Here is a 144,179-nt window from a genome sequence, read left to right as displayed (position 1 = left end):
ATTTTTATTTTTTATAGTAAATAATATTTACTGACAGTGTTAAAGAGGTATATTCATATAGTTATCAAATGCAGCAAAAACTGAAAAAATAAATAACAAATTTTAATCTATTTATTTGAACATTTAAATTAATAATATGAGAAAAATTATTACGAAACTTCAACATTTTTGTTTAATTTCGTATAATATTCCATTTACATGAGATTATAATAATTTTATTTTTTATTGTAATGTTCTAACAAAATTTTTTTTTTTTTTAACCATATTGTATAATTATTTTCTTTGTAAGTATAACCTAATAATTTTTCATATTTTGAATAAGTTGTTAAACGAATTTTTATTAATAATATACGTTAATGTCCATTTTACTAATTAAAATTTAGTCCTAATGGAATCATTCGTATCCAAATGTGGCAACACATATATCCAGTAGAACACTTATATATAATAAATTATACTAATTTAAAACTACTAAATTTCATAATATTTACCACAAGTAATTAAATTTAGGTAATTCTTATGTATATAATGATTAGACCTTTTTGTATATATTATTTCCATATATTTGCCTCAAGTATATCAACAGTTTCGTATAATTTATATATTATTAATTCTTATCAATAGATAAAAGTATATATAAAAATTTTTTTATAAACCTATAACATTATAACGACCTATATCAAAAATAAATTACAAAAGACAATAAAGAGGAACATACTATAAGTTCTTATAACGATTTTGCTTATAAATTATATGTTTCTGAACAAGTAATAGATTAAAAGTTATCATTTACTTTCACGTAAAAATATATATAAATATAGGCGTTAGTACTAAAAAATAAAAAAAAAAATGTTATATTACGTATATTATTGTTAATTTTATGTATAAATGATGTATTTCTTATTAATGTTACTTCTGTTGTAATTTTTTATTATTAGCTATTGGGTTTTTTCTTTGTAAAAGAGGTATATATTTTACATAAAAACATATACTTATATTTGTTTAATATCAAATTAGGATTAGAATATATTCCTTCTTGTGGCATAAGTTTTTAATACAAAAAGGATATCAAGAATATAAAATAAATATTAATGTATTAAAAATTTTTATAATTCTCATATAAATTTCTGTAATGTTGATAATTTTAAAATTTCATTTAATTAATATATTAGAATTTAAAATTACTCTATCGATAAATAAAATGTTATATAATTTTATTGTTAGTTAAGATAGTTATTTAGAATTACCTATAGTAATAATGTAGCTTCATCATGGATTTGGTAAAATTTAATGTTTTTTAATATATCTAAATTTATACCCAATTTTTAAGTTTGTGGTAAAAACAAAAGATAAGTTAATTAAAAATTAAGGCTTAAATAATTCCTAATAATTTTTTTGAATCTAGGGTTTGCATGGATTTGGTTACTCGTCAGTGCAATATATTTTAAATCCCATATTTAGAAACATAGGAAAACATATTAAAAATATAACTTCTTCCTTAAAAGTTGAGAAAAATAAAAGAGAATTTAGAAAAAATTGCTTAGATCTGGCTGATTATATAATTGAGAGAAACCACGCACCCGAATATCTTGATCAATCTAAATGGAACCTAGCACTAAAGAATTGGTATCAAATTCAATATAAAGATCTAACTAGGCATGGGGAATGCCCTATGATTATAGAGCAGAATGAGAGAAATCTTTTGGAATTAAGTTATGAAGTAAAAGATTTTCATGAAAAAAAAATTAGAGACCTCAGGCGATTAAAACCATTCCTCATCGAAAATAATACATATAGTTGTAATAATGATCAGAGCTGTATGCAAATATTTAACGAATATAATATTTGGATTAATGATAGGAAAAAATATTTTGAGGGAAAAGCAGAGCTCATTCAAAAAAATTCCTCATCTGAACAAAGGAAATTGAAATTTTCAATACCAATTAATAACTTGCTGAATCCTGAAATATATAGTGAACTTTCTGAAACTTTACCTTCAGTTTCAGTTCCATTTGAAGAAGAAGATGGAAAAGAGATAAGAAGAGAAGGAAAAGGAGAAGACATATCCTTAGGAGTAAGAGGAAATGCGTCTGAAAATCAAAGTACACTACAAGAAGAAGCTTCATCTTCAGGGGTATCATCACTTCAAACATCTGAAACTATAAGTGCAGGAGAATTACCTGGATCAGCTGTAGATTCCTCAATCCAAGAAGCTGGAAAATCAATGTTTCCTAAAAATTCTGAACAACCTACTTCAATGACTGAATCTGATCCTGTAGAACAACGCCCAATAACTCTTGGATTAGGAGGAACTACTGGTCATATAACTACTATACCATCTGTTGAAGCATTAAATCCTGATTCAAGTTCTGTTTTTATTACACCCTCTAAAAGACTAGGTATCGCTTATGTTACTTACTTTTATATTTTTGAAATAACTATACTAAATAATATATAAATTTTAAAAGATATTGCAGATACAGAAGGAAATCAATATAACTCCCACATATCTTATATTTTAACAAGCTTTCTAGTTATTATAGTATTTTCCTTTTTTATTAAAGTAAAATAAAATAAAATATTAAAAATAACACAAACTTGTAATTAATGTAATATTTTATTTTATAAATATATTTTTATTAAATTGTAGTATGTTTTAATAGGTATGTTTAAAAAAAAGAAAAAGATAAAAAGAAGAGAAGTTAAATTTCTGAGAATATTAGTACCTTCCTATTATAACAGAAATAAATTTTTAAGACATAATCATTTGGAACACCCAATAAATGAAGAAGAAGAAATCATTAAAAAAATAAAAATACAAGAACATAATATGAACAAAAATGAAAATGTATCATACGGAAAAAAGGACAGATCCATAACTATTATAGAAGTACATATGGAAATACTGGAAGAATGCAGAAATAAAGAATGGGAATATAACAAAGGAGAATTTTTAGCAATATGCCAAGAAGTATTAACAAAAAAAGAAAATGGAACCTACACTTACTTAAAAGATGATGAAGTAGTAATGGATAATATTAAAAGTACCAATGAAATTGAAAAACAAAAAAGTCTATGGAGTAAATGGATGGAAAGAAATAAAATATTTTTGGAAAAATTGAGAAAAAAGGATTGGTTTAACAATCTGAAAAATGATTGGAAAGAAGAAAGATCATACATAAAAAATAGTGAAAAATTAAGAAAATATCTTTCAAATGAAAATGAAAAAGATCTATTTTTAGAAAGAAAAAAAGATATATGGAGACGTTGGGTATCAAGGAAGGGTAGTATTGTAGAAAAATATTTGGAAGAGGACTTGTTTGAAAAATTGAGAGAGGAAATATATAATATGATAGATACATATGAAAATGAAGGAAGAAAGGATGATATATTATTTATGAATAAAGAAGAATTGGAAAAGAAAGAAAATTATGAAGTATTATATAAATACTTTAAAAAAAAATTACTAGAAAAACTGTGCATACTAGTATTTATGATGGTATTAGAGGAATGTAAAATTGAGGAGTATATAGAAAATATGGAATCACATTTTGATAATTCTATAAATGAATGTATGACAGGAAAAAACTTAGATATTAGACCAGAAAATGAGGAAAACTTAATTGATATTAACGTCGATGTTTTAGAGAATAGAAAAAATAATAAATTTAATGCTTATGAAGAAGAAACTTTTAGAGAAGTACTGGAAGAATGGATAAGAGAAAATGATACCCATGTGAATTCCTTAGATAGTGTCAATAACGTATACAAATTTGATCAAATCGTAGAATAATACATCTTAGAAATTGATAAGAACATACTAAAAATATACTTTAACAATATTTAAAAGAAGTCAAACCATATCCTTGAAACAAATTTATTAAAATTTTTGGTGCCTAAAGGGAACAAAGAAAAGGAAGAATGTAAAGTAAAGAAAAATATAAAAGCTAAAACGAGGAATGAAATATGAAGATTAAAAAGTTATTATTTTAAAAATATTTCCCCTATATATAATATTTTATTGTTGCTTAAGAATATCTCTAAGAAAGTTATATTTAATACAAGATTCAATAAAATTAGCAAGACAGTAACGTCTATATAAAAAATATATTAATTTTTATATGTTATATTTTAGCATATTTATATATGGAGTTTTGAGCAAAGTTTTTTTGTTTGATTCCTTAATAAATATTTTTTTTTAATGAAATAATGGGATATATTAAATTTATATCTTATATTTTTAAATTGTATTTACTTTATTATATATATTTTAGATAAATATATAGTAAAATATTTGGTACCCGGTTCCCATAATATTAATATTTATGCGAATACTAAGATCCTGCATCAAATTTTGTTTTTAGTTATATATATATTATGTTATTTCCTAATTTTTTTTCCATTTTTATTTAAATAATTAATTTCATTAAACTTCTTTTATTTGATTTAATACTGAATTTTTTATTTTTATAACATAATAATGTTATGTTTTACCGTAAGTGGAGTAAATTTTTATATATATTTAATATTAAGATCATATATAGTGAGCCATGAAAAAAAAAAAAAATTATAAGATTCTATAATAATTTATTTTTCATTCATGTTAAAATATAGTGATACACGTTACGTCTAATAGAATGATCCGATACGAATAATATTATATAAAGATTAATGAATGGTTATTAACCGAATATATAATTTAACAAACAAAATATAAATATTCATTGATTAACAAGAAATGGGATAATAATACGCATGTAATAAATAACTGCGTAATGTAGAGATACAATGTACTTCATTAATAACATTTTATTATAATTCGTAATTTACATTCTTTATATTTGTAAAATGGAGAATAAAAAAACAATTTAGACATGTCCTCGTAGTATACATCGTATATGTTAGATATCTATAAAATGATGTTTTGTATTTCCTAATTATGGGATAAAAAATTAATGATTAAAATATTTCTGACTATGTGAAAAATATGTTTACTGTCCTTAAATTAATTCTAAAAGATACTTAAGAAAATATATTATTGATTTAGTATTCTTAATTAATTACGAATACATATATATATGTACACAATGTTTTAATTAGTGGTGAAACATGATAATATTAGACCATTTGATCCAAATAATATTTTATCTAGTATTTTTCTATAATATAATATTAAATATGTTAGAAAAATTGCGAACTAGGAAGTAAAATATAGATATAATGAAATTTTTTATGTTATTTTTTATTTTTCTAAAAATTTATTTTTAAAGATTTTGAATATATCATTAATTTTTTTCATTTACTTTTGTTTAATTTTATCATATGTTTTTGTTTTATGTAATATAATTCTACAAGTAAAAGGAAAAAATATTCTTAAATTCATATTAAAAAAAGAATAATTTTATTACTTAAATTATATATAAGACAAATATAATTTCTCAGAAATTTTTTGTTAACTAAATTTAGGAAAAATTCATACATATGTACAATAGAAAAATAAAGCACAATACTATTATACCTTCATATTTTCTGTTAATGTTATTGTATATAATAAAATATATTTTATTTTTTTGGATACTCATTATACAAGTGTTTTGGACTTACATTGATGAATAAATAAATTTTATGCATTATATATTTCTACTAAATGCAGCTTATTTATTTAGAATAAGTCTTATTTATAATATCTATGATAATATATGTACTGCAGGAATTTACCAAACTTTCGTAAAGAAGTAATGAATAATAATCATTATATATCTCTTCATTATATATTTTTAAGTCTTACTAGGTTGTATATAACTTTTTGAAAATTAATCCTTTCGGTATGTATTCACCTCGAAATAACATGGGCAATAATACTTAATATGTAACATATTAATATCATTCTTTTATGTATGTATATATATATAGAAATTATTGCATATAAATTTTTATAATATTCAGTTTTTTTTATATATTTACTATCTTATTACTTATTTTTATATTAAAAATGCAAGAATAAAAACACACATTAATTAATATTTCTTATGTCATTTAACATAGTAATTTATGCTTTATATATAAAATTCACGTATAAGGAAAATTTCTTAGGCTTTGTTTAATCCCCATTACGGACTTATTGCATGTGTCATAGGGTATAATCCCAAGAATCACAATGTGGGTTAAGATTTAATGTATTAGGAATGTGTTCTGAATATTCAAAATATATATTATACAGGGCTATATAAATATAAATAACACCTAAATAATTAACAATATAAAATTTCATGAAAAGCTATTTTACATACTAATATATTTTTCTAGTTTTAGAAAATAATTTTTTTTTATTATATATGAATATTTTGGTGGCCACTTAAAACGAATTTAGAAAAAATTAATAAAATTTTTTAAATCAACTAACATGATGTTATTTACTATGTTTTATATGTAAGTGATATATGAAATAGTTTTCTAGATATTCGTGATCAGATTTTATCCTAAATTTTGTTATAATAATGAAAAAGAAAAAGGTAACACTTATAACTATATGAATTTATTATATATGTAGTAAATATAAACTTACATATACCCATCATATATAAAGAAAAAAATTTCTAATAGAATGTACTTATATGTATATGTTTATATAAACATAATTAAAATAATGTGTCATTTCAAAAATAAAATTAATGTATAAGATAATTTAAATTATTAATTATTTACTCTTTATATAGCAAATTATATTTTATAAATAAAAAATATGTATTAAATCAAGAAATGTGGTTAAATTATGTTGATGAATAATCGTCTAAATAAACTCTTTAATAGTATATGACAAAAACAAAAAAATAATATAATTTTAACCAATAATTATTTAATCACTAACTATAATGATTCATTTTTCTTAACAATTTTTATATTGTTCTATTGCATTTTATAGTAAACAAAATTTTCTCTATTGTTTCACATATTTTCTTATTATATATAATTAAAAGAAAAATTCAACGTAGTATAATTATAAAAAGTGTCAATTATATATAATATAAATCTTTATAACATTTTATATATATATGAAGCTTCAGTTTTTTATTAATTTTTTTATTTTTTTTTAATTATATTTTTTAATTGTAAGAATTTTATAAAATAATTTGTACGAGTTCAAATTCTTATTTGCAATATTATTTATTATATTTGAAATTTTGAAATAATATTATAGGAACATTAGGTATATGGTATAGGAAGAATTATGATTCAATCATTTAAAAAAGTTAATATTAATTTATCTGTTAAAATATAACAGAAAGTAACCTCAGTCAAAATAATATATATAAATTTTCATTATCAATTCATTTAAGAATATTTGTTTAAAATACAAAATCATGTTATATATTATATACTTCTTATGTAATGAATTAAATTCTATTAAATCTATAAATATTTTTTTTCGATATAATAATATTAATTTGCATATTAGAAAAAATTTTTTTTTCCACATATAATATTTTAGCTGACTCCAAAAGAGTTTGCTTTTTTTTAAATGCAAATATCAATTAAAAATATATTTTAAAAATCTTATATCTATTATGTTATCTAATTTTATTAGATCTTATCTATTTCTATAAAAGATTAAGGAAACACTTTAATAATACGAGAAATTAATATATACATTATTTGCAGCTTTTTGTAGGTACAATTATAATATAATAATTATATGTTTTTTAATAATTTTTTAAAATTTATTTTATATATTTAATCTTAATAATATTTTTACTTAGAAATATTATTATACTATTTACTATTTAATGAATTTTTTTTTTTTTTACTTTTGAATGTATGATATAATTAAACATTAAGTAGAGAGAGCTAAAAAGTTTTAAAAATTGAAGGAACTGGTAACAATAAGGAAAACCTATAACATGCCTCCTATTGAGTATTATAGAAAAGGTTGTATGGATAAAATTTATATTAACACATAAGATTAGCATTTAACTTAAATAATTTTAAATAATGGTACAAACAAAAAAATATTGTAAGGTCATTAAAATTTTTTTATTTGCCCTTTTGATATGGAAGTGTCAGAACTTCTATGAAGTAAGATAATTATTATATTCATTAATTTTTTCCCATTTTTTATAATCTTATATTTTAATTTTATAGTTAATATTTAATTTATATGGAAGTATGGCTGTTTTTTTAAACATAAAATATTTTCTGTAATTTTTAGGCAAATACTTACGGCAAATCATGTATAAAAAGGTGCATCCTGGATAATGCATTAGATCTAAGGGTAAATAGATTACTATATGATGAAACAGATGTAGAATTAGAACGAAAATATGTGTCTTTAAAAAAAAAAGCAGAGAAAATAGTTAATGAAGATGAATACAATTTTGGAAATAGATTAAATAAATTAATGAAAATTTGTGATTTAGCAAAAGAATACAATATGTTATTGTATAATCGCGATGCTGAAAAATCATGTAGCTCACTAACTTCTAAAGATAATTTTGATAAATCCCGTGATTCATTAATATATGATAATTATATTCAGTATAAACATCTAAGAGAATCATTAATAATGGATAAATATATGCCAAAAAGAACAAATATATTTTCTTCGTATTATAAGAAGTTTAAGAAATTGGATAAAAAATTTGACGGAACAATTGCAAAATTATTAGGGTTAAGGCCAGGTTTTGAATTAGGAATTAAATTAGGTTTTGAAGCAAAATTGTCGAATTAGAGTTTACATTCTATTTTTAAATTACATTGTAATTAATTTATATATATATGTGTATATAAATAAAAAATATATTTGTTTTATGTAGTTGTTATTTTTTTATTAAAGTAATGAAGATACTTTAGAAATATTAATTACAAGTTTCAGAATGTTGCTCAGAAGAAATAATATCATTTCCCCATATAGGATTAGGTCCAAAATATGAAGTTGTAAATACACTGAAATTTTACTATATATGAAGAGAATATAAATGATGCTCATATATAGTAGTTTTTTTTATAGTTGTCTTTTTTAAGGTTTATTTTTTTAAATTGCTTACTTCGAAGTTCACTTTGAATAATAGTTGATAATTTTAATTAATAAAAGAATTTTTTTTTCAGTTTTTTTTTTTTTTAATTTAATCAATTTGTTCTTTTAATTATAAATATTATATTTAACTCAGAAAATGTATATTTAGAAAATATTATATTTTAATTTACGTGAGATAATAATAAGATTTCATATATATAAATATTATTTAATATGTTTAAGTATGAAATAAGAAATAACAAAAAAAAATTAATGACTATACAGAAGGTACCTTTTATCATATACCTAAACACATAGTTAACATTTTTACTACTAATGATGTATTTACATTAAGTGATCCATGAAAAATATAAATTAGAATTTTCATTTTGTATAAAACTTTTACGATTATACATATATTTTGGATATTCTATTATTACTGAAATATGCGGTAATGATTATAATTATTATAATATTTAAGAATTCTTTTTTTTTTTTTTTTTTTGTTATAGTTAATAACTTTTATTTTATATAATTTTTGTTATACTAATGGAATTTAACATTATAAGATAATTATCGAATAAATGTTATCTTGATATATGTGTATAGATTTTAAATTAATTGGAGGCTCCCCTTAATAAGTTAATTTTTTGATAATATTTTTATACCCATGTATATTTTATTCTATTATACCCATAGAATGACATGAGGTCACTATGTACCTTTGTAGTGCACTAACATTGGAGTATGACGAAGTAGACACAATTAAAAAGGAGAATATACTTTTGAATTCATGGTTTTGGTAAACAAGTAATAGTATGTTTTTTAAATTATATGGAACTGCTTAGGACAATACATCTTTGTTATAACAGATAGATAAAACGATATTTCATAAATTATTATTTGTGAAAAAATAAATGTTATTAATGTTTATATTTTTCAGCATTAAATCATTTTTGGCATAGTCCATTAATATTTAGATATTTTTAATAATAGCATAAACGATGAATTTCCTTTTAATGATTATGAACTTCACAAATAAAAAAGAATAAAATTATAGAAGATTATTAAATTTTATATTTTAAGATCCCTGTTAAATTCATATAGAATTAATACATAGAGTATTATATAAGCTATTAATATGCTTCTTTATTTTTTAGTTATTATACGAAAAGATTCTTTTTTTTATATATTTTTTGGTCACTCTAAAAACAAAAGTTATGAGCTAAAATAATTAAATCATGTATCCATAACTATACAAACATTATAAAATAAGTAAACTAATAAATATAGTTAAAAATATAATAAAACACATAAAATTGAATTAAGACGAACTACTTATATTACACATTTATATTATACACGCATAGTGATTTATTTATAATTTGATGGGTATTTTAAAATATTAGTATATAATAGTTAGTAGTGTGCTATAATTCGATGAGTTTGTTTTAAATTTCATATTACATGAAAATATACGTAGAAGGAATAATAATTTATAAAGAAAATTCATAAATTTTTTTAATAAATTGTAATACTATATTATCGTATTGTATATTTAATTTTAAAAAATGGATTTATAAATTACAGTGTAAATTGAGTCTTCAACGAATATAAGAATAATTCTTTTATGCTTCCTTTTTTTTTTATTTCGAAAAATATAGTTATATGACATAATTTTTATAAAAAGAAGATAAATATAAATATTATAACGTTTTAGTAAAATTAACGGTATTGTAATATAACATTTCATTGTTATTTTACTATCTTAAAAAAATAGCGAAAGCAACATAATATAATTTCGTATTTTAATAAACAGTGTGTAAATTAAGTTGTGTTGTTTCATATTTAATATGGATTAATATTTCACCTATGTTCGAATTATAAATACTCATGTAACACATTTATATTAATATCGTACGATAATTTATTTGGACTTCTTTTTATAACTTTTTTTTACTATTTATTTCGTTATATTTTCTTTGCAAATTTATTTTAAATAATTTATTTACCAAAAAGTTTATATGATATGCAATGAGAAATGTAATACCCGAGAAAATGAATTTTTAATATCTACACTATTCAAAATGAAAAGGAAAAGAAGATATAATGTTGTAATTAACATTTGTAGATTATTTCACAAATAATAGAATTATAATTGAACAAAAAATTCGTGTAATAAATATTTTCCATTTAATAAAAATGTTTCATATTTTTAATGTGTTATAATTGTCTTCAGCTGATATATTTCAACAATTGTAGTATTTTACAATTTTTTAATTTTGTGTTTTATAAATTATTGCAAAAAGCACATGTAAATATCTTAACTATTTATGGTATCTTTAGAAAAGATTTTTATGTACGGGTCTTTGAATAACGTAGATGAATAATTATTCTCGATAAACTTATCCTCCTTATATTAAAATGAATGTATAGCCCATACATTAAATTTGCATCAAGAATAAATTATAAGTTTAATATATATAATATAATTTGAAGTTCGAATATTGAAAAAGCATTTCTTACATTTCGTAACATATAAATGTAATTACAGAATAAGTACATAAAATAAATTTTTATATATTACTATTATACCGTGTAATATCATATTTTACATGTAATATTGTAGATAAATATCGATTTAATTTTTACTTAAATTAACAATTTGTCTATTATATGTCAATAATGACACTATAAATTAATAATGAAAGAAATTAAATAAAATTTGGATATAAGAAGTAACTATTTGTATTTTATAACTAGTAAAAAAGAATACAATGTTCATCAATAGAATATGGGATATATGTAATATATATTTTTTTTCATATAAATATATAAAAAAAAAAAAAATACACGTTCTTTAATTATCACAGTCATAGAAATAGCGAATAGTAATTAACATAATGGAAGTAACAATGTAATTTTTTTTTTCTTTTAAAATAACTGTTCATGTCATATTTTTTGATTATTCTATTTCTCTTTAAAGAGAATTAAAAAAATTATCCTTGAAAATAAAAATTTATAAATTAATACTTTTTTTAATTTTTCTTTTTTTTATAGATTAATTTGAAGATAATAAAAATTTTGATGAACGATATGTAATAATTTATGTCTCTTATATTTAGCATAAGATCTTAATGAAATTTGTTTAGGGTGTAATACAAGAGCAATATTCGTTTAATTTGTTGTTTTATTAAAAAAATAGTAGAAGACTGAGTTGAATACTCCAAACTTTTTAAAATATATGATGGCTATTGAGTATGGTAATTGTTATAATCACTTGATCTGTTAGTTATATGGCAAAATAAAAGACTGTGATTTTTATGCCGTATTCACTAATGAACTATTCAGCAAGATGGATATAGCTTTAAAAGGAATACATTGTAAAGATTAACAATTGGAATAGTTCTATGAAAAAGATACAAAATAATATAATATAGATGTACTAAATGATAAAAAAGAATTGCATTCTTTTTATAACATTATATAATAATATAAAAACCGCAATGAAAAAGAGTAAAGTTTCAAACAAACAGAAATATTGCATATAATTATGGAATATTAAAAATGAAACACAAAAAATAAGATTAATGGAAATATGCTTAAATTATATTATCATACAATATTATTGTCAAAGTGGAATCTCTAAATTAAAAGGAAAAATGAAAAAAATTTGAAAAAAAAAATTGAATTAATTTTTTGTTCCACGATATAGATTATTATTATTGTGTTCTCTACAATAAAGTATAAATTATTAACAATATAATATTCTTTTAATTATAACAGACATTATAATAAATTATTTTTTTTTTTTAATAATATTTTTTTAAAAACTTAAAATTTATATAACGATATTTTTTTTTACAGCAAATGGCAAATAAAAATATTTTTAAATATATATTATAAAATTTACATATTATTCTTATAAAAAACTAGCTATTAATAAAATAATAAAGTTTAAATTCATTAATAAATATTCCATATATGCAAATTAATTAATTAATAAACTAATTAGATAATTTTTTATCAGTTTCTTTTTGAATTAATAGAAAAAAAATTATATGATTTAAGAATATTATTAAATATTAGTTTTATAGAGTAAGGAATATAGACAATATAGGATATGCACTGTTATATATGAAAATAGAAAATAATAATTTAAAAAATGCTTTCCTGTTAATAATTATAAATTTATAAACATTACATTTTGGAAAAAGTTGTTATTGTAAAATATTATTTATATAATTAAAAAAATAAAGTAGCAGTTATGATTAACGGTGAGAGTACTATTATGTATAACATTCTATATTACATTAATAATGGCACTTTTATTTTTAAAAAGTCTTTAATATAGTTATAGAGTAAAAATTATAATGAACTAACAAATCTATAAAAGAACATACATTTAAAAGGTAAATAAATTATAGTTTTTTATTTTTGAATAATTCTTTTTGGAAAATTATAATATTCAATTTCAAATTATGTCATTATATTTAAATGATTCAAATTAAAGCGCTTATCATTTATTGCGGATTATTTTTAATTAAATATATTTATATAGTAAAAATAATAATATATTAAAGAAAAAATAATAAAAATAAAAAGATATCACAGTTAAAATTGAGATGGAAATGTAATATGAAGATGCATTAATTTTACAATATTTTAAGTGATATATATTTCATAATATAATTAACATACATTTTTTATATATGCATAATAAATAGGAAGGAATACAGATATAATTTATTAATATATTTAATTTAGTAATTTTTATCTTGATAATTTTAGGGGAAATATGTTATTTTTTCATATATTCATATACTTTTCATAATATTAAAAGCATATTTCAGAGGCATAACTTATACTGTGATATTGAATAAATAGTATTTTATCAAAAATAATTTGATCATTAAAAAGTTGCTATTTTCATATGTTTGTTTTCGCTATATATTGTAATCCTTATAATGATAATCATATAATGTATGCAAAGTAAATTATTTTAATCATCTAATATTTAACTTTATATTATTGTTCTCTTTAAAAAATATTATTCTTTTTAGTAAATAATTAAAATATTAAAAAAATAAATTAATTTAAATTCTATTTTTAAATTAAAAAAAGAAAATATGTAAAAATTAACAATATTATATTTTTTTTTTTTTAATATATATATATTATTTTCGTTACAACAATTACAATAATTCTTATTTGGTTTTGTTTTAAATTTTAGCACAATATCATATAATCTCTTTTTTACTCTAAGTTAATATTACTATGTAAAGTATAAATTACCTCTTTTTGATACTTTATAATAGTCCTCTTATTACTTATTGGATATATTATGTACAATAAGTGCGTCCTTGTATTTTTGAAATAGTTTCTAATAAAAAAAATTTATTTATCGTTTCAATACATACAATTATAAGTTGTTGTGGACATTAAACATTTATCATTTAAGTTGTTTGTCATTTTAATTTTTAGTGTGCTTTATATATACTATAACATTACATGTAAATTAAATATATACTTTTAATAATATTTTATAATAATGAACTTTTACTAGTAAAATCATAATATGCATGCAAATAGTGGCATGTATTCTAAATGTGCTCATTTTCTTTCATAAATATACACTACCAGATAAACAAATAATATAAAATATGAGTTTTCCATAGTAAAATCATTGTGGAACTAGTTTTTTATTTTAAAATAATAATAATAATATATGTTTCTCATCAGATGCACATTGATTGCTGTATTTCGTTTTCTGTATATTTTTAACAATTTTATTTTAATATTATATTAAAATATTACTGTTTTAAAAGAATATAATATATTTATTCGCTTAAAAGGAAGAAATATATCAGTACATTCATAACCATGGATAATTTTAATGCACTTTCGTATATAAAAAAAATTGAATTACGTAATTCATTAGCTGGTGTTCTTTTTATAGCATATTAGAATATCTTATGTTATATAGAATAGTTATTTTTAATAAGTATAATTTAATACGAAATATTATAAATTTTGATTAAGTCAATGTTCATATAATTTAAATGTTTAATATGACTATCCTTTGTTTATACAGAGTTTAAGCTTTATAATTTTGGAAATTATAATTAGTTATAGATAAATACACAAAAATTTAATAAAAGTATTACACTCTATTTTTTATTGTAGATATTCTATACCTCCAAGAATTAATATTTCTTTATTAAAGCATATATTTAAAAATATTTATGCATCTCATAGAGAAATGTATTACTTGTGTTTTATATGACCATTATATGAATCTAATATTCGTAAAAAAAATTTTACATGTAATTCTACTTTTTCTGATAAAATGGAAAACATTGAAATATATTGCATCACTTTTAATTGCAATATTAAAGGAATAAATGCAATAAACACAAATTCACTGATGATTGAGATTTTTTCATTTAATTTTAATAAATAATTCAAGTCATAAAGAGTAACTTAATTAAAAGCATTTAAAAAATAAATAATATAAAAAAATAATATATAAATAATATACCTTTAGAACAAAAACATTATGATAAATCTCTTTAGAGTACATAAGAATTAGAATGTTATAATTTATTATTCCCTTGTTATATTTTCAAGGTGTTGCTTAATATTAATATTATATTTAATAAAAGTATTTATATAATAGTATTATATTATGAACTACAGTATCTTCTTTCCTTCAAAATAAAAATAATAGTTTATATTAATTGTTTTTTACTTATGGAAAATGTCTATATTATTAATATGCATTATTATATACTATGAATGACGTTAAGTCTGTGGTAAAAAAATATTTTATTTCAATTTTGTTTTTTCTCAGAATATAAATAATTCCAAAGGCATATATATGATTCTATTAACAATTAATTGAATTATTTAAAATAAAGTGTATTTAGTATAATATAAGTTATTATGTTCCATAAATGTTCAACGTAAAATAAATATAAATTTAATACTTCTCTGCATTTAAAAAATAAACTATTATTTATTTATTTAGGTCCATTATCTTATTTTATTTCTTATTTGTAAAAATATTGCCTTATGTTCAACTAATAAAATAAGTCTTCTTTTTATTTAATAATTATGTGGATAATTTAAACATTACATAATAAAGAAAAACTCTGACATATTTAATTTAGGATAAACAATTTCATACTATAAGCGGCATTAATTTCATATTAATATTGTTTAGTCTTTCAGTTTTTATAAATTTACTTTAATTGTTATATAATTTCCAATGCAATTATCTACTTGTGTTTTAATAATATACATTTTTTATTTATTTGTTATTTAATTTCATGTAATCACAGACGTTCACCAAGGATTATAATAATAAATATTATATATTTATTCGCCTACTTTCACTTATTAAAAGTGAATAATTTTAGTTAAAAAATTTTGATATACTTCAACTTAAATATTATATAATATGTTGTAAGCATATGCACCTATCCCTTATACCATAAAATACAAAATGAATATTTTTATCATTCTGTTTGCAAATTAATATAATATATATTTATTACCACATTAGAAAAAAAGCATATATTTATATAATATATAATTAATATATCATTATAATAATTTTCTCTTATATAGCAGGCCTTTAAAAATATTTCATTCTTATACTTTAAAGAATTGTATATTTATTGTAGTTCTCCGTAATGATTTATAACTTAAAAATTAATGGATGAATATATATATTTATATAAAATAAATATATATTACATATAATAACATTTACACCTTAGTATTTATATATTTTTATTACATAACGCTAATCACTAAATCAATAGGAAAAAAAAAAAAATAATTAATTTTCATAATTTTATGTTCTGTAACATATAAAAATAAGAATTAATACTTCTGTATAAAAATATATTTTTCTATTATGTAAATTATAAGTATTTTGTTTCTTTAATAAAGGTACTAAAACTTCCCAAAAAAGAATAATAAAAAATACGTATAAGGGTATAATATTCAAATGAATAATAATTATTACTATGTCATTTATATAAGCAGTTTTTATTTTTTTTTGTTTTAGTAAGTTAATTTACTTTCAGAATAAGATTTAAATGTGTCTTAATTTGTCTGTCATAAAACATTTTATAATACATGTGCAATTAGAATTAAATACTTCATATAGAATAATAAGATAAATAAATATTTCTGTCTTCTAAATTTAACTTTTTGTGTTTTGCATAATAAAATCTCTCTAATAATTCATTTTGATCTAAAAATGTTTCTTTATTTTTATTTTTCCTGTAGTGATAAGTCTAATATAAAAATAAAAATATAAAAAAAATAAAATTTTTATTTTGTAATTATATTTTTTTAAGGAAGATTTATTATACAGAAATGTGTAGCGAAATTATATTTTATAACGGAATATTTATTTACTTTATAGAATAAGAATAATGTGAAAAGTAGTCCTATTGTAACGAATCCAACTGTTATTGCTTTGTAAAAAGGATCATCTAAAAAGTTTATACGTGTTCTTTCAGATGAATGTTGATTTATCATTATAACGTCCCTATCAATAATTAATTCTTGAATTAGTTTTTTCCAATAATCAATGGATGTATTATGTTTACATTTTAATTCGGATAAGAGATAATATGGATTATATAATTCTTCACATTTTATGTACTTTTTGCATAAGTTCTGGCTATTTTTTTTTAAAAAAAAATATTTACAACATTTCCTTATATGTTTTTCGTATATATTTTTTATCTGTTCAAGATAGTTACAATACTTATTTTGTTCTGTTCCAGAAGAACCTTTTTTATTTTTAATGTGATTATAACTTTTAAAATAATAGTACAAATGTTTTTCTTCTTTCCATTCATTAAAATAACCATCAAAGTAAAATATACAATCTTTTTCTACTATTTTTTTATATGCAGAAAGGATGGTGTGATTAAGTTTTGTTATATCTTCTTGGTTAATAAAGTTATCTCCATTATTACCTAATTTACTTATAATTTGATCATATGCCAAGTAAGTGAAGTAAGAACATTCATCATAATTAATATTTTCTTTTTTTTTATTTTTATCAAATTTTTTTAAGTATTTAATAATATTATTACAAACTTCTTTTACATCTTCATTTTTCCAATTCGAATTATCGTTATTACAGTAATCAACGCTTAACTCATTATTTCCATCTTTATAAAGATCATCATATTGTTTATATTCAGGTAACTCTTTTAAAATACTTTCCTAAAAATGTATTAGAAGAATTCAGCATATAAATATTTAAATTTTTATTTTAAAAAAATTTTTGATTCTTAATGGGGTATAATGTATTAAAATAACAATTAACAGGTATATTAATAAGTGTAAAATATATACCAAATCTCCTGTTGACGCACTCATTCTATTTTGAGGAATATCAATTAAATAAAAAAATCATAATTTAGAACACATAAATATAAATATATATATAGAATAATAGCATCTGATAAAGTGATAAATTATGTACATTTTATATGAAATATAAAGAGTTAATAAATATTTATTTTTGAGAATTATAATATATTTATAGATTTTGGATTATATTATAATAATTATATACTTACAACACGAAATAAACATTTTTGAGGTAGAAAAAAATAAAATGAATATTACAAATATAATGTTTATATTAAAATAAAATATTATGTGGAAAATATTTATCTTGTAAAATTTAATTTTATAAAAGTACTAAGAAATTCTCTTAATTATATATATTAGGTAAAAATATAACTAAATAACGTATATATGTTTACGTTATTTTATAATAAAATCTTCACTAAATTATCCTATTTCATTTCGAAAATATTGTATTTATCTATATATATATATAATTAATTTTCCTTCATTATGATTAACTTGGGTACAATAATCAATTACATATCATATATATTAGTATAATTTTTCTTTGTAATTATAATAATGAATATTATATTTTATTATCTTTATATTAATGTGTATTAGGAATTAAAAAAAATTTTTAAATAATTGATATATGATATATATTATAATATATAACAAATTTTTTATGTATTCTCTATTATAAAAAAAAATTTTATTTATAAATAATAAGTATAAAAAATACAATTTATTTTGTAATTTAAAAAATTATATATATTTCTCTCTTTATTATTCTTCGAGGAAATTAAAATCTATTTTATTTTACTTTGAACCAGTAATAATGTAATATACATGCTTAAAGAAATAACTATTACCATATATGCATAAAAAAAATTAGTTTTTGTTTTAAGTTATTCGGAATAAAATTATTTTAAGAAATTTTAAAATTCACTATATTAAAAAGATTACATTGAGGATAAAAAAATATATTAAATACTATCCAAAATAAAAAAAATATTCACGAAAATTTGATAAAAAAACATTTATTTTATCTGTAAACTATATTCTAATAAATCTTTTTTTATCAATTATATATATATTGAAATAATTCATAAATTTTTTATTTTTATATAGAAAAATATATATTTATCAATTATTGTTTTATTTATTTGTAATTTTATAATTAAATATTCGCTTCTGTTATAATAATTAATGAAAAGAAGCAAAAATTGATATATAATCTTTCTTATATTTTTTAATATTTTGTGTACCCAAGTGGAATAACTTCATTCATCTATTATCTGTAGCATTATTTTTAGTATATTATGGTATTATTACATATCAGTTCATTTACTATTATATTAAATAAGTTGTCGTAAAAACTCGTATGATATAATAAAGGAAAAATTAATTATAATTATTAATGTATGGAAATGAATATACTATTTTTTTAATAATTTAATGGAGCTATAAAATTTTTTTTATAATATTTTATTTTTTCTGCTATAATATCAGTGTTGACATATTGAGAATTAGTTTTTTTCCCGTGTACATAATATATTCAGTTAGAGAATAATTATATAAGTGAATGAGTTTATATTATTTAATTAAATTCACAATGTTACAGTATTGTTAAATCTAATTTATAATGCATGGCGTTATTTCATGTACTATTTATTTTAACCTTACAATTACATAATATATATCTTATGTTATTAATTTAACTTAATCTAAATAATAAAAATTGTAACTAGGAATCTTTTTATTAACTACAATATAGTAATTATACTCTTAATATCTAAATATTTCCATAAGTTACTATAGTAAGAAAATTTAATACAATTATTTTATAAAAAGCACAGCATATGAAATATAATATATAAATTATAAAACATGTGTAAGTAAAATTAACTAATAAAACTTTAATTAATATATTTAATATAGAAAAAAGAAAATTTGCTAAGAAAAACTATATAAAATAGCATTTTTTTAATTACATTCAACGAACTCTTTATAAGGAGTATTTCAAACAATTTTTATATTTTAAGATTATTTGATATTTGATCGTCTATTTGTTATATGTCTTAAAGATTATTTTAGATTTCTTAATAAGTACGCTTTTTATAAAATTTACTGTTATATTATTATGTGCCTACAATGTATCCTGTTGTATTCCTAATATAGTGATAACAAAACAGATATTTATTAAAACCATTTATTTTATAACACTTCGTAAGGTAACCTATGTATACTTTCTCAAAATTTTGGATGTTCTTTCAAATTCTTATACATATTTATATATAATATAATTAAATAACATTTTAGTATTAATTTTATAATACTTAAATTTATTATTTATATTTTTTTAATATTATTTTATTGTTTTTATTATTAAGTAGAATTAGAGTGTGAACCCTATTTTTATTCTTCTTAATGTAGTCTTTTTGAATCATTTAGTATTATACTTCATATTATTATACATATTCTAATACAGGATGATAAGATGAACATAATTGTCTGTTGTTATAATATATCTATATAGATATGGCTATATCTTTCCTTAATTAGTTTGTATGTTCCATAGATATATTATTATTTTTTTTTTTCTCCCTGTTGTATTACGTAAAAAACTTCCAAGTAGAGGTTACTAAAGAATATATTAAGAAGATAAAAAGAATACCCTGTAATTATTTTTAAACCAAAATATATTAAGGTTATTATTATATAAAAATTAGAGTATAGTATATGAATTTTAAGAAAGAACTTATGTTTACTATATTAGGGTCGTAAAAAACATAAAATATTCCAAGTGTTAAGGAAACTATAGTTATAATTCCAGAGCATATTACATTAAATTATTACATATAGTTTTTGAAGTATTAACCTAATCCATATTAATTTCTGATGGTATCTCAGATTTTAAGAACTTTAGCAGTTGCTGTATTCTGTTATGTAAACATAATTAAATAAATGTTCAAAATCACTGATAACTTTAAAATAAATATATTAATTTACCTTGATAAGTATTTACCCTTTTTTATCCTATATTATTTTAATTATTAGTGTTTATATGTTGTACTATTTTGTACTTCATATTCATTAATAGACTGAAGTTGTTCTTTGGGTGTAGTTTTAAATTAATTACCTAATATATCTTTGCACTCATCTATATTTCTTTTTGTTTTTTAATATATATATGAATATTTCCTTTTAATATGATCATAACGTTTAAAATAATTACATAAATTTTCTCCATTTTTACGAAGTTTATACACATCTACAAAATTACCTTCAGAAGGTACCTTTTTTAAAATACTTATAATATTTTTTATTATGTTATAAACTTTATTAAAACTTGTGTTTCTATTGTAATTATAGAAGCCACCTGATATTATAGTTTTCCTATAGTAAAACTTATGCTAAAAATAATGTTAGATATCTCTGGAATTTTGAATGGTTTGTTACGAATTATATTAGTTCCTTAAATTTATTGCTACCTTTTTAAAATTCGCTTTAATGTCTTTATGACTGCCTTTTAAATCATTATAATTAATTCTATAATCACTTGAATTATTATCTACATCCAATTTATTTTAAATTTCATATAAAAGTGAACCCTGGAATATATCTTTTTAAAAATCAAATGATAAAAATAAATTATATTTATAAATACTTTCTCTCCAGAAAGTGTTTTTTTTATTAAACATATTTAGAACATTCATGTTATAAATTATTAATAATTAATATGATAAAAATTAGATTTCCCCATTTATTTTGTTCAAAAGTGCTTTTCTATTTATACATATGTTAAATGTAGATAAGAAAGGATTTGTTTTAGTATATTTTTAATTTTATAAAAAATAAGTATAGCAATTTATAGACACATTACTTATTTATCAATGCCAATTTTAATAACAAAACATATATTTATTAGTTGGATAACTTTACTCATTTATCTTTAAGAATAAATTATAGTAGAACTATATATACTATATAAAATAAGTATTTTTAATTTAACAAAAAAATTCAGTGAACATCAGAAATTTAATATTCATACAAAATGCAGCATATCATATTATAAATAAGCACTACATAAAGTATTAACCTATGTATTTATAATGGAATTCTATTAATCTCATAATATATAATGAATGGTATTTATATTAAAAATATATAAACGTTAATTTGCATTGAGATGTTTATATAATATTGCTATTTAACTTTTAAAAATATTCCATTCCTGATGAGTATAATTATTATTATATTTAAAATCAATAAAATTTATATTATAAGAATATAGAATTTTAATAAACGAACTTTTTTATTTTGATCGTTTCTAAGGATATAAGTATACTATTAATCATTTTCAATTTAATTTATATTAAATATTTAAACTTTTTATAAAATGATAAAATATTATAAATTAGTAAATATAATATACGACAAATATGGTCTATTTTATAGTACAAAATTTGATAAGTATTTCAAATTTTTAATAATTATAATATTATTATTTTGAAGGATCTGATATTTAAATGACCATATGATGGTTTCTATTTTTCTTAATTTTGAGGTAGCTGTAAAATTAACATATTAATTTATTGTATAATGATATATTCTCTATGTAATTTTAGGTTGTTGAAATAATGGTATAATTATATATTTGTAATAAAAGTAAATGTTAATAGCGCATTATATGGCACTAACAAAATTTTCAAAAAATTCTAAAATAACTCTTAAAAAAATAAAAATAAATTTAAGATTTATTTTTACATATTTAATATCACAAAAATACATTTGTAAATTATATATACAATTTGTGTCTTTAATTCCTATATAAGTATTACGTTATCGAAATAAATATATGATATTCTTTTTATTATTAATACATTTAATAATGATCATGAAATATCAATATGTATAATTTTCCAAATATATATTTTTACATATTTTATTTATTTTTACTGCGAATTATAGTAGTAACAGTATATAATAGCACATTATTTAAAAAAAAATAAAACAAATTGGTAATCATTATTTTTTTGAATTACGTTTCAGCTGTAAAAAACTTAAATTATTATTTACAAAGTAAAATATATAATGTAAAGATTTTATATACTTTTTATTATTAGTTCATTTTTAATGAATAATTATATATATTTTTTTTTAATATTTGGAAAAATATTATTATATTTATTTCCATCACAAATTTCTAGTTCATCAGAATAAAAAAGAAAAATAGAAATCATCTAAAAAAATATTCCGAACATATGCATTAATTAGTTAATTTTGTGAGATACAGTTTCACAGCAAAATACAATATACTCATATATATAAATGAAAAATTGCAAAAATTTTAAAAGCAATTGAATACAATATAACATATATATAAGAGTTATAATTAAAATTGGCTCATAATGTTTTTGATAAAATATATATGTATCATACGTGTGAAAAATTTTTAAAAGAACATTAAATTTACAACAATTAAAATGACTAAAATATATTGTTTGTGTAACATGGAATGCATTTTAAGGAATTAGATATTTTATGCATATTCCATTAATCAAAGTATTGTCATATATAATCTCTATAAATACAAAAATTATTGTTTGAATTAAAAGCACTCATAAAAAGCAATAATCTAAATGAAAATGAAACATAATATAGTTAAAAATTTTTGTATAAATTAATTAATTTCTGTATTTATTACATAATTACATATATATTATGTGGTTTCTTTCATATGAATTATTATTATGAATTCATTAATATATTTATTTTAAAACCATTTGTGTAATCATAATAATAAAAAAATAAACAATAGAATATAATTTCTTTGTGCTTAAAATATATATATGCAGTAAACATAAAACAAAAAAAAAAAATTAATAAAAATTCCTCTTATATGACAAAATTAAATCAAAAGAAAAAAAAATATAAAATATATATAGCAACTATTTCATTATATAAATTTATTAATTTTCAATATATTTTTTCTAATTTAACAAAAAAAATTGTGTAAATTATAATGAAAAAAGTAATAAAATTATTTTTGCATCTACAAGAAGTATATTAAAAAAAAGAATTTTATTATACTTATGTATAAACGAATGGTAGAAGCTTTTTCCATTTTTTTGTTCAAAAAGATTTTCATATATTATGTCATTATTTGGAACATATTATTTTGTGGGCTTATAAAATTAAAATGAGTTATTTAGAAATATTACCTAAAAAAAACATATAGAAATTTATATATGCAACTCTATTATATCTTTTTATTAATGCATTAATATGTAACAAAGTATATAAGGATGAGATATTAAAAAGTAAGTATTAATTTTAGAGTACTCTACTATATCCTTTTATTATAATTTTATAATGTGAAAATAGTAAAAAATTTATTGTTAATATATTTTAAAACTTAAGACCTTAACTTATGTTATATTTGTTCATTTTAACATTATTATGAAATGATATATTTTTAAATATAGTAATTATAAAGGAACTATTTTGTTATAATAAAAACTTATAATATATTTTAAATATTACAATTGTAATTATAAAAAAGCTTTTTAAGTAGTTATTTTTTTTATCTTATTTAGGATCATTTATTAACATGTATAACAATAACTCTTGCTTTATAAATTTTCCGAATTTGTATAAATAAAATTTCTTTAATATTCATTTATCTAATTTTAATAAAAATATATATATGTATATACTATTTTGTAATAAGCCCTTATATCGATTTTATGGAATAATTATATTAATATAGTACTAAATATAAAAGAGAATTAATTATTATTGGTAAAGAAAATATTAAAAAAACGAAATGGATTGATACATATATTAAAGAATTATTAAAAAATAATATAATAAAAAATTATGATATATTGTAAAATATTAATGGAAAAGTGTATTAACCGCATAAAATAATTATTTACAAAATAATATACTATGAGCTAAAATTAAAATGTCATTTTAGAATTCTGAACTTATTTTTTATTTGTTCTATTTCAATATTTTAAATGATTATTCTATAGGATAATATCAGTGCCATGGATTTTTAATTATAAATAATAATTAACTAATTTTTCTTACTAAGGAATATTTATTTAATTCTTATAATTAATATAGCGAAATATATAATATGTCATTAATAACTATACTTTTATTTTTTATATATAGCTAATTCAAAACTTCGAATGGTAAAAATTTTTTTTATTTCAATTTTTTGAAGCAATAATGTCAACTTCAAATGAGGATAAATGGGTACATATTGATTCTTAATTAAAAAGTGTATTAACATTTTATAAATTTAGTATGTTTTTACGAAAACATAATATATATCCATAATTTTAAAAGATATTGTAAATATATATATATAATTCATTAGGTCTGTTTAATTTTTAGGATAAAATTTTAGTGGGATCACCTTCATATAATATATATAATACGTTCGATAAGAAGGTTGAGGAAGAAAAATATAACAATTCTTGTAAAGTATTTAAAAATGAAGGAGATACTGGTACGAATGAAGGTTACGAACTGTGTAAAAAATTGCAAGAAATTCAGATCATTTACCTGAATATAGTAATACTGATGAATTCACCATTTACTGTTCACACTATAGGTATTGGGCATACCAAAACATTAAAAAATTTCTAGAGGAAAATTCTGAAAACTTTAATGGAAATTCCTATATTAGCAAATTTTTGAGTGCTCGAGATAGTATTAAGCATGACTATAATTCATACTTTTGTCAGTATGAGTTTAAAAATGATAATGCAACAGATGTGTTAAATGATAAGTTAGAAGAGAAATATTTGTATGATTATTTTCGTAATTATGATAGTATTAAATCTTATAAAACATGTAATATATTAGAATTCAGTAAATATAAAGAATACCTTGAACATATCGATATACTATATAAAAAGTATAAAAATGAAAAATACTGTTGCGAAGATTCATGGTATTCTTGTCCAAATTATTTTAATTGTTATGAGGGATTTGATCCAACTAAACTTTTATCTGTATTAAATTCTAAAGGAAAGAAAAATTGTGATAATTTAAAAAATTTAGAAGATTCTTTAGCATCCGGTATGTCAAAGGGTTCTAGTTCCCAAACAGATATAGAAGATTCAATTTTTATTTTTTATTGCAGAGATATTAATGAAGACAGACTTTCAGTTAACAGACGAACTCGTGAAAGACCAAATGCTGATAAAAGTGTATGTCGTTTTTTTCCGATCTCTTCTAAATCTCGTAATAAACCGTCTTTAACAGGAGTTGAAACTTCTACAAATTTACCTATTTCTGGAACGATTCCTCAAGAGAAAACTTCAGATATTAACAAATCAAGACAAGAAACCACAGAAACAAATGGAATTTCTGGAAGAACAGAACAATCACCGGCTGAAAATTCATTAGAAACAGAAAAAGTTAAACAAACGCAAGAACAGCAAACTTGTCCTGGGTACCAATTAGAAAAAGATGCACCAAAATTCTGTAAAGAGCCAAATGTACGAGAAAAAGGAACTCTCGGAGGAAGATGGAATGAATATTCTCCCCATAAAAGAGTTAGATTCACTCGAAGCATTGAAGGTTTTTATTCTCATACTTTAGTAAATAAAACTGATATTATTAGCAACACTTTTTTCCGAGTTGGTATTGCATTTGCTTTGGCTGTTGGAATAATTTTCATTATTTTCCTTTATTATAAAGTAAATTATAGATTCTCTATAAAATGAAATATATATTAATTTACTATTTTATGTTTCTATTGAATTATATAATTATAAAACAAATTTATTAATTATGCTTCGTAATATTTATTTTTATATTAGTTCACACCTTTTGGACGACATTTAAGAAAAAAGCCATCCAGGAATAAACGAATTGATGATGATGTTGATATATCATACTTGCGGCAGTTTAAAATACGTGCACCAAAAACGGTAAATAGAAATAGAGGTAGTGCAAGATTACAGTTTGCTTATTATTCTAGGTGAAACCATCTTTGATTACTTCAAATAAAAGTCAAAATGATTTAGCGAATGAATAATGAAAAGCAAACGTGGAGAAGTTATATATGTATTTATATATAGTAAGAGAAAAAATAAAAGAAAATTGAATGAAATACAGTTAATACATAATGTAAATATTTATAATATACAATGGGTATACAAAAGATTATCCAAGTATTGTGCTTATATATATGAAAAGTATGCAGAAAAAAGCCTAAAATAAAAAATAATCGAACACAGAAAATTAGAGTAAATTTATATATAAAATAAAAAACATAGAAATTTATGAAACATATATTGATATCAGAAGCAGAGTAAGTAGTATGAATATCATATAAAAAAAAAAAAAAAGAGGAAAAGAAAAGTATACTTAACAATTTATAAAACGTATTACATAAATAATTATATATTTTATGAATCTAAAATAATTTAAGATAAATTAATATATATGGAAAAAACACGATACTATAAGGAAATATGCAAAAAGTTTGTTGTAATTAAGAAGTAGAGATTTTATAAAAGCACAGTGTGTATGAATTATATATAGTGAATGTATTTGAATGAATAATAATAGAATAAACAGTTTAAAAATAAATAAGAAAGTAACGATTTATATACTATCTATATTTTGGTACATTTTTAGAAAGGTATATAGCTAATTTTAAGATTTAAGTTTGGGCTTTTAGAATTTTTTTTTTATATTTGTCTTTTAATTATATAAATGCAATAACTGAAATTCTTTACTTTATATTAATATTATCATTAATTTTGTTTTAATTTATGTTATATAAGTAAAATAATATATATTCTATAAAATTATTATACTAAATTTGACATAGATGCATTACATATGTGAAAAAAATAAAAAATATTATGAATTATGTTAATATAACATTTACATTAAAAATATCCAAATAATTCCTTTATTTAAATGAATACAATTGTTATTACGAGAAAGTAACCTCTTAGTTTTGGCAAAATATATACCTTTTTTTATAATATATATCATAATATAAGATGAATGAGGATTTTATTATTAAAAATGAAAAGGAAGGAATTATAAATTCCGTGAACCAACTCATATATATAGTTACTTTATTATAATATATTTAATAAAGATAATAATATATAAGAATGAAATTTCGCAATATACATGTAATACCGGCATACCTTAATAATCTATGATACATTAAAAAATATATTGCTGAAAACATTTAATAATCAGTTAATTTTATATAAGGTATTAAAATATTACAAATATCATTATGCTTATTTTTAGTAATGCATATAAAATAGAGTTAGATATTGCATTAGATACATCTAAAAAATGCGGATACCTTGTATATAATATATATAACAAATCATGTTAATAATGTACTTAATAAAACATGAAAAAATACATATTTTATTTATAATAAGCATTAATTTTTTATTTTACCATCATTATTTCAGAAAATTATAATTTTCAATTAAACTCATAGCATTATTCCTAAATGTAAATTTTCCAATTGTATCTATTTAAATGTTTTTTTTTTTTTTAATTAAATATATATATATATATGATAAATTTAACGAAAGGGAAAAAGAAATAAAAACAGTAATTCGTGAGAAAAATACATGATTATCAGCATAATCGAAATTTATATTTATATTTGTTTAAATATATCAGGAATGTATGTACATATTCATTTTTTTTACCATTTTATCTTATAACAGATATTTGCTTAGTTTTTATAACACAGAATTAAATCAGGAATTTCGTACGTATACTAATAAAATAGTAAATAAATGTATGATCTAGAATATTGATGTTGTATTGTAATAATCAATATTAATAATCTCCTACATGAAGCCCTAAAAACAAAAAGAATTGTACTAGTATATCTTGGTAATATTTTTGCCATAATTTGGACTATATATTACCCCTTTTAGATACATATGTGTACTATTTACAGATAACAATATAATTTTATAATATTTATAACATTTAATATTGAAAAAAAGAAAGAAAAAATTGTAAAACCTATTAAAAATTTTCTTAGAAATAGATTGATACTTTTATGAGCATTTATCCAAATATTAATTTTAATTTAACTAAATTGAACAACATATTTTCAAAACAATAAAATAATTATTCCTTTTTATTGTCTACTATATACTTTTCTAAATATTCAAATCATGTAATGAATTAAAAAATTATTAGTTTTAATTTTTTGGTTAAATTATAACTTACAAAAGTTCTTTTTAAAAAATGATAGAACATTAAAATGTGAAATTCTCGTAAATAAATTAGACCACACGTTTTATGATATATCTGTTTGTGATTAATCACTAAATGCAAAATATAGCTTAAGATTATAATTATAATTTATTATAACATTTAAAATTATTAAAAACATGATAGCACTATTATGATATAATATGTGAATACAAATAATTTTTTACTTAAGTTTATGTTATTAAAATGAGAAAGAATATAATTTCAAAAAATTCCTAATCATTAATATAATATTATATAAATTCACATATTTAAGATCATATTACTGATGCGGTAAAATATGTATAGAGCAAAAATACTAAGTACTGAGAATTTGCAAATGTTTATTTATGTGTAATAGTGTTATGTAAAAAAACTTATATATCTTTAAACTGCATTAACGCATTATTCAGTAGTTAATTGAATTCCATTATAAATTTATTATTTACTTTTATTAAGTAGTTATTGTTTAAGTTTGGAACAAATGCGTAATTGTTTTATGATACATACTAGTATAAGATTAACATTAATTAAAAAAAGTATTAGCTTGATTTTGCTAATAAAATATATATATAATATCTTTTTATTATATATATGTTATTTTTTAAAAAAAGCATTAATTCCGATAACTATAAATTTTATAAAATACAATGATAATTTTGTTTTGAGCTCTTCATTTAAATATAAAATATTATATATTCTGAAGCTGAAATTAAGCAATTAGTAATGCATTCTTTAAAGCAAAAAAATATTGGTATATAAGGATTATTGCATTAATGTACCAGGCGAATTAAACTATATATATGTTATAAAGATATTTAAAGTATATATATTTTTTATTATATATTTTCTATAAAACTTCTTTTTTAGTATAAATATTATGTTGTCTTTTAAATAAAAAAGTGTTTGTGTCAAGGGAACAAAATTCTTTACGTTACTATAAATTTAAAACAAGACGCATTTATTATTAATTTAAAACTAATAATACATTGTTTTAATTACAAAAAAAATTAATCATTTTTCTATAAAAAAATCTTGCAATATAGGAAGAAGCAATTTTTTTTTTCAAATATGAGTTTTCATACTTCAATAAAATTATATCAATTGTTTTATTATATATTAATTTTTAGCTTAAATATACATTCTTCATAAGAATCTAATTTAATAAACATATTTGTGTATATATTAGGCCCATAATATGCATCTAATATGAAGCAATAATATAAAATAAAATTTTAAAAATATCAAAACGTTCATAATGACGAAAAAATGAATAATTAAAATTTTTTTTTCTTCTGTATAAAAAAGAATAATTACTCATATATGTATTTATAAAATTATAATAATTATAGGCATATTTTATAAAAATATATTCTATAAAAATATTATAGATATAAGTTAATGTTGTTAACTTACAGAGAAATGTTTATTTCTAATTACTCATTTAAATTAGCCATTAACTTAATTTTTTTATATTTTTCATTATTTATTAAGAGCTTATATAACGCTATTAGAAGTATGACAGATAATATAACCATTAATATCCCAAATGATATTAAGAAAAAATATTCTTTCGCTCCTTTCAAGACACCTTCTACCGCAGTCCATACACTGCTCAAAGATAATGCATTTTTAAGCGATTCTCCTGCAGTTTTCAAGTAGCCTAATACTTGTAATATTGGCAATCCTATTCCGACCAAGAAAAAAAGGAAAAAAATAAAAACTCCAAATCTGTATTTCCTGAATTTTATTTTTTTTAAAGCTATATCACAAATTCTCCTTTTTTTTCAAGTAAATCATCATAGTCTTTTTTCTTAATTAATTTTTTTTCAAAATGGAAGTGTTTGCCGTCAAACATCCCATTATCATAATCTATAATTTCAGTATAGTATTGCGCCTTATTTAACGGACTTCTATTAGACTGTTTGTTTTTTCTTTTGTTCCTATCTCCATTGAATGGTTTATCCTCTTTAAGATCTAAAGTATTTGAATCTTTATTCTTTTTATATTTTGCTAGTAAACGATAACATCTTGTATTTAATCTTCTACATGGTGTCCATTTCTCAATTAACAATTTGTTATTAGTTCTCTAAAAAAATTATGTTAATATATATTATTTAGTACAATAAAAAATCTAACAATAAGAAACATTATTAAAAAAAATAAAATACGAAAAATATAAAATTTACAGAAATACATATATAACATTATCATACTGTATCACAATAAAAATGACATATCCAACTTAAAATCATAAACGCGGAAATTTTGAAAAATAAGGTGGAATTAATTTTTTGTTCCATTGTATAGATTATTAATATACATATATATTCAGCAAGGGAAAAATTAATAACTATTTATTTTACTGCTTATTATGGGGGATGCTATATTTATTTTTAAAACAATTTGTTTTTATTACTTCATAAATATTTAATAAAATATATATAATAACCATGCATTTCACAGGGTATACAATGAAAAAAACTTTAAAAATATTTAAAAAATTCTTAATGTTAATGATATATAAAAAAAAATAACTAACATTCATTAAAATAAAATATGTTTATTTATAAATATTCAAGATATATTATATAATTATTTACTCTAAATAACTGTTTAAATAATATATGTATTAATTTATTTTCATAAAAAAAAAAAAAAAAAAATAAATGATTTATTATTATACGAAAATATCCATTATACATATTATGTAGAATGTTGAGAATATATATATTATATATTGCTCTTCATATTAAAAATATAATTACTAATTTTAAAATGTTATCCTATAAAGGATACTAATTTTATAATGATATTTTTCAAAAAGGTACTATTCATAAAATATATTAATAATTGTAATAGAATAATAGAAGAAGAAAATTTCTTTTGTGAAGCCTGTTGTGTTACATATAGAAATTACATTACTTATTGAGTAAACACGGGTATTTTTTTATAAGCTATAATATAATTTTTAAAAATCAAGTTTTTAATATAATATTATATAATCTATGAAAAAATATATATAATGTAATGATGTATAAAATTTGACTTTTTATTTTTTTTCCATAATTTTTAAAAATTTTAATCCTAAATTAAGATTAATTTATAATGTTATTTCTGTAAAAAAAATATTAATATTTAACTATTTTATTTTTTTTAATTAATAATATATATTTAGAAGATATATTAATAGTAAACATAATTTTAAATGTACTATTAATATTATAATTAGAAATATTTTTAATTTTTCTATGCTGATATGACCATATGTACCTGTCTCATTTCCTGTATATCATATGTAGAAAGTTGCAAAGAAAAAAATATGGATACGTTATTTCACCTATTTAATGATTATATTTAAAGAGTATGTAAATGTAATATCTATAACTTATATTAAAATTATAATTTTCATTTTAGTCCATGAAAAATAATATTTAATATTTGAAAACTACTCAATAAAATGCTGTAGACAAAATCTTTCAAATTATATTTATTTAATTAATCATTTAAAAAAATATATACTTTTTAAAATAAATTATACTTATTTAAAAGAAAAAGAATGATAAGTATTTATATATTATCTACAAAAAGATAATTTCTTTTTTTACGTATTTTATTTTTTTTTAAATTATTATTAGAATAGAGATAATTAATAATGCTGATATAAATAACATATATTTTTGTACATCTTTAAAGTGTTAACATATTACAAAATATATTTATGGACAAAGTAAAAGTAGAGTATATAAAGAAATATTTATCTATTTATTATTGTATTATTTCAGAAAAAAATACATTTTTTTTAATATGTTAAATGAAAATTTTTATATTTATAGTTACATAATACAACTTCAGAAATATATCATTATGAAAAAAACTAAAACAAAAACAGAAAACAATTTAAACAAATTATTTTTTAATATATAACCGTATTTAATTTGCTAATTTAATCTTTTTATAGAATAAAATGTATATATTTCTTGTATTTATTTATTTATTTATTTACGTTATTATATATATTTAATTCGTTTATTCAAAATTTAATTTACACCACAATTAATATGAATAATTAAGTAGTAATTTATTTGAGATTTTAAATGACTGTAATGATATATAGTTCATAATTTATAAAAGAATTATAAATAATTAATATTTATTGAGAATAATTTTTTATTATACATTTATATATACTTATATCATGTACAAAAAAAGGAATGACCGTAAAAAAGACGTTTAAATTAATACATTTTATATCATGTTCCACATAGAGTACAACTTATAGAATATTAAATTTCATATATAACTAAAAAATATATATATATACCAATATAACGAATTATATTCACTTCTTTTCATTGAATACAAAATAAGATACGTTTATTTTTTATTTAAAACTAAGAATATATTTTTTCACTGCTGTCTGTAAAAAATGCCATATATATATTGGGATATATACAAAATTAAAGATATTAGGATTATGTTTTATATGATTAAAAATATTGTATCAATTACTACATATTAGGAAATTCTTTAAGAATATATATATATTCCTCACTATGTATTTTATCTTTTGCTGAACTTGATTTTTTTATATTAACTTTATTATGGTAATAAAAAAACGTTGAATATAAAAGCAATGCCTAACATAATGAAAGTTATGAAAAATATTATTGTTCCAATTTAATGTCTTAGAACATAAATTTTTCCTTTAGTGGAATCTTAATCTAAAGAACCCGATAAACATGACAAACTATCTTTTAACTTTTCTGATGAAGTTAACAATATTCATTTATTTTAATCTGCTAATTGAGTATTAATCCTTCATAATTCAGCAACCACATTTTCTTATATACGAAATGCTATGTTAAATGTATTGTGGGTATTATTAATAATAAAAGTAAAATAATTCTTAAACCATATTTTTTAAGTGTTATTTTTTTGTAAGTTTTATTACTAAGAGTCCTTTTTTCCTTAAGAATATCTATATAATCAGTTTCTTTGAATATTTCTTTCTCCATGTAGGAATATTTTTTTTGTATCAAAAATATAAGAATTATTTTACTTATCTTGTTTACTATGTTGCGCATTCTTTAATGAATTTTCATATGATGCTTTTATTTTTACATTTTTTCTCATTATTAGTTGTATTTTTTTTTTTTTTTTTGTTCGGTGTATTTTACTTTTTGTTTTTCACATGAACTGTTGTTGTATAAACATATTAATATAATCATATATAAGGATTGTTTAATATGGAGTAGAAATCGTAATTAATTGTGGGTAATTTTCTTGGAGTATCTTCACACATTCTATATTGTTTTCTTCTAATTCCTTTTTGTATTCTGAAGATGAAGATTCTATTATTGATATATACTAAATTTTGTGTATTCCCGTTTTTTTTTTCTATTCATTGTGTTCTGTATATAATTCTTTATAATTTTTCTTTTAGATTTTGTTTTCATATATATATATTTCTTTTTATCAGGAACAATATTTAGTTAACTTAAGTCATTATTTCTATTTATTATTTACTTTTACATAATTTCTTCTAGTAATATCTTTGATATACTTTTATCTTCTTCCTATATCGTATTTTCTTTTAAAATTTTTTATATTAGTAAAATCCTTATCCTTAATTTAATTCATTTCTTCATTAACATCAAAACTATTCGAAAGTCTGCTTATGTATTCAATGGGTTCTTCAACTTTATATTCCTAAAATTTCTTGTTTTCATTAATTTTAATATGACTCTTTTATTTTCTCCATAGTATATGAAGTATAAGAATTTTTATCGGCATAATTTATTCTCTTAATATTTTTTATCGTCGAACTAAAAAAGCTTCTTTAACTCGTGTTTCATTATTCATATATTTATTACTATAAAACCTTCGTACATATCAATAGCAATAATTTTTCTATAAGTTTTATTCTTTATTGCTTATAGTATTCTTAGAAAGATTTGATATCTACTTAGTGCTCCATAATTGTTTTTACCATAATGCTGCATCTTCATTAATATTGTATATATATCACATTTTTTATTTAATTCTTTAATGTATTCTTCTTAAATATATTGTTGTACCTTGAACGTGTACTTCACCGGTCAGCGTTTTAAAGTACTTTTCTCTATTCCTGTTATATGATTTATTACAGTAAAAATTACTGTATACAATTTTGTTTTATCTTCTATCGTATATATATATTGTATTATAACATTTATCCATTTAAATTTAAATCTATGAAAAGATGCCTATTTTTCCTCTTATCTAGTATTCGAGTATAATTTTTTAAATAGTTTGCTCCATAAATAATATTGTCTACTTAATATATATTATCATATGTTTAATTTTCCATATATATTCTGAATCAATTACTCCCCAATTATTAAATATTTTTGCTTTCATTTTTATAAATATTATATTGAATAATAAGAAATATGCCTTATCCAGTTCCCATTTTTCATTGTTGCATTGATGTAATACATATGGGTATATATTAATAATACTATTGTTAACCCTTTTTTTAATAGTTTTCTAGAATTTATTCTTATATTTGTGTTTGTATCAACTTTTTTTGATTTCATTTCTTTTCTAGGAAACCTATTTATAGCGGGCATTTTCATAAATTTTAGTTATTTCAAAATGGTAATATGCGCCTATTATTAATAGTTAACCATATTTTTTTTTTTTTTTTATTTCTACTTCATCATCCTAAACCTATTCCAAATGGTGCATAGTACAATGACATAGTAATACTAGTAATATATATATTATAATTTTATTTTAAATGTTAAATATAATAAATATAAAATTTCAAGAAACATGTAAAAATATTATATTTTTTAAATGGGCCTTCTGTGTTACATTGTGAAAAAATATTGACAATATAATAACAACTACAAGTATTAGGATGAACATATCATTCGAATCATTTTATTTTATTTTATGTTAACAATATTTTGTAAAGTATATAAAATAATAGTTCATCTTAATATATTAAATCAATACAGAAAAAAATTATAATATATATATATATAATTATTGTGGGGGATAATTTTTTGTAAGCTTTTATTGATAAATAGAACAATCAAATTAAAATGTAAAAAAACGCAGAATAATGAAAAAGAAAACTTATCTTTTTATATATTTTTTCAAAGAACCATTGAAAATTGTATTTATTACTAAATTATATCTATGAATAAAATTTCTGTGTCCACATATATTTATACAATAAAATAGGAGAAAAACAAAAAAAGCATGGCAGGAATATTTTTAATATTTATATATTACACTTTAGAGACACCTCTATATATTATTTGTACTAAGTAATAACCCTCAGGATTTAAGAATGTATTTTAAAGATTTATCTATTATTCCACATATAAATTCGTATTCTTATTTTAACGGAATATAAAATTCAGTTTATATTTTCTAAATAAAATATAATACCACAGATATAAAAATATAGCTTCTTACGTATTATCATTTTCGTACGCCATTCTTTTTTTTATATATAATTTATTAGAACAAATGTATATTATTTTATGTATACTGAAGAATAAGAGAGTATATATACCAAAATGTGAATAGTTATCTTTTTCTGGCTTATTATTTTTATTTTTAAATTAACTTTTAATACCATTCTAAAAAAATAAAAAAAAAATTCTAGAAATTCTATTTCTTATGATATATTCATAAATAAAAAACATTTTTCCCATGTGTTCTTAAAATAACTAAACATATAAAATAATGTTTGTTTTATATAAAAAAATATAATAATAAAAATGAATACAGGCAGATTTTAATGTGTTATTTTTTCTTTTAAATTTTTTAGTATTCACAAAAAACAAAAAGAATATTTAAAATTTTATTGCACATTATTTTATTATTTTTATTAATACTTTTTAATAACAAAATTATTTAATCAAAAAAATTAAAATACTAAAAGAACATAAATAATGTTTCTTTTAGACAAACCGAATCATTTTGAAATAAGGTTTATATGAATTTATTATAGTGATCTTAAAAAATTTGTTTTTTCAAATAAAATAAAAGGTTAGAGAAAAAATAACAAAGAACACTGTGCTAAGAAAATTAAAAGAATATATAATTATTTAAATAAAAATGCATAAAATTTAAAGGGGAACAAATAAAATCCATTTTAAATATTAAATTTTTTTTTTTAACGTTATATAATTCTAGTAAATAATTATAATCATTTAAGTTTATTATTAAGAAGAGTTTAAGTTTTATATGCAAATTATTAGTTATTAATATTTTTTCGTTATTCAATTTTTATGTCATTATATTTAAAATGTGTACATACAGAAATTATAATATTAAAGAAATAAATAAATAACAGCAATATAAGAACGAGTAGTTCTAAATGTATTACTAAAAGAATTTAACTTACATTAAAATATTTAGATGCTAAAAAGGGAATGATATTACATATTGGAAAGCTTCGTGTTTTGTATATATGTGTAGTTTTACATTACTCTCATACAATTATTTTTTAAAATTAACAGTTCTTAAAAAAAAAGGGGTAGGCTAAATATTAATAGTATTGTAAGTGAAAAACACATAATAAAATGTATAATTAAACCTAATTATATAGGAGTTTTTGTAAAGATATAATTTAATATTTTTATAAATTTAGGTCTTAAAAAGTAAATTATAATTTCTAATTTTTTTGACCTTTATTTTTTTAATTTTAAAGTTTTTAATTTCATATTTTTATCTAAATAACAATTTGAATAATTTTTATTAACTATTTTAAATTTATCCCATTAATGTTTTATAGTATATTATTTTATAAAATATACTTTTATAATATAATATATTTTTTTGAAATTTAAAAAATATAAAACCATATATTATTAAAAATGTATAAAAAATTACTGTTCGCATTGGCATCTTTTATTACACTTAATTTTTTTACTTAGAATTTAATTAATGAGAGCTCTAAAATTATAGGATAAAATATATCTTATAAATTTATTTAAAATTTTTAATTCTAAGTGAGAGTTAAATTACCTTAAAATATAAATTTCCCATTTAATATTTTATTTAGTTTACTATTATGAATATAAAGATAACGAATTGTAAGTTTTATGACATTTAAGGGAATATAACAAAAAAGCATTTAAGGAAAAAAATTTATGAAAAAAATATATCAAAAAATTCTCATAATTTGGATTCAAAAAAGCGTTTTTTGGAAGCGAACGGTGAAATGTTAATATATTATGGAAAGAAAAATAATGCTCATCTTGAAAGAGATTTTTCGAGACGGACTAATCATTTGAGAAACTTAAAAAGATGTATTCCATGTAAATCGAATATGATATTAAATTATAAAAACCCTTTTCGAGAAGTACTATCTAACCTTGTTTGTTTCTCAATTTTGTATTTATTTGAATGATTAAATGTAATTTGATATTATGATACATGGTTTTATGTAAAATTTTGAGCTTATTTGCAAGTAAAATATGTGTATATTCCACAAAATTCTTATAAATGTGTATACATGATATTTTTTTGTTAAATTAGTATAAAATAGATGTATTTAACTGTAACAAGTGAAATAATTTCGTCTACTTTTATTTTACCTTTTTCGAATTCTAAAGTATTATCGCGTGACCTAAATAAAAAAATGTATTATTAGTTTTGACGTATAAGTAAATGTCTATTAATCTATATAATATGACGAAAAGAGCGTTTTGTTTTTATATTTTATTATAGAAAGTAAATTTAATTAATATTTATTATAATTGGATTATAATATTTGTATAATGCAAAAGTCATTTTATTATATTTTTAAAAATTTGAATAGTTTTTGTATGAAATTATAAATATGTAGTATAATAATATCTTTTAAAAATGAATTTACATAAATAATTATTAATTTTGAGGATTATAAATTGCTGTAACTAAAAAACGGATGAATAGACTTAATAATTTTCTTATTTAAAATATGCTGTCAATTCAATATGTAATATTTAATTTAATATTTATTATAAAAAAATGTTATAAATACAAAATCTACTTCTATTTTTACTTTTTTATTTTTAGAGCAAGTGAGCGTTCTAACATATCAATATTAATAGATTATTAACGTTTGCACTGCACAGAAATTTCTTATTATTTTGTAATAATAGTAATTGTTTAAATACAAAATATATAAATGTAAATGTTTAGTTACTATAATGGAAACAAAAATAAATTCATATGTTTAACCTAGTGGAACGAATATTCGTAAATAATTATTTTTATGTTTGTGCTACTATGAATATTTGTATATATATGTTATAAAATTATAGTTAATATGGTCTTAGAGTTATTTTAAATTATTCATAATTAAGGTTAAGTAATGTCAATATTTTGATGCTAATGATATATATTTTTATAAAATTATTATGAGTAATAGTATGAGTTGACATAAATGGTACTTCATTTGCAAAAATATTATCTTTTATTTTATTAATTAGATAGTTATATAAAGACTGAACGAATGTCTAATTGTGTATCTATATAATATTTAATTGAAAAAAAGGAAATATACCATTTTGTATTCAGCATTTATATAAATAATTAATATTGTTACATTTAATATAAAAAATTTGAATTTACTTAAACTGAAATAGAGATTTAATTTTTATTTGACGTGTTATTTACTTACTGGAGTTATGTGAAGTGACGATATTATTTTTTTGCAATTATGTGTATGTTTATGGGCTATACTAAGTGACACTAACAAATGGAAAATTCTTCATTAAAAAATTTATAATCATGATAATGAATATTTAAATAGAATACATAAATTGTTCTTATATACTTTTTTGTTAATCGTATATATTACAACATGTTATTACAAATATTAATTTTACGTATATAATATATAAGAATTTTATATTACAGAAATTTTTTAAATAAAAATTACCTTTCGTAAGAGAAACAATATTTTATATAGCACATTTTTAACAGGATATAACATAGATGTTTAGTATCTCTATATATAATCATTTTTAATAGAACACAATGTACATCATAATAGAAAATATATTATCTGTTTTTCTTTATATAAGTTTTATTTTATTTCTTATATTTACTTAATGTTGAAATTTATAAAATAATATGTGTATTTGCAAAAGATATATGTCTTTTAAATTTCATTTAAACTATAAATTTTTGTAAAGGTTTTTTTAACGTATCTTAGAACAGTTTAAAAGTCCATCTTAAAAAATATTTACACTTGGTAACAACTTATTTGCTGAATGTTAGTTTTCTATCAGTTTTTTAAGTAACATATCTACGTATAAATGAACATTAGATTATAAAGAAGTGGAATTTAAGGAATATTTTTAGTTATTTTGTAGAATTATTAACAATTAATACACATTACATTTAGGATAAAAATTCTGCAACTCAACTTTATATATAATGTAAACTTATTTTCTTTTTTTTTTTTAAATGTATTAGGAGAAAAAAATAATGAATAAATGATTTATCAAGTTCATTAAAACAATTCATAAATCTTAATAATATGGTAAGTAATATAATGTTACTTATGGTAATAATCATTAGGCATGAATTATTGTGTAGTAGCATAGGAAATAAAATTTTTTCTTTTTATTCTATTAAGAAATCAATGAATATAATTAATGCACAAAATGCACTTGCTTTTTGTAGTCTGTGGTGCATTAAAATTATACATACATATTATATAATAATGTGAAACTTTTTTCATTTTAGAATAGCATTATATTTTATATTTAAAAAAAAATTTATTTATTCCAATATTAATAAATAAAAAAAATAAAAAAATATTTCGAGGTGAAAAATAAATATATCATTAAAATTTACTTGTACAATTAATGAAAAGAAATATAGTAGAATATATAGTATAATGAAATATAAATATATCACTTTTTAGATATTTTTTTATAATTTTGTATATTTTAAAAATAAGGTTAATTTAAATATTTTTCTTGTTAACAATATCTTTTAATTTTTAATATGTAAATGCTCAATAATTATAATGAAAATAAATAAATATATTAATGTATTAGATGAAGTATAAAAAGCATATATAAATATATAGGAAAAGTGTACAAAATAAACTAATATAGTTATTTATGCCTATGTTTTATATGTAAAAATATCGTTTACTTGGAAAATATTATTATTAATTATATAAGAATATTTACAAAGTAACACATTTTAAGAATTATAAAATTTTATGCTATAAATATAATAGTGCGTACGCTATTAGATACAACAGTAATTTTATAAAATATTAAAATAGACGGAAATAGACAGAAATAGACGAAAATAATATAAACGTATTAAATTTAAAGTTGTATTAAAATCAATATATAAATTGTACATATAAACAGAGTATCAATATAGATTTCATTATGAATGTGTAACAAAAAACTATTATTATACTTGTATTATGAAATTAATTAAAATTCTATATTTGATGGAATATATATAATAAAATTTCATAATATTTTTGGACGTGTATTTTTTCAGCCAATATACTGATAAATGGATCGATAAGCATGTGATTTACTTCATTTAATTTTATAATGAATATTTATAAATAGAAAATGTTAAAGAAATGAAAGATCAAAATTTTAAGTTATTTAAAACTGTGCAAAAATAGATGACGCATTCAATAAGTAAAATGAAAAGCTAAAAAATATTAATTTATCTTAATGAACTTTTAATACAATATTTTATATCATCTTATAATGTATAATAATGAAATTTGTAAGTAGGGGGATCTGAGGGTACACACGTAAGATATGATAATATATTGTTTATCCATTAAGCCAAATAACATAATAAAAGGAAAGAAGAAGAAAAAAGAATTCTACAATCTGTAGAGTAAATAAGAACCGTTAGTTAATAATTGTATTATGTTTATCAAATTTACGCATGAATATATATAGTAAAAATATATTCTTGATAATTAAAAATCAAAGTAACCATGCATATTTTCAAATAATAATACATGAGTTAATATAATTATATTTTACCTTTTCATATTTTTTAAATTGATAATGTTAAAGTTTATTATACAAATTTATTTAAATATATATATATTATTCACTAGAAAATAAAATTTTTTATAAATTTTGAAACTTCAATAATTTAAAATAAAAATACCAATACAAATAATTTCTTATATAACAAGACATATAAAATTATACAAAGACAATTCTTTAAGGTAATATATGAATAAATAAATAACTCAAATATTATATAATTGTATTTGTGGTATGGTTTTATTTATATATAAATATATAACGTTTTATGAATTTCCAAATTAATATAACAAATTTATAAAATTAACTTTTTACAGTGAATAATTTTTTCTTATTTTTTACTACGCATAGATTAATTTATCCTCTAATTTTATGTATATTAATGTAAAATAAATTGTGTTACCCAAAGCATTAGAATATAATATTAAAAAAATGTTACTAGGAACGATAATAAATAGTGGATTACAATATAAAATAGTAATAGACATAATTGCTACGGGAATTATGTACCACCAAATGTTTGAGCTGCGAATAAAATTAATCCAATTAATGCAATGAATAACGGAAATGAAAAATACATCAGGAAGAGCAAAATTATAGATTTTATTGATTGTTTTATATTATAATTTACATTAGCTGCACGTACACCTTCTGAATTCATAGAATTATATTTATTATTTGACCTAAAATGGTGTAAATTTGAGTCATATTTTGAGTGCAATTTTTTTAAAGATTTGGGTTGGCAATTGTACTGAATATTATCATAATGTTCTAATGTGGGTGATTTTTGTTTTAAATTAGGTTCAAAGTCGAATTCTCCAAGTTCATCAAAATCTGAGTTTTTCATTAAATAATTAAATTCATCGTAAGAAGAAGCATCAATATATGGTGATTTCTTATCTTCATGAAAATGTTTATTATTCTGTAATACATATGTTTTTTTTTTAAATGCTTCAGCGCTTTCTCCTTCTAAATTAATTATTTTTTTTTTTAAAAGTTTAAATTTATCTCTCACCGATTCTACTGTTTCAATATTTAATAATCTTCTAAATTTAACATTTAATACGTTATTTCTGTTCAATTCCTTGTTCCATGATTTATCGCAGATGGTTTTCTAGAAGTGAAGATTCATATTAAACATTTAAAAATGGATTTTTATATTATATAATTAAAATTCTTTTATCATATAGAAACATAAAATTAAAAAGAAAAATAAAAAAATTCAAGTATATTTACTATGATACCTCATAAAAATATTTTAATGTCCATATTAAACAAGGAAAAATAAAAACTTTAGTAAAAAGGTGCACATTTGTGTATTTCACTTTCATAATGATTTTTTTTAATTAAAATTTATGTAATAATTAAGGCATCATAAATATATGGCATTAATGACAATAATAAGTAAATAGTTAATTCACAATTCGTCTTGATTATTTTCTATTATAATAATATAAAAAGTCTTAAGATTATTTTTATTTTTAGATAAAGATAATTATAGTACGCATTACGTTACAAGACAAACATATTTAAAAAAAAGTTATAATTAAAAAAAATAAATTCCAGTAATAGTTATATTTAGAAATATTATTATTTCACATTTTTAAAATAAAGTTAAAAAAGAATTTAATAAATATTTAAAGGAAAAATTTAAAGAAATATAATTGTTCAAAATACAAATATTTTGCTTCAAATATATAAATATATATTGGTACAATATAAATTGATAAAATATTGATTTAATAAGCATATATTATTTGCATTAGATTCTAGTAATAAAATATGCGTTAGAATACATTCTAAAATTATTTTTAGAGCTTTTATGATAAAACATGTTAGAAAATGTATAATAAGAATTTTTTAGGAACTATCTACTAATTATTCAAATATACTGTTTTTGAGAATTATTTTTAATAAAAATTATTAAAAAAAATGTGGAGGGAATAAATAAAATAGTAACAATATTATAATATATTAAATAAGTTTACATATAGAATGAGTTTTAGATATAATTTGATCTAATGTAAATATTAGAAACTTAGTTCACAAAATATAATTATTTAACATATATATAGTTTTAGTTTTATGTTATAACTAATATATGTAATATTTATTTTTTATAATCATTATCAATTAGCTCATTTGATTCTTTGCAGACCATGTATATTTATATATGGAGCCAATAATTCAAAAAATATATCTATGTAAAGTATATTAAAACTTTGAAATTTTGAGCTACTATTATACATTGTTTTATGAATGTTTTAAAAATGCAGATTATGATATAATGGGAAAAAAATATTATATTAAATAGTGCACTTTAAAAATAAAATTTTTCACAGTTTTTTCGTTTTTTATTGGTATTATTTGTGTATTTTATTTTTTTTATTTCATGTTTTTTTTTTTTTTTTTTTTAATGATTTAATAACGTGATTTGTTATTAAAAATATTACGTTTATTTTTTCTCTTTGAAAACCAGTAGCAAAAAAAATTGATAAAGAGAAATATTTGTTAAATATGTTTCAACTACGATATAAGAGAATGATTTTTCATTTTATAAGATAAAAATTATCAGAAAAAAAAAAAAATATTTGTATTGATAATATAGGCTGTATTTATATGAAATATTTTAATTCTATATTTATATATTATAACATTTTTTTTTTTGGATCTACGTTTATTTTTACAAGTAATAAAAAATTCTAGTCATACTTTATAAAAATTTTTTATTTCAAATACGATTTATAAACTCGGAATTAATAAGTATTAAATGTAAATAAATGCAGAAAAAAATTCAGCTTGTGTTATTATTATTTTATTATTTTTAATTTGATACTGAAAACATGTAAATGAAAAAAAATATATATAAAAAAAGAAAAATAGAATATAAAACATGTAAAAACGAAAAAAACAAATATAAAAAAAAGAAAAGAAAAAAAAAAAGTAAAAAGAGAAAAAAAAAAAAGTAAAAAGAGGAAAAAAAAAGAAATAAAAGGAAAGTTTCCCCTTTTACTTCATATGTGTACATTTATATTCATTTATATATAAAAAAATAAAAAGTATGTAAACGAAATATTTGTTATTATTAGCAACCATTAAACATATATTCATTTTTAAAGAAGAAATGTGTCAAGTGAACATTCATCCCCGAATAGGAGTAAATATAACAAAAAAAAGGTAAGTTTTATGTTTAATCTTTTAATTATTGAATTTGTATTATACTTTATTTTATTAGTTTTATACATTTATGAATTATAAAATAATTGACATGGCGTTAAGAAAAAATAAAATCCACAGTTTCATGAATATATATGTATTTTTTATTAGTACGAAAAAAAAAAAAATAAAATAAAAAGTAAAACCCAAATGATTGAAAATATTGTAGATTTCTAAACTTTACATCTAAAATGAAAATATTACTTTTTGTCTTATAATATTTAAAATATACAAAATAGAAATTATTGACGTCTGATTGAAAATTAAATTTAATTTTGAATTTATATGTTCTATAAAAATTTGAATATTCCATGTAATTTTTATATTAGAAATAAGCGGAAATTTTTGTTTAGTAATATTATTTGGATGCGTTCACAATTTTGTTTGCACCGGAATCATAAGGTTATACTGTAGTTATATCAATAATCAGCAGAAGTAGAGATATTCTTGTATTTCAATAAATCATAGTTAGTTTCAGGGAAAAAAAAAATAAAAAGTTAGGAAAAACGACACAAAAACAAAAATTTTTAAATATATTTTTTTTTTAGTTTTTATAGATAAATGAATGTAATATTTTTATTATTAAAATTATTTTTTATAAAAAAATAGCCTACTTATAAAAAATTTTAATTGGTTACTGCACTAATTAACTAATTTTTATAGATTATGTTAAACATATGTTAAGTTGGTGTTACGCCAGTAAATATATAAGGAAATATTACTATATATTTATTACATTTTTGTTTTGTTTAACTTATCATTCAACATTCAATGGGTACATAAAGTTTAATAAGTATTTTCGATAAATTATTAACAATGAGTAAAATATTACAAAGGACTCAATAAAGACTTCTAACTAAATAGTAGTATGAATTATATACTGAACATTTTATTTCGTACTATATTTATGATTACTATAATAGAATGACTTAGAAAAAAATACGAAGTTCATTCTCATTATAAAAAGTTATTAATTTGTCCCTTTTATATGAACTAGTCACATTTACAATAATATGATATAAATACAGTGTATATATTTTTCGTTTTTATTTTTCGTTTATTTTTTTTTTTTTTTTTGTTGTTGTTGTTTGTTTAATTTTTGTAAACAAAATTTTTTATTATGAAATGAAACATATTGTGAATTAATAAAATAAAATTTTAAGTCATATTTTTAATTCTCCGTTGGTAAAACTATAAAACAGGAGAACAAAAGAATATCTTCTTTGCATCACAAATCTGGCATATTTTTAGCACAATTCATAATAGAATTTGAAGCAAAAAATGTAACTTTGAAAAAAAGACATTATCAGATGATGAATATGGAAGTAAAAAAGAGAAAACAATAAATATAAGTAAGAAAAAATTAGAGAAAATAATAGTTTAAAAAAATACAAGGACTAATTAAAATAAAACATATAACGAATAACTTAAACCACAATACAAACAGTTAAGATATACATTATGAAATGTAAATGAGAATAAATTTATTAATAAAAAAATAAGTTATATGTCAAAATCTATTAGAAAAAATAGAAAACTTATTTTAAAAATTGTGTATTATATATATTATGCTAAATAGATGAAAATACAAAAAAACTAAAATTAATTAAAATATTTATAATTAAATATATATATGCAATTTACAAATATTACTTGCCTCATCACTTTTGAAATTATTAATCTTTTTTCATTGTTTCATAAATTCAGTGTATGAAGTTTTAATATTCACTAGTATATGTAAGGTAATATTTATTTATCTTTACATAGACACTTTAATATATGATAAGCTATTAAAATAGAGTAGTTAGAACTACCTTTAAGCGTAATATATTTGAGAAAAAGGTTAATTATTTCATAGTTTAAAAAATTGGTTGTATTATTAGTAATAATACATCTTGGAAAAATATATAGGAAATGTGTGATCATTAGAATATAACAAAGATATACTTAAATATTTTGATATGTAATAAGAAGATTAATATATATTCTTAAATTTTTATACAATTAGTATGTATTTGTTCCTACAATTTTTATATGGTACTTTTTTAAGCTGTCTAAAAGTTCTTATTTAATATAAATATATTATATATCAATTTAATAATACTATTTATTTATAGTATGTATATTTAATTATGAACAAGTTAAATATTTAGAAAACAAATGTAAATTATTTGTATATAATATTTTTATTTGGATGAATATGAATAATTTTTTTAAAATAACGCGAATAATTTTATTAGATATAAAATTCAAAAAAACTAATTAGAGTAAAATAAATACTTCTAAAAATAATCATCTCAATTAGTTACATGAAAATATAGAAAAAAAATTTTATATGAAGAGTTATGAGTTTACGTAATTTGTTTCATTATGTATTCTTCATAATATATAACAATAGTTATTAAAATACGACATTATATTTCTATATATAATTACGAATTTGTTCTATACGACAAATTAAGCGCGAAGTGAAGTAAAGGAATATTTTAAGGTTATAAATCGATTAAATTTCCAAATACTTTTTATTATACATATTATATATATATATGTATATATCCTAATCATATATGAAAGCATGAAGTAAAGAAATAATTATCTTATTTTAATTCAGTGCCATAGGATAATATGAATTATATGACGTAAATAAAAATCTAATTTCTTTTTTATTTCAATTTATTATTTATTTTTTAGGACAATAATTTGATTTGTCAAATTAATATGAGTTTATTATTGCATAATAAAAAATATATATTCAATATACGTTATTTTTGTAATTATCGTAATTAAATAAGTGGAACAAATAATAAGATAAAAAAGAATTGGAATATGAATATTTTTGTTTTTATAGGTTTATTTTATAAAAAACTAATTTATTTTATTTATATTAGTTGTATAAATTGTTTAATATAATACTTAATAATTTTTAGTATTTATTTATAAAAAAATAAATGTATCTTTTTTTCCTTTAACGAATTTTCAAGATTAAAAATTATATATCAAATATTTTCCTAATTTTTATTATATATTATTCTTCAAATTTTGTAACGATATTATTTTATATTTTAAGTAACTTTACTCAAAATTCTTTTAACTTATCACAGTTATTAAAGATTCCTTTTACAAATTTTACTTTTATATTTTTATTTTTTTTATTATTAATATTTCTATAGAAGATATGAATTTTTTTATTCTTAGGAAAAAAGAAAAGAAATATAAAGAAAGTAACTAAATTGTTTATTTTAAAAAATTTACTTTTAGCGATAAAAAATAAATTCTATTTATATAAATTTTATAATTATAAGGTTCTATTTGTAATTAATAGATATAAATTTATTTAACAGCTCATTTGAATTTTCCTTTTTAAACTATACAAATAGTAAACGTTTTTTCAATTAAAGTATGCATAATTTAATATAATAGCGCATGTGTTTTCCAAATATCCAAGGTATATTTAACATGTAGCTTATAATTTGTGGAACAAAAAATTTTATCTTATTTTTTTTTTCATTTCGTATAATTAATTTTAAATTTCATATGACAGTTTAAACCATTTAATTATTAAATAATGTTTAAAAATAATAATAAGAACTCAAATCCATTTTTTCTGATAAGGAAATATGAAAAAATTTAAAAGTTATATTCCTAATATACATTTCTATGTGAATATTCAAGGTATATATTTATATATATATTTTTTTTTAAATATAAAATTAAATTGTTAAACATCAAAAGATCAATTTAATTTTATTTCTAAAAGGTATAAATAATAAAAATTTTTAATTGTTATATAAGGAAATATATATATATATTCCAAACATTAACAATATTTAATACATTAAAACTACTTGTAAAAAATATTCATTTTTCTACAAATATCATTATTGAAAACATTTACTATAACATTTTTAAAATGATCTTTTCCTTTCTAAAGTTTATATTTGTATTTTATTTATCATACTTAATACTTTTAAAAGAAAAAAAAATTAGAATGCAAATAATACTATCATTGTAATAGTTCGTTGTGAAAATATAGTGAATTCTTTACAAACACAAAGATAATATAAGAAAAAATAATGCTAACATTAATAGAAAGTGAATTTTTTTATTTTAGTGAAAAGTCTTATATTTCTTCTATGCAGTTGTTCCTGTTATAATTACTAAGTTGTGGTATAATAATATCCTCCAAGAAAATTTTCTTATTATTCATTACTGCTTCATATTAAGTATATATGTACATTAATAATAGTAGTAATATAATGAGAAAATAATTATATCACATCATAAGTATTTAAATATTTTATTTTACTTATATTATGCTTTGATAATTCTTTCCATGAAATGAACAGTAACCATAGAATATTATATAAAAAGTAAGATATTTTGTTGTAGTATGGTGAGACATATGAAAAAAATGTAGAATTAAAAGACATATTATTTGAAAATGAATTTTATAATTCAAAAAACGAGGACGATAAAGACGAATCATAATTTGATGGAAAATGAGAGTCTACGAATAAAATTAATATAAGAACTTCATCCAAAGGTTTAATCAAAAAATTAACACCAATTATATGGAAAACATTTGAAGAGGTAGATTATTTCTTTGAAAAAATATTATATAGGTTATTTAGTCCTATATATAATTATATGATATACACGGATTCTACCCATAAAAAAGGTTTAATATGTTAAGATTATAAGAGTGCAGATTTGATATTTGCTTTACTTGAAATATTATATTAATGGATTTCCGTTATTTATTACATGTTCCTATTATGTAAATATGTTTTTACGCGATGAAGTAATAAAGCATGTTTTATACGAATTTATGAAATATTATGATTATTTCGTTTTATTTTTGTTAGTTTTTTTAACTATTTCATTGATTATTTATATTCTTGTAAAATTCTTGAAATATAGGAAGGATATTTTTGCAATGAAGTTTAAAAATCGATATAATAAATATAAAAGCTTTAGAAAAGCATTTTTTGAATAAATAATAAGGATCTACTTTTTGATTAATGATATTATATTCTCAATTAAATTCTTCACTTTATTTATATAAAATTATTTATACATACTAGTTTATGTACTTATATATAGTGACACAAAAAAGTAAAAAAATACATATTAAATATTTGCAACTGTTCAAATGTTTCTATTTTTGTTTTATTAATATGTTGTACTCTTATAAGTTAATTTGTTGTTCACACTTGTTATAACTATATAATATATATAATATGTTTCATAGGAATGTTAAATAGATATTACTCAATATTTATAATAAAAGTATGGGGAATATAAGAAAGAATTATGTGTATATATAATTTATGTAAATTCTTATTACAAATTACATGTCTTTATTTAATTTAATGTATTAAATTACAATTAATACAACTTTAACTAAGAAGTGAAACTATTTACACTTCTAAGAGCCATACTTCTTATTGGTTTTTTTATGGTTGCAAGTGATTATATGAAGAATTTATTTAACAATTTAATTATATATTAGTTTTAGTTTAAAATCACCTTGAAGTTTTTTATTGAATAAAAATAAATATATGTATTTTATTTCTTGTTAATATGTACGTTTTATACAAAAGTATATTTAATAAATATTCTTTTTAGAATATTGTTATGAAAAGTATATATTTCAAATCATATTTCATGTAAATATAATTTTAATATATTTATAGAATACTTGAATAGTTAAAGATGAAATTACTCATATGAACTAATATTTTTTTACTTTTACGAATTAGTTATTAATAGAAAATTACCAATTTTAATATTCATGTACCTTTATAATTAAATGAAGGAAATAAATTCCTTGCATCATTACATAAAGCGTATACTAGTTATATATTAAATTATATTATGAGAATTAATTAATTCCTAATATAAAAGAAATTTTATAATAAAAAATTATTATCCCTTTTTTTTTGGACAGTACCAAGAGAATAAATTCTTGAGACAATTCTTACAGTATTGATACATATAAAAGAACAGTTATTAATTTTGTTATTCCTTAAACATTTTGTACTTTATGAAAATGAATCAAAAATATATAATAAAATCGAATAAACCATTAAACAAAATGTAAATAAATTTTAGGTTAAATACATATATTCCATAATGTCTTTATATATAGATATTCATTTATACATTTGTGCTACTCTGCATTTTTTCTGTGCAAATATGTTTGTAGAAGAAACAATAGGCTAAAAAATGCATGTAAAAGAAGAAGGTGTTTATCATAATAGCTAAGTATTTTTTTATATAAGTAATACTCTCCAGTAAAGTAATATTCACCTTATAAATATATGCTAATAAAAATATTATTGTGCTATTGTTAATTATGTGAGCTTTGATATATTTTAATTAAAATGTTAAGATATATGTTTTATAAAATTTTTAATTATATAAGAATAAACTGAATTGTTTTACTAAAGAACGTTTCAGATTTTTTGAAATTATTAAATACTAATTTTATTAAAAAATTTATTCTGTAAATTCAATTTTAATCAACATGTTAAAATTAATATTTCGTATATTAATATCACGCTATATATATTTCAAATGTTACTTTTTAAACGTTGATAGAGCTTGTGTGTTTCATTTTTTCTTATATGTAAATATACTTGAAGATATAAAAATTGAGATAAATTTATGCAGATATTCGCTAAAAAAAATCGAACAACATACAAATAAAAATTTTAATATATTTTTAAGTTTTTTTTCTTTTTATATTGTTATTTCTTACAAATACTTACATTAAATTAAAAACAAATATATATATGCATAACGTCGAATTAAATCAATTTATTTTATAAATATAGACATACATTAAAATTAAATAATCATTTTAATATGAAAATATAATGCTAAAATGAAAATTGTTTTATAGATTAGGCAGAATATTTATAAATTTAATTTATTATGTATATTATAGTTTATAAAAAATTGAAACTCATACGAATGATATAACAAAATATATTGTAAACAATATTAACATTTTCAATTTATTATAATATTCATTATATTTTATAAATAGCAAAAAGATTAAAATTATATAAAAAAAAAAAAAAAAAAAATTTCATTAATTTTTGCAATTATTTTTTTAAAATGTAAAATGATACATTATATATATTCTAAATGTTTTATATTCTATATATCCTATATATTAGATAAACTCAATACTTACGAACATCATGAAGTAAAATATATATCTTTCTTTTTATGATAAAGACTAATAAATATAAAAATTTTATATTTCTACTATATTAAATAATTGATATATGTATCATGGATATTTATGAATGAATTCAGATTATTATATTTTAACGTAAATTAGTTTTTTAAAAATACAATTAAGATAAATATTCTATAATATATATTTAAAATCATTTTTCTTGATCTTCGTTATAAAATTATTACAATTATCTATATTTCATCACGTTGTGACGAAAAAATAATAAAAAAAAATTGTAAAAATAAATATAGTACCTTTATCATTAAATATATATTATATTAATTTTAATTTTATGCTTACTATGTATATGAGAATATAAAAAATCTATAAAATGGAACAAAATATTAAAATAATCTTATATGTCAAAATTGCTTCGTTTATCCTTTCGGCGTGGATATGCTATTTTAACGATTATGAGGTATTATAATATTATTTAAGGATAGATATATTATTAATATATTTATTGTTGTTTTTTTAAAGTACGTATTTTTAGTGTGATACACTATTTATTATTTTAAATAATAATTATTTACTTAATTTATTAGCTTACTTTTAACAAATATTTTGGTGAGAATTACGACGTTGGTAGAAAAATATATACAACAAATTCTCGATCATTAGCAAAACATAAGCAGGAAATGTGCTCAAATATTTTAGGTTTAAAAGAAGATATACCATTTAGTGGAGAAAACGATAATAGAAAAAACAAAAAATCGAATAGAAGATCGCTAAATAATGCAAGTTACTATACTGAAATTATAGATTATAATAATGGAATGTTTGATGGAAAGCATTTCCATTTTGAAAAAAAATGGATCACAAAAAAAGATTATGATAATATTGTTGAAAGAAATCGAAGAATTTGTGATATAGCTTTACAAAAAACAAAGTTTAGAAGTTATGGATTTGGGGTTACTCTGTTTTTTCTTTTATTCGTGGTGGGAGTAGCATACGCCATATTAGAAGGATTTAAACTGTTTGGAAGTGCAGGGAAAGTGTTCGCAAAGTTGTTATTTTCCAATGATACTGCTACAAAAGCAGGACCCTATGTTTTTACGGTATTATTTGGCTTACTTATTGTTATATTATCTATAATAATTATAATAGTGATTCCTAGGATTTTAAAAAATAATGAAAAATATGAAAAAATTAAGTTGATATCTGAGTAAGCGCATAATAGGTATATATTTTTTTCTAAAATGTTTTTTATTGTTTTTATAATAACTATAAAATATTTGGTGATTAGCTTGGAAAGGATAGGCATAATAGTTTATATTTTATAAAGAAATCATAATATGTGTGATCCTTTTTATACGCATCACAAAAAATATATGTTTTTAACTTTTTGTAATTTTGATAATTTTGATTTTTTTAAATGTGAATTTTAAATTGTACTTCATTTTAATTTTATATAATGGACTAATATATATATTTATGTATTAAAAAAAATTTTTTAGAAAAACATTTCGTACGTTAAAATTAATATATATCACACAAGAATTCGTATAATATTAATAAAATAATGTGTTCATTTATATATGAAATATATGAAATGATACTTTTTATTAATTGTCTTATTCTAGTACTAGATAAATAATTTTTTTTTGCTATTTGGAAAACATATTATTAGTTTTCTGTTAAAAACAAATGTGTCTTATTTATTATTTAATGAAAGGAAATACATATATTTTGTTGCTTTGACCTGTATATATGTATTATTTTTATCAAAGGAACTATTTTTATTAATTAAATAAAATATGTATTGTAAGAAATATATTATAGGACATAGTTAATGAAAAAAGTTTTATGATGTACATTTAGTTTTGTTTACATAATAAAAATTTGAAGTTATCTAAAATAGAAAGATATCTTTGTTAAGTATGAATTATTTGTCATTACATACAAACTTTTGGATTCCATATCTTTACAGTTATATGAGGAGTTAAATGTATCTGCTATATTATTATTGTGCTTAATTGTGGTGTTAATTCATTTTTAGAAGAATAAATTAAATATATAATATATTGAAAATATATAAATAAATTATATATTTTTGCTGTTTTTTATTATATTTTATAAATATATTAGTTTATAATATTATTTAGAAGACGTATATTAATACACATAGTTTATGTTCAACACTACTAATTATTTCTTATTTATAATTTTCTGTTTTTATGTAAAAGTAAAAACGAAAAAGAATTCTTTTAATATATAATTCATAAGTATAGATTTAGGTTTATAATTAGTGTTGTTCCTGTTTTTAAGGAAATAATCTTTATTTATTAGTCTAATTTTATTTTTAGCTGCAGTTGCATATTGTTCATTATATATTTCGCGCAAAGTTATATGTTTCCAATAAATAGGAGAAAACATATTTTCATCATTCTATTATTACGTTTACATAATGGTTAACTTAAATGAATTTTACAAAATTCATATAAATATTTGTGATGAAATAAATTCGTAACTAAAAAATATATGAATTTTTATTAATAAAAAATTTGAGAGATATGTTAATGCTGCAATTTTATACCAATAATAATACATTTAAAGAAAGAATTTCCATATGCTTATTTAATTTTTTATTATTTCTTTTTATTGAATTTTTTATAAACTAGTATAATTAATTAACAAAAAAGTTTAAGCAGAAGAATTTAAAAACTTTATAAGTACAAATATGGACGTAAATTAAACTTTAATAAAAATTGTGATTTCCACAGGATATTAAGCAAAAATAAAACATTATAATTTATTTATTATTCTAAAATTAGAAATTGTTTTATAGATTCAGTCATATTATATAAATGAGAATTATTAAATATATTATGAAGCATTATATAATGTAAGTGTTATAAATAATATATGATAAATTATTGCACAAAGATATGATTTCTACATTAATTACTACTATTTTAATATTATTATAATAATACATATCCTATTAGAAGTTATCGAATTTTCCAAAATATATTATTTATAAAATTAATATTATTAATAGAAAAACATCATTGAAATTATATAATATTTTCTTAATATATGGGACAAAATATGACCTATATTTTATACTTTCTATAGTATATACATTCTGTGACGTATACATTATATATACTACCTAACGTAAATATTTATAAATATTAAGAAAACTTAATTTTTTTTCTTTTTTTTATTTTTAAAAAGAATTAATAAATAAGATTATTTTTCTAATATACTATATTTAATCATATATTTTTAACATTTTTCAAAAAATGAAAAATATTATATTTATATGAAATTTTTTTTTCAAACAAAAGATTACAATAAAACTTTTGTAATATATATAAAATTTATTTTTCTTAGTCTCCGTTGTAAAGTGAATTATATGTATATACGTTTTATTAATTCTATGCAAATAAATAAAAAGTAAAAAAAAAAAAAAAATTAAATTAATAATTATAGTATGCTTTATCATTAATACATTTATATTGTAGTTTATTTTGTTCTTTACAGGATATATTGCAGTATTAAAATAATATATCATGAAACAAAAAATTAAGTTACTTTTATTTATTAAAATTGCTGAGTTTGTGCTTTTGTCCGGGATATGCCATTTTAAGAATTGTGTGGTATTATAAGATTATTTAAGGATATTTGGATTATTATCATTTTTAGTGTTTTATTTTTATTAAAAAGTTTTTTTATCATAAAATAATTTATACTTTAAATAACAAATATTTACTTGGTTTTTTTAGAGTATATTTAAGAATTCTGTAGATGATAAATGCATTCATGGAAAGAAAATGGATGCAAGAACATATAGGATACTAGCAAAATATAAACACGATAAGGATTCAAATTTGTTATGTTTAAAAGAGGATATACGTAATTACGAAAAGAAGTTAAGAGAAAAAAACAAATGGTCTAATGAAATTTCATCAATGAGTATAAGAGGCCATAAACAACATATGAAAAATAAATCTTGTATGTTTGAAACAAAAAAATATTCCCATATGGAAAAAAAAATATTCAAAGAACTTGATTATATAGATTTTCTTCAGAACACCAAGACTATAAGTGATAAAATTTTCAGAAAAACAGTATTTAAAAAATACAGAGTACGAATTATTTTACCTTTATTCTTGTTCATATTATTATCAACCTACCTAATATTAGATTTTTCTGGTGGATATGGACTTGGAGGCCGGTTGCTAAGTGTGTTGAATAGAATACTTGGAAAGGGGTGGTCTGCGCATTTACGTTCTTTTTTGAAAAATCTTAATTTAGATTTCTTATGGCCACAAATAAATATGGGAAGTAGTGGAAAAACGTGGACGCTTATGACTAAACCTTTTCTAATATATGTAATTTATTTAATACCTTTCTTAATACTAGGTTTCACCACAATATTATACATTTTTTACTACCATAAAAAAGTTAAAAAATATCAAAAAATTAAGTTCAGAAAAAGGTAAAATATATAATGAGGAATATATTTGTTTCGGAAATGTAATCTTCAATATGAAATATTTTCTGTAATAGTTTTAGATCTCTACTTAATAAACATATATATAATCGTTTAAATTTTTTAAATGCTTTTTCTCTTATGTTATATTGATATAATACTGAGAAAAAATATGCTCACTGTTTATTTTGATGAATTTGAGAGTTTTAGAATTATTTTAAATATGGAATATAAAGTATTGTTTATGTTTATCATATATCATAGTTTAAAATATATATTTACATATATAAATATATTTACGTGAAAAATGTGTTTTTATGTATCAAACTTTATATGTAATAAAATAATACTTATAATTTTATTTAAGCCGTATTATTCTATATTTGTACTATTATAAAGGGTACTTTCTATTTTTTAACAAGTTCCATTATAAAATTATAATTTGCTTACACAATTATAAAAATGTATTATTACTTTTAAATTAAAAGTGAATGTAACTTTATATGTATTTGATTGAAAGGAGCAAATGTGCTTTGTTTGAATAATATATGTAAATGTAATTTTACTTAAGAACCTTTTATTTATTCTATAACGTATGTTTCATTTTATATGAATTATAAAATATATTTATTGTAAAAGTCTTTTCAAAAAAACGCTTAGCTGCTTTTTCTTATATTAAAAGGGGGAAAATATAAGTATATATTTAAATAATATATTTTTTGTATGGAGTATATTTATAATAGATAACATCACGAATGTTACTATTTCTAGTTAAATATAGAAATAAAGGCATTTAACTGATTATTATTATTATTTTTTATTGTGACGTTAATTCAATTTTGAAAAATTATTTATATTTACGCTATAATGAAAATTTATATAAAAATAGAATATATGTAATTTTTTTTTACTTTTTATATTACTAAAGGATTGAATTGATAAATTATTTATAATAACATATTATCAAACTATAGTGGAATTATTTTCTTGTTATCTTTGCTTTTTCATAATAAAATACCTCTAAAAAATGTGTTATATATCTATAAATATAAGAATTATCATTAAGGGTAATGAAAATGGATATATATCTTTTAAAATCATACAATTATACATATATATTTATTCATATATTTTTGATATTTTTTTATGAGAGTACATATAATATGTAATATATTAAAATCATTTTAGAGGTATATAAAAATATTTATGATTTATATATACATTAGTAATTTCTTCAAAAAAATAATGATAATATTTTTAAAAAAATAAAAGTGATGAAATTAACTTATTTTTATAGATAATCTATAAATAAGTAACATGGTTTCTATGTATTGGACATATTTTAATATTTTGCATTTATAATGATGCTATATATTTTTTAAAATATTTAATTGTATAGGTGTAATGTATAGTGTTCCCCATAAAACGACATTGTGATAAAGGTAATATATAAATTTCGTTTACTCATTTTAATTTTTGATGGAATGCTATAGAATTTACAAAGAAATATTAAAATATCTTTCAATTGTAATAACTGCTTGGATCAGAAAATGTATTTTTTAATGAACTAAATAATGCATGCATATATTTTACCTTCTAAATGAATAATTAATCCTGGAGAATATGAAACTACCGTATATATGTAATTATGCCTGGGAACAGTGAACAGCATGATAACAAAAATTTTAATAAAATGAATATATTTTTGTTTTTTGTTAATATTAAATATAATAATATTTAATTAATATATATTCTTATATGCATATATTATATATATATATGTATATAAAATAATCTATTGAAATAATATATTTTTTTTTGTATATATTTACATATAAACAAAAATAATTATTTGGAGTAAAATCAATTACATTTTATCTAGTACTCAATTAATTAACAATAATCTAAAAATGGATAATATGCATGCTTATTTATTTGAAATTTGGGAACAAATATTGCAATGAAACTGGATGAAGTCAAGCTGTTTCATATATATCATAATATAACTATTCTAAATTTGTTATTAGTTGAAACGCATAATTTTGAAAATACATATAAACTTTAAATTTTCTTGTATCTATACAATATTTAAAAATTTTATATGAATTTTTAACGAGGGATCCAAATATTTTACATTCATTATTAGAACAGTGATCAAATAATAATCTTAGTATTTCAAATGAAAACTAGATATTAAAGGAGATTATATAATCACTAGTAAATACATAGTTTTGATTAAGGATAATTCAAAGAATAATTTGATTTATTATTTATTTTTTATATCTAATTATTTTCATTGAATACAAAATGAAAATTATATAAAAGAAATATCATATATGAAGTCATTTTTACTGTATTATTAAACCTTTCCACAGAATTTATAGAATATTCATTTCTAAAAACACTACAATTAAAATACTATTATGCATCTTAATTATAAGTTGTGTAATCTAATACTATTTTTTACTATGCTTGCTATGATTACATTCGTGTTAAATGATATAGATACATAAAAAAAAATTTTTTTATATCATATGAAAATAGAATTACTGCTATTTATTATTTTTAGCGCTATGGCTTTTATTAGATGAGGCACACTCTAGTAATACCTATTAATTATATACTAATCTATGGTTTTTTCAAATTTATCTATATTAACCTTTAAAAAAATTTATCATTTAAAAATTAAGTATTGTATTAAGTAAGGACTGTAAAACGTATTTATTAATAAACAACAACAAAAAAAAAAATAACTAAAATTTTTATATTTTTATTTATAGTTGAAAATAATTTACAGAAAATAATATAGACAAACAAATAAATAAATGTTTAAATAAATGAACAAATAAGGTATTTATAGTTATTAATGTGTTATATATTCATTTAACTAATAATTTGTGAATATTATAATATATATGAATTTTTTGTTTTTTTTATTAAATAGAGGAATTATATATATACATTTATAGGTGTTACACATATCTGTCCATTTAAATAATATGTAATAAATAAACAAATTATAATTCCTTTATTTATTAATGACATTATTTACAGTAGTATAAGCAATACATTTAATGCATCACAATGTTATTATACTTATTTGTTTCATTATTTAAGCATAACATTAAATTTCAGACGTGTTTGTAGCAAGTCATAAGAATAAAAATATTTTCACTATATTGCTTTCATGAACTTTATAATTTCATTTAAGTTCCAAAATTTGAATATTTCCTAGGTATATATTCTTTTTTCATACCTTTTTTATGTACATCGTTATATTTAATTCAATTTTTGGTACATTGAAGACTATATGTAATACGCTTGTTTGTATTTCTCTATATCATATTCAAAATTTCGTTTTTTTTTTTTTTTTTGAATAAAATAATAGTTCTATTTATTTGAATTTTTAAAAATACAAAAGAATTTGGATTGAAAAATATAAATATGGTAAATTTTATTATATCATAATATTATATATTTACAAACATAAGCAAAAATAAAATAACCAAATTTTTACTTATATTTCAAAGTATATTATTACATATATTATAACATTAGTTTCATATTCATGAATATGTATCAATAGATATTCTCATTAAAAAAGTAAACATATTTTATTTGTTTTTTTTAATTAGTTTATATTATTTTCACATATGTATATGTATGTTTATGTAAGGAATGTAGATTATATATGTACATATATGTCTAAAGGTTTTAACGTTATATTTTGACTTATCTTTTCAATTTAACTATTTTAGTTTTCCATTTTAACTCATCTTTTTAGCCTTCATTTTTTATGCAATTAATACTTAAAATTTTTTAATTAAAAAGTAAAATATTAATAAAGTTTCATGGAATTTTATTATGTAAGAATTTTTAAATATAAGGAGTAACAGAATTTGCATAATGTCGTTGTGAAAAAGTAACTAAATTATGAATCGAACAACTTATTATAGTAATTTTTGTTAAATAAGCAATTATAAATGTAAATGTTAATATTCTTTGTATTCTTGTTGTACTATTCTTTGGGAGATTACAAGTTAAAGGATTGAGTAAACAAACTTTTATTGAAACAGAAAATAGAATATGTAATGTTTTAACAATGTATTCATTGTATTAGATAAATATGCAGATAATGACCCTAGACTGTTTTTTCCTTAGTTGTATTTTTTTTTATGAGGATTTAATCTTCGTAAAAGAATGTTAATCTATAAAAGGGGAAAAAGAAGAAGAAAAAGTATAGCTGAGAGTTCATGTGAAAGTAAATCCAGAACAAATGAATACAGGAAACATATAAGAAAACAGTATAAGATAATATATAATTAATCGTGATAAAAAATATATAAATGTAATGTACTTTTGAAAATCATTTTTTTTTTTTATTCTATTTTTATTGGTGAATTTTTAATTGGAAGGATATTCTTCCAGAAATGGAAAACGGATATAACTATAAATGATTAATGCAAGAAAAATATGAAAAAAAAAATAAAAGCAATAGAAAGGGAAACAGTTTACATTTTTTTACTTTAGTTTTTCTTGTTTAGTTCGTGTACACAAAAAAGACACTGCGAAAATAAATTTGTAATTATGTACTCCTATTGGATTTGGAATTATAATAAATAAAATCTATTTTGTTAGAAAAAATTTTATGTATCATATATGTTATTTTATCTTTTACATGTAAGTACGAATTCATATGTGTACATGTATGCATTCAATTGATAAGAGTATGTGTCCATTCATGTGATTCTACATATGAATCTTACTGAATTTCAAAAAAATCTTATTTATTTATATATAAATTAAAGCACTTTGAATTATTTCATCAAAATTTTGAAGGTGTTTATGGAATCATTTAATCCTGCACAAAGTGTTCATGAAAAAGCATAACAAATAAATGAAATACAATATGTTTTATTAGGAATACTATACTTTATATCATCTTATATTATCGTTTCAACAAATTCTTATTATAACTGAGTGTTAGAATTATATTTGTAAAACTTTTTATATGTTATTATTTTCGTCAACAGAATATATTCATATAGACACTAATAAGCACATAGATCATTTAGAACAAAATGAATCGAATTATATATTTATCTTTGGATAGCAATTTAAAGTAGATTAGTAAAACAGTTTTAGGTTAAATTTAAGTGAATTTATGGGTATGTTCACAGAATAGAATTATTTATGCACATAATATGCACTTATATATAATTTTCCTTTTTTTTTCATGCAATATCTTTCCTTTTGCTAGACTATTTACATTGGCATGTAGTACATGTGTGCACATGAGCACACACACATATATATATATATATACAAACTTTTGTATATTCGCATTTTTCTATGCATGTATTTGAGCAAATAACTACATTATGTGTCCACATTATATAAATTTCTATGTAAACGTTTATGGGTATAGGATAGAATAAGATGAATAATAGAACTCTGTTATATGACAAGGGAGAATATCACTAATGAATGAAGTTCGTTGATGAAGATATTTCTCTTAAGGTTGTTAATAAAAAAAAGAATATGCTCAAAAATATTTAAGGCACATAAACAGAGTGTACATTATGTTAATTACGTTCACCGTAAATTCGTTTGTGTTCATCCCATATTATATTATATCAAAATAGCAAACGTACTGTTTATTACCTTTATCAATTATTCCTATGAAGAGTTTTAATTAGAACATTCGCTGTGAGCATTTAGAAGGGAAACATATAAAATCAATGTAAATGTGTATAGTGCAAATGTATATAGGGAAAAAGTAAGAGTATTAGTAATTCATAGTGCGATAAGACAATACTTATACATACACATAAAAATGTATATGAGTAAGCTGGACATATTCGTATATGCATATGTTTAGAGTAATTACCACGCATACACAACAATATAAGGAAACATACAGGTGTTATAATAAATATATACAGAAGTAATTTGCATATAAAGTATTAATTCATTTGGAACTTGAAAAAAAAGGTTATACCACATTTTTTGTAAAAATGATATTAGATAAATGTATGTAAACTTATTTGTAATATGAAAAATTGATAAATGTTATAAGAACATAAATCTCTTAGAAAATATAAATGTTAGTAAAATTATAGATTACAATGAAAGGCACGTGTATAAAGTTTGTAATTTTCGTCATTTTACAGATAACGTTAACATAAATATATTTGTGTTAACATGATTCAATACATATCATAGTAGTATTAGCATTATAGAAATGATTTATTAGTCCTATAATAAGGATAATTGTAAAAATATTAGTTCATGAAACAAAAAGGAAATAACAATTTCATTGAATACATGTATAATGCACAATAATTAATTTTTAAGCAAAATATTAAAATAAAAGAAGACATATGAGTTTCTATCATTATAACTTTAAGAACAAGTTATAAGAAACCAAATCTATTATAACAAAAGGAATATTTTCGAGAAATAATTTTTGAAACTGACATTATATTTACAAGAAATCAATAAGTATTAAGGAATTAATATAAATATATATATATATATGAATTAATAGATATGAATATATATAATATATTTATATAATTAATAATTGTGTTAACTTATTTTCTATGCATTCTCTTAAGACCTAATTAAATATTTCAAAAAATAATGAAAATTACTTATATATTTTTTTTTTATTTTGATGAATATACACATTTAATTAGTTTAAATTTGCGTAAATATTTTTAATAAATACAACATGCGTAAAATAATATATTTTAAAATTAATGCTCTAAATGTTAACAACTCGATTTACGCAGAAAATTAGATATTTATAAATAAAAAGAAGCTTATATATTTATATAATATTTATGGTTATATAGTATTAATATCAAATGGTATTATTTGTTAAGAAGCACAGTTGTACTGTATTAAGTAATAATGAATTTGTAAACTATGTCAATATTAAGGATATCAATATAAAAGCATGTTTTAAAAGTATCAAAGTAAGAAACTTTTTAAATATATATATATATATATATATATATACTATAAGAATAAGAAAAGATAAAATAAAAAAATAAGTATATTTATTTTGTTAAATACTGTATGATATATATAATATAGAATATTAAAATTTATAGATTTTACACATTTTTTTTAATTAACTATTTTTTAGTAAACTAATTCTCATGCCCAAATTATTATCAATTTATTATTATAAAATTAAAATAATATATCTAATATATCATATTTTTATAAATATGTACATAAATTATATTCAGCAAACAGTATGGAATATAAATATTTCCTCTTTTATAAGTAATTTTCATAAGTATGTAATTAAATTCTTTTTAATTACTTAAAAGGTATCATAAAAAATATATGATTTGTGGTAATATATATTTGTATTTTAATAAAAAATGTGTACACTATTATTTCCTCCATAAAATTGTCAAAAAGAAAAGTAATACATTAAGGATTTTCCTAAATTGTATTATACTTTATTTTATATATATATATTTTTGTTTGTTTTTTATCTATATCATTTTAATTTATAATTTATTTTATTTATAATAATTTCTTTATTTCAATTTTAGTTTTTTAATTATCATAATTACTAAAAAATATATATTTTCTTTTTTACGTTTACTTATTTATTTATTTTTTTAAAGTTATTTCTAGAGAATTTATAAATTTATATTTTTTTAAGAAAAAAAAAAAATATTTCTTGATTCATAAATCTAATAAATTTTATTTTAATCATAATGAAAGAATACATTTTTTTTAATTAAAAAGAAATTTTAGTATTCCATAAGAACATTATGATACGAATATATAAAAGAGTTAGATTGGAGAGAACATTTTAGAATATAAAAACTTTGTATGTAAATTAAATCGTATAATGTTATTTCAAAATATTTCTTGTATAAATAATATATATGTGGTATGTAAATGGGAGATATTAAATTATATTTTGTGCTACAAAAAATATCTTGTCTATTATTATTATTATTTTTTTTTTATCCCTTGAATAATATTATATATTATAAAATAATCTTATATTTTTGAATAGTAAAACAATGTTTAAAAGGTATAACATGTAAAATAACAAATATTATTACTAAGGACCTTCGCCAAAAAGTAATAGATATAATCCCAATATATGATAATAGGTTATTCTATTCGAATATTTTTTATTTATATTAATTATAAAATAAAATAATAATTCCCCTCCAAAGCTATTTTATTTTATATTTATTTGAAATGTATTGATAACAAAAACTTAGAATTATTCTTTTAAACTATAAAAACATATAAATATTTTGAAAATATACTAGAAAAATTGGTTTTACCCAAAATGATTATATTTGATGTTGCTTTTTTTATAAAGAGCTATATTGGAAATATTTAAAATAATATTTACAAAATGGACTTTTCTTTTTTACGCTTTGTATTTGTATTTTATTTTTAAATTTACTGCAATTTTAACTAGATTAATAAAATATTAACGCATTTAACTACACCCTTTTATCAATATATTGTATGTATATATGGAAAATTGTATCTGCTTGAATATGTTATAAAATTGAGTAATTGTAGCTTGAATGGAAAAAACAAATATTTTATTTTATCTAAAACTTTTACATTTATCTATTTTGTTTGTTTAAATTCTTATTTAATAGGGCGATGTAAAAATAACACAGAATAAAAGTTTCTATATATTTTTTGATGCTTCATATTGTACATACGTTTATATAACTATAATAAATTTTCTATAATGAGTTAGTAAATTTATAGCATTATAAATAATAAAAATATGTACTTTTCGCTCTAGTGTACCTCTGATAAATTTTTATATAATTAGAACTGAAAAAATGAAACGTTAGATACAACAAATGATATATTATTATCAGAAAATGAGATGAGAACAAATAATAGGAGAATAATTATGTATTATTTGGAAATTGATATTTTTCGGAATATGATGATAATAATGTTGAATCAGAATATGATGAAAGAGGTAAGTGTAAAGTCATTGATAATTCATGATCTGCATCTAATAAATTAATCAGGATATTGTTTTATATTAAATGTAATTCATTTGTAATGATACATATGCAGTTTTTTAAAAATTATTATATAGAAGATTTAATTCTATATATATATGTAAGAATGTACCAATTATACCAGGAAAAAAAGTTTAAAATATTTAGAACATATGAATTTCGATCTAACATGTATTCCATAAGAGAACTATGTACTATTTTTATAATTTTTAATATTTATTATTCAATCATCTAATTCGCTATATATATTCAATTAAGAACCACTAAGGATATAGTTTATTTCAAAGGAAGGAGATACAACTATATTATTGTTAGTTACTTTATTTTATATTTTAGTGGTTACGTATATCCGGTAAACTTTTTTGAACAAGCCTTTGAAGTAGGAGGGAATCAAGTTAAATCCCAGTTACAATTAGTATATTGTTATCAGAAATACTTTTTTTAATGATTTAAGTAAATTTTTATTTATAAATAATGAAATTGTACTTTAAAAAAAAATTAATTGTTGTATATTCAAAATATTTTGTTATGGTTCTCAGGTAATATACAAATATATATTGATATGTAAATGTAAAGAATTACATATTAAACATTTATAACAGTTACCATGTTTGTACAATTGATTTATTTTTACAATTTATATAGGGGGGTAATATAATTTTGTGTTATAACATATATATGTAATGTATTTGTCGGATATATAAAAATGTGTTATTGACATTTCTCAGTACTTACAGTAAACGTATGTACTTTATATACAATTATTTTACGTACTAAATGTTTCATGTATATATTTATTAAAAAAATACACAATAATTAATTTTATATCCAAATTCACAATTTATATGAATTCTCTGATTTTGTAAAGCTATTTATATTTTTAAATAATATACTTTTTTTTGTAATAGTTTTGAATAAACATTTCATTGTTTTTTTTAGATATTGAATATATGTTACTTTTAATTTTAATATATTACTTGATTCTTCGTGCACTAAAACTAAAACCGCAGGTACTTTTTTAGTCATATGCATTTAATATTTAAAGGTAAACATAACAGATAACTTAATGAAAAATTTATTATAAGTATCATATACTTTATAAATTATTTTATTTAAAAATATTTTAATAAATTTCTATATTTTTTTCATATTTTATGTAATTATGCATAATTAATAATACATTTTTCCTTTAAAAAATGAATTATTAATAGAACTTAATGAATTTCTAGATTCATAAATCTTTATATTTAAATGAAGGAAATAAGGAACACTTCTTACTTAACTTTTTATCTTAGGTCATTGTTATAGTTGAAAATATTTTATAAAAATTATTTAAATATCTAAGTAAAATTATATTCATTACGGCACCTAATAGATTTAAACAAATATATTATTATACCAAGATTATTATTAAGTTTATATGACAATTATTCTATTTTTTATTTGTTTACGTATAATTTTTTTTATAATATATCTTCTAAATATATATTAAACTAAAAAAAAAATGAAGATAACTCGATAAATTTAAGAATTTTTCATTTGGAAATAATAGTACATATTGGATCTGATTAAATGTTATAACTTTAAAAGAATGTTTTGCAATAATAAAAGATAGGTTTTTAATTATCTTTCAACTATATACCTTTTTAGTTTATTAGGTTGTTTATTATAAATATAATGTTTTACATATGTTAAAAAAGATAAGAAAATGTATATGTTTATGTAATATCTAATTTCGATAACACAATATAAAACAAAAATTTATAAAAAAATATTTTCATTTATAACTTATACTGTTATATTGTTAGAATAATTAATATTTTTTTAGGAATAAGTAGCTTTTCAAAAACATGCTGTTCATAAAATTGGAATCACTAATAGGAAATCGTCGATAAAATTACTAATACTTCTCTTAATGTATAAATGAATGCATTATCTATATTCTCTACATTCTATATTCTACATATAATAAATATCTCCAATAATAAGTAATTTTATACATATTGCTTTGAAATAAAGTAGTAATATAATTATTTAATCATTTTATTAAATTGAATAAATGATTTATATATTTTAAATATAAATTAATGATTTCAATTTATATGATCAGAATTAAAGTTCGTTTTCTTTCACTGTTCTAAAAAAGATTATGATTATACCTTTTTTATAATGTTTTTATAAAAAAAAATAAAATAAACATATAAAAATATAAATGAATTATTATAGTATCCTTTATAATTAAAAGAATATTATTTTATATTTAATTGTATCCCTACTCAGTATATTACCATTTTAATGTTCTATATAATGGAACAAAAATTTAAGTCACTGTTATTTTCTAAGGTTTCTACTTTTATCCTCTTAAGTTGGATATATCATTTTTACATTTATAAGGTATGGTACTATTACTTAAAGATATATGTATTATGTTTTTTGTGTTTTTTTTTTTTTTTGTTAGTACTTTTTTTTTGTGTGAGTTTTTTCATATGAGTAAATGATAATTATTTTTTTTTGTTTTTTCAGAGTACACATAACAAATCTTTTGTTGAATACTACAAAAATCATAGAAAATTATATATACGAAATTATCGTTTATTGGCAAAATATAATCAAGATAAAGATTCAAGTATTGTATGTTTAAAGGAAGAGATACCAGATGGAGTGAACAATAAAAAAGATATACCTTATATTGAAAGAGAGAACACAATAAAAAACAAAGCATCAAATGGATATTTACTAAGGAACGCAAGAGGCAATAAAAAATGTATGAAAAATAAATCTTGTATATTTGAAATGAAAAAATATTCCCATTTAGAAAAAAAAATATTTAAAGAACTTGATTATGTAGACTTTCTAAAAAAAAACAAGACAATTAGTGATAAGATATATAAAACAATAATACGTAAAAAGTGCGGACTACGATTTGCTCTACCTTTATTACTAATTTTGGTGTTATTAATATCATTTATATTAGATAATTTTTGGGGATATGGGCTTACATTTGGTTTGTTTAAACTAATAGTTCTTATTTCACCTCCTGTACAAGTTAGTAATCTTAGCAGTTATTCATATCTTAAACTTTTTGAAAGCGATCTTTCAATTATCTTTAATGCGCCCATTTCTCCTGACATAGCAACTTTGTACATGTGGTTGACGAAATCACCTTTAAGTTGGTTCACAAATTCTGTTGTAGAAACAAATGGTATTAATGCAAACTACTGTGTAACAGGGTTTCTCGGTTTTCTTATATATTTTGTACCTATCTTCATATTAGGTATCATACTTATATCAGCAGTTTTCTATTATCATAAAAAAGTTAAAAAATATGAAAAAATTAAGTTCAGAAAAAAATAAAATGAATAATAGGAATTATTTTTCTGTCTGTAATGAAACCTTTAATAGGAGCAAATGTGTACAATAATTTGAATACTATTAATAATATATATTTTCATAGTTGCTTAAATTTTACATATATATGTACATGTAACTGGTCTTATCTGTGAACTACAGTAAAAAAGTTATTCTTATTTTTTTTTGTGAATTTGAATATTTTAATATTTTTTAATTTGTAGTTTAAAGTATAGTTTCATCTAAATTGAATATTTTGGCTTAATATATATATTTGCATATTTCCGTATATTTGTGTGAAAAATATGTACTTGTACGTTATAATTAATATAATGTAGGAGAATTTATATAATTTTATTGATTACTTGTGTATATTTATGTTCTAACTATAAATAATATTTCTTTCTATATATATTTTATATTTGTATTGTCTAAAAATATTATTTGTTGATGTATATGGAAAAGCAATTATTAGGATTGAATTAAAAAAATATATATATTGTTTTATATTTAATTATACTAAATGAATGTATTTTCCTATATATGTACTACATACAAGAAAATTTCGTATTTATTATATTAAGGAATTTTTATGAAAAATATATTAGGAAAGAATTTCTTCATAAAACCCTTTTTAGCAAACGCTTAAATTTTTATGCATAATTTAAAAGGAAGAATATAAATATATAGTAAAATAATAACTTTTTTACATATTGATTATATATAATTGTTTAATAACTTAGTATTTCTTAATACTAATAATTAATTTAAATGCTAAAATTGTTTTATTTTCTTATTATTTTGAATATTTGTGAATAAATATTTAAATATATTTTATATTGAAAACGCATAAATATGTAATCTATATATTTTTGTCATTTTCTGAATTATTAAAAGAATAAAAAAAAAATGAATTAAATGTAATTAAACATCAACATGTTATATGTATATAACCCTTTTTGCCTATTACTTGATAGTATAATTACAAATGACTTTATCTATAGGAAAAGACAATTTATCACTAGGGATAATGGATAAATATATATTTTTTGATTATGCATATAATAATGTACAGGTACCCTTATATACATATTTCCTCAATTTTTATGTTTATCAATATATTATGTAAATAGTTATTATTATATTAGTGATGTATAAAAATATATGTTGTATATTTTGAATGTTGCTTATTGATTTACCTAAATAGCGCTTCTTTAAAAAAGCAGGAAATTAAAAAAAAGGTATTATATATTATTTTAATTAATAAGTATATTTCTTTCTTTGTTTTAATTATATTGTTTTTATTTACGTATATTAAAAAGATTTCTATATATTTTTGTACATGTTTTAATTAAGTGCAATATTTTAATATTAAGAATGCTGAAGAATTTCTAACTGTTAAAAAATAAAAAATGTAAAAAAATTGAGGCTGTAAATGTAAAAATATATTAATTACACTCTAGGCAATAAGGTTTAACGATAAAAAATGATTTACTCTAGCTATTTATAGATTTGAAAACGTTGTTAGTTAAAAATACAATATATTAATAAATATAATAGATATAAGAAATAAGATTTAAAATAATAATATTGGATATACAAATTAATGAAATAGTAGTATGATGTTAATACGAATTTACGTATTTAAGAGAATGATTTACAAATGTTTAACGTATTAAGTAAAAATATAAATTTTTTGTAAGTAAATTAATCATTTTGCATATTATATCTTAAGAAAAAATATAAATAATAGGAAAGATATAGAATGTTTAAAAAAAAAACTCAAAAAATATCTAGAAATCATGAATGTTTGTAAAACAGAAAAATAGAATTAATAAGTAACTTTTTTAGCAAAATTACATATAATATGTTCTTATTTGTCGTAATTAATTTTGTAATATATATATAGATTTTTATACTTTTTAAAAACTAACGTTTAATATTATATATAGAAATATTCAATGTAAATATAAATGTTAAAAGGAAAAATAGAGATTCTAAGTAAAGGTAATTATATAAGAGTCTTCCTAAGTGGTATAATGAATGTATAAATAATGTAAAAATATAATAATGTTAACTTTTGTAATATTTATTCTTTTTTTTAATTTTTTATTTATTTACCAGAAAAAGTAACAATTTTCAAGAGAACAATAAAATAATGATACATTTCAAATATTTTTAATTATATTTTGGACTTATAATATTTTTATAATTATAATTCCTTTTGTTACATCATATAAAAAATATAAATATCTACGTATGATATATTTTCGTTAAAAATATTTTTAATAAAATTTTACTCGTTTATGTAATTACGTCTATTTATTATATTGAACCTTTAAAATATGTTTCTGATATAATGCATTTTTAAAGGAATAAATACAAAACAATTTGCATCCTTTAAAAATGGTATCAGAAAAATTACTAAATCATAAATTTTAGTAAATTATATTGTTATTCTTTTTTACAAATTACATATGTATTATACGCCATATATATTATTATTAATTGTGAATATATTCATTTGATGTATTCTAGAATTAATTTAGTTACGAGTTGTATTTCTATAACTATTATACCTTTAATGTTTTTTCTTTTTTTTTGATATGTTAATATTTCTTTTAAGTATATATAATTAATTAAAAAATTTAGTATATGAATATAAATATACTTGATTTATGTATTATAGCGTAAATCAAACTTAATAAAATATGTGGCATTCAAAAATTATGGTACAAAAATAAATAAATGAGTTCTTATTTATATTAGAATACATATTTCTTCATAAATTAGGTAGTACTCTATAAATTCGACATACTAAAAAATTATACAGGATAACTGATTGTGGGTGGTTAAGGATTAATTAATAAATGTATTATAATTAACATAAAATAATGTATTTCATTTTTTTATTATAACTAATGTTATTATAAAATTAATAATTTTTTTTAAAAATAATTCCTTTTTCTGAAGTACATATATTTATAAAATTGGAAAAATTAATAGATAGTGTCCTTGAAATTAGTAATTATTATATTAATATGTATATATATCTATTATATATATATTCTCTATATTCTTTACAATATATAAACTCAATAATTAAGTATAATAAGAAATCACATATTTATTTTATGGATAATACTTAAAATGATTAATAAAATTATTTTTTAATTAATACACTACATTACGTAAGTTATGTATTTTAAATATTAATGAATTAATACAATATATATTTTAATGAGGATTATTTTATTATTATTTTTTTTTTTTATTAACATTTAAATAAAAATTATGCAATATATTTGTAAAGTTATTTTATTTTGTATAAGCGAATAAACTATTATAGTTATATACACTAAGTTTTTACGAAAAAATAAAATACACTAATATGAAAAAAATTAAATAAATAATTATATTTTCCTTTATTATATAAGTATATTATATTATTATAATTTTTTCTGTGCTAAACTATATTATAATATTATATATCTATATAATGAATCGAAAAAATAAATTATACCATTTTATAAAAATTTCTACTCTTGTTATTATATTGCGGACATATCTTTTTAACAGTAAAGTGGTATAATAACATTGTATAATTGTATTTTGCATTTTTTATATTTCTACTTTATTATAATCGTTAATACAATTTTTTATAATTAGATTTGTTAAATTAAATAAAAAATATTTACTTTGTTCTTTTAGAGCATATTTAGTAAATCCATGGTCGAGAACTGTAATCTTGATAAAAAATTATATACAAGAAATTATCGATCACTATCTAAATATAAACAAAACAACTATTCCTATATTGCGAGGTTAAAAGAAGATATACGTAAAAATGAAAAAGAAACAAAAGGAAAAAATAGCAAATCAAGTAGAACTCCATTAAATAGGGCGCAATACTACACGGAAGTTACAGATTATAATAATGGAATGTTTGACGGAAAGTATTTTCATTTTGAAAAGAAATGGTTAAAAAAAAAAGATTATGATAAATTTCTTGAAAAGAACAGGAAATTTAGTGATATATCTTTAAAAAAAATAAAATTTAGAAATTATGGATATGGAGTTGCGTTGCTTTTTTTTTTTTTCTTTGTGGGGATAGGAATACCGTTGTCACCAGGTTTAACATTTTTGAATTATACTTGGGATGATATTAAAAGTGTATTTGGTGAATCGTTCGTAAACGCTATAGTTAAAATGACAGAATATACGGGAAATTACTCTGGAATAGTATATTTTAGCTTCCTTATGATTATATTATCTATTATACTTATTATAGTGATTTATAAAATATTAAGAAATAATGAAAAATATAATAAAATTAAGTTGATCTCTGACTAAGTCAAATAATAAGATATATTTGTCTTTTTATAAAAAAGTATTTATTATGAAGTGATAAATGTAATATTTTTACAGATAATCTTAATAAGAATACAGAAAATTTATAAAATATTATAAATTTTTTTATATGTAACTAGTCTCTTTTGTATGCAACAAGAAAAAACATGTGTTCTTCACTTTTTTATGTATTTGAATGTCTTAAAATTTTATAATTTGTATTTTATATTATAATTGTAACATAATTATGTATTATATGAAATGTATATGTATTTGTGTATTAAATTATATATCTATGAATATATAACTTTGTGATTTAAAATGCATACATAATAGAACAATACACATAATTATATAAAACTGTAATAATTTATATATGTATTAAAAATTTGCACTATATACATTACATCTTGTTGTAATCTAAATTATTATTTGTTAAATTTTACGAGAAAAAGTATTATATTAAAATTAACAATAAATGTGCGTTGTTTAGTATTTCATAAAAAAATGTGGATATATTTCGTAGCATTTACGTGTGTATATATATTCTATTTTACTTAAGAAAAAACTTATTTTTTATTTATTGTATATCTTTCACTACAAATAAATTATAACACGTACTAACTGTAAAATGAGTTTAAATATATTTTAGTTTTTCTTGCATCTTATATATGTAAATAATAAATATATAATAATATAATATCATTTTTGGATAGGTTTCCAAGCATACGAATTCTGATTAATATTTTAATTTTAATCTTTTTAAAATTTTATCTTATTTTCGTAGCTTTTATCTATTTTTAAATATACAATTAATTCTTTTTTAAAAATAAAAAAATAAACTCTACAATTCAAAAAAGTGAAATATATATATATATATATATAAAGCTGAAGTACATTTTGAATTTTAAAAATGTTTTTTTTGATAGGTAAAAAAGATTTTTATATTTAAAACTCATATTTTAAATATATAAATTAGAGTAAATTTTTTATTAAAGAAATTAATTTTTTATAGAAAATAAATTATAAATGTATGATGAATTTTTAGCTGAACTAAGTAAATAATTTGTTTAGGTTAAACCAGTTCAAAATGTTTAAGTTGGTATTGCATGAATAAATTTGTAAGGAAATTTTACTTTATAATTGTTTTAATTTCTTTTGTTATATGCAATATTTTTCATTCCGTGATATACTAGTTTCCGTTTGTATATACTTATAGTATAATAAATCATTACTATAATGTTAAAAATAATTATTAAAAAAATATAACAATATAAATAATATTTTTATGTATATTAGAAGCATGATCCACATCATGAACATTTATGATTGCATTAAATATATGATTATTATAAGGTAATCTTCATTAAAAGTAATATTTATTGCTTGCAATTTTAAAAAATTTTGCATTTATTTTTTTTAATGTAGACAGGCTAATGTTACATTAATGTGGTATTATAATAATTTATATATTATATTATTTTGAATATGATAATATATATAATCCAAAAAATCTGTAATCTAAGTTAATAAACTTCCTATATGTAGTAAAATCCAAATACATACTGGGTTATAAGAAAATTTACCAAAAATTTCGTATTTTCAAATTACTAATTAGTTATGTAGCACGAATATGTAAATATTTCACTGTGAAAACAAGAAGTACCCATTTGCAAAACTTTAATAATATAGAGATATGTATATAATGACTTTCATAGATAATATAAAAGTTGATTTATATAACAAATTTGAAGAAAAGAAGAATTAGCTATTAATTATTCTGATTCTTTTTATTTTTAATTTATTAATTGTCATTAAAAATGTATAAATTATTTGCTGTATTTTTCGTTATTGGTAAGGTAAATAAATGTTAAATATAAAAATATAAATACTATTTTGTTATTATTATAATTTTATTTAGCTAAAATTTTATAATTATATAGAAGTTTTATATGTTATGTTATTTATAATGCATCGATTGTTTTGCGTCTAGTGGATTTTATATATATAAAAAGATATTTTGGAAGCAAAAAAAGTTAATAATAATGCACTAGTAAAATATATTAATAAATTATTAGTGAATGCTTAGGTATTTGTCAACTTAAATTCTAACAACAATGGAATTAATATATTTAATCACCATGTATAAAACTTCTTATTGTAAAGTCATATAAAATAGATACAAGATAAATACAACACGATTAAAATAGATGTAGAATGTGTTAATGTTTTAATTCATAATAACTACAATGGAATAAGGAATAACAAAAGATAAAAATTAAGTTATAAATAAAATATATGTATTTTTATTTTTTGTATAATATTTTCATAATAATTTTTTTTTACATTATATATATATAATAATGTTAACGGTATTGTTTTTAATGCTTTCCCTTCTTCTTTTCATTTCTTTCTTCCTTTTTAATTCTTCTTTTTTAATATTTAGTAAATAAATGTTATTGCATATTATTGTATAAGAAAATCAACATTTACCTTATAATTCTGTAATAAATATTTAATTTTTTAAAATTACTCATATATTATTCTAAAAAAAATATCATATATAAGTTGGTTTTTCTTTTACCAGCTTTTACAGTAGTACTATATTCATGTTACTCTTTTCTTTAAAGAGTTTTTATATCATTATTTTTACAATTTTTTATGCCTATCTATTTATTTATTTATTTTTAGTTTATACTATTTATTAGTAAATTCTTACTTATACGCAAATTTTATAATACTGAGTATTAGAATTTCTAATGAAATTAATGTAAACTGTAGTTTTTGTATAAAGATTCATTAACCGTGATAGCCTATGTTGTAAATTTTTTGTACATTTTTTCTATTTTTTTTTTTATATGTCTTTGTAAGTATTGTCTAGTTTCTTCTTAAATTTTGCAATTTTCATTTAGTATTTTTTCCTTTGTGATTGATCATGGAAAGCATATTTTATAGGAGAAAAATATATGAAAGTAGAAACATATAAATATACTTAAAAATATTATTTTATACTTTTTTTATGTGTAACGAATTATATGAATTGTGGAGCAATGTTGACACTGCTACGTATAATTTTTATTAAATTTATATAAAATAGATAATTTGAAATATGCTACTAATAATGTAACAGTTATTATATTGAAAAGAAATACATAATTGTTTTTAGGTTCTAAAATTTTTGTACATTAGAACAAATATTAACTTTTTATATTTTTTAATTATATACATCATTATAATTGTTCAAATGACAACATGAGTCGTTACCATTATTTCATTTACATTTCCACTGATGATTAATATAAAAGTTATATTTTTCAACAATTTTAGAATTCTCCTTAGATTGAGGATTTTGACTAATCAAAAAGTCAAAATTCTTATATAATCCGTATATACCTGATATTTCTTTTATATATTAAGTATTAATTTCTTTTATATAATTTCCACACACCTCTAACATAACATCCTAATGAAATTTTAATAAAAACATTAAATAAACTATTATTATTATTAATTTTATCATTATTAAGAAGGCCCTTCAAGTATTTACGCATTATGTCACTATAAGGATTATAATGGAATCTTATTTTTTCCAATAACTTATAAAACTTTTAACATTTAAATACAAAAGTTGCATCAATTCTACTATCTGTACTAGTTGAATATATTCTTTCACAAGCACTTTTAGAGTCACCATGTTTATTAATTAGGTTAGTATTATCAAAATCTTTTTTATATTTAAGAAATAATTGCGCGTATTTTTTCTAAAAAAGTAAAATTATAAGAGTTAAATGTATAATGTAGTAATCTCTTTAAAAAATGTTTTATTTAATTTTTAGAACAAGGAATTCCAAAATTCTATATATATATATCCATTATGACAAAAAAAAAATATATTAATTTTGCCAAACACTTTCGGATGGCATTCTATCTTAATATAAGTGATTTAAATAAAAAAAGAAATAAAAAAAAAATAAATTCTTATCAGGTTAGTAGTTATTTATGTAAAAAAAAATGATACATTATATCTTAATATGTGACGCATTAATTATTTTTATACATTGAGTTTTTAAAAAAATACTTAACACAATAATTCCTTTAGTTTTCTCTTAAAATTAAAACAAAATAGTATAGTTTATATATTTTAAAAGAAATCCTTATAATTCTAAATATAATATTTTCAAAATAGTATAAATTTATATTAACTAAAATATTTTTCGGAGCAAAATATACTTTCCTATTATTTTTATTAATACGCATATTATATAATTTTATTGAAGTGCTATACATGAATATAAATTAATTTTAGTACATATTCATATAAATTAAACATTATATTGGAATATTCATTTATTATTCCTTTATGGCCTTTTGAAATATTACGAATACATAGATAATACCTCTTTAAAGAATAAAATATTTTTCTTTAATGTTAATTGGTTTTAAATTTAAAATAATACCTCTCGAATTAATTCAATCAATTTTTATTTTAAGTTACAATAATTTAAATTAACTCTAAGTAATTAAATTTCATTATTACTAGTGAAATTAAAATTTTAGTAAATGAAATAGAAATTTAAAAAGAATTAAAAACTGATTACGGCGTTTATAAGACCATATTCAGCATGCACGAGGGTATTTGCAGAACATATAAGTAATGATAATTTTAATGGATTAATTATTCTTTATGAAATGTATGAAAATTTAGAAAAATTCATGAATGAAAAAGTAGTAGAATCTAAGGATAATAATTGTAAATTCGGTGAAAAATGCATTACATGATATAATGTTTTTATAGATAAATGTACTTCTGGCAATACATAACCTTTATGCAAGAAATTACAAAAGTTTAAAGTAGAATACGGTAAATATATGGAATCTAATAACAAATGTCCACAACGACTAAAAACATTACCATCTCACAAGTGATTTAATTTACCTATTTTAGTTGCATTACATGTACTCATATCAATGACAATAATTTTTATATTCTTTTTTTTTTATAAGGTTAACATAAATTCCATATTGAAGTAAGTTACTGCTCGAATATTCATATAATTATTTTTTACATATAATTACAATTACTAAATTTATACTTTTGTAAATTTATATGTATTTATTTAATGTAGTATACTCCTTTTCGGATGTTGTTTAGTTCATGAATATTAGGATGAAAAGAAGATTGGGAAATAGACATGAGACAAATAATAAAATATTTAATAATTCTATGGATCAAGATTTAAATATGTGCAAAAGTGAAATTCATGTACGATACGATTAAGTAATAAATTTCTAATTAGTATATTATATGGAAACATAATTCATTGGTGTCTAATAATATGTAGTTCCTATAAAATAAAGTGCAATTATCAGTAAAACTAATATAGTACATGAAATATGGAATTTTTAAATAAATTGATAAAACTAATAAATTATATATATTAGTATAACATATAAAAATATAAACCGTAAGTTAAAATTATAAAAGGGCAATGAATTCAGTGAAAAAAAGAAAAATTGATACATGATGTTAATGAATAAATAATATATAGGCAATTACATTTAGTGAACCATATATGAATAAAATAAAAAAATGATTATTTTACTAAAAAAATCTTCATAAATGTGTTATGTTACATTTAAATTAAATAAGCATGAATAGAAAGTAATTATTCAGTAAGTTATTTATATTAACATAACATAACATATAAATTGAAGTATAAATAAGAGCAGTGTAACAATAGCTGTAACATATATTTGCGTTATGATATACATTAAAATATATGTTATAAAAATATACGTATATATATTCTTCCTATATAGTGTTGCAATGTAATTTTGAGTAAATTTTGAATTTAAAATAATTTAATTTTTAAAAATCTTAATAAGTCACTGAATTTAAAATTTGTTAATAGGAAATAGAAGTAATAGGTTTTAAGCATAGAAAAATGAAGCATTTATATATAATTATTTATGTAACCAAATTTTAAATATTAATTCATTTATTTTAAAAGTAGCAGATTTTACCTACTATTTGAATAACTGGAAGATAAAATGTTATTACTCTAAGTATGATATGCATGATCTATTTTTTATTTTTTTGAAGAGTTGGAAAAATATGAACAAAGAACAAAAAAAATGAATAAATTCATAAATGGATAAAACAAATAATTTAATTTGATAATGTTATCTAATGTTATGCTCAATAGTTTTATCATTACACATAGTACTTTGAAAAAAAAATGTAAACATATTTTTTTATAAGTTATAATATATTTCTTTGTAATTATTATTAAGGGCATAAAAGTTTTTAAATAAAATAAAGTATATAAAAAATAGATTATACTTTATATAAAATTTTCTTTTATCATATTATCTCTATATAACTAACAGTAAAAAATATAAAAATAAAATTGACCTTTTAAATACTGTATATTTACAAAATATACTAAAGCTTAAAATAAAATAAGATAAAACAACGAAATCATCAGTTTGAGTTAAATGAAATTTAGCGAAGAATAATAAGATATATATAAGGGAAATATAAGGACAGAAATATAACTTTGTTTGTAAATTCTTATTTGATTTCTATTTTACTTTTATTATAGAAAACGTATTTTATAATGGTTGCATTACACATAATATAATTGCGAATGTTAATGTAATACTAATTTATGTACCACTGATAAAAATAATTACATACATTAATTTATAAATATAGTACTTATATACATATATGATGAATTAGTTGAATAATAATCTATCAGTATACAAATAAATGGAACAAAATAATTTATAATAATAATATGAGAATTGAATATATTTATAATAAGAAATATTTAACAATGTTTGATTCTCATATTAAACTAAATATTCCACTAATAAAATGAAGTACAAAAAAATTACATTAATATATTTAAAGGAAGATATACATATTACTGTAATTTAAAGTCAAATTTGTATATTATTATTTAAAAAAAAAAAAAATTAATAATTATACAAAAAAAAATTAATCAACTAAAAATACATTATTTATATCTATATAATGTTTATCATGATCCTTAATATATGGTGCATTATCTTTGTTACACATTGTTGCTTGTATATTATAATGAGGGATATATAAATTATGTATTTTATATTCAGTGTTAAAAGAATATATATATATGAAGACTTTTAATTAGGTATAAATATTATGCCTTTAAAGTTTAAAGTAACCGATAATTATAAAATATTAAAAGTATATCATCGCACAATTACTATATGCAGTATTAATGATCGTTATAATTAAGAAAAATAATATATATATCATTTTATTTTACATTTAATATTCATAACGTATATTTATGCACTATAGAGTATACATAGATTTTGTTATAATATATTTTTTTTTATTTTAGTTTTTTTATTAAATATCATTGTACTTATTTTAATATTATCATTTTCTTAGTATTTTCTATAATATTGATAAATTATACAATTTATAAAATAGTGTTATGAATATTTTAATAGATATAATATCATATCGCAAGAATAGCAAATCATTACAGGTAAAACAGTAATGATCAACGAAAACAATTTAACTATTTCATTTATTTTAATGTACTGTATTCGTCAAAACATAAATCTCTATCATGTTATTGTTTATTTAAAAATTTTACTATAAATATAACAATGAAGAATATTATATATTTTTTCATATTATGGTACAATTTGCTTATTATTTAAGTTCTTTGATTTAAAATAATTAAAATAAGAGAAGTATATATGAAATCATAATTGTATTAAGTATTAATATGTAGCTATTTTCTTAAAAACGTTATATTTTGATATATTTTTTTTCATGTGTTTTATATATAAAAAATATTTGAACTTTATTTTTTTTAATAAATGTGAGATATATAAACAAAAGTTTTTGTTAATGAATACACTTATATCTAACGAAACGCAAAAAGAAAAAGTAATAGTGTAATAATTGTTTCTGTAAAAAGAATATAATCAGAAAATTAAATATTTACATATAATGGAAAAGAAAATATCTGTCTGGATAAATAATATATAAGGAAATATATGGATCCAATTAAATAATATAAAAATAGTTTTTACATTTATATTATATAATTTTTGTGATTGCATTTTTGAAAATTAAAAAGAAATATTAACTTATATTACTTTATTATATTGACATATATATATTTTTTTTTTTTGGGGGGGGTTTATATTTAATTATTTATCATGTAACATTATATTTTACATAATATAATTTTATCATTCTTTTTTTTTTTTTTTTAAGGCTTACAACACAATAAATATAATTAAATTTTGTGAATTTTTTTACGAAAAACTAATTATTAAATATATCTCAATAAATTTTTTTGTTAAAATACCGAATCTACTAATAATATAAAAAAGAAAATTCTATTTTGAAAAAGTATTTGTAATTATTAAAACAATTAAAATAAAATAAAAAGTGTGACACAATTAATAATAAATAAAATATGAAAATTAATAATTTTATTTATAAATATTTTTATTATATGATATTATTTGCTTTTATAATATATAATATGTATTATATTATTAATGCAATTATGTAAATGCCTTAAATAAAAATATATTGACAAAACGTGTAGGTTTATCATTGCATTTGATATTTTTATGTAAGTTCTAATTATTCTGAAAATTTAGATAAATATCTTATGATAAGTAAATCACAAAAATATATTTATATATATATATATATATATATTAAGGAATATTAAAATACGTATAATGAATAAAGTTATGAAATGACTGAGGAATCATACTCTTACTAATAAAAATGGCATAAATTAATATATAATTTTTTTTTATTAATAAAATACCATATTTTTTCCCTAAAAATTAATGTTATATGAATTATCTGTTATTTTGTTGCTTATTATAACAAAAAACTATGTAAAACTAGAATATTACAAACATATTTACTATTTTTCTGATTATATATAGTTTAAGATAAGCTTTTTTCTGAGATATTAAATATAACAGAGTAATCAAACATATCTTTATATATATGTGTCAATGTATCGATTTTTTTATAGAATATGAAAATAATTACATTACAAAGAATTTAAAAAAATAAAAGAAAAATATTAAATATAAATATATATGGCTATATTTATTAATGGAAGGATTCAAAAAATAGTAAACATTTAAGAAAGGAAATATATTAAAAATAAAAAAAAAAGTTGTAACGCTTAGTAAGATAAGGTTTCCATTTAATAAATAATTGATAATTTCAATTTCTTAAAGGAATAATAAATAACATTAGCATATTTATATATTTGTATTATGGTAAATTTAATAATAGCGATGGTTTGATTATTAATTGAAAATTAATTTAAAAAAAATAAAATAAAATATTTATAGCAACTGAAAATTAATAAGAATATTAAATCAAATCTATATAATAATGTATCGTTCTGTATAATTATGGATTATAAATGATAAAAACCATAAGTGAAATTATAATTATTTACAGTAATTAGTGAACATACAGAGATTGTTACAAATACATAAATAAAATATATTTATATATATTATAATAGAACTAATAAATATACATAAAAATAAAATGAGTTTGTAATAAAATATATTAAAATGTTTAATATTTAGAATAATCTAGGTTATTAATGATTATATAAGAAAATATTTATTATTATTTGTAAAAATTTCCTAAAGATTAAAATATAAACATAAACTTATTAAAAAAGAGCCCATTCATATAAATAAATAGTGATATATTTCATTGAATTCATTTTGTGATTGAAGTTAATAATGAGTTCTCTTTTTCCATGAGAACACAGTGAAAAATAAATATCCTTTTAATAATGTATATTAAAATTTTCGTAAATTAAAGATTGTCAATAAATAGTAAACTATATAAGGTAAAAGAAAATATTGAATTAATAGTATTTTTATAATTGTGATTAATTTGTAGAATATTTTTTCTTATACATTTTATTTTAAAAAATATCAATTAGTAAGTTATTTTTTTATCTTATTTTATGTCATATAACTTTGCATTTATTTTTGGAAATGTTATATGATAATGAATAGTTTACTGTAGTATCAACAAATATATATTTAAATAATAACTAAAATAAATTACATTTAACTGGTTAAGATTTTAAAGACGTTTATTAAGTATTTTATAAATTTATTATTTCTAGGAATAATTTTATATTTATCAACATTAAAACAATCAAAAATTTTTAAATTTAACAATATGATAATATATATATTAATATTTTTAATAAAAAATACTTAAAATTTATTTGATAATTGAGTAATATTAATTATAAAAGGTAAATCTCCCAATAATATAATATAGAGTGATGCACAAGATTTATACTACATATTAGGGAAATAAGTTATTTTTTTATAGTAAATCATAGAAAAAATATTTTTATATTAGTCTATTCTAGTAACTACAAGTTTTTCTATTGTGTACTATAATAAAATATTGATAAACATAATTAAGTGAGATACGTAATGAATTTTTGTATGATAAATAATTTATTTTAAATATTCACAGTCATATAATAAGTAATTAAATAGAAAGAACAAATTATTTATCTTACGTAGTTATATTCGTATATATATGTATGTATTTATAAATTTCAAATGAAAACATCCTACTATTATAATAAAAATATCATCCTTATAAATAGTAAATTATTAATAATATAAATATTTAAAATTTTGCGCGATTATACATGAAAAAGCGAATATAAATTAATATTAAAAGAAAAATTATATTAATGATATATTTTTTTAGTATTCATCATGACATATGTGACACATATTTTAAAATATTTTCATTACATTATTCATTTTTATCGTTATGTGGTAGGTGTAGATGTTACTTATACGTGAAAATATTTTAATTATTTTAATTCACTCCTAAGAAAAGATTAAGAAATAAATATTATTAAATAATATATATTTCCTTTTATAAATTTACCATAAAATATATAAAAAATACCGATATTTTACATATTTTTATATTTAATATATATGTGAATATATTTATAAAATATTTTTTATACTATTCTTTCAATATCGAAATTATAGTTAAAAATGTCATTTACAATGCAGGTTCATATCTTTTTCAAATTTACTCTTATACATATTTTTTGGCGTTTACTTTTTCTTATTGATTAATAAAATAATTCTTAGAAATATGTTCTTCTCATTATATATATTTTCATTAATGCTTAGGGTAGTTCTGTATTTCCTTCAAAGAATTATTATACAAGAATTTTTAATCCATCAAATGATTACTGCTTACATGAGGAAAAAATTACGGAAACACAATCTAAATTAAATAATTATGATGAAGATAATGTTGATAATCTTCTAAAAGCTTTATGTTTTATATCTTTTACTGATGAAGACAATGAAGATTGCAAAGTAAAATGCCATTATATGTACTACTGGATAGGCAGTATATTATTAAAAATGTCAAAGGAAGAAAATTCATTTTCAAATCTTATTGAAATACTTAATAATGGTTTAAAAGATATTTCTGGTACTAATAAATGTAAATGTGAGTTTTTTAAAAATAATAATAAAAACTTTAAAAAAATGAAGATTGTTTATGATTATTGTTTAGATCACGAAACAATTCGACAAACTCTTAATTTAAATAATAATTTATGTGATAGTGTATTTAAAGCATACCTTGAAGAATCTGTTAGTACGTATGAAAACGTGTACGGTAATTGTAATTCGGATAAGCCTGAACCTTATTGTGATGAACTTAGAAAACATGTACCTGATTGTTTTAATTCTAAATTATCTAATTTAAAGTGTAATATAGGCGATACGTCAGAACAAAACGGGTTATTTATACTTAGTTCTGATTTGATTGTTGAACGGAGAACTACTAAAAATATGTCTACCTTTAACTTTTCTCACATTTTCATGTCAGTTACTATTCCACTTGTAGGAGTTGTATTCATTTGCTTCTTCCTATATAAGGTAATTATAAACAGCAATTAAAAACGTATATATTTTAATTTTTTAATATTAATTTTAGTTCAATATAGAACAAAATAATTATTGAATAAAAATTATATAAACAAATTATATCTATTCTTTTTACAATAGTTTACTCCATTGGTCCCCTGGATAAAGATGCACTTACTAAGGAAAAAATCAATTAGGCGCAATTTGGATGATATAAATATACAGGATATAAGAGAAGACATGTATGAAAAAGGGAAATCAAATTTAGAGAGTAAACAACTAAATGTGGTTTATCATCCTGGAAGAAATTCTCTTTACTAAAGTTGATGAGGGCATAAATTTAGTTACTGATAGTACAGTTATTTTATTTAACGATTTTTTTTTAAGTATATGTTTATAGTTAAAAAGTAAGAAGTAAAAAGGAAAAAAAAAAAAAATATACAAGAATTAGAACAACTAAATAAAATTGGTGAAAATAATATAGAATACAATATTGTGATATAATAGAAAAAAAAATATCTAGATGATATATTTTCACTATTAATAAGATTATTATTTAAAACATATAAAGAAAAGTATTTAATAAAAAAGTGGAAAATTCTAAATTAGAAATTTAAACAATTCCCTTTTTAATTTGAATATAACCCAGCATAAAATTTAGGAAGTAATAAAATACTTCCATTTATTCAGTTTGTCCGAATTATATATTTTTTATACATAATAGTATAGAGGAAGTAATAATATAAAGAGGTAAATACGTGTTCTAAACAAAGAACACTACGGTAGAAAATAATGTAAATAAATATTACTATAGCAAGAAAAAAAAGCGTTGTAATTAAAAGATAATATATTATATACTAATAGAAGAATGAATAATAAACTGCAATATAAGTAAAACTAAATATTGTAAATTCTGTAATTTATAAATTTAAAATTACTTTTAAATGTAATTCAGGAATATACTTTGGAATAATCGAAAATATATATTATATACTTACGGATTATGCTTAAATCTCTATTAAAAACATAAGAAAATGTTAAAAATAATACTATTCATAATTTAAGTAACTTTATTATTAATAATTTTCTAAATAATTTATCTATATACAATGTATTCTTTAAATATATATATTAAACAAAATTATTATGTAAATATAAAAGGAATATTGTACATTTACACGTTTTTGCAAGTCACGTTAAGAAAATTTTTTTTTTGGAAAACTTTTAATGATTAAAAAATATATCCTAAATAATATTTTATATAAAAAACAAATGCAAATAATTATATACAGTATATTAGATATTTTTTACTATAAGAAAAATGAAAATTTTTTTCAAAAACAAGGTATATAATAATAAATACATAAGAATAGAATTTAACATTTCTGTGACATTATGTTATATATATATATATATATATATATATATATAATTTTTTACAAATATATAAAATAGTGGTAAAAATATAAATATAGATTAGTAACATGAATGTGTTGTATATAAAGATTGCATTATTATATTTAATTATGTAATATTAAGGGAGAAAAAATAAAATATTAAAAATTTGGATATACTATATTTTATATGCAAAAACAGAATTACATATATGAAACAGCGTAACCTCACTTCGTATAAGCATGGTTAAAACGTAACAATATTATAATTATATTTCGGTATAATACAATATTATTTATGTTAAAAATACAAAAACTATGAAAAATATAAAATATAACTTATGGTTAATAGGAATTTACATAAATTTAAAAATGTGCAAAGTATATGGAGAATAATATTTTAAACAAAAATTGAATTATATGAATATTTACAAATGAAATATACTAGCATAAGTATAAGTCTGCAGTAAAAATACTAAAAATAAGTTCTAAAAAAGAAGAAAGAGGAAAAAAAAAAAATAAGAAAAACAGTAAAATAACATAAAAATACATTATATTTTAACTGTATAATTTTTTTTTTCCTGTTTTATACTTATTTAGTGTTAATACGAAAAATAAACTTTATTTCTTTTTATTATTGTTTTTATTTAAAATTAAATTAGTTGCTTAATTATGATATAAGGAGGTAAATAGAATGTAACACCCTATTTTGAGGACTTCTATTCAATTAATATTATGTACTTGCTGATAATCGTTGCATAACTATACTGTTTAAATTATTCTAAAATGTTTTTTTTAGTACTATTTTATGAAAGAATGTTTCAAATTGATTGTAATAATTTACAAAAGTATATTTTAAAGTATATTTTATATATTTTTATTTATTAATAGTATATCGTTATAAAAAATTAATCATGTATTTTAATATAATATATTTATATTTTTGTATAGAATATGAACGTTCATTATAATAAAGAAAATATATTAAAATAATTGCAATTACAATGAAAATGGATATTCCATTAGGAAACAGGATAACAGATTATAACTTATTATGTGAAATTACAGAAGAACTAAAAGTGTGAAGATTTGTTTCCATAATTATATGAATTTAAGTTATAATATGAAATAATCCAAATGTAATTCAGTATTTTCCGTATTGCGAACATTAGTATCGATTCATTATTCTGAAGTGTCTATTTGTGATTTGGATATTGCACAACTTGTTTTTCCTTAATATCTTGATAATAAACTCCCAAATTATGTATAACATTGTGTATTTCCTTCATGTTTATATTTTACTTCTATCATTCATCTTTTTTTTCTTTCTTTTGTTTGGATAAATTTGAAATATTTATTTATTGTACCATTTTATATAAAAATTTTTGAAACTAAAGATTATTTTGTCTGAATGATACCCCCGAATTTCATAACATTGAGTTAGTTCATTACCCTCTTTTTTGAACCCCAAATTTTAAAAGATTTTAATAACATTAGATGTTGTATGAAGTTCTGATATTTTTTTTTCAGAGCGTAATTAGGTAATATTTACCTGAACTTAATTTTCTTTTGGTTTACCCTCTTTGAATTCCTGAGAATCATTTTTTAATTTTGATAAAGGTATATTTGGGGAATACTCTTCATTATAATTAAAATAATTATGATGCTCCCTAAGTATGAAGAAATTTTCTCTATGTTATTCATATATTGCATTAATAATATTAATATATTAATAGTAATTTTTACTTTTAGTATTACCACGAAATTTATTAACTTTTAATTCGTAATAAATTTTTAAATAATCATGCATATATTTTCATTATTTCCATGTAGATAACGTTTTGGAAAAAGGACAAAAATATTTTTCATTAATTTATTTTTATATACTTATTTTAATTAATATATATTCAAGAAAAATGCAAATATTTTTGTAAATTACATCATTTAAGAATGTACAGTTATATTTACTTTTTAGCATATCATATGACCAGTAGGTCAATATGTAAACTGTTTCTGTCATGTATATATATAAGAGTATTAATTAAATCTTTTGAACAGTATAAAATATTAGAATTAATATTACTAGTATCAATATCTGTTCCTTTAAAAAGATCTATACCGTCAAAATATTTAACAAAATTACAGCTTATTTTATTAGATACATTTAAATCTATTGTATATTTCATATGAAGTTAATTCATTTAAAACGGTTTTCTAATAATAGAGTACGTAAAAACAAATGAGTAAATAAATGATTAATTCTAAGAATGATAAAATTATTGTTAGTATTTCGTATACAAAAATATAAAATAAGAACAATATTTTTATTATATTAAATTATAAAAATATCTCCATAACCTCTAATTTTTGGGATATTTAAAGATAATTAATTAAAAAAAATTTTTTTTTTGTTTTTTTTAAATAATCTTATATAAGATGATTAATAGTGTATATATATTTTAATACATTTATATATATAATTTTATTGAAAATTCAATGAACACATTTATTACATAATATCTCTTCCAGTACGTAGTGAAATATTATCTATAATTTACTTATTGACTAAATTTATACGGAATACACAAAATCATTTTTAAATTCCTAATTCATGATTTTTATGATTAATTATAGTTTTCTTATAATTGCTGTGGAGCATTTATTAGAGCAAATTATAATATTATTAACTTTTAATTGTTATATTCATAATTTAATAATTTTTTTTTTCATTTATTCAAATTGCAATATTTTAGAATGTGTTAATATAAGAATGTTAAAGAGTCAATGTATTTTTATGCCTTCTGGTGAAAATAAAATAAGGCATTTAAAATGCTAAAACAAAAAAATTATTAGAGAATGTAAGCATTTCGTTATCTTTAAAATTACGAATATTAATTTGTATTTAATAATTTGAAAGTATTAATAAAACCTGGAAACATATATTTCACTGTAATTTTCATTTTATACCTATGTATATAAAAATAAATGGTTGTTTTTAGTGTAATTAACAATAGTATTATTTAATTTTACTTAAATAATAATATTACAAAATCATATTTAAATAGAAAAAGGAAAATTATTTAATTTCAGTATCAAAGACCATTCCGCATACAAATATTTTCAAATGTAAAGAATTTTGTTATGCCAATTTAATACTACTATTATTGTTTTATGTTAGGTGATCAGAAGGATATTTGTAATAAAAATTTTCATAAAATTTTAAATTAATAAGGTAAGAAAATATATTAATATATTTTTTATAAATGTATATATATGCTAAATAGTATTTAATTGTTATCAATGTTTAGTCAAATTTTAAAGTATGACAATGGAAATAAAAGTAGAATTTATAATCTTTAATTTACAATTGTATCTTTTTTTTTATAAAATTTGATTTGAGAATACCATTGTTAATGAAATACAATATTAACTTTTTTTTCTTAAAAATATTATTTTATGTATTAACATATTATAATTTTCCTTTTAATTTTATTGTAAATATGTGAATTATTCCCCTTAATATAACGATGAATTTATTAAATTTAGTAAACTTTATAATAACTATTTTACTATATATGAGATCCTATCTTTTCGCAAATAGCTTATTATTTTATGATTATTGGAATATTTTAAAAATTTGTTAATCCTCTTCTCAAGATTTAAATTATAGAAAGAGCAACGATTATGAATATGATATATCTAAATATTTGAATTACTTCATCTACTGGATTTTATGTAAATATACAGATTTTTATTCTTATAGTGATAAAATTCCATAGTTTTAAGATTTATTAATATATATATATATAAAGAGATTTCGTTTATTCTCTATATATGTTATTGTAATATTTATAACATAAATGAAATTTTTTCAAAAAGTCAAAAGGGTATGTACACTGTATGAATATTTTAATAATTTCAGGTATGATAAAGAAAAATTTAATGGTAATAATTGCTATTTCGACAGAAAATACGTTGCATAATATGAAAGTTATATGTACAATTGTTACTCGCTGTGTACAAAATATATTTGTATTAAGTTAAGAAATATTGAACTACACTATTATAATAGTATGAAATATAAAGACAGATGAAAATTAATAAAAAAATTACGATCAACTAAATATAATAATTGCTCTCTTATTACATAAGCTTGAGTACTCACAATATTTTTATTAGTTTTTGTAAAATTAATTAAAATTACTTATCATAAAGTACTATTTTACAAAAATTTGTGTAATAAATTTTCAGAAATAATTTACATTATAAAATTTATATATTTTTTAATGCATAAAAATTTATTTAATATAGTTTATTTAAATTATGATAACGCCTTAATATAGCAAGGGTTATAAATGTTTGGTGGAACTAACAAAAAGAAAAGAAAGAATTATCTTATAATTCTATAAATCAATACATAAATTGGGGTCAAATTTGAAATTTGTATGAGATATGATTCACTGAGAAATTACTAATTCGGATGTTATATAGAATAAAAACTTATTTTTGACAACTAGATGTATTTAATATATAATAAATTAGTATTCGATGCTCTAATAAACAGAAATAATACTTTGAAAATGGAATTTTTATACAGAATCAAGATAAAACCAAAAAAATAGACGTATTTACATTATTGATTAAAATATAAGTAGTTAGATAAAAAATGATTACTCTAGTGAATATATGAAACATGATATAAAACAAATCATGAAACTGATAGCACATGTGGAATTACTTTTTATGAAATATACATAAACAACATATAAATGTGAAAAAAATACTGAAAAAACTCTATTTATATATTCATTTGATTCTAATATAGTAAATATGGAATCAACTAAATAATAAATAATTTATTTATATATGTAAAATAGGATATAATTCATTATATAAATAAGTCTAATAAAACTATGTTTTTAATAGTATTTTAATACAAAATAAACTAACAAATATGCAATATTAATACATATAACCCCGCAATTGACAACATTTCACTGAAATTTTGAGCACAAGTTGAAATAAGAATAATTTGATTTATGAATAATAATAATATATGCCAATTAATTAGAAATTTGATAAGAAACTACAAAAGTGAAAGGATTTTATTTAGAACAGAAAGGCAAGGTATATAAGACATTATTATATGAACAAATTTAGAGTGTTTATGTCACATTCTTAAAAAGAAATAAATTTTAATTACCATTTGAATAAAAAGAAAATATTAGAATCATTTTTTAGAAAAAGAATTCAAGTATAAAATTTACAAAATATAAAATAAAATTATAATCACAGTGAGATATAGGAAATATGGTAATGACTTATAATAAAAAAGGAAAGTATTAATACAGAAAAATAAAATTCCTCTTAAATATATGGTTAATTGTAATTTTACTTTAATTATATGATGGAGAATGTGCTTCTTAACAATTTTATTATATAGAATCTAATTTTGAATGTTGAACTATCATCAATATATATATTAGTAGTACAAGATAATTATTTATATTGCAACACATAAATGTGAAATTTATGTACACAGTTGTTGTATTAGAGTAATAGTAACAAGTATACATATAAATATAACAGAAGAATTTATGAAGATAAAATGAAAATTAGACACATACATGTATATATAAAAGAAAATTAAAAATAGAGAATAATGTCGATATTAAACTAAATCTTTCGCTAATTAAATTATTTATAAGAAAATTACAATTATATGTATATTTTTTACATAATTATAATTCATTTTTAATTATATGTATATGAGTAAGGTTACTGAAAAGAAAATATATATGGTTATAAATACATGAAAAAAAAAAAATTAAGAATAAATTATTAATATGTATTTAATGTATTTCTTTTTTAATATAGCATCAAATGTTTTTATTTTAAGTTTTTAGTATTATATTTATTCAATATATCCATTTCTTATGAATTTCATTTATAACTGTTCTTAAAAAAAGTAAAAAAAAAACTTAAGCATTAATTTAATAATAATATATTGAAAGAGAACAACCATACTATTAAATGTTAAAGGTTACTGTAAAATAATTGTCTCCTTGAATATGTAATATATAAACAATATCATGAACGCTATTAAAAAATTTAAAAAAAAATTGCTTTTTATTTTTCGTTATATATACTTTAGCATACATTTTTTTAAAATTTATAAATATAAATTAAATGTTACTACATATTTATATTGTTTTTTTTATTTTTTATGATTTTTATCTAAAAATTTATTATATGTATAATATTAATATTTTTATAAAATAATTTTATTAACATTATTATTTACACATAATGCAATAAAAAAGATTATCTCCTGTAAATTTTTTTATTTAAAAATAATTCATAGCAATATACTAATCAAACTTTTATTAAAATATTAAGTCTATTAATAATACAAGAAACCGTTTTATTTTTATGTAGCATTCGTAATTATTATAGAAAATTAAATAAATATAAAATTATTAGAAGAATTATAAATAAATATTCTGTCGAAAATATGTATTGAATTTAAATAAACATTTAATATTTGATTTTATGTGATTTCTTAAAATATTAAAAGAGTTATAATATAAATGTAATTTGGAGTATGTTTTAAATAAAAATGTACACTGAAAGTTGTGAGTGTTCATTTATATGTATCACATTTTTTAGCGATTTGCTCTTATTCTGAAAGCATTAACGAATGAAAATTTATAAAAAGATTACAAAAAAAATATATATATATATATATATATATATGTGTATACTAAAATGAGTTTTCTATTATGTATAAATTATAAATTAAAAAAGAATGTATTTATCACGTAATATCTATGATGTTATAAGAAAGTAATAATTAAAATTTTATATGATTGTTAAAATACCAAATATTTGTTTTAAATAAAGATATTATAAAATTTATTTACTTTTTTTTTTGTACATTTTATAAGAAAAAACTGTATAAAATTGAAATATTAAAAACTCATGTACTGTACGTTTTGCTACATATATTATTATATAAACCATACGTTTTTTAGAAGTAATAAATATAACAAAGTTTTAAGAATAATTTTAAGATGTATATGAAAATTTGCATACATTTTCAATAAATTCAGAAATTATATCATACATTATGTGTTGAATTAAATAGGAAGAAAAAAGTTATATATAATTATAAGACTGTAATTAATGTTAAATATCTCAACGAGTATGGGACTCTTAAGACAAATAAAAAAAAAAAAAATTTAAGCATTTTATAAAATAAAGCTCCTGTTAAATAAGTGATTAATAAATGAAATTTTATACTGAAATGATATTAATATTTAGGTTATTTTTATTTCTTTGAATGCAATTAAGTCCGCAATATTGTTAGGTAATAATCATTATTTTTTTTAAAGAAATTAAAGTTTTTACTAAATGAGCATTCTTAAGAATACTTAAATTTATGTAGTAATGATTTATGCTTTTTTAAAATTGTAGATTAAAAATAATAAAAAGCACAGGTAAAATTATAACAGCTGAGAGTATTCATAAGTATATATATGTAAAAATGTTTAATGAAAAGAATAAAAAATAATTATATGTGTTAAATAAATCATAATACGGGTACACAATAATAAAATAGATTTGTAATGATATATTTAAAAATATTAAAATTAGGGATAACTAATGACTTTAATGATAAAATATGAACGCACTGTCTACATATTGTAATATTTATATAAAAAGTATAAGTATAAAATGTAAAACTAATAAATAAAATGATGTTAACATTTTCAAAAAGTAATATATTCAATTCAATACATGTTATAGTTAAAGTTAGTGTAGTATTACTTTTTTTCTAATATGATAAAGAAGATAAAAAACTATATAATTATCTATATTAAAAATTCTATAAATTTAATGATGTCAAAAAACACTAGTATGAATTCATCCTAATGAAAGGAAGCAATAAATGGATTATATTCTTTTAATAATAATATATTTAAGGAATTTGTTATATTATGTGATTTGTTGTGAAAAATACGAACTACAGAAAATTTATTTTATCCATATTTTACGTTAAATATATGTATATTCATTTTTTCAAATATTACATAATAATGAAAAAATTATTTTTAATACAAATAAATACATATATAAACAATAAATTACATATAGTCACATAATGTTTTCATGAAAGTGATAAGAGTTATTACAATTGTATTACTTTTAAGCTTTATTCTATTTTTATCAAAAAATTAATATTTAAGTATTAAAACAAGTAACAATATGAACACTTAAATATTAAAATAATTATTTAAAAATTAGAAAACGAAAAATAATAATTGAACGTTACATATTATAAACGTAGATAATATCTATAATATAAAATAAGGAGATATTAACAATACGTACTATAGATCAGAGAAATAACAATTTTTACATAACTGTAAAAAAGATATACTAATATTATGCTTTTGAAGTAATTATCTGCATATCAGACTATTACGTGTTTTAATAATATTTAATATAATGGATTTTACATAAGAACATAATAAAAAATTGTTATAATCTATTATATATTTTTAATATTTACATTGATACTATAAGTAATTAAAAAAGTCAGAGAATGTATTTAGATGATATAAGTATATACTTTTATATAAATAGATGAATATTTAGGAAGCATCTGTAATAATTATATAGTATAAATAGTTTCATTATTTATATATATTTTAAAATAATAATTGATATAATTATATGCACATATATATAAAATAATATATATACATTAATATGTTGGGTAATGGCACATGGATGATCTGTAAATATATAATATAGATATAATGATAAAAATTTAAAATAATATTATTCCTTGTTTTTATTTTATTATATTTCTGTATGTGCTTGTTATGTTATAATTGCAAATGTTACATTTACATAAAAATAATTATATTATTATAATTTATTCTCCACGTAAAATTTAAAATTTTTTAATATTAAATAATAACTATCCATATTTAATGTTCTTTAATAAAATATATGCAAAATACATATTTTTTACGTATTTTTTGATTTAATATGTAGATAAATATATTTTTAAAATATTTTTTTACTCTTTTGATTGGAATATTCCAACAGTGAAAATAACTTTAAGGATGTTTTGTATATCGGAGGTTGATATCTTATTATAATTCTTATTTATATATATTCTTTAGAGTACACTTTTTTCTATAATGTGCATTAGTACTATAACATTGAGAAATAAAATTTGCTCATTATTTGTAATTTTATATTTTTCTTTTTAATATTATGGGTAGTTTTTTGGAAGCATTACCTTCGCAATTTTATTATAGAAAAAAATTCGAGTCGTTGTCTCTTGATTATTGCTTTTTAGAAGATAAAGTTGAAAAACTAAAGCCTAAATTAATTGACTATAATGAAAATAAAACTGTTTATGATCAAATTCTGAAGGCTTTTTGTTTCGTGAATTTTTCTAATAAAGGTGGAGAATGTAATAATCAATGCTATAATTTGTACTATTGGATAGGAGACAAATTGTCTAGTTTTTTGAATGACAATATTTCATTTTGGAAAGGTTTTAAAATAATTTACGATGGCTTTAGAAATACTTCTTCGAATAATAAATGCAACTGTATATTTTTTAGTGATACTGATAAGGAGAACTTTAAAAGAATGAAGATTGTCCATGATTATTGTGAAGATCATGAGTCAATTAAACAAACTCTTAGAACTAATAATAATGTTTGTAGTTATGAATTTCAAGAATACCTTAAAGAAGCTGTTAGTACGTATAAGAAAGTTTATAGTGAATGTGAATCAAATGGATCACCATCATATTGTGTTGAACTTAAAAAACATGTTCCTGTTTGCCTTGTTGAAAAATTAGAAGATTTAACTTGTGAATTAAAAAAAGTTTCCTTAGAATTAGAAGGTTCAGGTGGATTTAATTATCGTTCATCTGATGGATTAGGAAGTACGAATGATCCTTCTACCTTCGATTCATCTCAAATTTTCATGTCGATTTTTTTTCCTGTTGTAGGAATTTTATTCATTTCCTTCATGATATATAAGGTAATTTTTAATAACATTTATAAATATTATAATAATTTTAATATATATTTTTCTTCAATAAAGAAAAAAAACAAAAACCTTTATTATTGAATATTTATTATATATATGTATATATATATATTATTTGTATAATAGTTTACTCCACTATTATCTTGTATAAGAACTCAATTACGAAGAAAAACGTTACTTGGAAATAATTTGGATGGTGAGGATACACATGAATTAGAGGAATATGGGTTTATGCATAAAAATTTAAATTTACAGAGAAGACATTTAAATGTATATTATCATCCTTCATAAAATTCCTTTTACTAAAATCAAACATAAATTAATTGTGTTAGTGTTATTATTATTTTCCAAAAAATATTTTATATATATATTTTCCTTTTTAAAACGAAAAGACAAACAGAAACTAGAACACCTAAATAAATTATTGAAAATCATAGTGTATACTATAATACTATATTTTAATATAAAAAAGCACATAAAATTGATATAAGTTCTATATAAAAAAAATTATTATTTAAAATAAATATATAATTGTATTTGATAAGAAAGTAGAAAATGTTAAATTAGACGTTTGTATACTCGTTGAATCCCCAATTTATATATGACAAAAAAGAATAATTTAAACAAGAAATAAAAAATATGCATTTATCTAGTTTATTGAAATTTAATATTTTTTATATATTAGTATATACGAATTGGTAATTTGAAGTAGTGAAAGAAATAATTTTAACAATTAATTCAGAGTAATAGTAAGATGCAGATAACTGCTATTATATGAAAAGCGTGTTGCGTGAAACAAATAACATATTATATATCAATAGTAGAATTAATAGTAAATAACTAAATAAATTATTATATATATTGTAAATTCTGCAGTGTAAAAGATACATTTAAAAATTACATGTGTTGTTAAATTTCAAGCAATAACTTTTTATATAAATATTTAAATAAAAATTTTTTATTAGCTCTCAATAAACATAGCATAAAGTTACAGGGGAAAAAAGATATATATAATTTAATTAGATTTTATTATGAATACATCTATAAATAAATACTACATGTACATTATATTGTTTATATTAATGAAACTTGTTATGCGAAAATAAAAGAAATAATCAGAATTAAAAATTTTATAAAACATCATAGAAAAATGAGATTTCAGAATTTCCATGGATAAAAAGGTTCATTCTAATTATTATTCTATAAAAAAAACTAAGGAATATAATTACCTATATTTAGTGAAGTTTTATTTTCATATGATATATGAAAGTTATGTTAAATAAAATGCTAACATATATTAAATAAAAAAAATTAAAAATATAGTATTGTTTTTGTAGTTATATATTTTATATATATATTATTTTTTAAAAACATATAATATATAATAAGAATATAAGTATACATCAATAAAATATATTTGATATATATAAATAATATATTATCAAATTTGTTGAAGGTATATAAAAAGAAAATATATAAACATTTAAAAAAAAAAAATATATCAGAGGTCTCATAAAATATTACAATTACTTTCACAAAAAAATGAACTCATTAACATATATATATGTATATATATATAGGAGAAATATAGCAGTAGTATTATTATATTACAATGAAATATAAATTAGTTGAATTTTGTAATATACATTATCTTAGGAAATATATCATATAACATTTAGATATTGTAAAGTACAAATATTAAAAAATAAAAATAATATAGTAAACAAGAACTAAATAGTATAAATATAAATAAAAATAAATTACATTTAATATAAATTTAGTAATAAAAATAAAACAAAAAAGTTAAAATAAAAATGTAGAAATTACAGGAAAATATCAAATATAAAATACATTTTAGAACTGCGATATACTTTTTTTTTTTTCTTTTATTATTTATTTTTTATGAAAGTAATATTCTAAGAAAAACTGATACCAATTTATTATCATATTATTAAAATAATATATTTAATGTAACATAATTTCTACTGACACAAAATTCAGCAAAGAATAAGGTTGAAAAAATTCAAATGTAAACATTTCTTTTCTGAAAGATATATTTCAAAAAAAATTAAATCTATTTCATTTATATTAGTTGAATATAGGTTATAATTTAATACATGATTTTGTGAGTATTCACGTATAAATGAATATAACATAAATGTCTTGTTTCAATGTCGTTAACATTTGCAAGAAAAATATCTATACATAAAAGAATTTCTTATGTTTTACTAAATTTTTTGTGAATTAACATTTCGTGTTTTTAAACAACGTTATTTTATATTGCAAATTATTCTATATGAAATTATATTTTATTGATATTTTGTACCAAGATTTAGTAAATACTAAAAATGTTATTTTAATGAATTTACTTATATTCTCTTTTTATCAATATTAGTATTTTCTTCAAAATATAAAGTTATTTTAGTTTTAAAGAAAAAAAAGATAATATAATTTTCTAAATAAAAAAATTTTCTTTTTTGTAATAATAAATAAAATGCACTTATTTATTTTATATAATAATTACAATGCTCTATTTATAATAATTTAATACAATATGATAATATCGATTATTTGAATATTTATTTTAAGAATATACAATTTTGTATCTGAATTCATTATTTGTATATATCTTTTAAAAAAAAAGTTTATAAACGTTCAAAGTATCTTAGTAACATTTTGTATGTTAGTTTAAATTTTGCGCAATAAAAAAAAATTTAGATATTTTTTTTTTAATCTTATCGATGCTATTATGTTTAATGTACGAGTTTTTTTTTTTAATTATGAAATAATATTTAAAATGTAAAATTAGTACCAAAAACTAGGTTATTTATTGGAAACATAGAAAAAACTAATCACCATCTATTTCCTAATATATGTTAATGTTACTTTTCGTTCAATATATATATATATATATATGTATTTTTTGTTTTTATATAGAATGAAAAATTAAAATTTTAAATATCAGAGAGGTAATTTTATATTATTTTTGAAACGAATTATTAACAAAATTTTTAATTGTTCTCTTAGGTAAATAAAAGATATATATATTATGAGCATTTATTTAACAAAAAAAAATATCTACCAAATATTATTTTAATTAATGATACTTTTTTTATAAATAAAAAATTATTGGAAATATTTACTAAAATATATTTAAATTTTGCTTTTATTTTTGTATTTATTATATTTGTAATATGTCTAAGAAACTTCGTAATTTTTTAAAAGGAAAAAAAAATAACATAATAATGTATGTAACCGTTCAGTTTTAACAATACGTTCTGTGTATCAGTTTATTTATTAATCTACTAAAAGATATTATAACATAAAATAATTGGCATGAATGAAATAAAAAATATTTTGTTTTAATTAAAATTAATATATTTGTTCTAATTATTTGGACATCTCCTTATACTAATGCATGGAGAAAATTATAATGACTAAGAAAATCTTCTTTATATACTTTACTGCATCTTATTATATATATATATAATAATTTATCTATTCACATAAGAATTTATTTCATTGTATGTAATTAAAACATTTTCTCTTTGTAGTATATTTTTCATAAATATTTATAAAATAAGTAAAAATAATTGTCTGTATTCAAGAAAAGGCAGATTATTTTCAGAAAATGAGATGGAAATGAAAATATGGGATTAAAATTTAAATTATGTGAAAGTGAAGATGATTGTTCAGAAGACGAAGATGAAGTTTGTGCATCTGAATACGATAGAAAATATGAATCTTTGGATAAAGATACTTCAAAATCTGGTGAAAAATTGTTAGACAAAAAATATTCATGTCTTATATGTAAACCATTTTATGCAATATATAATTTGTTTAAAAAACTATTACATAGGGGATTTAGTTCTATAAATAAATATAGGAGATATCCTGATCCAAGAGTAAACGTTTATACGTTTCAGCATATATGAGAATAACTTTAGCGTTTACTGTACAAGAATAGGTTTTTTATTATATTTTTATTACATCTTTTTTTATTCTATGAAGAAATTTATATACATATAGGGGATAGAAGTATTCAGATATCTATTTAATTTTGAATAGGTAATACAACTGTATTATTGCTAGATAATTGATTAATTATTTTAATGATTATATATGTATTAGTAAAATTTTTAAGCTATACTGTAGAAGTAGGAGAAAATGGAATTAAAGTCTACCTATAATTAATATATTGTTTTGAGCGATATTATGTTTTATGTAACAAATGAAATTTTACTTTATGCCTAATAAAATTAAGTGCTTAATAAAAATTAATTTTTTTATAATTATAAATTTCTTTTTATGGAACATAGATAATGTACAGATAAATATTAATACACATAATAAAAGAAATATTTATATAATATTTTTAAAATCTCGTATATTTCCATATTTATTCTTGTGTTTTAATTTATTCTTTTGAATAATCGTGTATGTTAACTTAACATATATATATAATACATTGTTCCTAATTCATAAAAATATTAAATTCACGATTCTCAATATTATGCATAAAAATATGAGTTTTACATGAAGAAATTATATGTGTAGTTGTTTAATTTATATTCTTTTTATAATAAGTATGTCATAGTATAATTTAATGCATAAAATCAATATAACTTCCTTCATGTTTTGAAATAATTTAAGTTTTTAACAAAAGTTTTTTTTTTATGATTGTAAGTACTCGTTTAAATTATTTTTATAAAAATTATATTGTAGGAATTATATATTTCTTAACTAATTTTATAAAGGAATACTTTAATAGATTTTTAGTTTTGTTTTTATAGTTGAAGTATGAAATTATAAATAAATAATAATACATTTCTACTTTAAATATAAATTATTAAGTGAATATTATCAATATTATAATTTATAAAGGTCTATATTTAAATTAGAAGCTCTATTAACATTTCTCATTACACTTCTTATCTTATGCAATATTTGAAATTTATTCATTCTTATAAAAATAACTTAAATAACAATAAAAAATTATATTGATTAAAAAAATAAATATACTTTTCCTCTTGAATTAATTATAAAGCTAACTTATTCTACCATGAAAATTCCTATGTCAGTACTTTTTATATAAGAATTACGCTATATTTTATTTATATTTGTTTTCTTTTTTTTATTATGTAATTTTTAAATTTATATATATATTAAAAACATAAAATAAAAATAGTTCGAAAAGTTTGCAAATTTTGTATTTAAGAATATTAGTACAAATTATATTTTATTAAATAATATAAAATTCAAAAATTGTATTATAGAAATAGAAGCATACACTTCACTTATCTTCAAATACGTATTTTTTCAGTAGATTAGATTGTTATAAATTTCACTTTTTAAATATATAATAAACCATAAGAACATATATAATTTTATAAAATATAAAATACAGTACTACAAATAACATAATATAATAAGTTGTACAAATTATTTTTTTTACTTATGATTACTACTAATATATTCTTATTATAGTAAATGCTTTTATAGGTATAAGTATTTATACAAAAATATATTGTTTATAAATAATAAAATTTAATAAGAAAACATAGTTGGAATCGGTAATTCTGCTTTTAGTGTACAGAGAAATATATTATCTATATTCTCTACAATCTATATTTTGTATATAATAAATGTCGAAATATTAAGTAATTATATAAATATTATTTTATTTCGAAATGAATTATTAAAAATTTTTTTTATTTTCTTTATTATATTAAATAAGTAATTTATATAATTTTAATAATTATTAGTGATTTCAATTTATAATATTTTAATTAAAGTTCATTCCTTTGTTTGTTTTTGTTGTAGATAATTAATAAAGTTACATACGTTTTACTATGGTTTTACAAAAAAAGATAAAATATAAATACATATAAATAATTGTATTTTTAATCATTATTATATAATAATATTATAATTAACTATATTAATTCTTGCATATTACGGTATTGAAGATCTATAACATGGAGCAAAAAATTAAGGTACTGTTACTTATTAAAATTGCTTCAATTGTCCTTTTAACTTGGATATGTCATTTTCATGTAAATAAGGTATGATAATATTACTTATGGATATTTTTATTATTTATTTTTCTCTGGTTTTATTTTTATCAGTATTGTTTTCTAAGGTGAAATTGTTTATTTGATAAAACAATAAAATTTTTTTGTTTCAGTATAGTGAGTTTAATAGATATTTAGATGAAAACTACAAATGTCAAATAATGTTACTTCAAGGAACTTATCGTTTACTGGCGAAATATGAACAGAATAAGGATTCATGTACTGTAAAATTAAGAATAGACTTATCAAATGATGAAATGAGCAAAAAAAAATATATATTTAATAATGAAAAAAAAAACTCAGAAAAAATAAAACAAGCAAATGGAAGTTCATTATATAATGCAAGTGATAGCCAACAAGATATGAAAAATAAATCCTGTATATATGAAACAAAAAGGTATTCTTATTTAGAAAAAAAAATATTCAAGGAACTTGATTTTTTGGATTATCTTAAAAAAAACAAGACAATTAGCAATAAGGTTTACAGAAAAATAATGAGTAAAAAATGCGGATTACGAATTGCTTTGCCTTTAATATTTTTCTTGTTGTTATCTATCGTACCAATATTAGATTGTTCATTGAGTACGGAAAATAGTGCGTGGTTTTTTGATTTATTAGGGTTGGATAAATTGACTGAATTGAAGTCTGCACTTAGTTCTTTGTATACCTATTTAGAATGGACAAAGAAAACTAAAACTACGATTAATGTGAATCAATATGGAGATTTTGTATTAATGAAATTATTTGACTTTATATTATATGTCATACCCTTCTTTATATTAGGTTTCATATTCATATTAATTATCCTTTACTACCATAAGAAAGTTAAAAAATATGAAAAAGTAAAATTCAGGAAACGGTAAATATATAGTACGAAATACATTTCTTTGTGTAAGTATGTCTTTGTTAATAAGTTTTATCTGTAATATATTTACTTATACACTTAACAAAAGTACATATAATAGCTTCTATCTGATAACTTCACATACATATAGAGTGGATTTTTTGTTATACTACGCTAAATAAATGTATTTTTAATTTTTTGTAAATTTTAGTATATAAACGTTCTTTAATTTATATTAGAATGTGCAGTTTCAAGGTGAATAGATATTATGGTTTAATATATACATTTTGAATTTAATTAAATTATCTCAAAAAATATATGTTTTTTGCTTAAAACGAATAGATAATAAAATAATTCATATAATTTGAATAAGAAGTTATTATTTATACTTGAAATAAAATATGAATATTTTTTTTTTTTTACAACATACTAGTATAAAATGATTATTTTTCAAGGTTATTAGAAAAATTAGTTGTTAATTTTTAGTTAACAATAAATGTATATTTTTTTATTTAATGTAAAGACAAGATAATGTTTTGTTGCTTTGTGATGTATATACATATTTTCTATCTATAAAAGAACATAATATTTATTCAATAAAATATTTTTTTGTGAAATACGTTATTAAACGTACTAATTACAAAACTCATTTAAACATATATTTATTTTTTTTTTAGATTTTGTAAACGTGAAATTATAAATATATAAAAAAATAATATACTTTTTATTATGGGTTATTTGTAATTTGTTTCTAGCTTAAAAAATCAAAAAAATTACAATTAAGTGAAGATGTAAAACCGATTATTATGCTATTATTGCTCCTATTTGTATTATCAAATCTACAATGCATAAATTATTTAAGTATATAGTATACTGAAAATTAATAAAAATATAGAGTTACATGTAGTGTTCTTTTTTTATGTAATTCAAAGATTTAATTTAACTACATATTAAGATATATTATATAGAAATTATTCTCTTTACTTTTTGATAATAATGAATAATTAATACTGTATTGCGTATCTGTAAGAAAGTAATTTTTCATTGCGACACATTGAAATAAATATGTATTTTTAAATTTAATATATCTCTAAGAAAATTAAGTGACAAATTAATATAATTCAAAAAATTTTCAATCATTATGTAGATTATATTTAAAATTAGTTATATTTTCATATTAATAATGATAATTTCTAAAATGTAATAATATAAGATAAAGGTAATATTTTTATATATATAATAAATGTTGACATACTGAATATTTAGTGCAGTTTAGAGGCTATCATTTATAAGAAATGAGCACTATTTATTATTTAGTTTAACTTACAATAGAACATTTAAATAAATAATTGTTAATTTTATATATTACTATGACATTCCAATAAATATGAGGGTATATGTATTTACCTTTCTTTCATTATGCATTTGGAACTGTGATATAATTCTATAATATAATAATTATATATTTATGATAAAATAATTTAATAACCAAAAAATATATGTATTTTTATTATTTAAAAATTGAACAAATATTCTGTGAATATTTTTATTAAGTATATGGGAAAATGATAAAAATTTTAATAAAAATAAATACTCCTAATAATTATTGAGAATTTGAATTAATTCAATTATAGTTATTAAATACAGCCTTTAATGTTTTGTAATTTATTTTATAAGTTATATAGAAATTAATATAAATTTTTAGATGAGTAGAGATATATTTTGTATCAAAAATTAGGTATGAATTAATAAATGAAAATACAAAATAATAAGACCAAGCAAGGATTATTGAATAAGAATATTATAAATTATAACGAAAAATGTATAAATAATTTAAACCTATAAAAGAAAAATAATGTTAATTTCGGTAAATTAAGTTATTTTTGTAAATTCAGAAATATTATTTTAAGTTTAACTGTATTATTTTTTTATAATTTTTTAATTACTTCTTGGAAGAATGATATATTCTTATTAAAACAATTGTATACATTTTTATTTTTCTTGTCCAAAATAATTTTTGTGCATATCATATATTTATATTAGGTTTCTGAGGCTTAAAAAGAAAATATCATGCATAAAAAACAGAAATACTTGGGAGCAATATATTTTTATGCTAAAACGTTTTTAAATAAATCACTATACATTTATATAATTATGTTTACTAAATGTTTGTAACCTTTAAATTATGTCCTAACATTATGTATATGTAAAAAAATAAATAATAAATAATTTATAACTTTACAAATAAAAAAATAAAAATTAATAAATTATATATTGTAGTAAACATAAAGTTATTCTTTTATGTTTTTTTATCTTTATACTGTAATCTATATGTATTATTCATATAAGTAAAATTTTTTCATTTTATATACCTTTATATTAAATATAATTTTATACGTGAAACTTGTAGGAGCTTTATTTTTTATCTACTTTTTAAATTTATTAATAATTATTTTAAACACATATCTTAATAATAAAAAAATACAAAAAATAAAGTGAATTAATTTTAAAATACGTCATTTAAAAAAAATGATAAAAATTATAGTTTATTAAAAAACTAAATATTTTAGGTGTTATGGTACATGAAATAAAAAATATATTTTTATTTTACGTTAAATTATATATTTATCAAATAATATTGTATTATCTCATAAATTATATTTTTTAAATATATATTAGTTAATATATATTTAAAGTTTTATAATTTATATAGCATGATGTTATGTAAAAATTTTTTTTTCATTTATTATTATACTATCATATTACTATGAAATTATCATTTAACAGTATTTATCATTTTTTCAAAATATAATATTTGTAATATTCGAATAATTAAGATGCAATCAGCATTTATAAAAGTAATTATTCTCGATATTCTATATTAAATATAAACTTAATTATTTTTATTTAATAAGGAAAAAAATTTTTTTTTTTAATTTTATTTTGAAGGAAGTAATTGAAAAATTATTTAATTACTAAATTATATTATATAATGCAATTATATATGCTTAATATTTAAGAATTAATGCGAACTGTGGTATTTCACTGAATTTTTGCTTTTTTAAAAATAGTATTAAAATATATAAAATAAAATTTTAAATTTATATTACTTTGAGTATGTTGTAAATTTCATTTTAATTGTAAATATTTTAATTATACATTTTTGCAAAAAATAAAAGATAATAATATAAAATTGATATAATATATACTCTATTTTTTATAATTAAAAATATATTATAATATTATTATTCTCTTCCTTACTGAATATAATATTATATTAATAATCTATGTCATGGGAGAAAAAAATAACTTTGGTTTTTATATTAAAGTATTTACTGTGTTCCTTTTAATATGGATTTTTAATTTCTACAATGATAAGGTATGGTATTATTCATAAAGGTATATGCATTATTTATATTTTTCATTGTGTATTTTAATACTCTTTTTTAGAATAAAATTGTTTATACTCTTAAGGCTTGTGAATTTTTGTTTTTTCTAGAGTATCTATTATAAATTTTTGAATGAGAAGAACCATATAGATATAGATTTAAACACAAGAACTTATCGATTACTAGCAAAGCGTAATCAAGGAAAGTATTCAAGTATTGTATGTATAAAAGAAGATATTCCAAATATTGTAGAATACGAAAAAAAAATTATATCTAATTGTAAAAAAGTATCCAGAGGGAAAAGTAAAATTATCAATGAATGTTCATTAAATAACACAGAAGTCTGTAAACAAGCTAGAACAAGTAACTATTTTGTACCGAACCAAGAAAAGTCTTATCTTAAAAAAAAAAATTTAGACAAAATATATTATAAAAATAAGGTTAGAGATACTACGAAATCAGATTTTAAGTTTTTAAGAAATGATTTAAAACTTAAAGTAGGTATGATATGCATATTTTCTATATTCATCGTATTAACTGGAATACTACTATTTGTTTTAAAATCTGTACTCAGCATGGAAAATTCTGAATTTAAATTATGTTTAAAATATTTTTTAAACCCATCAACTTGGGGATTTTTGATATTAGCGCTTATAGTCCTATCAACAATGATTTATCTGAGCCGAAAAATTGTAATGTACATAAAGTCAATATATACAAAAATTGAAATAAACAATACGTCATATCCTCCTTTAAGTAATGTAGTATTTTTATAAAAATTAATATCTACATTTTCCTAAGAAATATACACAAATATAAAATATACTTGTAATTTCTTTGATCTCATAAATACACCAGTATATTCGTGGCCTTATAATGAACAATAATACAAATATAAAATTTAACATTTTTTGTTAGTTTGACTATTTTAATATCATTCGATATGTATTAAAACTATTTTCTTATTTTTATAAAATATTATTCTATATATATATATATATATATATATGTATTCAAAAGGATCATTTTAATGAAATATTTGTATATTCATTAAAATTATTAAGTAAAAGAGGATTTATATAATTTTGTTGATATCATGTGTCAATATATGTCTATTATTATAAAAAAGTGTTTTAATTATTTTTTATTCTTTCTTAGTTTTAAATAAGTATTTGCTGAATAAATAAAAAAATGTACTATTCTTATAAAATTAAAAACATATATTTCCTGGTTAATAAATCATTAAACGGATTAATAGTATTTTGCTGTATCAATATATATCTTTTTAAGCATATAAATAATATTTATGTTTATTCTACAACATAAGATATATGATAAGAAAATAATGAATAATATTTAATTAAAAAAAACCTTTTAATAGATGTTTTATTTTATTTGTACTTTATAATTATGAAGTTGTAATATAAATAATATCCGTTTTAAATAGGATTCTAGTTTTAGAGTTTATGGTGGATATTTTTATTGTTCTTTATATTATTAGCATATATATATTTTTAAATGTACAACCAATTCACTATTAAACTAAAACGAATAAACTTCAATCAATTAACAAATTAAATGTTTCTATATTTATATATATATAACAAAAAGTTAAATGCTATACATTTCAAATTTTAAAAATATTTTTTTGATTTGTAATAGGACTTTTTTTATTTAAATTCCATATTACTATGATATAAATGAAAGTGATAGTTTTATTAATTTAATTATTTTTTAATAAAGAATAAACTATTATCAATGCATTGAATTTGTTGGTGAGCTGTGTTAATAATTTTTATAGATTATTTCTCTTAATATTTCATTTTTGTATTGCATAAATAAATTAGTAAGGGAATATTACTTTATAATATTCATACCTTTTTTAGTCATATACCTCACTATGCTGTTAATAATTTATATAAATATATATACAGTATAACAGATCATTAGAGTAAAATTAAAAAAGATGATTAAAAAAATGTAACGAACTTAATTTTGTCTTTATATTTATTGGACATGTCAATTATATGCTGAAATATTTTGGCTATATTGAATTTATTTTTACTATAAAGAAATTCTTATGAAAAATAATACTAAATTCCCGCTTATTATGAAACTATTTGTGTTTGTTTTTCTGATATAGGTAAATCAATATCACATTAATGTGTTATAATTACAATAATATATATTTATTGTTTTATTATTTTTAATATTGTGTTAGGTATGATAAAAAATGTCTCATATAAAATTGATATCATAACTTCATATATTTGTAATAATCCAGGACCAAATAAAGTTTTGTAAAATAATTAAAGTGTGAACAAATTATGAATTTTCTAATTCAAAAATTACAGCTGTAATGGAAAATTTTATATGATGAAAAATGGGAGTCTTCATATCTAAAATATCATATGTATAACTATGTGTACGACTTACATGGAGACTACAAAAGCGAAATTATCCATGAAATATCAAGTAAAATATAATTACCTTTCAATTTTTCTGTTCTCTTATATATTTCCATGTTAATTGATACTGTATTAATAGAAATATTTTATATATTTTTCCTTTTGTATAAAATAAATAAAAATTAAACATACAAGTTTAAATACCCTATGTTACTATTATAATACACTTTAGTGAAAACTGTATAGTTCCAAAATAGTTTCGTATATGTTTTTTTTATATATATATTTGTTTACTTAGATGATGTACAAATAAAAGGATATTAAGGGAGCAAAAAATTAAAGAGCGATGCTCTAGAAGATCTTATTTATAAATTATTAAACAATGGATAGTATTGTTCCCATTTAAATTTTAATCGGCAGTAAAATCGATATTCCTTATAGTAAATTATAATTATCCTTATTACAATGCTTTACATCATATCTAGCAGATAAAAGTAAAAATGTTAAAATGTGTGCATAATTTGTTAAATATTTAATTCTATGTAATTGCAAAAAAAAACAACTAATAATAAGAAATTAAAATAAAGTTAGTTATATATAAAATATATTAATTGTTTATTTATTAAATGAGGTTTTTATTTTATGGTTTTCCTTTTTCTGTTTATGTAATAATATTATGCATGTTATGATTAATATTTATATGTCTACTTAACTTTTTTTCCTTTTGTTTTTAGTACATAGCTAATAATCATTACTTCATATTATTCTATAAGGAAATAAATATTTACTGAATAATCTTGTGTTATATGTTTAAATTATAAAATTATCGTTTATGCATTTTAATGAAAAAGTAATGTGTAAATGGATTTTTGTGTTACTGGTTCTCATAATATTATTGCATTTATAATCATCTTTTCTTTATTTAATTTTTATATCATTATTATTGTAATTTTTCTTAAAATTTATTTATTTGTTTACTTTTAGTTAATATTATTTATTAATAAATTTCTCCGAGTATGTAGCTTTGATACAACTGAGTACTAGTTTTTCTGTTGCAAATAATATAAATTATAATGATTTGTATCAAGTATGCCCTTGAGTTTGATAACCTATATCATATACACTTCGTTCATAATTTTTATAAACGTCTTCGAAGATATTTTTTAAAGATTCTCTTGATTCTTTATTAACTTCTTCAAGTTCAACTGTTTTTTTACTTTTTAAATGAATATTTAACCATGATTTCACTGGAGTAAACTATATGAAAAAAAGAAAATAAATACATTCTTAAAAATATAATTTTTTTGTTTTGGTAATTACTTATGAAAATGAAGAAACGTAATGTAATAGAATATTCTTTATTTTAAGAATAATTTTAATTAACCTTATATAAAAAAAATAAAATAAAAGATGTTAATAATACAACAGTTGTTGTTAAACTGGAAGCAAAAACATAACTTTTTGGAGGTACTAAAATTTTTGGTACATGAGGATAAGTAGTTAGATTCTCCGTGTGTTAATCATATACTTCCTTAAAATTTCTTAATTCTCCGCAAAATTCGTTATATACATTTCCTTCACATTCCCTGTAATGTTCAATATAAAAATCATAACAATTTTTAGGATGTTCACAATTACTACTAGTGGTTTTTTCTTGAGTAATAAAACTGTTAAAATCCTTATATAATTTGTATAAGTTCTCAAGTTTTCTTAAAATGTGAAAATCAATTTTTTTTATTTCTTTCTTGCATACATTATCTATTTGGGACGAAAATTGTTCATATTCCTTAAACCAACTAGGATTATTATATTTTTGGTCTGAATTTATCCTGTAATTTAAGTATTTACAACGATTGTGTCTATCATATTTATAGTGTTCATTTATTTCAATTAAATATCTACCAATTTCTTGACATGTATTGACTAAATCACCATCATCAGAATAAATATGCATATATTTCCTTGCAGGATTTTCTTTATGTCCACTACTATTCTGAGTATCTGGTATAGCTTTATTATCAAAGTCATCTCTATATTTAAGATATAGTGTTACAGTATTCTTCCAAAATATGAAAATATATAATAATAATATATAAATAGACAAAATTACATTTTCATTAAGTATATTTATATATCATTTCAAGAACAATGAACCATTGAGTACAACAATATATATAATAATTATAAAATAAAAATTAATTTTACGTTTTCATAGGTACTTCCAGATGTCATTGTATGTAAGAGTACGTGAATCAAATAACGAATATTAAATTGGTAAAATATTAATATTTATATAAATGTAAATATATATATAATATGTTTATATCAGGTTTATTCCTTTTTTTAATACATATAATTTTAAAAACAAAATTACTTAAGAAAATTGCCTCTTTACTTTTAATTAATATTAAAATAAGGTAGAGTAGTTAGTAAAAGATAAAATAAGCGCTTTTAATTTATAAAGTGATAATTTTAAAAACATGGTTATTTTGTTGTAAATAAAAAATATTATAGAGAAAAATGCACTTTTCCATTTTTTTATTTGTGTGAAGTTTATACAATTGAACTGATATATTATACAAAAAATAAATTAATTTTAGTTCATTCTCATATAAATTGCCCACTATATTAAATATATATTTAGGTACCACTTGGGGCCTTCTAAAATACGATAAATTTTATCTATTTATTATGTATATAATTTTCATATTTATTATTATTATTTTTTTAAATTAAATTAATACGGTTCATAATATTTCATTTAATATTTATAATATGTCATAATAATATATATATTGTTTAACAAACTGAACTTCACGAATATTACGAAAATTAAAATTTAATTAAATGAAAAGGAAATTTAAGAAAAAGTATTTGAAAATGGGAGTTTATTTGTTAAATTTAAAATATACATCCTCAAAAAAATTGTTTTAATTATAAGCGTAATATTCCATGGATCGACTATATCGTATAATATTAAAATAATTTGCTAATTCTATCCGTTGTATTACAAGTAGAAGTTAAAATTTTACTTCTTTAGAATATTGCAGCATGGCATAATATATTTTTTTATATTAGATAAATAAATATATGCAGAAAAATTAGGTGTTTTTGTACATTAAATTGATTATAATTATATATTAAAAATAAAAAAATATTTATTAATTATCTTAACTCATTTAATAAAATTTATTACTGAAATCGTTAGTGCTTATAGGATAACAAATATATGTATTAATAAGCTAATAAAAATTTATCACCATAATCTATATATCATATATACCATTAGTAAACTTGTTTATAATACGTATTTTTATTTCCATATGTAATAAAATAATTGCGAGGATTAATGTCACAATATTTCCCAATTTTGTGTATATCATTTCTATTTTCTTTATGATCATTATATGAGAGATTAGTTTAACATAATAATAATATTTATTTCAAAGTACTTAGAGAATAATATTATATAATTTCCCCTTTTTTTATATAACTATTTGTTCTAAAATATCTTACGATTATATATATTTTGTGTAATACATAAATTATAAGTTATCTTAATTGTACTAATATATTTGGCATATAAACAAATATATTTTAAAAAAAAATAAAAAATGGAATAAAAAGCATTTATTTTTATTATTATTTCATATATGGAATGAAATATCTTTTTCGTCATAAAAAGTGTAGAGGCTGAAATAGTACAATAATTGTTAAAATTGTTAAAATAAATGTTTTTTATTGTTATTTAATGATAGATATTCTATGTTTCTCAATATATTACTATCTTTTTCTTACTATTAAGTATACTATTATTTTTATATTTCAAATAATTCTTCATTTATTATGTTATTATAATGCTTTACTAATTTTTATAAATATGTTTTGTTTAATAGAATATTCGGGGTTTTTTATTGTGCACAATATATTCCAAAACATAACAGTTGTGCTTTAACGATATATATTTTAATTAATAACTACATTCATACGTATGCATATATTAATATTCCTTAATAATTTTTCATATTTAATATACTTTTAACGTACTTAAATTAATTTTAAATAATTTTAGTTAAATTAAAAATTTTATTAGGTGAGCATATTAATTATCAAAAATAAAAAAAATCGAAAATGCTTATTGTAGTTGTAATGTAAACTTTATAATAATTAAAAATACATGTCATATGTATATTATATGATAAAGCGTAAAAGTACGATTTGAAAGTTTTTTTATTTATACTTAACTAATATACTTAATAGGATCTATATTTTTATTTCTACTAATATAAAATGAAAATGTCAAAATTATATTCATTTTTTTAAATTTGTTGAAATATTAAACGTATTAATATCTAAAAATAATTATTGTATTAATAAATTATTATAAATATATCATAATATATTTTTTTTATGTATTATAACAATGTCATATTACAGGTGCATATATATATTTCAATTAAAATTGCAATATTTGAGCGAGATAACTATAATATATAAGAAAAATAGTTTTTTGTTATATTAATTATTAATTATATTACTGAATCAGTGGTATTTTTTAAAAAATAGACAACATAATCTTATTAAAATTTTTACATATTATAAAGCAGTAATTAAAAATTTATGTTTCTTAAGGTATATGGTAACAGTAAAAAATTATTAAATATCTAAATGGATTTCATATTTTCACAGATAAATCTAGTATTAGTTTATTTCATAAATATTAATATATATGGATGTAATTTAAAAAATAATACAAAAAAGTCTAAAAACGATTAATATTATTAACTTCATAGGAAAAAAAAGGAATAGTATTGTGTAATTACAAAAATCATAAAAAAAGGAAAAAGATGAAAATAAAAATTAAAATGTTCTTTTTAATACATAAAAAGAAAATAATTAAAAATTTCTTATTAATAGAACATAATAAGAATGAAATCATAAATTTAATTTAAAGGAAACAAATAAAAATAAATTATATTTTTTATATTTACTATAAAATTAATATATTTTTTTTTATTTTCCTTGGTTTTAAAAAATTGTTGGAACTTATCAATTGAGTACTGTTTAAGTTATGCACATATTCATATTCAACTTGTATTTTTTTAATTTCATAAAGATGTTATTGAATTATAATGTGTGAATTAAAAAAAATTAAGAAAACTAAAAGAACTATTTTTATTAATTGTTTTATATCGTTTTGAAAAATATTGAATGAACGTTAAATAGTAAGTTATATAATCAGTATATTTTCATTATTATCACTTTTAACATTTTTAATAATTTCAATGATTTAGTAAATATTCATTTTAATAAAAGTTATATATGCAGAAAAAAAAAATGATATGTTTCTATAAATATATATACATGTGAACATTTTGCATGTATTATAAAATATAGTATTTATGTTTTAAATTAAATTCTTTATTAAAAAAAATTTCTTTTAAATTGCTCCTTGATTTTTTGAAAACATAAATAATTAAAAAAAAATCTTATATATATAACAGATAAAGGATTAATGTTTTATAATAAACGAATAGTATTAACGTTCTATATATATTGACTTATACTAGCTTAGTACAATGTTATTATGTACATAATTTATATTTTTTTATGATATAATGAATTATATAAATTATATATATATTTTTATTATGCTTTCATATGTTTTAAAGTATATGTTTTTTCATTCACAAATTTTTTATATTATTTAAAATTGACATGGATAAAAAAGGGAATGTTTAAAGGAAACAACTAAGTACCTTTCTGAGTGTGAAAATAACTATATATTAATCACGAATGGAATAAAATAGAATTATATAAATTTAAGTGATGGTGATGGTATATTAATTAAAAAATAGTATTTTTGAATTATTTTTTTTTTTTTATTTATTTTTCAAAATTTTAATATTTTCTTATAAGTATAATATTTTCGGAATATATTAATATTAATTTTTTTTTTATTATATATATATATATACATAAATCTGAAAATTTTTATTGAATCAAGTATTGATATAAGATTCTTATGTGTATTCTAGTACGAATAAAAAAATGTATATATAAATGAAATATATTTTATATACCCTCATTTTAAACAATATATATCATCTTTGTTTTTTCTCTTATATTATCTATTACTTTACCTTCTACTTTCCAGGGTTTCCTTACGATATCAAAACAATGTATAAAATGTATTTCATAGGAGTCATCTTATTATAGATAAATATTATGGAAATATATTTTAGATGTATATTATGAATTTATATATTTCATTTTTCTTTTATTCAATAGTATTTGCTTGCGTAATTATCACTATTCATGGAATTTACATATGTATCATCTTCTGTAGTCCAATATTTTAACTCTTTTCTAAAATTATCCTTCCATATATAACTAATATTTTCCATATTTTTCGTATTTACTTTATCACCGCTGTTTTCCTTATTTTCCGAAGCGTCTGCGCTCATATCATTTATATTTTTTGTTATTTCTTCCTTTTTCCATTCATTTATGGAATTATCCAAATAGGATTCCTTATATTCCATATGTTCTTCTTGTTGGCATTCATCTAATATTAGCATAAGTACGAGTATGCACAATTTTGTTAGTAATTTTTTTTTTATATATTTATATAATTCTTTATAACCTTTGTTCTCCACTTCTCTTGTATTTATCAAAGTTTTATATTCGTGAGTTCCTTCATTTTCATATTCACAAGACATATTTTGTAATTCCTCTGTTATTTCCTCAGACAAGTCCTGTTCAATATATTGTTCTATAATAATAATTTTTTTTGATATCCACCGTTTCCATAACTCTTTCTCTCTTTCTATAAATGGAAGTTTTTGAATTTCTTTTTTATGATTCTTATTAAATTCTTCAGTTTTTTTTAAGGAAGATTTTTCATTTTTCCATTCATTTTTTAAATTTATAAACCAATATGCTTTTCTAAGATTTTTAGAAAGACTTCTATTTGCTTTGCTCCACTTATTCCATAGTATTTTGTTTTTTTCATTCTCATTGCTACTACTAATATTCTCCATATGTTCATTATTTGTTATATTATTATATGTTCTATAATGCTCTTTCATGATCTCTTCTATGCATATTTCTAATAATTCTACTTTAGTTGATTCCCATTCATCCTTTTTATATTCATTGAGTACTTCCATATGTACTTCTATTATAGTTTTTGATCTTTTCTTTTTTATATTTGTCGTGTTTACATTTTTTATTTTGTGTTCTTCATGTATTTCTATTTTTTTTATGATTTCATCATCATCAAATATTGATCCTCTAAAAGGGTCATCTGTTAAAAACATGTTTTTTCTGTCAGATCGCGAAGGTAGTAGAATCTTCAGAAATTTTGTTTGTTTTTTTTTTATCTTCTTTTTTTTTTAAAAAGACCTATTAATACGTGCTTTAATGTAATAATAAATCATTTATAGTATAAATTATTATAATAATCAAATGTTTATTATAGTTTTAATAATTAAATTTAATTTTACTTTAATAAAAATGGAAAATATTATAATTACTAAAAACTTATTAAAATATGTGATATATATATCTTATGTGAATTTGCTTTGGGACCTATAATAATTTTATAAATATATATATTATTTAGTTTAATTATTTAAAATATAAAAAAATTATTAGTAGCATTACTTTGAATTATAGGGTGTGTGGGGAAAGGAGTTAGTGAGACAGAATTTGACCCTTTAGGAGGTAATGACATAATTTCAGTATCATGGCGTTTTATTGAATCTTGAGATCGTGGACTTATAGATTCAGACTGTAAAAAATGTGGTGTTTCATTTTCTGTAAGACTAATTTGACTTGTTTTGGTTTCCTTATTTAGAACTTCAACTTTTGTAGAGATTTTATCTTCATCCTTATCTGAATTTGTAGATGAATCTTCTTTGTTTTTTTGATTATCAGATGCAGATAGAACTTGACCCTTAATATTATCTTCTTCTGATTCCACACTTTTTGATTTAGACTGAGAATCTTCAGGTACAGCTGGAGGGTTAAATATGCATACAGGTGTTTGATTAAATGTTTCAGATTTCAGTATGTTGCATTTGGTTCTTGGAAGTTCCAATAGTTCCTTTTTGTTTTTGCAGCTTTTTTCAATGAAACTCCTTTTATCCTGAAGTTGTATCTTACTATATTCAAACCACGTTTCATATTCGCTACATTTACTAAAACATTTCTGATCACCATTACAGTCATATATGCTACTATTATATTTTTTTATACTTACTTAGTATTTGCATATATTTTTCTTTTTTTTCGCAGAAATCATAAGCATCATAAATTAATTCTAAAAGATTTTTTTCTTCATTGTTAAAAATCATAAAACATCCACCATGTTGAGTAATCCCTGTAAAGTTCTTACTATACCAAGTTCTTAGTGCTCCTTTCCAAATATATTCTTGATAACGCCTATATGGATCTTTCGTATTAATTAGATAATCAGCCAGGCTCTTGCATTTTTCTCTAAATTTTTCTTTTTTATTTTCACTTTTTAAAGAAGAGACTTGAGATATAATATTAGCACCAACTCGTTTAAATTCTTGTTGTGTATACAAATTTAATGTTGTAAAACCCTGAACAACTGGGTACTAAATTTAGAATTATTATGAATTATTTAGGCATTATTATTTATGGTAGATATGTTATAATTTTATAGTATATATGCAATTTATAATTAAAATTATGAATCTTAAAAAATAATTAATATTACCGAGTTAAAACATTTTTCCATGGTGACTATAATATTACAGTGTGCTCTGAATATATATCTGAAAGAAAAATAAAAATTTATTACTTTATATTTTACAAAAGCATATTGTTAAATTAATATTTCCTAATTAAAAGAAATTATAAAATTATCATTTACATAATAATTTTTATATGAAATATTAAATAATGAATGCACTACTATTTATTTTATAATCTATTTATATTAACCTTAAAAATATAATAACTAGATATTTACCTAAAACTACATTAATATTTAATACAAGTAAATATTTTTATGAACAATTTCATGTTTTATATATAAAGAGAAAGTCAAGTTGCTAACAATATAAACCTACATATGAGATGCATCATGTAATATACAATTCATTATGGAAAAACATTATTAATATACTGCATTTTTTCCTTTTTTTTTAATGATAACCAAAAAATATAAATAAAATTGTACGTATTAATACAAATAATTCACCGTATTATTATGTTTCTCTGAAACTATATAATCTAAAAAACACATAATTATTAGTACTGTTAGTATGTTTATATTTTATTATATTATTTTTGTTATTTATTTTTAATATTAGCTATAATTTTGCCATAATTATTTTGTTAATTCTTTTACGTATTTACTACTTATGTCTAAGGATCAGAATAGATAATATATAAATTATACTAAATTTTTGCTATGATACTAGAAACCACATAATTAAATTGTAACTGACACTCATTATTATATATATATATCACTTATCTAAAATTGAATTATTTGAGGTATATATATAATTCCATTAAGAAATTTTAAAATAGAGTAATTTATTTCATATATATATGTTCTGTACATGCATATTACTTCTTTTGTTTATGAATGATTTCATTTCGGAAATATTTTAATTAATAAAATGAATGTTTAGGTATATTAAATAATGAAAGAAAAGACATCTATTTATTCGAAATAAGAATAATTTTCTGGATATTTTTATAACAAAATTAATTATTCTGTACATTTAAAAAAGTAGTAAATTAAATTATAATTTTTTAATGAATAATAATAATAATATTATATTTCCATGTAAATGAATTATTATACTATATTAAATTATATAAAAAATATTGAACCCTCTAATTTTGTTTTTGTAATTATTTAGAGATATATTCTAATGAATATATCAAAAAAATCACCTTTATTTTTTGTTTTTATTTTGCATAACTATATGAGAATATCATTTAAACAACAATGACAAATATGTTTTACCATAAAAAAAGAAAAAGTTAATATATTATTTTATAATACATTTTAATATATGAGTCACTATATGGAATTACATAAAATTTTAAATGTATTGAGAATATCATAGGTTAATGAACCATAATTTAAAAATACAGTTACTAATTTTAATTTTTCTTTTGAAACTAGTACACAAGAGTTATAGAATAGTGAGTACGTTAATAAATAAATGCATATTAATTATAAATTTATGTAAATAATTACTTCCCATACAAAATTAAGTTATTATGTTAATGTTTAATGAGTCTATTACATTAAAGGATAATAGGTTTTATTCATTTCTAATTTCCGAATTTATATTTATACAAATTTTTTGTTTTATATATTTTTTTGTTTTATTTCCTTACTTTATAACTCATTTATTTTAAATATATTTTGATTAATAAGCCTACATGTGGGAATATACGTAAAAATATTTTATTTTTTTTCTAGTAATTATATTTTTAAATCTTTATGTTTGAATATATTATATATGTGATACTACTACATAAATAACATATAATATTAGATGCATATGAGGTCACATAAAACAATATATTATTTTCTTAAATATATGAGAACCTACTGGAAGAAATTCAAGTTAATTGCTTTAAATATTTATATAACAATATTTTTTTTTTTTCTTCTTTATTTTATTTTTTATTATCTTATAAATATATGTATATTTTGTATTTTTATTGTTTTATAAATATATATATAGAAAATTTTTTTTTAAATATATTTCTCATTATTTTGTTGTAATATATGAACAAATTTAATTTATATTAATGGAGTTCACCGTTTACATTTAATTAAAAGCAATGAAAAAATTAATAAATATTCATATTAGTTATTAAATATTCCTTCATAATGGCACGAATATATTATTTATTTAAAAAATATTTAACAATAAAATATATATAATGATAGGTAAATATTTCACATAAATTATACTAAGAGAATATCAATGGATATATATGATGAAGTAGAGGATGAAGATGAAATATATATGCAGCTAATACAATGTTACATTTTTTAGTAACTTTAAATAATATAACATATTTTTTTCTTATTAATTATGTATAAAAGAACAACGCAGTAACTGTGATATATATTACTATAAATAGAATTTACGTATTAAAATTTATAGTTCATATTATATGACATACATATATATAATAATTAATACCCTCTAATAATGAATACATCCTTAAAAATAATGTATATGAAAAAATTTATTTTATGATATATTTTAATTTTACATATATTATTTTAGTTGTAGATATAAATATAGAATCGAAACACTCTATAAAAGTAACTTATATATATATATATATGATTTCAACAAATATGAAATAAATTTTATTTGTCTTTGTTTTCTTAATGTAAAATATTTGATAATATAATTATGTTTTAAATAATATGTTTACTCCTTTTGATTTACATATAATTGCAATATTTTCAATTCATTTAATATAAAATTCTATGATTTTAACAAAGATAATTTAAAATTGGTGTTCAATAATTTATTACATTCACAATATTTAATTAAATAAGTACAAATGTTATTACTTAAGTTCAATTATATATAAAAGGACAAGTTATATTTATTATTAAGAAAAGTTAGTTAATTTAATGATTAATCTGTAAGTTTGTTACAGCTATTATTAACGTTAATATTTTATAATTATTAATTCGTCTTTTCTCTTAGATTTCCATTTATACATATAATATGGATGAGTTGCTTATAAAAAGTAATACGCTTTTTGTGAATGGGTGTATTAAATGATAATATAGGTACAGTATATCAAATTAGAATTGACGATTTTTCACAATTTATATGTATCTACTTTATAAAATATAACTTTTCATAAATATTTTTTTTTTGATTTCCTATATTTTTTACTTTTACCTTTGTAAACTTGTTCAAACGAGTCTTATTACGCTAAAGTTTTGTCGTTCTTTTAGATCTGTACTCATTTATACGATACTGCTTCTACAATATTAATATTAAAAAAAGTTGTTATAATCTTTTTTTTTTTTTGGTATTTTCTAAAAAAACACTTTCTTTAAGTTTTTTATTACTTTATGTTATATGCGGAACGATCCTTATTATTGAACATTTATAAATACGAATTTACTACAATATAACATGTTATATAACACCTGTTGTTACGTGAATATTTTAGATTATTTTCAGAATTCAAGCTATTTTATTAATCATTTTTATTATCTGAATATTTTGAAATCATTATATTTGTTTTTTATTGAATAGAATAGGAAAATTAAAATAACATAAGCTATTATTAGAAAATATTACATATTTTTCAATACATCACTATTACGATATTAATGTCTTGTCTGAGGAGATTGGATATTTGTAAAGATGTGCTTGAAATATTTGAATAGAATAATTTATATTTTTAAATAAATAATATTAAAAATACTGCAATATATGTTAATGTTATTAAAGGATATAAACAAATATATCCAAATGTAGTAGTTCAGAAAGAGTTTGTACCAATGGTACGCTATCTTAGAAAGAGTATTTGACATAAATGATGTATCATTGAGATTCTACAGGTTCATTTAGTTTATTAGTATATTTTAAGCTGTTCATGTGTTAGAACCTAGCCATACGATTTTTATTACTATTATATTCATTTTTAACGTTTTCCGTTTATGTACAAAAAATATTTCATTTTTATATAACACGTACATTTATATGGATATTATATAATAAATAATATTTTTCACCATATATAAGCATACTATATATATTAATTGAAAAATAAAAATTTACTAAAATTAAAACGAATATAAAATGTGTTAAAAATATAAAAAAGGGGGGATTTTCAGGAATTTTACCTTTGTTGAACAACAAAAGAATAGATCCATTCAAGTTACGGTTGAAACCAAGTTACACAATAAATTGGATAAAAAATGCTTATTTAAATGAACGCATTACTTATTGCATATGTTAGAATATACAATTTTCATAAACATGAAATGATGTTATGGAAATTGTAATCTAATATTATATTTATCTTCTTTTATATGTATGTACTAAGTATTAATAATATTATTAAATAAACATAAACATGACATAATTAGAAAAGTATTTAAACACTACTGTTATATTATAAACAACAAAGACATATGACATATATATAAGGGAAAAATTAAATATTTCCCTGTAAATTAATATTTTTATATATGGTCTCTTTATTTAGAGAATGTAAATAATCTAGATGAATAACTTATTGTTTCTTAAAATAAATAGATCAAAAAATACATAGGATCAATAAATGTTTCTAAAAATAACAATATTTATAAGTAAATATTTAGCAGTATTTTATTATATAGTGCACTTATTTTTCATAATATATTTACAATTTTTGTGTATAGATTATTATAAATTTTTATAATGGATTAAAGCACATTATATACATAAGAATTAGGTGAGAGAAAAAATGTGAGCTGTTCAAAATGTTCGAAAAAATAGAACCTGAGTGTCTTCATAAAAGTTATAATGAAACTAATATACATATTAAAATATCAAATTATGTTAATTTTAATATATGTAATTTTTTTTTCCTTGTTTTTGTAAATTATAAATAGTATTTTGGTTTCATCTGTTTGTTTTTTAAGTTTTAATTATTAACTGGAAAGATAGTAATTTTTAAGGACATCAATAATATAAAGTGAATGTTCTTTTGACTGGAATATTTTTTTATAAAACTTTTTTATAATTAAATTTCTAATGGTTACAATATGTAAGAGATAAATATTGGAATAATATATTTATACTCATTCATTTCAGTTACCATGTAAAATATGTTTCTGTGATTATGTATTTTCAAAAGAATATATAAAAAGTAATTTATTCTTTCTAATATTATGAATTGAATAATCACTAAGTAATATATCTTAGTTGAATATATTTTTATTATTTCACAATTTAAGCATATTATATCATATATATATAATTAGTAAATTTGCTTCAATTGATATATTTTTAAATTAATGAAATTTAATGTAACAATTATATATCTGCTTTACCTTTAAACTTTTTTTTTTTTTTTAATATTTTTATATCACTTTGGAATATATATATTAAAAAAAAAATTTAAAAATCTATGTATATGAATGTAAAAAAATTTCTTTTAGATGGAATGTATAACTTAAACGTAATTAAAAATAATGATTTTCAAATATTAAGGTGCAAAAATAAAAAATCACACCTTGTTTGCTTTTAGAATATATATTTCTACATAGATTAAGTAGTTCGATAAATTTCTATTTTAAAAAGAATTTGTATACTATAAAAAAGTATATTTACTTGAGGAGGAATTAATGCATTTGTTCTAATTAATATAATTAATAAGTTTTTTTTCTTATATTATTATGATTATTGTATTATTATAATAATTGATATTTTATTAATAAAAATCAACGTTTTCAAAATAAAAATTTATATAATCAGAATTATTAATTGTTTATAATTTTTAACATTATTAGTTATTTTCTTAATATATAGAAGAATATATTATATTTATATTCTCTACATTCTACATAGTGTATAAACTCAATATTTACATATAATATGTATTCGAATATTTTTTTCATAATTTATTCTGAAAAAGGTTAATAAAAATATTATATCATTATAACACTACACTGAATATTTAAATTATATATTTTAAATATATATGTATTAAATCGAATTATATGATTTCAAAGAAAGTTATTATTTTTTTTAAATAAAATTAAGATAAATATTACATAATGCATTTTAAAAATTAATTTTGATTATAGAATATGTAACGTACATTATAGTTATGTATATTTTATTATATATTTATACAGAAATAATAAATTTTTTTTTATTATTTTAAATATTTCGTTTTATCATTAGAAGTATATTCTATTATTATTAACTTCTTCTTTATTGATTATATTATGATATTAAATATCTGTATCATGGAACAAAAAAGAAAGACCCTCTTACTTTTTAATATTGTTGAGTTTATTCTATTATCTTGGGTGCTTCATTTTAACAGTGATGTTGTATGAAAATTTTATTTAAGGATATTTGAAATCATAATATTTTTTGTTTTTTTTCTCTATTAATACCTTTTTTTTACCTCTGTCTTATTTATACTATTAAATATAAAATATTTACATTTTTTTTTAGGGCATGTTTGACATGTCATTGAATAAGCATTGCAATTGTGCGAAAGAATTTGAAGCAAGAAATTATCGATTACTAGGAGGATATAAGTATAATATCGATTCAAAGGTTATACTTACAAAAGAAGAGATGCCAAATATTGGTTTGACTAACAAAAAAGATATATGTAACAGTGAGGAAGGGGTGCAAATCAAAATGAATAAATCAAATGAATGTTCACCAACTATAACAAGAAGTCGTAAAAAAGATATGAATAAAAAATATTGTACATTTGAAACCAAAAAATATTCCCATTTGGAAAAAAAAATATTCAAGGAACTCGATTATGAGAATTTTCTTAAAAAAAACAGATCAATTACTGATAAGATGTACAAAAAAATAATGCTTAAAAAATACAGATTACGTTTTACTTTACCTATATTATTTTTTTCACTGTTTTTAATCATACTCTTAGTAGATTTATCATGGGGTTTGATTGATGAGAATAAGGGGTTATGGAGTGCATTAGGGGTTTGGACCCATTTAGAAACCTTGGCTAATGATACTCTGAAAAGTTTTTTAGAACCATTGAAAGCGTTCGATGGGTTTTGGAAATCTGCTTTTAATACATCGATTACTGTTAGTGAAAAACACGTATTATGGCATTTATTTGGTATTCTAATATATTTCATACCGTTCGTTATATTGGGTTTCACATTAATATTAGGGATTATTTATTATCATAAAAAAGTTAAAAAATATGAAAAAATCAAGTTCAGAAAAAAATAAATGAATAGTAAGAGATATTATTCTTTCTAAAAAGAAATATCCAATAAGAACTAATATATATTATCTTTAGTGATATTCTTAATAAATATTCTCAAAACAGTATAAATTTTATACGTAAATTTACATAAATATACCCATTCATATGTTCAACTGTAAAAGAATATGTCTTAATTTTTTTTGTGAATATAAATGTTTTAAGTTTTTTAAATGTGTTCATTAATATGATATCTCTGTTTAATGTCGCCTTTTCGATTTTTTTATATATTTTTTTATATGTAAGTAGGTTTTTATGAAAAATAAATTTTTATGAGATAAAATTAATATATAATAGGATAATTTACACAATTATATTGAAATAGTATGTTAATTTATAAATATAATATGTAGTACTTCCTATTCTTCTACAGCTTAAGTCTAAAATTATTATTTATGGAAGTACATATTAAAATGTATTATTAGATTTATATTAACTATAAATGTGTCCTATTTTATAATTTATGTAAGAACGTGAATCTGTTTTGTTGCATTTACATATACATATTTGTAACTAGAAAAAATATAATATATATTTTATAAAATATGTTTTATGAAATATATTTTATAGAATATATTTTTTGTTAATCCCTTTTTGAAAAAGGTGGGGATGTTTAGGGATGGTTTAAAAGAAAAAAAAAATGTATATAATTATATAATATATATATTAAATATTTATTAATTTTAATAGTTTTTTAAATTAAAATTATGAATGTTTAAAATTAAAGGAAGAGCTAAAAGAATGTAATTTATTATTAGTGTATTTTGCTGCTATATTAAAGATAATTTTGGAAATTCTACATAAATATATATTATATTGAAAATATATAGACTATGTAATTTGTTAATTTTTTTTTTTATTACAAAACAATAAAAGAAATTAGTTTAAGTTAATTACAGATAGATGTATTATATTATGGAATTGTTTTGTTTTGTTTTTAATGATTATATATCTCATAATGTGTTTTATATATCTATGAAAATAAAAATTGTCTTTATCTGTAATGAATCTAATTTTATTTTTTTCTGAAATAATAGGTTAAAATGTATTTAAATATTTTTATATATATTCTATTTTTCAAGATTGTCTATAATTATGTAATGTGTAAAATTTTGAAAACATTTTAAATATACACGAGAATATATGTAGTTTATAGAAACAATTAATAGTATCTTCAAAATAATTACAATTTATTAAACACAAAGTAAAAAAAAAAACAATTATATTTTTATAGATAATTTATAAATAATATGGTTATTATTTTTTAGATAATTTTTAAAAATCTGTATGTAAAAAATTATATATTTTTTCGCTTTGTTTCATTTAATATATCTAATACAGAAATTTGGTTATGGAATGGTTTTTCGAATATTTTTATTTGTTAAAATTGATTTTATATAGATATAAATGAACACAAAAACATAAAGTTTATATATTTTTTAGTTATTACACTTAAATACACTTTTAAAAAATATTTTTATATAAATATAATGTCTCATTCATAATTATTTCTTTGTAAAAAGCATACTCAAGTTAAAAGGGAATATGATATTGTGATGTACAAGCGGTTATTCCTAGGAAAGCGAAAATATATCTAATATACATTTTAATTAAAACATCAATAATTTTTTAATTTTTTGTTAATTTTACAGACTAATGTAATATATTCAAATATTTTATTTCATTCAAAAAAAATATATAACCATTTATATACGTAACAGTTCTATTATAGCAATAAGTATTTTATTTTTTGTTTTTTTATTATATTATTGTTACATCTGAATATATATAGTTAAAAAAAATAATAATATAAAATTTAGTATATGATTATAAATAATTTTCATTAAAATTACGTAATACCACTTGAGCGCAAAGATTACAACTTTTAAAAATTATGGTACGAATATAAAACAAAAGTCTTAATTTGACTTTAAAATAGATACTAAATCATATATTAGGTAGAATAAAGTAAATTTAATTTTTTAAATATATTATACGCTAAAAAAATAATATATTAATTGAAGGACTAATTGGATCATATGTTATAATTTAAGAAACATATAATTATATTTTTTTTCATTGATTTTTTTTTATTATTATATTGTTATAATAATTGATATTTTTTTTTAATAATAAGTCGTGAAATATAATGTTTATAATATTTAATTGTTATTAGGATAATATCTATAAAATTTGTAATTAATATTTTAATAATAGATAAACCTATTATATATGTATTCTATATGTTGTATATTTTATATGAACTCAATATTTCAAAATAATATGGAATAAAATTTTTTTCCCTTAGTTTATTAAGAAAAGGATTTGTAAAAATACTATTTAATTAGTACACTCGATGAAATAATTTAATAATATACCTAGTATAATTAGGAATAAATTTAAATTATTTCATTTTAATTAAAGTGTATTTTTTAAAAATATTAAAATAAAAACTTTATTATACGTTTATAAATATATTTTTCTTTATATATATTACAAAATTTATTACAGCAATGAACGTTTCATTAATTATTTACGAAGAAATAATAATTTCTTTTGTTTTAATATATAGTATTATGATAATTCGTTAAAATATGATATTACATGAAAAAATTACGTATAAGCGTATAAGTAAGAAATAATTCTCTTGTAATTTTACGATTTTCTTTTTTTCTAATTGCATTACAATATTCAAAATATAAATTAATAAGGAAAAAAAAAAAAAAAAATGGATAAATTTAAAAATATTTTATTTACAATTAAACAGCGACTTAATTATAAAAATTATAATTTACAAAAATAAATGCATAATCATAAGAAATTATTTCTTAGATTTCCTTATGAATATATTTCCTCGTAAATTAGATATTACATTATAAATTATATTTTTTTAATTATATTTATAATATCAAAAAAACTTCTTATGAATAAGAGGAAACTAAACTATGGGTAATAATTAACACAACACAAAATATTTTCTTTATTTGTTATTTTACGCTATAATAATTAATATTTATTAAGAATAAAATATACTTGTTCTAAAAAATGATGCTTGTAAAATTAGTATTACAAACAGGATAAATTCATTAGTATCCTTAATAAGTGTTTTAATATATAAAGGAGTGTATTATATATATATATTCTATACATTCTCTATTGCTTATAAACTGAATATTTTCATATGATAAAAAATATTTAATACTGCATTAAATAAAAAGTTAAATTATATATATTGTATATTTATGAATGAATTCAAATTCTTTTATTTTAATGATACAATTTGTTTTTATATAACATTTAGGTAAAAAATATATAATACATTATTATATATCTTTTTATATGTAGTTGTTTAATTGTACATTATAGTTGTATATATTTTATTAATATCTTACTAAAAAGCAAAATATATTAATAAAAAAAAGTATTATGTTATTATTAATTTATTCATTAGTTTGTATTTTATAATATTATAGATATATAATATGGAACTAAAAATTAATCAAATCTTATTTATTATAATAACTACTTTTACTTTTTTAAAGAGGATTTTCTCTTTTAACCATGATGAGGTATGATAATATTAGTTATGTTATTGTATTATACATAATTTTTGTGTTTTTTTTTATTAATACAGTTTTTTACAATTAAAATATTTGTTCATTTGAATAATAATGTTTTTTTTTAGTTAACTTTTAACAAATTTGTAGGTGAGAATTTTATGCAGTGTAGAATATTAGACAAAAGAAATTATCGATTATTAGCAAAATGTAAAAAGGATAAAGATTCAAATAACATATATTTAAACGAATTTTTTCCAGATAATAATAAAAAAAAAAGTAAATATATAACTAATAATAAAAAATGGAATAAAGAAAAAAACACAAAATCCAATAAACCTTTATTAAATAAAGCTCAGTACTATACAGAAGTTATAGATTACAATAATGGAATATTTGATGGAAAACATTTTCATTTTGAAAAAAAATTAATAAGAAAAAAAGATTATGATGCTTTTCTAGAAAAAAAGAGGAGAATTAGAGATATATCTTTAAAAAAAATCAAATTTAAAAATTACGGATTTGGAACTACCATATTTTTACTTTTTTTCTTTCTGGGAATAGGTTTACCCATATTACAAGGATTAGAGCTATTAAAAAAAGCAGGAGATGAGATTAAAAAATTAGGGAATATGAGTGTTGTGTGGGATGCTATAGAAAAATGTTTAGGTACGGCAAAAGAATATTTTTTTTTAATAGCATTTAGCACAATTATCTTAATATTAGTTGTTATACTTGTAATAGTAATTCCTAAGATTTTAAGAAATAATGAAAAATATAACAGAATTAAGGCGATGTATGAGTAAAGTGCATAACAAGAAACATGTTTTTTTATATAACTTATTTATATAAAACGTTATATGTAATATCTTTAGTTTATATACTTAATAAACATACACATTGTTTCTATAATTTTATTAATGTACATGGATTTAGAACGTAATACTTATAATTAATACTTATAAATTATGTTCTTTGTCTGTTGGTAAATTTGAATGTATTAATGATTGTCATTTTTTCTTATAAATTATTGTTGAATCAAAATAAAATAATATCATGTAATATATGTATCTCTGTATATAATTATATTCTTATAAGAAACATATATATGTGAGTTAAAATTAATATATAATATTAATGAAGTAATGTTAGAATTTCCGTTTTAAACGAAAAGTACTTGTATTATATTTTTTATCTATTTGAAGAATAATATGATTAACTGTAGACGTACTTAAGAAATTATATGATGAACATTACATTAAAAATGAACATTTTTTTTTTGTATTTAATGTAATGTATATATTATGTTACAATGATTTATATATTTTTTACTCCAATGTAAACATAATATCTGCAATATAAATAATTTTTATTAGAAATATGGCATAACATATAAATTGTTATTAATAATTGTTGTAAGAAGTTTGATTTTGTTTAACGGTGTACTTAGGGAATTAGAAATGTATAATAAAATAATATTCTTATAAAATAATATTTCTTTGGTAATTAGGATTAATATTTTAATTTTGTCCAAGTTACTATTTTATTTTATTTAATAAGATTATGTATTTTATAAGTATATAATTAATTTATAAATAGAAAAAAATAAACTTCATTATTTTAAGAAAATAAAATATATTTTTATTCTTATATTAAAAAAGAATATATGTTATAAGAAAAAAACATTTTAATCTTTGACAAAATTTTTATTTTTTTAAATCCTATATTTTTATTATTTAAATGAAAGCAATTCTTTTGTTATTGAAATTATTTTTTTATAGAAAATAAATTATTAAAAGTATGTTAAATTTGTAAGTGAGGTGAGTAAATAGTTTATATAGATTATGTTAAAAACATTGGAAGATGACATTACATAAATTAATTAAGAACAAAATGTTAGAATAATATTTTTATAATTTTATTAATTATGTACATAATGATGTACAAAATGTATATATATATATATATAATATATGTAGCAAAAATAAAATCTATGATTAAATAAATATTATAAACTATATAGTATTTTTATATTTATTATAATCTGGAAGCGTATGCTGAACTTTTTTTTCCGAATTAAATTTATGATTACTATAAAACTATTATTATGAAACATAAAATTAATTATCATATTATTTCAAACATATTTTCGTTTATACTCTTAATACAAACATGCTAATGTTTAAATAACGTGAAATAATTTCAACGAAAAATATTTTTGTTTTATTATTTTAAATGTGATATTATGAGTAATCTGATCATTTCCATATCTAAATTAGTAACAAAATTGCAGATATAAGGTAAAATAAAAGATATCATATAGTTATGCAAAATAATTAATATTAATTCCAATTCTGAAATATATAATTTGTTTATTATATATGCATCTGAAGTTTTTACATGCAGCAAAAAAAGAGTCTGATTTTTTAAAATGTAATATGTATAATAATGTATATATGAGTCCCATGGAGTTCAAAATAGTGGAATTCTATTAGAAATCTGAATAAAAAATGAATTTCTTTTCAACTATTCTAATTATTTAGGTATTATAATGTTACTTGCTATTACTTTTATGAAAATAACTATTGTATTTTTTTCTAGGTATATAGCAAATAAAAATGCAATATAGAAATGTATATACGATTTGTTATTTTATAATATACATTAGATAAAATTTTATAATTATGTAATAAATTTATATATGTTTGTTATTTTTCATAAGAAGATTTTCTTACTACTTCAGATGTTACATGTATAAAACGTATTAGAGAAGAAAAAGACAATTAATTATAGTGCTTTAGAAGAACATATATATGAATTATAAACTAAATATTAAGAGTTTTGCTATATAAATTAGAGATTGAGTAGAATAAATATCTCTTAACTACATATATAAATAACATTTTTACAATGTTACATAGAATATATACCATACAAAAACAACAATACTAAAATTTTTATATATTTTAAATTTTTAATTTTGTTTATTGGCAACTAGATAAATGATAATGAAACTTTAAAGATATAAATAATATATATATATTCTTTTAAATTTTTGAATAATGTTTTTATTTTATGAATTTTATTTTTTATTTGCACAATAATATTACTGGTGTTTTTTTTAAAGCTTTTGATTCTTTTCTTTTCACATTAATACTACTTTAATAAACGATTCTATATATTAATGTGTAATAAAATCATTATTTATTTCACAATCTTGTGTTATATATTTATACACTAAAATTATGTGGTTTTTATTCTAATGAAAAATTCATATATAAGTGGACCTTTTTCTACTGACTCAAACAGTAGTACTGTATTTATGTTAACCCTTTGTTTGAATAATTGCTGTGTTATTTTTTTTAATTTTTATGCGCTTGTATACATTTCTAGTTTTTTTTTTATCATTTATTAAGAAATATCCTCTTATATGTATCTTTTGCACCAATGAGTATTAGATTTTGTATTGCAAATAATATAAACTGTAGTTCTTATATCAAGGATCGCATTGTGGTTGATATCCTATACTATAAGAACCTCCTTTAAATTTTCTATCTAATACTTAATATATATTTTGTAAGGATTCTCTTTTTTCTTTAAATTCAACTATTTTTTTCATAACTAAGCTATTATATAAGCATGATTTCAATAAAGTAAACTATATGAAACAAAACATGTATATATACCTAAATATATTAATGTTTTGTGCCTGTAAATTTTTGTGAAAATGGGTATATTTATTGTATTAGAATATTCACGTTATTTACTATAATTTTTTAACTTTATATAGAAAAAATAAAGAGAATGATGCTAGTAATACGATAGCTCTGGATAAACGGACAGCAAATATATATTCTATTTGCATAAGTGATAAATATGTGGTAAAACAGTACAAGAAGTTACCATGTGAATTTTATTATCAAATGCTTCTTTACAATTGATTAACTCCTCGCAAAAAGCAATTTAACTACTTTTTTGATGTTTTTCACAATTATTCGTGTAAATGTTATAACATTTCTTAAAATTACCACAAATTCTATCAGTAGAAACATGTTTTTTACCATTAAGTTTGCTAAAATAATTATAATAACCGTATATTTATTCAAGCATTGTTAAAGATTCAGTATCAATTTCTTTTATTTTTTGTATGCATATATTATTTAATTTAGACGAAATATCTCTATAGGGGTTAAATAAAATGTAACTATTATTCTTTTCATTTTTTTTTTCTGAATTTATCAGGTAATTCAAGTATTTACGACGTTTGAGATTATCAGAATAATATTTATCCTTAATCTCAATTAAATATATACCAATCTGTTGACATAATGTAATAAAATTAGTATTAGGAATATCTAAAGAATTATATTTAGTATTAGAACAATATTATATAGGACTTATACTATCACTCTTAACATTTTAACTAACCCCCCCCTTATTCCGTTTTATATTGAAGATGTAATTACACGAATTATTTTAAAAAAATAATAAAATAAAATATACTACTACTAATAATAATATATATTCGTAAAATTATATTTTAATGAATAAAAATATATATTTCATTTATGTAACAACAAATTAATGAAATATTATGATATATATAAATATTATAATAAACAAATAAATCTTACGCTTCCCCCTAAAATGTTTGTGACACTGTATATAAATATACGTGAATGAAACAACAAAAGTTAAATTAAATTCATATTGATATTTATCTAAGTGAAAAAATGTTACGCTTTATGTTTATATGTGATGCATTCCTTTTTGTCATATATAGAATTTAAAAAAAACATTCTTAATATAATCACCACTTTAATTTTTGGTTAAAATTAAAATAAGGTTGTATAGTTTCTATAGTACAATATAAAAGCTTTTAATTGTAAATATGATAATTTGAAAAACATAATTTCTTTATTGTATCTAGAATAGAATTATAGTAATGAATATTCTTCCCTTTTATTTTTATTCGTGTGAAAATTATATAAATATACTTATATACCTTAGAAAAAAATAAATTAACATTAGTGCATTCTCATATACATATTTCGAATTATTTATGAGTATCTATATGAAAATCCTTTTTTACGTTTTAAAATAATATAAATAGATAAATATTATTTATTCTATAGGTATAGAATTTTCCCTTTTATTTTTGTTTTAGTGTTAGAATGACACCTTTCAAATTATTTCATTTAATATTAAAAATATGTTATAATAATATATGGGCCCTTTAGGAATCTTAATTTCATGATTTTTAGTGAAACTATAATTTAAATAAATAAAAAATAAATTTAAGTTAAATACGATTATAATACATAAAAATAAGTACTATTTCGTTAAATTAAAAATATCTCGCTTAAAAATAATATTTTAAGTATGAATATATTATTCTAGAGATAAACATTATCATATTATTTAAAGCAATTTCTTATTTTTTTTCATACTATTACACAAGAAGCTAAAGTTTCAGTTTAATCTTTATAACTTTTGATTTAGTATGAAATATATGATTATATTTCAAATATAACAATTATATAAACAAAAATTAGATATTATTACAAGGTAGATTAATTAAAATTATAAAATAAATAAAAAAAAAAAAAAATTTATGCCTAAAGCTTTTAGTAAAATATATTAGTGAATTTAATTTATACATGTGACTAATTAAAAATATAAATTAATATATCAACTAAAATTTATATTTACAGACAAAATATGACAAGCCCAATTAAAAAATAAATTTATGGCTTTTGTTCTATTTATCCAATATAGTAAAATAATTGTTAAAAAAATATCATAATATATTTAAATTTCAATTATTTCACTGCTATTTTATTTATCACTATTCCATGTCTTATATGTTCTACTATACAATAACGTATATTTCAAGGATCTCAGAGAATAATAATAAATTATTATTTTTTTTTTTTTATATATCATATTATTGTAAAATATTTTAAGATTATATATTTAGTAAAATATATAAATCGTATATTATTATATTTTAATTGTACTAATATATTTAACATATAATTAAATATATTTAAAAAAAAATATAAAATTACACAAAAACAAAAATTGTTTTTGTTATTAGTATATACGTAGAATGATTTCTCTTTTACATTATGAACAAAGTAGTAATTAATATAGAAACGTTATTATTATAATTGTTAAAATAAATATTTTTTAAATTTATTTTACGTAAGATATCCCATGTTAATTTATTTTTATATTTATAACAATAATATATCTTTTTTCTATTCTCATATATGAGTTTCGTTTAATAAAGTAGTTCTGTTATCAAAATTCCAAATAGATTCCAAAGAATTAATGTTGTGCTGTTATGAGATTAATATTAATTCATAACTACATTTGTAGGTTTATGTATGCCAATATTCTATTATTATTTTTAATATTTAATATATTTTTAGTATAACCAGTATAGATTTATTGCCCTAAAGTTTTATTAAAAAATTTATTAAATACCACATCATTTATAAAAAATAAAATATAAAAGAAAACATAAATATTTATTATTCTACTAATGTATAAAAATAAAATATAAAAGAAAACATAAATATTTATTATTCTACTAATGTATACTTTGTATGAATAAAATATGCATGTAATATTTATGTTATATGATAAAGTATAAAAGTATTTAATCGAATGTACCTTATATAGATTAAAAGAATATACTTTAAAAGAACAATATATTTATTTCTGGTAATACAAAATAAGTATATCTAGATTCTATTGAATTTATTCAAAATTATTGGAACGATGTCAATGCTAATATAATTATCTAAAAATAATTATTTTCCTAATAATATGTTATTAATATGTAATAATATATTTGTTTTATGTATTATAGGGATATTACATTACAATGACGCATATATCTATTTCATTTAGCATTGTATTAACCTATGGTAATAATTATAATTAATTCAGCTTAATATATTTTTCGCCATTTTATTTATTAATATTATTTATGTATTAATGATATTGTAAAATTCATAAATAAATTGATATTATTATGGGATTTACATAATATGAAACAGTAAATAATAATTTGTAATCTGGCTATTTTTTTGATATATGATAGCAGTTAAAAATTGTTATATATATAAAATGGATTTTATATTTTCACAGATAAATCTAGTATTAGTTATTTTTATAAATATTAATATATAGAGAGATGATTTAAAAAATAATAACCGTTAATCTTATTAGCTAAGTAGAAAAAAGAAAAATATTATTGTGTAATTACAAAAAATCAAAAAAAAATATAAAGATAAAAGTCAAAATTAACAAATACTTTTTATAATGTAAAAATATATCATATTTTTTAAATTTACTATAAAATATTTATATTTTCTTTTATATCCTTCTGGTTTTAGAAAAGCGCTGAAATTCATTTAGTACTGTTTAATTTATACATTTTTATATTTAACTTTTATATCCTTTATTTTATAAAAATATTAATAAATAATAATGTAGATATTAAAGTAAAAGAAAATATAAGAATATTTTTTATTTAATCGTTTACATTTTTTTTAAAAGCGAATATAAGCTACAAGTTAATATAAAAAACTATGTATTCAGAATAATTTCATTATTATCATGTTTTACGCATTTTAATTAGTTAAATGATTTTTTGAATTTATAATTATAACAGTTATACAATCAAAAATGATACTTGAATATCATAAATATCTATAAATATGTATAAAGTTTTTTCATTTAATGTACACTATTTGTTGTATAAAAAAATTGAATTCTTTATAAAGCGACAGTACATATAGATAGTATTTTTTCTTTGTGAGAAAATATATATAATTAAAAAAATATGTGTTTTAACGTATTTCTGTTTTTTTTATTAAAATTTTTTTTATATTAATTAAATCCTTAAACGATTAATTGATAGGAATTTTTTGAAGGATACAAATAAGCATCATTCTAAATATGGAAATAACCATATATATAGAAATAATGAAATAACATAGAATTCTAAAATTATAAGTTATTCTGATATATAAATTAAAAAAAAGTATAGCATTATTAATGTTTTTGCTTTTTTTTATTTTTTGATATATTAATTTTTTCCTACAAGTTTAGTATTTTTTGTATACATCACAATAATTTTTTTGTTTTTTATATATGTATATATATCTTGCTACTTATATTGAATCAAGTATTAATATAAAGTTCTGTTTAATATTCTTAAAGAAATAAAAAATAGTATATATAATTGAAATATATTTTATACATATTCAATTCAATTTTCATATTTTATTTTTCTTTTCTTTCTTTTATTAAGTATTTTTTCAAATTATTCTTTTCATTGTTCCAATAATGAATAATAAAATTTATGAAATAAGTTTCATATAGATAACATGCTTACGCAAAAATATAATTCTTATATATTCAGAATGTATATTATAAATTTTAAAAATGTATTTTTGCATAATTCAGTAGTATTTGTCTGCAGTATTCTCCTTTTTCATAGAATTTACATTTGTATTATCTTCTATTATCCAATTTTCTAACTCTTTTTTAAAGATATCGTCCGTTTTATAATCATTATTTTCCGTATTTTCCAAAAAATATCGATTAAATTCACTTATGTTTTCTATAAATTCTTTTTTACTGTCTGAATTTTCTTTTTCCTTAGTTTCAATTATGTTATTATCCAAATGTGATTCATTATTTTCAATGTCCTGCTCTTTTTTGCATTCTTCTAATACTGACATAAGAACGAGTATACATAGTTTTGTTAATAATTTTTTTTTTATATATTTATATAATTCTTGGCAGTCTTCTTTGTTCGATAATTCTCCTATATTAATTAATAGCAAAGAATCTTTAATTTTTTCATTATCAAGTTCATCTGGTATAATCTGGAGTTCATCAGTCAAATAGTTAAATAAGTCCTGTTTAATATATTGCTTAATAATTATACACTTCTCCGATATCCACTGTCTCCATATATCTTTTTCTCTTTGTGAAAATGGAATATTTTGAATTTCATCAGGATCATTTTTTAATTCTTCTCTTTTTTTTAAGTTATCTAGTTCTCTTTTCCAATCATTTTTTAAATTATTAAACCAATGTTCCTTTTTCAATTTGTCAGCAAGATTTTGATGTTTTTCTATCCATTTATTCCATAGAATTTTTTGTTTTTCAATGTCATTAATACTTTTAGTATCTTCCTTTATTAATTCGTCGTTAGTTATATTAGGATATGTTGTATATTCCTCTTCTGTGAACAATTCTAGAAATATTTCTAAAAATTCTCCTTTTTTGTATTCCCATTTTGTATTTCTGTATTCTTCGAGTATTTTCATATGTACTTCTATGATGGTTTTGTACCTATCCTTTTTTCGGTTTGACACGTGTACTTTATTATTCATGTTATGTTCATTTATTATTATATTTTTAATGGTTTTTTCGCTATCGTATTTTAAGTTTTCTAAATGATCGTGTGCTAAGAACTCACTTTTTTTCCAAGAAAGTAAAGGATTTAATATTCTCAGAAATTTCACAGGTCTTCTTTTTATCTTTTTTTTTTTTTTGAACAACCCTATTAAAGCATACTACATTAAAAAAAAATGGATTTTCAAAACAGATAATTATTATAATCAAATGATTATCACATTTTTAGTACATAAGTGTTATTTTACTTTAATAAAAAGGGAAAATACAAAAATAACTATAAAGCTGATTAAAATAGAGGATGTGTATGTGTTAGACGAACTCGCTAATGAACCTGAAATAATTATAAATATATATTTAATTCTGTCATTTCAAGAATAGATAAATAAGCAGAATTTATGGTACCTGAAATTTTAGGGGTTTTAGCAAAATTAGCTGAACGTGTGAAAGGAATTGAGGACTCAGCATTTAATGCATGCTTTTCGGGAGTTTGAGGTTTTGGTGGAACTTCAGGATGTGAATTTGGTAATGTAATACGGCCTTTTAATGATTCATCATCCCCATTAGCTTTTGTTTGTGTTCTTGATGTTGTAACTTGGTTAGGTTGCATAAATTCACTTTGTACAATTTTATTTTGTAGACCTGATATTTCAGTTTCCAATTTATCTTGAAGTTGAAATTGATGTTCCGTAGAAGTATTCTCTTCAACTTGAGGATCTGGTGCACTTTTAGTTTCCTCTCCTTGTAAAGTTTGAACGGCTTGTACCATTGAAGTTTCAGTTTTAGATGGATTTTCAGCTGTTTTTTGACTTTCTTGTAAATCTTCCTTTTTTTTTTCTTGTAAGTTTTTGCAAGTTGGATTTTGATCGATGAGCGCGCAATCTAATGATGTTCTAAAGGTTTCTTCTTCGAGTATATTGCATAATGATTTTTGTCTTTTCCCTTTTTTTCCTATTACAGATTCTTTTCTGTAACAACCATTAATGAGGCTTACTCTTTCCCGAAAATAAATATTTCTTTTATTAATCCAATCGTTATATTCGTTACATTTCTTTAAATACTCCTCACCACACGTCTTTAAGGTTCTAGGTTTTAACTGTCTTATTTCACTAAGATATGTACTTCTTTTTTCACAAAAATCTTCTTCATCATATTTTAATTCTAAAATTTTCATTTCATTTTCTTCCAGAATAACAGGACATTCTTTATGTATATCAATCTTTTCATAGTGAGATTGTACCCACTTTTTTAATGCCCCTTCCCATGTATCTTTAAAACGGCTATAATATGGTGGAGGAGACTTATTTTCAATTAGATATTTACTCAAATTTCTACATACATTTCTAAATGCTTCTTTGTCACTCTTATTTACGTTAGCACTTTTATTTTTTATATTTTGTATAATTTTTTGGAAATTTAGATCATAAAAGTAGGTGAAAAATCCAGAACCTCGAACATTCAATTTCTAGATTCAAAACAATTATTCAAGAATTAATTTTTGTGTTATTTATGTTAACAGTTGTTTTAGAATAAATAAATAATTCATTAATATAAAAAAATAAAAAATTATTACCGAAGAAAAACAACTATCCATGATGGATTTACATTAATACTCTAGCGTATGATAAATAATACTCTGAAGAAAAAATATGAATTTATATATTTTATTTATCAACATCGTTATTTTAAATTTATATTTCTCAATAAGAATAAATTATAAAATTATAATTTACATAAGAATTTATATATGAACTATAAAATAATAGAATACGTTAGTATTTATTTTAGGTGCTTCATAACTTCATTTACCTTAAGTAAATATATTACTAATGGAGATGCATCCTAAACATATTTTAATATTAATTCAGAATTATGTATATATGATTATGTAAAAACAATATTCCTTATATAAGGAAAAAGTCACAATATTAACCACAAAGCAACCTATATAAGTTACATCAACATGTAATATAAAATTTATTCCGTAAAAATAACATTAATTACCGTTTCCTTATTTCTGTTATTAGAAACACATATATATATATATAGGTATTATTACTTATAATAATATAAATAATTCCTTTTGCTCTTAGGTTTTAATTAAAATAAATAATATATAAACCAGAATATTATTAATAATGATAGTATGTCCTTATTTTTTTTTATTTTTTTTTTTATTTATTGTTGATATAGGCCATTATATTGCTATTATTATTTTGTTAATTTTTTTTATATTTACTCTATTGTATGTACCTATTAGAACTTTTATATTAGCTGATTCATTTTGACAAGCGCTTAATTAATTAGAGGTATATTTATAGTATTAAATAATTATAAAAATATTTGCATACTTATTTAAAATATAAAAATATATTAAAAAAACAATTATAGTAAAATGATTTATGCAATATAGTTTAAAAAAATATAAAATAAATTATAGTTCCTAAATAAGGAATAATAAGATAGTAACTGAACCTAAAAAGAATAATATTTTATATTAGACAAAACAAAGAATATTAAATCTTTGTAATTGTTTTTCTGTAATAATTGATAGATATAATATAATAAGTAAATTAAAAATATATTACATCTTTTTTTGTTTGTTTATATATATAACTAAAGTAAAATTTCTTTTTTATAATGATAAATATTTATTTAGCGTACAAAATAAAAAAGATCTTGTGTTATTTAAAATACTGCTTAAGACGTAAAATATGAAATGTAATTAAAGAACAAGTTAAACTCATAAACAAGGAAAAAGGTTATTATAGTGTAAATTATATATATTATTTTTTATTTTAATATTACTTTTGAAATATATACATACGAAGTAGTGAATGGTCAGAAAATTAAAAAAAAATATATATTAATAATAAATATTTGTAATTAATTATTTCACGTATAAAATTACGTTGTTATGGTTATTTTTAATAAATATGTTATTTTAAAGGGTTTTATCATAATGTATCTTTATTCTTTAATTTATTCATGTAAAATATATTTGTTCGTTCTGATTTTTTTATTTTAGTCTCTTATATAATATTTATTTATTTTTTTTTAAATATACTACTTAATAACAATGTACAAAAGATTACAAATAAAATTAATTAATCATGTTTTAAAGTATATAGTATTTATATTTATGTTTCTGAATATATCATATAAATATATGTAAATATAATTTATATCATGAATATATTTTTGTCGATTAATATGTGGTAACGAGAAAAAAACATATGATTATCTAAAATATTTGATATCATTTGAATAAAAACTAAGTGAATTTAGTTATAGGATGTTTATTAAAAATATTTCTTTTCTTTTTTTATTATTTTATAAATTTACTGATATATTTTTTTTTCTTTGTTAATGTATTTTTTATTATTATTTTTTTTTAATATATCATCAGAATTTTTGTATAATACTACAATTTATACATTATATTTATTTAAATATAATACAAGCTTAATATAAATTCATATGAATTATTAAGTTTTCTTTCATGGTGTTGTGAATATTATATTTAGATTTTTATTTAAAAGATAATGCTTAACTTAAATATAGATATATTTTTATGTAAATTATTAACATAATATAAGCTAGTAATAATGCTATATGAATAAAAATTATTTGAGCATGAAGTTAAAAAAATATGTAGAAGTAAATACATTTACAATGATGCATTTGTTTAAATAATATATTATAACTTTTTCTTATTTAATATGTACAACAACAGAACAAAAAAACTGTGGTATATAAAATAATAAAGAGACACTTAAGTATTTAAATTTGTATTTCATCTTATCGAACTAGAATTCTTAATTATTAACATAATTTTATAGTGTAAAAAGTTTTAAATAATAATGTATCTAAAATATAAAATAAAAAATTTCACTTTGATGATAATAATGTCTTAATTTTACTAATATTCTTTTATTTACACAGATATGTACATAGTCGTATCATATTATTAAGAGAATATATTTTAATATATATTTTCACGATTAAAGTGATAAAATTATATTTATGAATATTATGATAATATATAATACGTACTATTATTTTTATTTTTTAACCGGTACCATTTCATCTTATAAGAATAAATAAGATCGTTCTACGTATAAGCTATTCTTTATAAAATTCTATTGTTATAGTATTCATCATACAATAATTGAGGTCACTAATATATAACATTATTTATAATTTAATAATCATACTATAAAAATTATTATTTGTGTATTAATCCAAAATTAATATTTAACATACTGTTAATATTAAGAATTTTTATTTAATTTTAATTAATATTCTCTTTATATATTGCGTTTATTGATTATGTTATGTTTAATGAATTATCGATTTGTACTTTTTGCTACATTTCCTTTACATATATTGTATGGATGGATTTCATATTAGAAATATCATGTATCCTAAGTATGTTAATATTAAAGAGTAATTTGCATTTTTGTTATCTAATCAAAATTATTTCTTTTTTATATTTATGTGTCTTTATTACTTCTAATTTTTCTTATATATTTGTCTTTTAATTTCATACACTTTTTTTTTTG

General features: G+C 18.8%; 16 protein-coding genes and 5 pseudogenes across 16 annotated transcripts, besides 5 other annotated features; 14 read left to right on the top strand and 7 right to left on the bottom strand.

Annotated features, from left to right (window-relative positions):
* Positions 1 to 1,271: 1,271 nt before the first annotated feature.
* PmUG01_11012900 (STP1 protein) lies at positions 1,272 to 3,793 on the top strand (the record flags this gene model as incomplete). The annotated part of the gene is made up of 4 exons (XM_029005774.1): positions 1,272 to 1,280; positions 1,406 to 2,399; positions 2,478 to 2,563; positions 2,651 to 3,793. 4 exons carry the CDS (start codon positions 1,272 to 1,274, stop codon positions 3,791 to 3,793), a joined length of 2,232 nt encoding a protein of 743 aa, XP_028862330.1.
* Positions 3,794 to 7,989: 4,196 nt separating this feature from the next.
* Positions 7,990 to 8,725, top strand: PmUG01_11012800 (Plasmodium exported protein, unknown function; the record flags this gene model as incomplete). The annotated part of the gene is made up of 2 exons (XM_029005773.1): positions 7,990 to 8,073; positions 8,207 to 8,725. The coding sequence occupies 2 exons, from the start codon at positions 7,990 to 7,992 to the stop codon at positions 8,723 to 8,725; spliced, it is 603 nt and encodes a 200-aa protein (XP_028862329.1).
* Positions 8,726 to 17,181: 8,456 nt separating this feature from the next.
* PmUG01_11012700 (PIR protein) lies at positions 17,182 to 18,421 on the bottom strand (the record flags this gene model as incomplete). Its single annotated transcript, XM_029005772.1, has 3 exons — positions 17,182 to 17,319; positions 17,444 to 18,265; positions 18,398 to 18,421. The coding sequence occupies 3 exons, from the start codon at positions 18,419 to 18,421 to the stop codon at positions 17,182 to 17,184; spliced, it is 984 nt and encodes a 327-aa protein (XP_028862328.1).
* A 7,184-nt stretch (positions 18,422 to 25,605) lies between these two features.
* PmUG01_11012600 lies at positions 25,606 to 27,414 on the top strand (annotated as a pseudogene).
* Positions 25,606 to 27,414: a sequence feature (PIR protein, pseudogene).
* A 3,708-nt stretch (positions 27,415 to 31,122) lies between these two features.
* Positions 31,123 to 31,989, bottom strand: PmUG01_11012500 (annotated as a pseudogene).
* Positions 31,123 to 31,989: a sequence feature (fam-m protein, pseudogene).
* An 11,248-nt stretch (positions 31,990 to 43,237) lies between these two features.
* PmUG01_11012400 (Plasmodium exported protein, unknown function) lies at positions 43,238 to 44,066 on the bottom strand (the record flags this gene model as incomplete). The annotated part of the gene is made up of 2 exons (XM_029005771.1): positions 43,238 to 43,849; positions 43,980 to 44,066. 2 exons carry the CDS (start codon positions 44,064 to 44,066, stop codon positions 43,238 to 43,240), a joined length of 699 nt encoding a protein of 232 aa, XP_028862327.1.
* A 9,468-nt stretch (positions 44,067 to 53,534) lies between these two features.
* PmUG01_11012300 (fam-m protein) lies at positions 53,535 to 54,372 on the top strand (the record flags this gene model as incomplete). The annotated part of the gene is made up of 2 exons (XM_029005770.1): positions 53,535 to 53,621; positions 53,749 to 54,372. The coding sequence occupies 2 exons, from the start codon at positions 53,535 to 53,537 to the stop codon at positions 54,370 to 54,372; spliced, it is 711 nt and encodes a 236-aa protein (XP_028862326.1).
* Positions 54,373 to 56,721: 2,349 nt separating this feature from the next.
* PmUG01_11012200 (fam-l protein) lies at positions 56,722 to 57,654 on the top strand (the record flags this gene model as incomplete). Its single annotated transcript, XM_029005769.1, has 2 exons — positions 56,722 to 56,808; positions 56,935 to 57,654. The coding sequence occupies 2 exons, from the start codon at positions 56,722 to 56,724 to the stop codon at positions 57,652 to 57,654; spliced, it is 807 nt and encodes a 268-aa protein (XP_028862325.1).
* Positions 57,655 to 68,998: 11,344 nt separating this feature from the next.
* PmUG01_11012100 (fam-l protein) lies at positions 68,999 to 70,045 on the top strand (the record flags this gene model as incomplete). Its single annotated transcript, XM_029005768.1, has 2 exons — positions 68,999 to 69,085; positions 69,215 to 70,045. The coding sequence occupies 2 exons, from the start codon at positions 68,999 to 69,001 to the stop codon at positions 70,043 to 70,045; spliced, it is 918 nt and encodes a 305-aa protein (XP_028862324.1).
* Positions 70,046 to 73,538: 3,493 nt separating this feature from the next.
* PmUG01_11012000 (fam-m protein) lies at positions 73,539 to 74,392 on the top strand (the record flags this gene model as incomplete). Its single annotated transcript, XM_029005767.1, has 2 exons — positions 73,539 to 73,625; positions 73,751 to 74,392. 2 exons carry the CDS (start codon positions 73,539 to 73,541, stop codon positions 74,390 to 74,392), a joined length of 729 nt encoding a protein of 242 aa, XP_028862323.1.
* Positions 74,393 to 85,507: 11,115 nt separating this feature from the next.
* On the top strand, positions 85,508 to 86,719 carry PmUG01_11011900 (PIR protein; the record flags this gene model as incomplete). The annotated part of the gene is made up of 3 exons (XM_029005765.1): positions 85,508 to 85,525; positions 85,649 to 86,410; positions 86,540 to 86,719. The coding sequence occupies 3 exons, from the start codon at positions 85,508 to 85,510 to the stop codon at positions 86,717 to 86,719; spliced, it is 960 nt and encodes a 319-aa protein (XP_028862322.1).
* Positions 86,720 to 97,083: 10,364 nt separating this feature from the next.
* PmUG01_11011800 (PIR protein) lies at positions 97,084 to 98,166 on the top strand (the record flags this gene model as incomplete). Its single annotated transcript, XM_029005764.1, has 2 exons — positions 97,084 to 97,866; positions 98,002 to 98,166. The coding sequence occupies 2 exons, from the start codon at positions 97,084 to 97,086 to the stop codon at positions 98,164 to 98,166; spliced, it is 948 nt and encodes a 315-aa protein (XP_028862321.1).
* A 3,258-nt stretch (positions 98,167 to 101,424) lies between these two features.
* PmUG01_11011700 lies at positions 101,425 to 102,065 on the top strand (annotated as a pseudogene).
* Positions 101,425 to 102,065: a sequence feature (Plasmodium exported protein, unknown function, pseudogene).
* A 1,788-nt stretch (positions 102,066 to 103,853) lies between these two features.
* Positions 103,854 to 104,812, top strand: PmUG01_11011600 (fam-l protein; the record flags this gene model as incomplete). Its single annotated transcript, XM_029005763.1, has 2 exons — positions 103,854 to 103,940; positions 104,063 to 104,812. The coding sequence occupies 2 exons, from the start codon at positions 103,854 to 103,856 to the stop codon at positions 104,810 to 104,812; spliced, it is 837 nt and encodes a 278-aa protein (XP_028862320.1).
* A 3,273-nt stretch (positions 104,813 to 108,085) lies between these two features.
* PmUG01_11011500 (Plasmodium exported protein, unknown function) lies at positions 108,086 to 108,958 on the top strand (the record flags this gene model as incomplete). The annotated part of the gene is made up of 2 exons (XM_029005762.1): positions 108,086 to 108,172; positions 108,293 to 108,958. The coding sequence occupies 2 exons, from the start codon at positions 108,086 to 108,088 to the stop codon at positions 108,956 to 108,958; spliced, it is 753 nt and encodes a 250-aa protein (XP_028862319.1).
* Positions 108,959 to 111,673: 2,715 nt separating this feature from the next.
* PmUG01_11011400 lies at positions 111,674 to 112,822 on the bottom strand (annotated as a pseudogene).
* Positions 111,674 to 112,822: a sequence feature (PIR protein, pseudogene).
* A 4,052-nt stretch (positions 112,823 to 116,874) lies between these two features.
* On the bottom strand, positions 116,875 to 119,360 carry PmUG01_11011300 (STP1 protein; the record flags this gene model as incomplete). The annotated part of the gene is made up of 4 exons (XM_029005761.1): positions 116,875 to 117,899; positions 118,259 to 118,794; positions 118,853 to 119,217; positions 119,340 to 119,360. 4 exons carry the CDS (start codon positions 119,358 to 119,360, stop codon positions 116,875 to 116,877), a joined length of 1,947 nt encoding a protein of 648 aa, XP_028862318.1.
* Positions 119,361 to 125,600: 6,240 nt separating this feature from the next.
* On the top strand, positions 125,601 to 126,579 carry PmUG01_11011200 (fam-l protein; the record flags this gene model as incomplete). The annotated part of the gene is made up of 2 exons (XM_029005760.1): positions 125,601 to 125,687; positions 125,815 to 126,579. The coding sequence occupies 2 exons, from the start codon at positions 125,601 to 125,603 to the stop codon at positions 126,577 to 126,579; spliced, it is 852 nt and encodes a 283-aa protein (XP_028862317.1).
* Positions 126,580 to 130,095: 3,516 nt separating this feature from the next.
* On the top strand, positions 130,096 to 130,976 carry PmUG01_11011100 (fam-m protein; the record flags this gene model as incomplete). Its single annotated transcript, XM_029005759.1, has 2 exons — positions 130,096 to 130,182; positions 130,299 to 130,976. The coding sequence occupies 2 exons, from the start codon at positions 130,096 to 130,098 to the stop codon at positions 130,974 to 130,976; spliced, it is 765 nt and encodes a 254-aa protein (XP_028862316.1).
* Positions 130,977 to 133,732: 2,756 nt separating this feature from the next.
* Positions 133,733 to 134,631, bottom strand: PmUG01_11011000 (annotated as a pseudogene).
* Positions 133,733 to 134,631: a sequence feature (PIR protein, pseudogene).
* A 4,019-nt stretch (positions 134,632 to 138,650) lies between these two features.
* On the bottom strand, positions 138,651 to 141,208 carry PmUG01_11010900 (STP1 protein; the record flags this gene model as incomplete). The annotated part of the gene is made up of 3 exons (XM_029005758.1): positions 138,651 to 139,762; positions 140,020 to 141,079; positions 141,188 to 141,208. The coding sequence occupies 3 exons, from the start codon at positions 141,206 to 141,208 to the stop codon at positions 138,651 to 138,653; spliced, it is 2,193 nt and encodes a 730-aa protein (XP_028862315.1).
* Between the last annotated feature and the right edge of the window lie 2,971 nt (positions 141,209 to 144,179).

The sequence above is a fragment of the Plasmodium malariae genome (genome assembly GCF_900090045.1).
Source record: "Plasmodium malariae genome assembly, chromosome: 11".
Classification (NCBI taxonomy): domain Eukaryota; phylum Apicomplexa; class Aconoidasida; order Haemosporida; family Plasmodiidae; genus Plasmodium; species Plasmodium malariae.
The sequence above is the reverse complement of the archived record's forward strand: the minus strand, read 5'-3'. Positions and strand labels throughout refer to the sequence as shown.